Raw genomic sequence first — 107,114 nt, 5'->3', positions numbered from 1 at the left:
TATCTTTATTTACTTAGATCTTCTCTAATATTTTTCTAGTAGAAATATCACTATTAATCGTAAATTTTTCCGAAATTAATATAATAAATTGGATAACCTTATATTGTCATAATCTGAAATAACATGGATATTGTTTCAATAAAAAGAGAAAAGCACAGGAGTTGAATCTAGTTAGAATGTTAGATATTTAAATATGATTCTTGAATCTAGTCTTCATTTTAGACACTATAAAACGCACCGTACCATACCAGAAATTGACCATGTCAGGGTCCACTTTATACTACTGTGTCAGAATGTCATCATCCTTATTGGCCCAAACTTGAAGCCACGAAAATCTTTAATCCCCCCTTTTCCCTCTCCATTAAGAATTCTCTATTCAATCGCCATTTGCACTGCGCATGTAATTGCAGCACCGATTTCTATGGCGGCGGCATCAATTTTCGATATTCATCAACAATTTTAACGAGGTTTGATTTTCATTTCATTTTGATATTTTTTTTTCTTTGCATTGAGATTTAAAATTAGGTCAAACTTTTTGCGGCAATTTCTGAGCAGGCGACTTTTTTCTTTCGATCGGGATTTGTAGGTCAAATTTACTGTGAATTTTGGCGGCAATTTCTGAGCAGGAGGAGGCGTTAACTGCATACGAATTACGATCTTCGCGTGGTTAGTTTTTGGTTCGCGATTGCCATTACTTGTGCATCAATGTTAATGAACAATTTTCTGGTTAAATTATGATCGATTTAAATAAATAAAAGTAAATTTAAGAACTAATTTGAAAATATCTAAATTTGGTAGTCCTAAACTGTTAAGGCGTTTTGATTATTACCAAATATAGTATTATTTTGTTCCTCTGTTTCATCTAATCTAATCACTACTAAATCTAGGCTATTAGAGTAATTAATTTCTTATAATATTGCTAACTTTGTCTGCATTATAGGTGTAATCCAGCAATTAACTAATTATTAAGGCCCTTTTGTGGTTATACTTTATGACTATATTATTTTAAATTTTAGAACACTTAACGTGAGATCTATCTAGATTAGGTGTCCTTTATTGGTCTTTAATTCATTTTGAAAATAATAGTATCTATAATAATTATAAAATAGTAATATCACTATGTCTATGTAAAATTAATATCACTTTCTTTATAAGTTTTATTATTTAATTAAAATTAACTTTGTTTTTTTTTTAAATCTAATAAAAATTAACTTAAATAGTAAAATTAAGGTGATTAGAATTGATTTTTAATGTATCGTCTTTTTTGTTTTTTGAAAGGTAATGAACAATTGACTTATTTTAATTAGTAAACAATGAACTCAAGTTATTTTCATCAATTTTCTATAGTTTTATAATTTACTAGTTTAAATTTGATTCCTTATTTAAATTCATGCTTATCAATTAATCCTTGTTTTATCGTGAACTAATTAGGAACTTCCCTCGGAATAATAAAATATTTTGTTGAGGTAATCCATTTGCCAAGATGCCATTATTCTTGTCCATCAATTAACTTTTGAAATATTGGTTCCTGTCTACGAGAAGGTCTTAGTAAATAACAGTTATTTATGAGATTAATAAATTACTCTTATATAATAGAATTTGATAGGGTGAGAGTTCTGTTGGTTTTTTTAATAATTTACAAATCACGGTTATTGATTAAAATTTTTTACCATTTATTCTAGTTACAACAGAAGCTCTAAGCAGATACGTCATACTCCTCAAATTAAAAACTAAAATTAGTCAAATAGAAACTAAATACTCGACTTTTACCGGCTAAATATACAAATTTCCCTGTATGGACTGTGGTCCATGTAGGATCGGAATATAATACGGACTAGATAATATTTGAAATTTAATAGGAAAAATGAAGTAGATGGAACCATCAATATTCAATACTACCAACTCAAATTGTATCTAGAAAGTCAAATTCAATTATCTTTATTTTTTTCGTGATGCATTTCTTGACTTGCTAGCTGCCTTAGTTACTCCATTTTAATTCCGCTCATAGTATTTTTTTTACCGGTATGTCTAATCCATGTCACAAGGTGGAGATTATTAATTATAGTATTAATTAATTAACCAACATTTTTTAAGAGTTTTATCTTATATATTCTCTTTGACATAGTAATTTTGTATCTATTAATCTGTATTACTTATTGTAAATATTATATAAGAATAATTTTTTTTAGAATTATATATTAAATAAGTTAATTAAGCAAAGTAAGTAATGTCTCTTAACCTAAATTAGATAAACCCCTTCTTTTATTGGCCTTAATTGAGGAGTATAATATCATATCCTTGGTTGAATCATTGAATGAGTTTGTGTTGGTTTGCGTTTGCCTCGTAGTGCCAAAATATGATATTTTTCTCAATTATGTTAATAGGTTGATTTGAAAACAGTATGGTTATTGTCCTCTTAAATATTCATCAAAATTATGAGATATCTTTTCTTTGTATTTGATGTTCTTATATTTTTTATTTTGAATAGTTTTTTTATTGTTTTTCTAAACAACATTTTTATTTATATTATATTTTTAGATATAATAATTAGCCTTAATACCCTAAATTTTAATATTTTTAATGTTTATAGTTCCTACACGTTTTCCACTAACTTAATTTAAACATGTTTATAATTTTTATGATCTTCATACGTCATTAATTTTATTTTAATATTTTTTAATATTTTAGATTTATTTTATTTTATTATTTTAATACTTAATGTCTCCACTTTTGTCATTAACTTTATTGTTTAATAAAATAATATCTCCATCATCTAAAAGAGTTATCTTTTTTTAATTCGCATTTACATTCTTTATGGTAATATAAAAAAGAAACAAAGGAACTTATTGTTTAATTTGAGTTATTTCTCTGTCCCTCTATAATAATAGCAATGAGAAAGTAATTTATTTTCAAGGAAAATGTAAATGTTTGATAATAGAAGTAATTAATAAATGAAGTGTGAATGAAATGTATAGATTACAAATAAAAAAGTTAGAATGTGTGGATAGAATAAAAATAAAATAATAAAATATTGTCAAAAATAAAAAATAATGCAAAATGAGAGATAGCAAGCAAGTAAAATGCAATTTTTTAATAAATTTTTGATGTTATTAGATCGATTTGACAGATTTGAAAAAGTCTACCAATTGATATCAATATATCAATGCTTTATTTTGATGATTTGTCTAATTGATTATTAGTAGATTAAAATATGGAGCCAGAAATTCATAGAAACTAAAGTTGTTGCTAAAGTTCAATATTACGATTGATCAATATTATCTTAACAGCTAGTCTCTTGAGATCATGCTTACTTATCGTATTTTTAATGTCTACTTTTAATATCTTAAATGTCTACTTATATCATTCTTAATACCTACTTATAATATTTTGAAAAATATATTAAAAAATGAAAATATAATGAGACGGTCCAATTAGAGACAAAAAAACCGTCTCTCTGAAGAATTTGTGTTCTCTTAAACCCCTTATACAACACTTTCTTATTCCAATATTAGTAATGTTTGAGACCTAAACTTCTATCTAGGGCGGATTAGGAGTCTAATGTAAATCAAAGAGTTATAATTTATTAATAATCTATGACAATTAAATTTTTTTTAAAAAAGTGATTGTTTCTTGCCAATGAAAAATAGACATGATTAGAATCCGTTGAAGATGCTTTATAATTTTATAATCTATACTCTGTACTTTTCTACAGAAGTACAAATATTCAATCTGAGCCATCTTTTATCAAATTAAGATAAGAATCAAAGAAATGCTCTATATTTGGCTCATATTCTTACGTTGCATTCTTCTATCTGTTCGTCAAAAATTAGAATAAAAGTAGATGATGTCTACTCAAATTCCAATTTTGCAGGGCCACATAATTGAAGGTTATTCACCATTTGTCGCAATTCCCTATTATCTTTTTATCTTCTTTGCTGTCACGTAACTCTGCCTCCAGAGTTGAAGTACCATTTTTCTATCCCTATACCCCAAAGGTGTCTACTTGTTGAATCAATATGTCAATATCAATTATCAGCCGTCTTTCTCTCTCCTCTTCGACCCATTTTTTTTTCTTTCTGTTTCTTCTTTGCTTGCTCCACTACCTCACGTTACAGATTCTCTCTATCCTTTTCGTCGCTTATCTTGATTTTTTATGGGCTCCTAGAAAAAGAAATGTCTTACTAATTAAAATTAAATGCTAGATTCCATTTTTTAAAGATACTCCCACAAATCCACAATTGCTACTTCTCGGAGAAAAAAAATTCGGTCTTTTCTATCTATCACTAGTATGATTCTTAATCTTCTCTTAATTTCTTTTTGAATCTTTCGTGGAAACTAGTTGATTTTTTTTGCTGCTTATTTAGTTATCATTTGATGACCCAGACTAGGAATTGATGTTATGAACTGAAAAGGCTGAATCAAATCTTTGAATTTTTGAATTTGATTAATTTGCTGCATTTTGTGTAGCTTTGAATGATGTATACTGTTAAAAATGGCACCGCCAAATTTTTATATGCCAATAATATTCATGCTCTTTCTTATTGAAGTTGAATTCTAATTTGATAGAATCATTGTTGATTTGTTGTTTCTATAGGAGAAGAATCATTTCGAATCATGGAAATTTTGAATCGGTTATGGAGTTTAGAGGAGCCCCAGAGGGCACTGTGATATGAAGTGATAGTTTTTTTTTTACAAATTTCATAGTTTTCATAGTGCTGGACATTACTTATGTCGTTTATGAGTTGAGGAACTTTTAAGTTTTTTGTTTGGGAAACAGGATCTAGGAGCAACTTTTGTCATTAGTTATGCTAATTTTGAACCAGGAATAAGGAAGCATGAATTATATATAGTGGATTTTATTCATTGATATCATTATTGAATTCCTGGTTACCCATCAGAACCTGATGCTGTGCAACCGTGGATTTGCTTGTTGTTCAACTTCCTCTAAAAGTGTAAATGCTGTTTATGCAACAACCTTTGCTGTAATTGGTCTGTGTATGTGTTCATTATGCATAAGAAGCTGTAATTAAAGATAAAGAATAAAAAATAATTGGAATCTGTTTCTGAAGATGCATTGCATGTAATTAAAATTGTGTTTCCTGATAACTGGGCTGTAATACTACAATTTAACAGGCATTTAAGCCCAATCGTGATTTATTTTCCACAAAATCATGACCAATGAAGTAGAGGTGGACGATGAAGAATCACTCAACAGGCCACTTGGACGATGGCCGGTGTTCGTTTATGGTGTGGGTCACATGCTTAATGACATTACATCTGCTTGTTGGTTCACATACTTGTTGGTCTTCCTGACAGATATAGGACTCTCCCCAGGGTATGCTTTTCAACTTTATGATTTTTTGTGAATATTATATCATGTCTTTTACTTCTTTTCCAATTAAAAGCGATTGCATGTTTGGTGGTAGATCAGATAGTTCAATTTAAATGCAATTTTAGTTTGTTCTTGTCATTCAAAGTTGATCTTTTTGGAAGCGAACGATGAGATAGTTGTAAGATAGCATTGGTAAGGATGCAATGATGTTATATACTCTAGGACCAGTAAAGGGGTACTAATGACATATTTGCACATTATACACTAAGACCAGTAAAAGGGAACTGATGTTGGTTTCTCTATCTATTTGATTACATAGAAGTTCTCTTCATTAGAGATTTGATCATGGTGATAAAATGTGCTATGGCTCTAAAATATTGTCAACTTGATTTCTGAAATGAGCAATGGACTGTGGAAACTTGACTCTTAAGTTTCTTATTATTTAGTACTCACAAAACTGCAAGTAGTCCTGGATCCAAGACTTGAAATCGAAATAATGAAATATTGGCTTTGAATTTCTCCTGTGACCTTGGATGAGTGCGTAGTCATAATACCAGTGGTTCAAGACATTAATCACGAATTGTGGCATTGAGTTTCTCCTTGGTCTTCAAATGAGTGAAAACTAAGTGTTCAAGTGTCATCTTGTCATGTAAATCATACCTGAATCAATTTGAGTTTTTCATTTGTTTAGTTTGACCTGTTTCCATGACATACTTGAATGAAAAGGACAAGCGGCTTGTGTTGTTGGCAGTTGACATGAGGTGGTTGGGCAGCTATATTTCTGTGAATAAACTTGAGTTAAATATAAAGTACATGTGATACAAGCTTGGCCTATAAATGAACACTGATTCTGCTTTGTCGAAAAACAAGGAAGCTCCGAGTAATATAACTATCCAATTTTATAGAAGGAACTAGTAGACGTGCTACTTTACAAATTAGTTGGTGGTTCACAAGTTAAAGAGATGTTTGATTTAAATTATTTACTACGACTGTAAAATATTCTTCTATGTTGAATGATTCAACTTTGTTCAAATGGATGACACACCTCCATTTCCTGATCCTGTATCCATGGGAAGTTGCTTAGATCTTTTGTGATATCTCTAATTCGGACATTGTAACGAGTTACGACTTTAGTTATTGCTGTCTTATCACTTATGGACAGAGAGCTAATATCAAGAGCTTAACTAAGGAAGTTCAATTTAATAAATTGGTGTTTCTTTTGGTTTTTCCTATTATTAGCTGTATGTACCCTTATTATCTCATGAATATGTGTGCCAATGATTTGTGAATGTTAACTTTCACTGCCTCAATGTTCCATGTTGATATAGGGATGCTGCGGTTGTGATGCTTAGTGGACAAGTAGCTGATGGTTTCATGACTGCATTTTCTGGCGAGCTGGTATTGTAGCAACTTGTTTGTTTCTAGCTAAAAGTTGCATTACTCGTCCCTTATACTTTGTTTTTCATTTAGCTTGTTGATGATACTCCCTCTGTTGAAATTTTTCTGTATTGCAGTTTGGATTTAGTTATTGCAATAACTAATTATTTTTACTGATTGCATTAGTTGATTCTACAAATTAGTGATTGACTTTTAAGAGTGAGTCTATCTATGTGCATAAACTTACACACACGTATGCACACACACCTGAAGCGTAGTGGAAAATCTCGTACGCGGTCACGGTTTCACTAACAAGATATTGCAAATATTGTTCACATAAAATATTGTAAAGGTTTCCGAGCTCTCTGCCACTGGAATAGCCATAGACAACCGTGATAGCATCTGCATTGACCATCGAAGCAGTTTCGCATCAGTTACCACGACTGCGACTAAAGCCACTTTTTTGCTCTATGAACGATCGTGAAACTACTTTTGTGGTCAGTACGTTATGTTTTGCAATTGTTGCGGCCTACATTGTAGCGACCTCAAAAATAATTACCATGCCATCACAATGCGGGTATGTAGCCCATATTTTGCACCATGACGTGAAGCCTTAAATTGCCTATTGAAGTCTAGTAGAAATAGTTTTTTCTCATAGAATCATTGACTATGTACATCAAGGATTAAATTACATAATGAATCAGATGTCTGGTGTATCTAGTGAAGTTGATGTCTTTACCGTGTAATTTCGTTTCTAGCCTTCATCATTACATACAGTTTTTAACTTTTATTGCTAATGTACATTTCTTAGCAATAATAGTATATCATAGCAAGTGATAAATTGATTATCAATTATGATCCAATAGATTGCTACATTTGGTGAGAGACTGAGTTTGGAAGTTGATGAACATTTATTATAATTTCTCTCCTCTGTACGATAAGTGAACCATCTTTTATTTGTGTTTCTTCATTTCACTGTATGCTAGATAGATCGGTTTGGACACTTCAAATTATGGCATGGTGCTGGATCTTTGCTAGTTGCTGTTTCATTTTCTTCAGTTTTTGGTGGTTGTATACCATGCAAAATATTTGGTACCGATTCAACTACTCTAGAGACAATTGGATACAGCCTTTTTGCAGCCATTTTCAATATTGGTTGGGCTGCTACTCAAGTGTCACACATGTAACGTACTCACTCATTATAATTCGTACTCTTAACTATTCAAGTATTATGATGTATTTGACAAAGGAATTATGTTGAATTTTGCGAGTTTTTCAAATTAGTGACATTCTTTGGTTTGGTTAAGGTCTATGGTCAACTGTATGACATTGAATTCGACGAGCAGAGTCGTGCTAGCCAGCTGTCGGAATGCATTTACTATGGTGAAGCTCTTAAATCTTCTCTACTATAGTTTTCTGACCTTCTGATTATATTGAAGCTTCCATTGCCTTCTCTACTCCTTATTCAGTTTGGCCCTAAATATATGTATAGGTTGCAAATCTAAGCTTGTACGCAGTGGCCTTTGTTTTCTTTGGCCTTGATAAATCAAGGGCCCATATTGATATAGAAAATCAGGTATGAAATTGCTAAGCTTATTATTTTAAAGAAGGCATGTTTCGGGATGATCAAATTGACCTGCTTCCTTCTGCAGTATCGCTGGATCGCTTATGTGTCCATTTTTATTGGATGCTGCTTTGTCTCTATCTTCCACGTGGGAACTAAAGAACCCAGGTGTGTTGCTTTTTGTGTCTGGAGAATATGTTTTAGATAGTTTGATACTTTACGCACCACATATGTATTTTAAGACTATGGTAGTCTAATTCCTTTCTCATTTTGGCCTCCGTTGGAAAACACATGTTGATAAAATATAATGCTTTCAATTTGTTTTATTTTTGGCTTATTTTTGTAATGTCAACGACCTAGGATCAGTTTTGTTATTCTTCTTTCTTTTTTAGATACTTCACTTTTTGATGTTCACTTTTCTGAACAAAGGCTTTCCCTACTTTTTCCCTTTGCCTGTTGTAGATTGAAAGATCACTTTCCCGGAAAAGTTTGTGCTAGGATTGAATGGACCTACTGGTTCCATAAAGTTCTCTACTACCAGGTGGCTGTTGTATATGTACTGACGAGACTGATTACTAATGTCTCTCAGGTGAGTAGTAATTTCTTTCAAGTTGCATTTTTATGGTGTACGGATTTCTTCATGATCCTATCCCAGAGGGTTTCTGTCATTCAGATTGTTGGCAAGAAGCAGGTTCCATATGTTCCTCATGTTATGTTTTATTTTTTGCAGTCATTTCTTGCCTTTTATGTCATCAATGACCTAGAAATGGCGCAATCTTCAAAAGCTCTGGTAATTACAGCTACACCTCAACATGGTTTTCTCTTATATGTTTCTTTTTTATATACTCTTGAAATTTATGATGTTTAGGTGCCAGCAATCATATACATTTGCAGCTTCATCGTATCCATTATTCTACAGGTGCCTTATGTAGAATTTTTATTTTCAAAATTTTCCTTGCTCCTGGGCCACATGGAAATTATCAAGTACTTGTCTATTTTCTTATAGGAGATGTCATGGCCAAGTCACCGCCTGAAGACATTCTATTCTATTGGATGTGTTCTTTGGATAGTTTGTGGTGCAGCAGTTCTGTTTTTACCTCAAAACTTGAGTGTTTATATGTATTTCATTTCTGTTGTCATCGGCATCGCAAATGCCCTGATAATGGTATGTGTTCCTTCTTCCTCCACCACCAGATTTTATAAAAAAAATGGTTCTACTAGTTACTGGCAATTATTAAATTGATTAATATTCTACTAGTTCACTGCTGTGGAGGATGTGTAACTTGGGATTGGATAGATGATTTACAAGTTAGCATCATCATAATGGGAATTTTGCTAGCCTAATTAGAAACATATGGGAGTACTTATCATTTCAAGAACTCTTTATGCCCAAATAACATAGTAGAGTATTCAACATCAAATTTATTATGGACTTTATGCTCTTTAACTTAGCAATTGAAGATTTTATGATATTCTTTTTCCAAATTCCTTTCTTGCATTCGCTATATGGACGTTATGCTCTTTCACTTAGATATTAGGAGTAATGTATTTGCCTTAATAGAACCCAAGGATATCTTGTCTCAATCGAAACATTCTCGCACCTTAACTAAATTTGGTATTTTTGCTACAGGTCACTGGCATAGGCATGCAAAGTGTGCTTGTTGGACATGATCTGAATGGATGTGCTTTTGTGTATGGATCGCTGAGCTTCATGGATAAAATATCCTGTGGAATTGTGTTGTACTTATTGGAATCATTTCAGAGTAGTAAGTACTCCTAGTTTTAAATTCCATTTTGATCCTTGGTATCTTCCTTTTCTACATCCATTTACTTCATAACTATGGCTTTCATTTTAGTTGACCATCTATTTCTTTATTTTTCTTGAAAATTTTCCATCTTTAAACATAAAGTTAAAGGTGGTTTGGTAAATGGACTTTTGGTTGACTTCTGTCTTTTGGCTTTTTGGTTGGTCAAACACCCAAAAAATATCTGGTAAATGACTTTGACTTTAATCACCGTTGAAAAGCTGACTTTAAGCTTAAACGGAAAAGCTACTTTGAGTAGCTTTTTTACTAGTTTTTGGCTTACCTACTTTATCTTTAATAAATAACCAACACACAACTAATTTGTACCAAATATCTTCACAGTAACTAATTGCTAACGAAAAAGCAAATGCTACCAGCTTGTTTAACAAGGCAACCATTAATGGCCAGATTCCTAACATCCCCATTAAACAAGTTAAACTGTCATTTTGTAATTTTATGTATTATTATACATTAAGCTTCAATTCTTCCAATAAAGTAAACTTACAGCTATAAGCTTGGTTTACAGACGTCTCATCAAATCCCACAGGGCTTCATTCATCCGTACAATCTTTCTCAGTTACAAGATATGCTTTGGGTCTGGTTCCAGCAGTCTGTGCTCTCATCGGAGTGGTAGTAACATACAGTACGAATCTTGAAACTCCTTCGAAGCCTTTAGCTTTAGTAGAACCCCTTGTGGTTTGATATCGTTCAAGGCATTGACATTGGATCTAAAGAGTCGAAGTTTTGCATTGAATTTTTATCTAACACTAGTTATCAAGCTCCCTCACTTGTAAATTCTATGCCAAATCATTTTATTGAACCTAATCATGTAATTTTTTTACTGTACTATAATTCATTATGTTACAAGTTTTTCTCTTTTTAGCCTTATTTTGTAAGCCAATGATTATTTGTACCTTCGGCATGGTTCAGGTCCGTTGCGCCAGCGATTACTCTTACGTAGCAACAGTTTTACTAAGGCTCTAGTTGTGCTAAGTTTTGGACATGATCTAATTGTGATTGCATTAATTAAGATAGGTTTTGTGCAAGTGAAGCATTAGTAGAATTGAGATATGTTGGTTTTGTAGATTATTTCGCTGTGAATATATGATTTCACCGTATGTATAAACCTTTCGTGGTCTCAAAATTATATAAATGATTATATTTATCTATGATATTTACATTTATCGTCTCTTTTATGTAGATGATGTTTTCATTTTTGGCAAGACAGACTTGTGTATTGATGAAACTATGAATTAAACCCCAAGTATGGTAGGATTTGTGTTGGATTTAGCTAGATTTAGAGTTAAATTCAGTTTTTTTTTTTAATTGAATTCAGGCTCGGAGTCAGATCTATAGGGTCTGAAAAATTTGGATACGGATCCTAAGAGTCTGGCGGATCTAGGAATTAAACATTTTCAACTAATAAGAATTTTCTGATACTTTATACTAAAGAAGCCATCAAATATATGAAGTTTTCCAAAATTTAAATTTTTGAAACGAAATATATATCAAGTCTTTCCATTTTTAATAGTATAGATACAATCACCACATTTGAAATTACATAAATCGGAAAAGCTCCAAATCACTTAATATAATATTCATATCAAACAATTAAATTCACATAATAGCTAGTAATATATAATTTTTAGAAATAGATGCAAAAGGGTCTTGGATATGGATCTCAAAAATATGGACACGGATTCAAACCCTGAGGTCATAAACCTAGATCTGATCCAGACCCATATAATTCTAAAATAAGTGGATAACTCTTAAATTAGGATTGAATTGGATCTAGACTCTCAAGGTCTAAGATCCATGCCCATAATTTGTATCCTCTTATGATCGTTTGTTCATTAATTGCATATACTTGTAATATTTGATTTTTAGTATAGTATTTAATTTCCAATTTTTCTTGTCAGTTACACTAATATATCACTATTATAAGAACTCATTTTCAAATTATCACTAGATATTTTACATTTATTTTAATATTTTTTATTGGTAAAATAAATTGAGAATGAATTCTTAACTCATAGAATTCAACCTAATAACCTAAAATCAATAAATTAATACCAAAAATGGTAGATTTCTCATAATCGCCAAAAAAATCAGTATACATTAATTACAAAACTTACATTATTACACCTGAGTAGTTTTTTCTACTATAAAATACACGATCAAGATCTCATCCTCGGATTTCTTGAATTGCTAGAGCATACACAGTTGCAAGAAATCCAACTTCAATGTTAAAAGAAGTGAGCATCATAAATCAATGAATTTAAAGACACCTTTGGGTTTCCTTCCTGATTACATATTGAATATTGATATTTCTCATACTCTTCTCTTATTCTGAAATGTGAGATTGAAGCATTCTGATAGGAATTTCTACACAGCACGTTACTTTTGGATTTGATCCAGCTTAGCTCGAACTTTCTGCTCCAATAGAGAGACATCGGTTTCCAGACTAAACATTCTATTCAATGCGTGCATATTCTCGATAGTCTCGTTCAGAGTTCGACCTTCACTCTCATCACATCGAAGGTGCTGCATTGGACCGTGCAGAAGCTTGTTTAAAATCCCCCGACTAAGATCATCAACGGCTCTCTTATCTTTCTTTGAAAGATCGGGATTCATCTTTGATAAACATTTTTCAAGCTCTGCGACTCTGAGTCTCTCAGCGTATGCCCTTAATTTTTTTATTGTAGGGACTGTTTCCAAAGAATCCCTCCAGGCTTCAAACTCTTTGATTTCTTCTGTGATGATAGCCTGAGCTTCCATTGCTTTCCTTAAACGATCCTCCTTATTAGCAGCTACAACTTCCTTGAGATCATCAACGTTATATACTTTCGCGTTTTCAAGTTCAGAAATGCATGATCCGACATTCCTTGGGACGGAAATATCGATAAAACGCCTAACACCACCCACTCCTGAACCGACTGGGGGGAGAGCCTGTACATTCTCTTTCTTAAATAGCAGACTCTCTGAGGCTGTGCTTGTGAAGATAACATCAGCTTCAGCAGCACAGGCTAGCATTTCAGGGAGAGGTTTGTAGATGATTTGTACATCAGGCATTTCAACACGAATAGCAGCAACTCTCTCCTCACTCCGGTTAACCACCACCATCTTTGTGCATCCTTTCGCTACCAAGTGCTTAATCACAAGCTTGCCCATTTTACCAGCCCCAATCACCAACATTCTAGCACTCGCGTGGGAAGCTTCAGGAAGTTTCATCAAGGCCAGCTCAACAGCAGCTGAACTTACAGAAACGGCTCCAGCTGAAATGCTTGTCTCAGTTCTTACACGTTTGCCAACGGAGATAGCATGTTTGAACAACCCACTAATGTTCCTCCCAAAGCCATCAATTTTCTGACCAACTGTAACAACCTGTTTGACTTGTGCAAGAATCTGACCTTCTCCCAATACCAAAGAATCCAGGCCTGCTGATACTTCAAAGATGTGTTGAGTAGCTTCACTGTTGTACAGCAAAAATCTGTGCTGGCAGATCTCTGACACAGGGACCCCACTGGTCTGCGAAGTAGGTCAAGATTCATAAGAAATAAGCTCAACAATTCACAACACTACTTAAGAGGAAACTACTAGCATAAGGTTCATTACTCCCTCCGTCCTTTTATATTTGACACACCAATCTAATAAAGTTTACACAATGATTTTTAAGTTGTCAAATTTACAATAACCAAATAACATATCAGTGAAAAAAAAATTGAAAAAGGAACATAGAACAATGGATACATACAAAAAACAAAGGTGGATAATGCTAAATGGAAAAATCATCATTCATATTACATTTATCATAAATCTAATTGCAGATATAACCATTAATTGATGGCGTTTGGCACAAATATATAACCATAAAAGACCATTCAATGGCTTCATATGATAACCTTAGTAACATTAAGTACCAAAAAAATGTTAAAAAACAATACCTTGGACATCCATTCAGTGACCTCCTTAACTCCACGATGCTGAGACAAAGCAACAACATATATCTCCATCCTATTGCAAGTGCTAAGGACAGCAGCTTCTTCAATATGGTTTAAGTTGCATAATTCTTCGATTGCTCGTGGCCACTCAGCTTCAGGGATGGCAAGCTTCTCCCGCATTTCTACAGGACAAGTATGAATACTGAGACCAATAACCACAATGCTGCTCCTCTCTTTTGTGTACCCTGAAAGATAACAAGAAACGGTTAAAAAATAAGTAGATTTGTCTCCAAAACACATTCCAAACGCTAAGAAAAATAAGCAAAATCAATTGATAGATATAAGAATCAATCAAATAGTTCAAAACAAGAAATTTTTCAACAAATTGAAAGAAAAGAACAGCAGCTACAAGGGAACTTATAAAGGGAAAACCTTCGTTGCTCAAGTGAAATTATGTCAATGTCGGATGTAGGTAACAGTAACTAAATTTCCATATAATAAATTAAAAAATAAATTACACAATTATAAAATGTGTAAATCCGGTAACTTGAACTTAATTCTTAAAAAATTTGATACTTCATCTTCTGAATGAATCGAAATTGTGAGCACAATTGGAAATTGATTTGAACAAAAACTCATCAAGATTCACAAATGCAAGTAAAATGAATTAAAAGAGAAGATTTTTAAAACACAATCAAATTGAAAAAAAGACAGAATTACAAAACGAAAAATCAAAAAAGCATAAAAATTAGGTCAAGGATAGGGCATTGAACCACAACTACAAGCCGAAATCAAGCCAATAAACACAAAAACCAAAGCATCAAAGAATTAATTAATAGAGAGAGAAGAAAAAAGAGGAAGAAACGCACGATCAGCGGCAGAGGTTTTGAGCTGTTCAAGAGCAGAAATACTAGAAGAGCGGACAGAATCTGAAGCAGAACCAGAAGAGGAAGCATCGCACCTAGGGCTCACAAACGACCGCTTAAAATTGAGATAGCCATGGCGATGATTCCTGCCAAAAACCTTAATCAAAGAGGAAGAATTGGTGCCGCCATGAATAAGAGTCTCCAAAGCATATGTGGTGGATAAACCACTAGATACCGCCATTGAAGACCTTCAAGAAAAGTTTGAATGTGAGCCCTAGGAGAGATAAACAAGAGAGAGAAGGCTTGTGGTATGGTTGAGGATGTAATGTATAAGAAGAGAGAATTTTTAGAGAGAGAAATAAGAGCAGAAATTTATTTATATTTTAATTTTATTTATGGGTTTGGGGATTAGGAGATGATGGCCGGTTATGTAGATTTGGTAACTCTGCTTTCCTATTGGTCTCTTCTTTACACGTTTTATCCACACGATTACTCTTTTTGGGCCCTTTTGAATTACTTGCTCAATAAAAGTCAAGTTTGGAGGGTCGCCCTTCTTAATGTGTTCATTCCCTTTGTTACGTTAATTTCGAATTAGGTGTTTTAGATCAAATTAAAATTAAATCTTATGTTTACATTAGTTTTTACATAGTTTAGAATTCATTTTGAAGTCGAATTAAAGTCAGCTTCGATTTCTATGTCATGTGCATATCGGATCATCGGATTTGTTTGAATTTTTTTCTCTTCCATCGCGTTCAATCCAAATAAAATGGGTATACAGATATAAATTTGGTGGATAGTAAGTAGATATAGGTATGAAAAGTTTAAATGTGTTATATGGTGAGGGTAAATGATTGATATTAGTATTGGTCACTGCATACCCACCTACCTTGCCTAATCCCTACATTTTGTTGAATGATGAAATTTCTAAGGGAGTGTGTCGAGAATAGTTCTATAGTATTAGGAATCAAGGTTATCATGATTAGATTTTAGTTGGGATCCATAAAGTATAAGACATTAATTTTTAATTAGAATTAGGGGTAACTGGTAAGATTGAATCTAAGTAAATTAAAGTACATATAATAATAGTTTGAGTTTAGATTTAATTGTTTACTTTACAATTTCAAAATTATAAAATAAAATATATTTACTTTTTATCTTTTGAATTATAGAAAAAATATATTCATTAGATTTACGACATAAAAAGAATCATTGTGATTGAGAATGGATAGTATTATAGGATTAAATTGTTGATGTACAAAACTCTTATTATTACATATTAAAATAAAAATATTAGTCAAAAACAAAAAACTTTATTCAAGATTGGTAAGATTTATTTTATTGATTTAGAATTGGAGAGTAGACTCTCACATAAAGAAAAAAGAATGATGAAATAAAATACACGAATCAGTAGAATTGTACACACACTAGTGAGTGATGATCATCCTTTAGTTCCTCAAAACTTTTGTAATTTAGTTTCACAAAATATTAAATGTCCATGTATATCCAAATAATAAGATAATTATTGATATTGATAGCAAGAAAGATATTATTATATGAATCAAAAATAAAAGAAATTTTTTTTTTTTTGAGTTTTTACTAAATGACTTAAAAAACTCTCGTGTGATCAAGTCATATGAAATCTTATTATTGATATTAACAGTAACAAAGATATTAATATTTCTACTTTTATTCTTTGAATTTACGTTATATAATTTGAAAAATTCTTGTGTAATTATATTATATGATGCAAACTTAAAAAATTGAAGGGGAATAGATTTAAGTATATTATTATCAGAAAAGATAAGGAAAGGAAGCAAGAAATGGGTAGAAATTGAGAAACAAGTGATGGAGATTGAGCTGTTGGATTTCACGCATACTCTGCGCCACAACTTTAAAAGTAAGTCGTGGTTGCCAAACGTACTCACACTATTAGATATGGCCTTTTCCTTTTCCTAACTTGTGGCTTTCCAAGCTTATTTTTCCTAATTCAGTTACAGGAATTACAATAACGAGTCACTTTTTTATTTTATCTTTTTTATAGGTATGAGTTGTTGTTTTTTTTTTTCTTTTCAGATCCTAATTATAATTTTATATAAATAGAATACACTAGATTAAATGATATGACGACTTAATTATAGTGACGTATCTAAAATTCTAAATATTAGAATTTTTTAAATATATATTATAATAATTAAAAAGAGAAATTTTGAAGCAGTCAACATTTTTGACTTGAGATCTACAATATTTTTCTATTGTTATTTTTTAGAAACTTCATATGATAGAGTATATTCCCTCATTTTCTATTTGATATTCTTTACACAATTCCATTTGTTATTCCCTAAATAATCTTATTGTTCATATCACATTTTTTGGACATAATTAGTATTAGTCATCCTAAATTTCATAGCTTTTAATGTTTATAATCTCCATATATTTTCTACTAACTATTTTAATCTTTTATAACGCTTATAGTCTCTACATAATTTCTTTTAACTTTAAAACATTTTTAAATATTTATAATCCCTATATTTCTAACATAATATCAATCATATTTAACATCCATTATGGTTCGATTGGCCTGCAGGGTCATGCGCTTCAGCTCCTCGCAAACCTCCTCTACCGAACCCTACAGGTTCTGATTCAAATACATAATGATTGGCCGCAACTCTCCCCTTAAAAGATTCAGCCTGACTATAATTGAGTAATAACAATTTTTGTTATTACAGATTAGTTATTATAATTATTATGCTGTGCATTACAGAAAACGGAGTACAATGTACTGATCTCAAAAGTATCCGATGGAAACAAGGAACACTAATTTTCCGGTTAGTTCATTATTCGGCTACCTTTAAAAGGATAACTAACTGTCGCTGGCTGTGGCAACATCATCTTTGTGCTTGATCATGCCTGAATCGACAAGGATGGGAATCTCTGCCGCAAGCCATGGAGCAAGACCCAAACACAGAGCATGCGCTATACCAAACCGAGGGCTGAAGATTCAAAAAGTGCCAAGTAAATTGATAGAATAAAGGAGTTTAGTGTCGAAAAAATAGCATTTGATCATTAAGTGGTTTCTACCTAGGCAGGATTTGGAGGGTATGGATATATGTTAATGTAACCTTACCTTTGTAATAACAAAGAGGTTGTTTCTGATTGATCATTAATAGCAAACATTATTTGTAACTTCACATAAAAAAATAAAATAAAAATTGACATGATTTGATCTTGATCACCCACCCATAGTTTGCCCAGCAGTCGACCATTCTTCCTTCCACTCAATCTTCATTGTTAATGATTCAGCCGTAATCAATAGCCATTGTTGCTCCCTCACAACCACCTTAGCCACACTTGCTATCTTTCAACCCCAATCACCCACACTTACTATATATAGCTGTTGCCATTAAGTGAATGTGGTGGTAGACATTTACCATAAAATGTCTAGTTCTGTAACTTACAACATTGAATTCGACCTTCTAAAGTCAATTTCAAAATAAGATACTACAGTCATCTCTCATTTTTCTAGTATACGTTAATGTCTGTAGGGGGATGGACTGCTCATGGCGGTTGTAATGGCAGAGTGTCCGGAGTTTTGTGGTGTTGATAGAGGTAGACAAGTAGTGTCAACTATTTGGCATTTTGAGGTGGCAGTGACGATGGGAAAGGTAGCATATATGTGGTACTAGTAGTGGGCATGGTTTTGTTGCAGTTTATTTATAAGGCGGGAGATGGTTTTGCAGTAGTTAGTGAGGTAAAGGTGGTGTAGCTGCAGAAAGTGATGAACCAAGTTTGGGTCAGAGTTTAAATTAGGGGATCGTGAAAAGGGGATTCAGAGGTAAAGCCAAAGTAAGAAATAGAACGGAATGAAATTAAACCATCATAAAGGTAAAATGAGGCCCAAATTCTCATTCCCTATAATCATAATCCTTAACTATATGGCCTCTACACCTCCAATAACATCCTCGCTAATGGGTATTCAATACGTAAAGACAATTTAGAAGCTTTAGAAAGTAAAATATAAGAATGCAAAGTTATTAATGTTAATGTAATCTTAAGGGGAGAATATGGCAGGCTCAGCCCCAGATATCAATAGACTACATCTATACACGTAAAACTTCAAAAAAAAAAAAACTGAAAACTGGATTCCTAAGTAATTATAACCAACTAAACGCGCGCCATAATACATGTAAATAACGCCTACTTTACACCAATCCGAAAAAATAACATGGCTATCTTACTATATACATTTCAGAAGATTACCCAGGTCAGCCAGGTGTCTCACTCAAGGATTAGATATACTATTTTCAAAAAACAAGGACAAAATGATTAGTTTTGCAAATTTAGTTGGAGAACAAGGTGAAAATAAGGAGAAAATATAAGTGAAAAGTGCAGAACGGGAGAGAGAGAGAGAGAGAGAGAGAGAAATAAATGGAAGGAAAAGAAACTAATCCACAACATTTAGGATCACAAACTGTAGTGAACGTCTTTAAAGTCGCTTCAAAGATAATAATTAACATGTAGTGTAAAACTTTCATTGAGAGTAATTCCAAACAAAATGCTTCAAGGAGAGACATTAGTCACCAATACATCAAGTTCTAAAACATTAACTATGTTGCATGCTTAAATTCAGAACTTTAAGATACTAGCACAAACTGAAAATAATATACACAGCTCATCTATCTTGACTTCCTTTCCTAATTCCAAACCATTTTCTTTCCAAACATATGTATTGCTCTCCATTACTTTCACAGTTAGTTTGGTTTAGAGGAATGTAATGGAAACAATTACTCCTTCCCATTTCTTTTCTCACTCATCTAACCACGGACCCAATTAGTTTGGCTTAGAGGAGTGATCCCTACTTTTATCACTTACGGACTTATGGAAGTTGATGGGTTTCTTGTTTCCACTGGTTTATGAGCTCTAACAAAGTAATGCAATCTATTACCTTATGATAACAAATTAGCAAACCAAACAATCCCTTAATATGTATCTAAATATGTAAAAGAGGAATATGAAGAACAAAACATCCGAGTAGGTGAAACATCAGAGATAATTCAAATGCGAAATTATTTGGTATATCTACCAACCACAGCTGGTAATGTTACCCCTAGAAAACTAAAGAAGTAACAGATCCAATGATAGCCACAGTAAGGCAGGCTGTGAAAGAAGGAAAACCTTAGTCGGACATCTAAAGCAATCATCCCATGCCCTTGAGAGACGCCCTGACCAATACACCTTCATGGAGACTATATTGGGGCCTTTCTTAAGTAGTTCATCACTCAAAACCAGTGTCAGGAATAGGATAGAATGGAAAGAGTAAAGAACGATACATGAAAGGACCAAGTGATCTTGAGGGTAAAGAATAGCCAAACACCCGAAGCATCTTTATCCTTTTTGCATCCTGAAGCCATTAAGAGAATCCCTATCCAGTTTTGATTGTACCAGTCAGACAAAATGTTCTGGACATTCCCAAATGAATTGATTTTGAAACTACATTACAGATAGGTACTTTCTGTTCATAGTATACACCTCAACCAAAGATTTTAAGAACAATTTTCAAATTCGTTTATCAAAATGTAATAGTCCAATATGTCCCTAATACATATTTTCCCCGCCAACTCCTATTATTCAAGTCTTTCTCTTTCTGGCTCAAAACTCTTAAACTACCCCATTGATTCACTACTTCACGTTGAACCTTTCATTCTGAGGAAAAATATTGATAATTATTGTAGCCTTTTGGCTTTCACAACTTAATACAGTTTGAAGATAGACAAAAATCTGGAAGACAGTGAACAAAGTAAGCTACACCCTACACACATTATCACCAAATAGAAAGGCTAAGAGCAATGCCAAGGGTTTTTGCTACAATGTGCTAGGAGGGCCAAAGATGAAGCTATTTCAACCAAAGTACGAATATCAAAGTATCTTGACTGTCTTCATAAATTACAAACAATCTAAAAACTCAACAAAACACAGACAACTGAAAGAAACAGAGTAAAAAATTGATCACAATTACCAATTTTTGGCCCAAAGAGGCTTGAAATGCACCGTCAAGCAAATCTTCCCTCCCCTATACATCTGCATAATTTAACATCACCATACTCAGCACACAAAAACACCAACCAATACCTTTTACATTTGGATCAAAAAGGAAAAAAAGATAATTCTCCAATTGAAAATGATCACAATCATCAAAAACCCAGAAATCAGCAAATACCCACAAACATTTCCAAAAAATAACCAAGAGAGAAGAAGAAGAAGAAGAAGAAGAAGAAGAAGAAGAAGAAGAAGAAAGCACTAAAAAAAAAAAAGCAGCCAAACAATAGTCCCCAAATTATGATCAGATTCAATAACCTAAAACTAACAAATTCCCACAAAAAATCCCAGTAAATCCCCACGAAGATAGACAAAATCATGAATCCCTAAAAAGCAATTACATTAGCATAAATGAGGAAAAAAATAAGTCCCAAATTGAAAAGGATCACAATAAAAAACCAGAAATCAGCATGTACCCACAATTATGGGGAAGAAGAAAAAACCCTAAAACCAAAAGCTAAATTATCCAAATGCAGTCTCGAAATTGAACTTGATCAGATTCAAAACCCTAAAACCCAACAAATCCCCAGATAAATTCACATTAAATCCCAACAGGGTAAAAGAAACAATCCCAAAAGAACAAAATCAAACCTTATGTGTTTTGCCATCAAGTTCAGGGAGTTCAAGTTCAGGAGCAGTAGCAGGGTAAGTGACAGGAATATCAAACTGAAGATCGAACTCATACTTGAGCAGATTATGAACATACCAACACTTTCCCGTCCATCGAGTACCTTCTGGATTAGCAGCAGAAATACGAAACCAATCATTATCGTTGGCTTTGTTCATGGAAGTATAGGCGATCAAAGCCTTGTACTCCTCCTTCAAACGCTGCGTCCATTGCGCACCGTCGCGTGGTCCTGCTTTTGCTGTCAAAAGAGGGATTTTAGTTAGGACTGATTTCGTCGTTGTGTCCCATCCCTCCATTTTTGTGGTTTTCCGACGACGGCTTTTTGTATTCTCCCTCTAATTGGTGGGCAATAATGGGGTTACTGGGATCTCGTGATTTCAGAAATGGGTATTCACCGGAAACCGGTTGTGAAGAACCAGAACCGGATCAAAATCAAGGAATCAGTTGAAATCGGAATTGGAATGTGGGCCGATGCATATATGAGAGTGTCTCACCACAAGTTTTTATGGAATTTGACCTACTGTTGAGAAATCGTATCTCTGTAAAATGACTTCAAATAAAAGTATATATGCTCATAGTATGAAATAGAAGTATTGGGTAAATTATTTAACTCGTGTATTATTTTATGCGGCATTTCTCTGGGTGACATTGTCTATAACAATAATACGTGAAAGATTTTAAAGTGCGTATTTTTAATGATTATGCATTTTAATATTTAAAGTGTTAGTTTTAACATTTAAAATGACGTGTAAAAAAAAAAAAAAAAAACCTAAATGTGAATTTTTTTAGGTATAAAAAATAAATGTATTGAATTAATTTACTAGCAGTTAAAACTTGACTAATACTTATAATGTACAATTTTTTAAAAAAATATGAAATTATAAATAACTAAAAACTATAAAACTAAGAGTAATATACTACTCTTGATTTTTAAATGAGATTTTTTTCTAATAAATTAAGAATCAATAAAAATTGCATATTATTTTTCAATTAAACATGGAAGCAAGAATAACAATTGAGTTAGCTTAACAAACATTCAAAAGTAACTCAATTAGTATTAAGCAAACCCTACACTTATCTTAGGTTCACCCCTGGATATTGCATAAAATAGCTCAACAATCAAAATAAGATTGAAAAAGAAATCCTCCTTATTCATTAAAACGTGAAAATTTCTAAAAAAAATACTAGACTTTTGACAACATAAAAGCGCCAAATATCGTTTTTTAAAGCGATAATCATAAAAAACTCTATGAAGAATATAAATGGATAGGTTCAACAATTATTGATAGAACTTTTTTGTGTAGCAATTCGGGTGATCCATGACCATCTCCATGTTGATAAACACAATGAGAGGTACGAGCAAGATTCATGGATATTTCAATAAAATCCTTTGTAAATGGAGTTTGATTATTAACTTGAATTTCATTTAGCCTTTTCCAATTCTCTTCAATCATTTTGGTTATGTGTTTGCATGCATCTTCATGTGAAACATTAGCATGCTTAGCATAGCATGATATTGCATTTGTTGTTTCTCCTCTTTCAATTTCATCCTACATCAAAAATCAAACATATAGTGAATTTACCATTAATATGGCTATAGTTGACAAATTAGCTTGTCAAACTATTTTAACTTAATTTAGATACTAATAGATGATTGCACTAATGCTAATGTTTAGTAATTCAGTTGGTTAAAACAACTTGCTATAAATCAACTAATTTATACCAATGTCTTCAAAATAAGTTGGTCAAATGAATCACTTCAACTAGTTCTGAACTGGTAACTATCAATCCTTTTCTAAACAATCCACTCCTATGAGATTGTTTATTTAGACAAATAATTTGTTGGAAATTTTAACTTATTCAGGTACAAATAGATGATTGTGTTTAAACCATCTGTTATTTAGAAATTAGTTTGTTGAAACAACTTGTTATTATGAATCAGCTAATTTACACCAGTGTGTTCAAAATTAACGAGCTAAATCAATTAATAAAAACAGTTAGTCAAATCAATCACTTCAACCAGCTATCAACTATCAATAATCAACTATTTGCCTAATACCCCTATATTTTTTTATTTGGAAACATTTTGACTAAAGTAAAAATAATAACTAAGCTATTTAAGAAAAATATTTCGAATCAATTGAATTTCAATCAGATTTAATTTGATATAAGTGGGCATACCTCAGAAGTTACAAGATCATTGGTGAGACGTAAAACCATAGAAGGCAAACGTAGAATGTGATGATTGATTTTCAAGGCTTCAAGTGCTTCCAAAGAAATTTGGGAAGTGACAAAGAAAAAAGCATGAGTTAATAGGAGTGCCCCAGAGCTTGAAACCCATCCATTCTCAATATATTCCTCAAAACATGGAGTTTCTTTGTAATGGCACCATTGTGCCTCCACCATAAACGCTTTACACACTTCTTTCCACTACATGCATAATCCATCCAAGTTGATCTAATTTAGTGTCATCAAAAACTTTACATTTTTGTATGAGACGGTGTTACGGAGAGACATATTTCATATATGGGTTAAATAGCCAACTAATATAAATTATTAGCATATAAGCTTCTTCTTTTAAACTCATTTTACCGAGAGATGGTCTAATCTCTCACAAAAATAGCTGTAAAAAAACATGTTTACTATTGGATCAAAATCATACTTCATTTATGCTAGTCAACAACATAATGTTAAAAAAATAGTATTAGTAATTCGACTTATCGAACATAGAATTTTAAAATAATCTCACTTATTATATATATGTCTAGGTTGAATATATACAATGTTCAAAGTGAAACTCAGTATTGGAAGCTTTAATTGAAGACGCTAGAATGGAGAATTCTGAAATAAGGATAAAAATTTATTGTGTTTAATGGTCAAATGAAGTTAAATATACAAGCGGGATTAATATGTTGAATACATTTTCGATGGACATATGCAAAAATTAGGAATATTTAACAATGATTACGATAGGAATTTATTTTTGTTGCCTATTTTTCCTAAATTAAATATTTTGTTTTTCACAAAAAAATTATAAGTAAAAAGTTAAAAGGATTTTTTTTTGTTTCAAACTCTTTTATATAATAGACGGAATAATTATTTTGTAAATAATTTTAAGATACTTAAAAAAAAATTTAGGTAATTTATTTGTCAAAAAAGTTGAATTTACTTACTGCATTTATTAGAAAAGGGATGCAATTGAGACCCTTTAGCTTCAAAATTTCATATCCGATCTCGTTTATAGTGTTGTACAAAGCAACAAATGTTAATTTCATGTAGTGTGGAAGGTCATCTATCTCATTTATATTCCACCTGTAAATAAACATATATAATAAGATCAAGAAAACAATAATGTATTAACATTTATTTATTTATCTCATTTATTTTGCATTATTTTGGATTATAACGTGGGACTCTTTTAATAAAGATGATATAAATTTTCATTTAGACGACGATATCATCATGGGAGAATTCTAAATCGGATTTAAATTTCGTACTTTAAATACTTACTTTCATATATTTAAGATACAATAACAAGTCATAATGAATATCAAAATTGATATTTTGAATATTAAGACACTTTATTTTAATTTAAGCTACTTTGTATAAACATATGTCACCATAATATGATTTCATGACTTAATAAAAAAAAGTATTTTCTTTATTCAAATATAATACATTATAGTCAAATGTTGAAGTAAAAGCTATTCATAGTAAAACTATTGTTATTAAAAGCATGTTTATTTGAATGGCCTATATTATATGCCATCCACGCCTTAAGAATTAAGGCCCATATCACCACCCTAAAAGTAATGAAGCCAATACTCCTAAAAACATCCATTCTTTGCTTGGAATTGTTTATGTTGGAAATTGAGTTTGGTTTGTGGGATTTTGAGTCCATTATGGTTTGAATTTGGACTATGACAAATGTTAAAACTATAGTCCAAAAATAAGGGGATTAGCTCCCCTGACCCAAATATTTCCAATCTTATATGACTCAGCGGTGACTATCTATAAAAGTTGTAAATTAATCCTATAAATAAATATAAATCTTTTTCGTCTCAATTTATCCTTTTTTATGCACATCCTGAGAACACCGATCAAAAGATTACTTAAGACATGCTACTTTACGCTGAACATGTCTAACAATAGAGTTATCATAAATGAGCATCCTTCTAATATAAGAAGCATTATCAATCCTTTTAAAACCTTTTTTTCTATAAACTAAAAAGTTAAAATGAATCGGACAATATATTTCACCCAACTTAGTTATAGTCACTTGGTGAAAGTGGCCAAAAGCCATATGCGAATTAATCACGATGAATTTGCACTCTTTGCTTTTTGTCATATTTATGACGGAAATGAAAAGTCAGTTAGAGAATGAGATAAAATATAAATAGATAGTAGAAATCCGTTGTTAAGATAGAGAAGATAAATTTGCGGATAAAATTAAAGAAACAGAGTTCAAATATTGTCAAAAAAGAAAAGGTGAAAAATTGAGTGCAACAAATAAAAATAAAAACGGTGCTAATTCGTAAGGACATAGCGACACGGGAAGTAATGAAACTTTCAGATTACCTGTCAATGGCTTTGGTAAAGAGATGAAGCTCATGAATGTGAGCATAAGCATCATAAATGTCATCAATAATTGTGATGAAATTACACACTTTAGTTAAAGCCTTACGGCAACAACTAAGTTCAGGCTTAGATGATGTTATGCCAATGCTCCAAAAGAAACACTCCACTAGTCTATCTCTTGTAAAGCTCAAGTTTTCTGATAGCTCCATATTCTTCCACCATCTGAAAATTTTTTATTATTAATGATAATATATTCATTATAGTCAGCGCTGGATTCAGGTAAAAAGTGGGTGAACACATGAAAGACTAGGCTGACTAATAAATACAAAAAAATTGATACAAAAACTACATTATATTATAATGTTTTTTGAACTGCAGACAAAGAAAGACACACTTGAGTACGTTATTAGTATGGTAATCGAATACAAAATATGATAGTATTTAGCAATTGATTGTTGACTACTTCAGATTAGTTTGTAGCATAATATTATTATTTTAGTTGTTAAACCAAATATATAAATTAGTTTTAGATTGTTGTTTAGTAGAAATAAGTAGTTGGATGTTAGTTGTTTCTTTAAAAAAGGGCATTTTCATAAAATTACCAAACAAAAAACAAGTATAAAATCGATCTACAATTTAAATCCTACATTTGCATCAGTATGAAAATGAAACACACCATCGAAGGAGGGTTGTCTCATCTCACTCTTTATGTGCATGGGTAAGAGAAGAGAATCACGCCCAGCTCAAAACAAAAACAATACGAGAAACAGAATGCCTAGACATGTCCTAGGCTATCCAATTCATAATAGCATTTGCATCCTTGGATACGCAGAATCACATCTCTCTTGACTATACGCATATTATTATTATTATTATTATTATTATTATTATTATTATTATTATTATTATTTTGGCTTATATTCATTTATCAAACATATTTTCTATATTTTCACCAATAAAAAATTCAAAAGTCAGAAGTTAACGAAAAAACAGACTAAAATCGTCATTTGTCAAACACACGCTATCGACTTCATAAAAAAAAAAGTTAATGTACATTTGAAGATCATACCTTGACATATCATTTAGATCATCTTGATACATGAATTGCATGTAATTGAAGTCTAGCATAGAAAGTTCAATTAGCAAAGCCCTTACATTGTTAGTATAATCCCTTTGTGGAAGTGTCTCAATATGGTGTCTAGCTTCTAATTTTGCCACTTGATATTGTAAGGGAAGAGCTAATTTGTGATTCATATAATCAACAATGTGTTTGCTTTCATTCAAGCAAAGATCATTAGAAATATATTCCATAGTAAAGGCTTTGACCTTATCCATAAGATTTTCTCCTACAAATGTGACGTATGAAGCTTCATACAAATGTATTAATCCCTCATTATCATACCTTAAAGAGGGCTTAAAGTTACCATTTGCATCCATAAATTGCTTGAATACATCTGTTTTTAAATTAAGTGCAACCAATTTGTTGCATTAGTAACAAAAAATCGTATTAGTGAAATAATTAAAAAGAAATCCGTTTTAATGATGTGTCTAAATAATACTACAAAAAGATAATTATAATATTAAAACAAATCTCCTAATAGTTTGTGAGCAAATAAGGATACATAATTACATATATTTAATTAATCCCTTAAAAATAAAAAATGTTATTTTATGTGGAGTATAAAATATTTCTTCATAATTCACAAAATTGTAACTCAACATAATGTTAGTATATTTGTTTTCATCAAAAAATCAATTAATAGGAAAAAATACCTTATACGAGTTTTCAAATGAGACGGTCTCACGGAGAAAATTAGCCTTGGTCATCCCATCTTACGGTGAAAATTAGCCTTGGTCATCCTAACTTTAATATTTTTAATGCTTATAATTTCTATATATTTTTCACTAACTTTATATTAATAATGTTCATGGTTTTCACATGTTTACCACTAATTTTATTTTGACATTTTAATGTAAGCAGTCTTCATATTTTTTCCGCCAGCTTTATTTTAATATATTTAAATACTTATAATCGTCTTTAGTTTTTCTTCGATAACTTTATTATTCAATAAAATAATATTTGCATCATCTAAATATTTAAGTTTTCTAAATCAACGTGAACATTCTATATCAAAACATCAAATAGGTAATGGAGTATTAGTTTTCCAATGAAAAATATTAAGGAAACATACCTTGAGACACCAAAAATCCAAATTGTCTAAGAAGTCTGAACCCAAGAGCAGTAGCATGAAGATTAAGTTTTAAATCACTAAAGTTGAATGCATATCTTCTTAATGCACTCTTAATATCATCATTAAAATAATTTCCAAGCCCTAATCTTTGAATTTCATCAATTAACTTGAAAAGCATCAAGGGTTCATGTTCTTCATTAGCCACCATATTCTTCACCTCACTTTTTAGTCTCTCTATTTTCTCATGGTCAACCTACATTAACCAAACAAGAGATTAAGAAAATTATAGTACACCATCGTTGTTTTTTTTTTTGAGAGTAACTATACAACTGGTAGGTGGTAATAAATGGTGGTAATCGAAATGAAAAATTAATGTAATTTTGGTTGAAAATGTTCTTGGCTACCTTGATGATCATGTTTGCCCAACTTCAATCATCTCATTTTCTTCATAAAATTCATTCTAATGCATTACTATTGAGAGATTACCATTGAGAGAGGTGGTATTAGGTGGTAATGAAAATTTGTAAACAAAAAACTTTTTGTGATCAAAGTTTCATGACCATGGGAATGACATGAAACTTTTGATGAAATTTTTAAATATAAATAATCTCTATTACCACCATTTAATACCACTAACCAAACAGGTCGTTATAGTATATAACATGTTATGGGGCCTCAACCACCAACTAAACCTTTGGTTGAGTTGGTCCCTTAACATGGTATCAGATGCCAGCGTGACAAGAGGTCACGAGTTTCCAATCTCAGCCACCCTCATTCAAAGTAAAATATTTAACACTACCACTAGGTATGAGGAGGGCCTATATTGCATCCCCACGTGTGAGGGAGCGTGTTAGAATATATAACATATTATGAAGTCTTAACTCAGTTTTTAAACTTTTGGTTGAGTTGGTTCCTTGATATGAGAATTTCTTATAGCCACATAAAAGGGGAAAGAAAATTAAGTCTTCAAAATCTTAAAAGAATTGGCTACTAACCACTAAATCAACTCATAATTCCTACATCATCGTGTCAATATATAACACTTAGTTGATGATGGATTCCTTCATTATGAAATGATATGAATTATGCTAATAGGAAACATATGGCCATGTACTTTTCCCTTTTTTTACATGCATCAATATTTTATGTTTTTCATCAATAAATACATTAAACAAGTGTTACATCACAAATTTTTGTGAGAGACGGTTTCTTTGAGAGACTATTTCTAATTTAAATGACCCATAAAAATGTAGAGTAAAAATGAGTATTAAACTTTAGTGGATTGAGCCTGAGAGACATCTCTCTGAGAAACGATCTCTCTGGAGACTACCTGATGTTATACTGTAGTTTTTATCTCCTAAAAAATGTCACAAGAACATAAAATCAAAAGAAAAATATACTTGTGCTTTGATGTGATTCTTTTCCAAGGACTTGAGGAATTCAAGGTTCCAAATGCTTGGTTGATAATTAAAGGAATGTCTCTCAATTGTTGGGGAGCTTGTGGATGAGCACCTTAAGGGCAAGATTTTGCAACCATGATTATGAACATTTTGTTGGGATAAGAGAATAGGACCTCTTTGTATTGTTGGCTTAATAACTTGCATAAATTTGTAATTGTTATTGAGATGTACAAGGTTTACACTTGCCATTTTATTGATCATCATATTGTAGTATTGTGTGAAGTTCATAAAATATTATTGAAAAATATATTCACTTAAATGTTGTACACAACAATTTATATTGCTAGAGTTTTAATTACAATTTCTAACTAAGGTAAAGCGATTAATTTCCTAAAAAGAAGATTTATACAAATAACTACCATATATAAATGCTTTTGAAACAATTGCCATAAATTTTTGTGTTACTAATATCAATAAATTGCTATAATTCTATATTTGGACATGAGCAATTGAGCATACATAATATTTTGATTTATTTGTAAATTGACTTTTGAGTTTTAACTTTTAGCTTTTGATTTATTTGTTGATCAAAAATCAAAAGAAATTTATTTGGTAAATGACTTTTAAGTCAACTAAAAAATGGCCTTAAAGCCCAAATGACTATTTCCAATGCTTTTTCAATTTATTTTTTCTTTAAACAATAATTAATATATACTTATATCAAACATCTTTATTAACAATTGACTATCATCTAGTTAAATAAGTCAATTAAACAAGTCAACAAGTAACATCGAACGATCAATAATCAAACAACTGATCTCATCCACGAATTCAACTCGAGTCTTATATCTCATCCACAATTTCTTCGATCCACCCATACTACTTTTCTCATTATCTTTCATTTACTACTAAATCCTAACAAAACTAGAACAAAATAAAAAAAAATCACAATAGTTGTAATTATAAATTGAAGATAGGTAGGTAAAGAAATGTTAAGTTCAAATTAAATTAATGAGATCATATCAATAAAGACTCTTGATTTTTTTTATATCAAGAATGAAATAAATGATACATATTTTATTACAATAAGCAAAATCTTTGATATTGTTGTCGACAATATAATCAATGAAATAAATGGAACACACCAAAAACGTTTATCGGTATATGTTTCACCATACCTTGATTTTTCTTCCATATCATGCGTTTTAAATTAATTTAAGACGGTCTTATTATTATACAGTTTTAAAAATTGGATTTTGTAGTCCATTAAATTAATTAAAATGTCCACCTTCAACGTTAAAAACACTTTGATTTAAAATTTAGGCTTATTATATGACCCGGATATGAGCCAAATTTTTTTTAAAAAAAAGTTTGTGTTTTAATATTTAAAATGTCAACTTTAATATTCAAACTGACGTGTTACTTATTAAAAAACTAAAAATAAGTATTTAAGTAAATCATCATCATCATCCTACCCAATGTATTCCGCTCATAGAAAAACATTGGACAGGGTCTGGGAAGGGAAGGGCGGTGACAACTCATACCCATAAAGGAGAACGTGTCCAAAGAAGTCTTTCGGCTCGAGAAAAATAAGGAAACGTTGCTACACGGGAAAGATAAATTAAATGCATATAAATAGAATAAATAAGAAGAACCAACTATAAAAAAAGAAAACAAAAAACAAAAAACAAAAACTAATAATAAGAAACCAGAGAAGCAAGATGACAAGAACACCAAAAGGTAAACTAAGAGGACATCAGTAGTCTAAAACGTGGATATGGCACCTCCAACTACCCCTATCCCTAGTCAAGCCTTCAGAGAGGTTTAATTCACGTAAGTCAACTTTTATTTGCTCATCACAAGTTCTCCTGGGTCTTCCTCGACTCCTCATACCTTCTACTATAATGCTTTCTACCCTCCTCACAGGGGCGGCGAAAGACTTTTTCTACACATGTCCGAACCACCTTAATCTATTTAATTAAGTACACAAGTAAATATTTAATTAATTTAATTAGAGTCATCATCATCATCCAATCCAGTATATCCCGCTTTTAGAAAGCTAAGGCCAGGGTCTAGGGAGGGAAGGACGGCAGAAACCCATACACATAAAGGAGAGCACCGCCAAAGGAGTCCTCCGACTCAAAAAAGATAAAGAGATACGAAAAACACGAGCAAGACAACTTGAAGGCCTATAGACAGAAGAAACACTCCAAAAGAGAACAAAGAACTAAAATGGGTGTTTTTTGTTGATTGCTTTGATGACTTCAAAAAGAGTAGCTTTCTCATTGGAGTTAAAGATGGATTTGCACGTGAGGAGGATGTTAGATAACAATTCACTCGTGATTCCACATCGAATGACCAATATAAAAACTAATGTATTATCCCATCAAGTAGTTTTATGATGAAATTAATCAAATTTATATCATAAGTTCTCAAATGAGATGGTCTCACGAGGAGGTCATTTTTATTGATTGACCTAATGTACACTTACAATCTTAAAATATAATGATCACTTACGATCTTAGTACATGTTTATTTTGGCAAAAATATAAGCTGAAAACGGATTCAAGTAATCCATTCTGTTTCTTAGTGTTTGTTTGCTATTATGATAACTGAATCCATTTCTTTGTTTCCGCTGCTCAACATACGGTAACAATTAACTAGTGCTTACAATCTTTGATAATCCATATCTTTGCTTCCCTTTTCCCACTTTGTCACTCATGGTTGTGGGCCTCAGCCCTCATCCCTCTCTGTCTCCTTGGATAGCTTTTTCTCTCTTAGTCTTATAAGCTTCTCTCCAAATAAGTAAAGCATGTGTTTCCATCTTCATTGATAAACCAAACAAGAAACATAAATAACGGTAATCGTTACTGTTACACCTTCTAAACCAATTCCAATCCATTCCATTACCACTCCTCAAACCAAACACCCCTTTAAAGTGACTATTTTTATATAAGGAGTTATTTATTTACTATTTTATTTTAATTTCTCTTGTAAATCAAGAACGAAAATGAAGAATTTAGTTAGTAGATATCTCCTTTTTCTCAATCAATAATTTATTTCATAGGTCACATGTTTTAATCACATATCTTAAATAATATTAATTACGGGATGATCAATATTTTTTAAGGTATAAACGATTGAGTTTTAATATAAATTAAATGATTAAAAATATTTAATAAAGATAAAATACGAATTTAACGTATTCAAGACGGAAATTTTTAGGAGGGTCAAGCTCCAACTGACCGACTAGAGGATCCGCAATGGACCCTCTATGTTCATACACCGTACTAGTTGATAAATGATAACCATGCATCAAACATTACAAAACACAAGTCATAATCTTTCTCAGGATTGCAACATAATGCAAGACAACTTATATTAACACTCCAGAATCAATCATCAATTGGGCAAGTCCACATCTTATGAATGTTAAGAGTATACAGAAAATCTGGAGCCTCAATCATTAGCTTAAGCTTTTGGTTGAGTTAGTTTCTTGACATGGTATCAAAAGCGAATGTGACAAAAGGTTATTGGTTTGAATCTCAACCACTCCTCATTAAAGTAGAATATTCAGTGCTTATGTGCATCCACGTACAATTCTAGCCCAATGGACTCTTGTGTGTGGGGCGTGTTAGAGTATATAATATATCCTAGGGCCTCAACCATCAATTAAATTTTTTGTTGAATTGATTCTTTGACAAAGAAAAATAGGCAATCTGATCAATAGTGTTGAATTTGATAAATTTGTTATTGGACTTGTAAATGACTCCCGCATAATAGGAGTGTTGAATTCTGATACCAATTGGTAATAGAAAGATTTATCCAACAATCTTACATATTAATCAATCTCCGTAACTTTTTAGTGTGAGATCACATAAGTTATTTTCAATATGATATACATAGGGTATGGCGTTCTAGTTGTGTACACGTTAATACATTAATAGGTTAAAGTATTCTACAGTCAACCTGTGCATGTAGAGTAACTATTGTGACCTGTTCATAATTAGACTCTCGTAAAAATAAGATTGTATCGCATCGTATTAGTTGCATTGTAAAGTTTTTTAAAACAAATGAACCGATATGTAAAAGTGTAAAAAAATTATATTCTGGACTATTTTAAGAGATATCTTATAAATTTACCTAGAATTAAACATCATAATAAATACTCCCTCCGATCCTTTAATTTAGTCCCATTTCCTTGGGCACGCATATTAAGAATTGTGTGGGGTCCATGTAAAAGGTGGTAGTTGGGTATTTTTAAGTAAGGGTATTTAAGGGTTTATGAGGGTAAATTCGTAATTACGTGTGTGAACTAAGGGTATTTAAGTAAAAAAGGATTGCCAAAAATAGAAATGGGACTAATTCAAAAATTTTGCCAAATAAGAAAATGGGACTAAATTAAAAAATCGGAGGGAGTATATCACTTATGTCCGCGTTTCGTTATCATGATTGCGATTGTGACCCCATTCATACACTATGCCTTAGATTTTCAATGAGAACGAAATTATTCTTAACATCAAAGAGGAAAGGCAAGAGAGATGGGGTGTGAAGGATTAAAATGAATACAAACAACAACATAAAAGAAGAAGAAGCAGATTAAAGATGGAGATGTTAGCATGTGTCATCCTCCTTCCTTTGGACCACAACTTGTGTTTTCTGGATGATTACAACTTGTAATCAATTTTATACAAATTTGGAAGTATTCAAACTTTGTAATTTAGCTACAAGCCATCTATAAATTGAATAGCTGTATTTATGCTTGCTTTTTTTTTTGGAGAGGGCACGAGTATATTAGAGAGTGCAGGAATATGATATGTTTGCAACCCTCCTTTCCTTTAGATTCTAACTTGTATTGGATATGGGGTTGATAACTATGACTATGCCTATGACCATCTATACAGTATGACTCTCTATACAGTATGACTTTGTCAGCACATTTTCAAGATTAATTTAAATTAAAGTGCTAATTATTTTTTTATTTTTTTGTGAATTTGCTATAGACAAAAAATATGTTGTGAGTATATAATAGATTGTAGTGTATTAGAGAGCTGGAATGATGGCTCTTCCATCCATCCATCCAAGTCTAGAGAACAATTATTATGATGGGTGTACATGGTATGTAATATATTTATGTCATTGTTTGTTTACAGGAAAATTTATTGCATATAGTATAAAGTCTTGATAATAAGCAAATTAAATGTCCACAAGAGATGTCCAAAGAAATCATAAGGAATGGGAAAGAGTATTATTTACTAAGAAACTTGTTTTGGACTCGCACATGATTGGTGGAACCCTAAGGGAATAACTTTCTTTTGACTCATTGTGTTTTTGAACCAATTATACTATAATATACTTCATGCTTTCTCCTAAATTTGTTGCATTATAAATATATTAATTTTGCTAATTGTTAGATGGGTTGGAAAAACTGTATTGATTGTTGATCGTGTGAATAAAAATGGTGGAAAAATTTTCATTATTATAGCAAAATTATTAAAACATTTGTATAAATTAGTAAAATAAGAGACTACGAGTAACAAAGAAAATGAACTTCTAACTTTATACGGTTTTTTTCCTCAATGGACTCATCATAACATTTATTTCATTTTCAAATTTAAATCATAGTTTATATTTAATTTATAACTTTGTCCTAAATGAAGACAAAAAGAAATTATATTTTATTACATAATGTATCCTATTTATATTATTCATAATAAAATCTTATCAAAAAACTCTTCTTTCGATTGGACCTGTATTTTAATTAAAGCATATTTCCATCCCTATTAAGAAACTACTACTCTAAATTCCACACTATTACACCAATTTTCATATATCATATATTATTATATTGTAAATGATCGTACCACATGTAAGTTTCATATGTAATTAGTTTTAAAGATGAATCCATAATAACATTATATACAGGGTGGGTTAAATATTTATCAGTTATCATTATAAACAAACTCCGCTAACTTGATTATTATTTATTTAAGTTGTATCATTGTATGTTATATAATTTAATATTAATATAATTTTTAATTAAATGACTCATTCATAGTCTAGCCAGATCTAAATTAGTTTGACCTTTTTATAAATTCTCAAGTATGAGTAAATTGTAGGGTTGCTCCTTAAAGCACAAACATTTTTGTGGGATGTGGCTCTTAAATGGACAATTCAACACAATTTCCACTACTCAACACACAAAAGTCCTATGACAATTGACAACACATTAAGCCAGTAGTGCATGATCAATAGTTTTGCATTGGAAGATCAAGTATATTAAACGTTAAATTGTAAATCTATAATCTATAATCTATAAAGACTACTAATGAAGAAACGAAACTGACACATATTAGATTTTCATTTAATATTTTTCCGCTCAATTATGCTAACGTGGCAGCGGATTATTTATTGAAAATCATTTCCTAAAATACTAGAATTTATTTAAGGTGCAGAATAAGATTTGGACAACTTTATTATTTTCTAATATGATTCCTATATTATTTCCAAAATAAAAGAAAATAATATTTTAATATAGCAAAATTATTTTTCAAATTTTTTTAATAGCTGTAGAATAATATTATTCTTAAATTTATAGACCAGTGTAAATTTTTGAATAATACTGTGAAATTTGTAGAATAATGTGACTAAAATGTTAATCAATATCATTAATTTGGTAAGTATGTTAAAATTGATACAATATACTAATGAAGACATGATTAGGACACATGCCGACTTTATAATAAAAATTTTCTCGCTCTTTTCGTTTTCTTATTAAGGAAATATTTTTTAGCATATCATGTAATATCTTTTTGATTAGATTTGTTTAATTGATTAATTACAAAAGATTTTAAAACTTTACCTTATTTACTACTAATTTTTTGACATATACAATCATGTAAAATATGTAATATCTTTTAATTACATTGGCTAATTATCGAATAACATATTAATTATTTATGTAAATTATTAATTTTCATTAAAATAAATTTTTAATAAATTAAGAAAATAAAATAATTTTTAAAGTTTTTTATAGATAATCATGTATATTACTTACATGGCTATATTAAAAAACTGCACAAGTTAAATAGATTATACATTAATTATTTAAGCAAATATAAATTTCAAATGATAATTTTATCACCTATGTTTGACAAGTTTATAATACATAAATACTTAAATTAAGTTATATGTTAATTATTATAGTATAAAATATGCTCTTTAGGCTTAAAATATATTTTAAGGTTTTACAAAGACATTGAACATTTAAATTATTTTTGTATTATTTTTTATGTGTAGAAATTTTCTATTATTCTATGTAATTACTTATAAACTATACTCCTTATTTAGTGCATAATTTTATGATTATGTTTTATATAGTAATATATTAATAATATGAATCTCAATTTAATAGTAATACTTTTATAGTTTTTAAAATAAATCAATTTATAATTTCAATATACTTAAGAAGTTAAGAGTCATATAATAACTAATTACACATATAAAATTATTAATTTTATATTTAAATAGTTCATAAATCGTACTTGGCACGGGAATCTATCTATTACAAATATAATGTTGTGAATGTCATATTTCTTTCCAATATATTATTTTCAAGAACATATTCACCACTACCTAACATTAGCCTATCCTAAAATCAAAAAAAAAAATTATGACAAATTATCAAATCAAAGTGTAATAAATAAACTGATACTGAGCAAGTAGAAAGGTCTTTTATTGTGTGTTTGTAAGTAATTATCCGTTTTAGAATAAATCTTCAAAGTTAGACCACATTTTGATAAAAAGTGAAAAAAAAAAGTTGAGATTGATTTGAAGTCTTTAACAAAAAAAACCATTGTAATTATTCATATCACATCAAATTTGCAATATTCATCATATTTAATTGAACTAACTATTGCATTGAACAACTTTTTGTCTTATACAGAAATGAGTTATCAACAAAATAATTATTCATAAAAACAAATTATAAAAAAATGGGCGACTACTTAAAAATTGTTCGTTTTAGAAGGTAAAGAATACTAATGTTTATACTCAAAAAGAAGATATAATAAATATTAATTTTTGAAAGGATTTTGATCTACATATCTTATCACGTATGACAAATAATATGAGATAGATTTTATTTTCCTTTTACCATTCATTTTATAACATAAAGCTTTATAATTACCAAATTTAATATTACTTAAATATATATACATCACAAAAATATTCGGCATAATAAACAAAAAGCAAACATTATACTTTCCTCCGGATTTTAATAGTTGCTACAGTTGTTTATCAACTGATCTTATTTTGTATATATTTCTTCATGTATAATGTAAAAGATAGTCAAGTGGGATCTTATTTGATTCGCCTTAATACATATTTTCATAATATTAATTTTTTAGAATTTTTTATCATATAAAACTAAAGATATTATAGATTAAATTCGTGTATTGAATAACGTGAAAAATAGAAATGTATCAACTATTAAAAACCAGAGGAAGTAATTTTATAGTCATAATCATCAACTCAATATTCCGCACAAATTAAGGTTCAGAACGAAAATATCCCAAATAAAACATACCCATACTACCATACCTCTAGAAGGAGAGAACCAAGAAACATGCACCCATTTCATATACTCTCAAATTCTTGTAACTTTATAGCTTAAAATTAATTTTATTTATCTCTTTAAAGTTTTCAACATTTGTTATCTCTATAAATTCTTACATGTCTATAATTAAATGTTACAAATTCAAAGTCACCAACTCAATTCTTAAAAGTTGTTCATTAATGTTGTTCATTAATGACGAAAAATGAATATTCATAGGATAGTGGCTCAATGGATAGAACATCTACATGTTAAGTAGAATATTTAGGATTTGATGCCTATTGGATATAGGTATCAGCTGCGGCCTGGTGGTTTCTTGACTACACACATCCTCTTTACTCCATCCTTTAGGAGAACAGGCATGGTTTGCCTCACCTTTCAGAAAAAAAAAATATCCATTCGACCCTATCTTGTATCAGCAGCGAGTATCCTTTACATTTACCTTTTTTATATTTCTCTATCTCATCAAATTTATCTTAGAGACATTGGCTAAATAACAAAAAAGAATAGAGTCGAATATAAACATTATGAGATAGTGAGACAAATGTGAATTAGTCGAAAAGATAAATTAAACGTGAAGTCAAAGAATTAAATAAAAAAATATAATTCATGACGTACCGATGATTAAAAGGAAAAATTTTCGGGAATAATCCCATCTATTGACGATCCGCTGTGAATAATCCATACTATCGATTATTTATGAATAATCCCACCTTTCAACTATTTTTGCTCGTGGCACCCCTGGAAAAAAGTGACCGGCTAATGCAAGTTTTCATGAAGCTGTTGCAGGTATTATTCTCATTCCCTTTTATATCTTCATCTTGTTCATCCATCTTATTCCTTAACCCTAGCTTTCTTCATTCTTATTCTTCTTCTTCACCTACTTTCTTCATTTTGGTTCTTCTTCTTCTTCACCTACCTTGTTCACCCATCTTCTTCATTTTTTTAATTTCTGAAAATATGAACACCAATACCAATATTAAGCCAGCAAAATACATTGGTTTACTTCTTGGTTTGAAGATGATGGTTTGGAATTTGAAGATGGAAGAGGAATTTGAAGATGATGGTTTGAAAATAGATTTCTAAGGAGATAGATAAAATAAAGGGGATAGAAGAAATAAAATCCATATGAAAACCTGCATAAGCCGGTCACTTTTTTCCAGGGGGTGCCACGAGTAAAAATAGTGAAAAGGTGGGATTATTCATAAATAATCGATAGTACGAATTATTCACAGCAGATGTTCAATAGATGGAATTATTCTTGATAATTTTTCCTATCTAAAATAAAATAAATTTTGTGAAAAAAAAAAATACAGCAAATTTGGTGAGAGGGGAAGTATTAAACATTGGCAAGATGTAATTGTCCAAGTTGTAATACATTAATGAGTGTAATAAATGGTGAGGACGACGTAGGCTCAGGATGGAGGAAATGTTGTAGATGTAGCTTATAATTCTGCAATTATTACGGCATCACCATCCTTTCGGTGTTACGTTGATTGTTGTGTATCATTATTTAATCTATCTTTTTGCATTATTATTAATTAATTAATGATGATTAACTTAATTATTTATCATTAAAGTCAATGATGCATCAATAAACACTTGACAGACCATTTTCCAAATGTGGTGAATATGGGCAAATAGTTCTTTGATTGGAGTTGTTGAATTGTTATTTGTTAAGTAGTTGTTTATGTAAATAGAAGTATTTGATAAAAATTGTTTAATTGCTTTTTAGATAAAGTATTTTAAAAAGTCTAAACTCAATGAAAGATAAGTTATTAACTTTTTTATTTTGGGTTGATAACAACTAATTTAAAAAACTGTTTATCAAATACGTTTGTTTAACCATTTTACAAACTTAAAAGGTAAAAAAAATTATTTATCAAACACATGCTAAGAATTTAAGCTGTAATTATACACTTTTATTCTTTAAAAATTTACAATAATAATACCCTCTTTAAATCTTAATCACTATCTTCAAATCCCATCCTGACTATTTATTTTTTTTTTAATATCACTATTCCTTAATCCCTATAACATTCTCTTTGTAAATGCATACAAGTAAAGAGAGTAGCGTGTAAATATTCTACTTACGTTTGATTGGATTGAAGAAGTAAATAGAGCGGTTTTTCAAAGCTATATGTAAAGTGCATAAGTTTAAAAAATAAAAAAATATTGTTATATTACCTATTTTAAAATATATCTTTTTATAAATTTAAAAAAATTACCAAATTTATTGTCTAAACATATATATTAGGTCCATAGGTTAGAAAAACCAATAAAACAAATTCATAGCTTGATCATAGTATTAAAGCATTTTTTTAATACTCTCTGTCCTATTTAATTTGATGCAAAAAGAAAGTTAATGGTTTTTTAAAAAAAGATAGATAATGGTAATAAATAAAAAGAGAGAATGAAATGTGTTGATAAAATTAAAAGAGAGTTAAAATGTATAGATGAAATTAAAAAAAAGTGATGGACGATTGTCTAAAAATAAAAATAATGCAAATTAAGTGGGACGAATCAAAAATGTTATAAATGGGACGGAGGGAGCATATTTAAAATTTGGTTTATCAAAACAAGAAATGCAAAAAAAAAATAAAAAAAATTGTGGATACATTTAATAAAAACACCAAAACATTGAGATAGGTGTAATCATGACCTAGCTTTGTATTAATTTCATCAAAAGTAGAATACTAGTAAAGATTTTCATCATTACATTTACAAATTACAACTATCCTTTTTCAATGAGTAAAAATCATTAGTCATTAAATTGGATTTCCCTCTTTTGTTTTCTAAACCTTACAAATTCCAAAAACAAAATATAGAAAAACAAATGAGACAATATATTGAAATGGACCCTCCAAATAGGCCCATAATCCATTTCACATCCATCATTCTTAGTGGGCCTTCTTTTCTTTCTCTCTCCACTTTCTGCTCAATAAAGGCCCGCGCCGTCGGGTACTTCCTAGTCTCTTTTATCAGTTTCCTCTCTCTCATCACGTGCCCACGTCACCCCATGTATATGTTTTTAAATTTAATTAAAAAAAAATTAAAACCGAGCATTTTCAAACCCATGTAAATCACTAACAGACCGGTTCAGAGACTTTTTAATTTTAGCCATTTTAGCCAGCTTCTCGGCTTCACGCCAAGCCGAAGTCGGCGTAAGCGGCTCGCCGTTCTCATCAACCATATGTTGAACCATAGAAGAAGCTTCTTGTTGTTGTTCCTTTTGCATATGATAATTTCTCCTCCAATGAACATGCGCCAGCTCAGCTTCTAACCCGCGCGCAAATTCCTCGGCTGAAGCCAAGCCGCTAGCCGTGGACTGCAACACTAAAGCTCGAGCTGAATTAAGTAAATGATAAGCGCTACTAAAATCACAATGCTCCACGAGCCGTCTAGACTCAGCTACGGCTCGAGTGTAGATAAAAAGATTTCGGAGCCGTTCAATTCTCGGTTCCGAAGATCTTACAGCGTGGGGCCGAGGAACTAGTAGGGCCCGCTCACGTCCATACATAACTTCTTGAGTCACTGGATCTTTATAACTGCAACGAACAGACATCACATGGTGGGACCCAATAGCTGACATGGGTACTTTCAATTCTATCAAAATTTCTCTTTCTTCTTCAGCGTATAAATCCCCAAGCCGAGCCGAGTCAGGACTCATTAAACTCGGTCGACCGTTACAAGAATAAACCGCCATTATCTCAGCCGGAGCCGACCCGGAAGAGAATCCGAGTTGAACCCGTAAATCTTGAACAACAACACTCAATAACCCACCAACACATTTCGCAAAAGCATCTTGATCTGAGTCTTGGGGTCTAAACCCGAACCCGGAATTGTGAACCGGGATCTCAATATGGGCAAACCGGGTCGACGATACATTAGAGCTTCCCCGCCGTTGATTTGACGCTGAAGGATCATCTTGACCGTCGGATAATAATATAATGCTACAAACCGGATTTTTTTCCCTGCGATCTTCTAGAACTTTTCCAGCCTTTTTCAATGCTTCTCCAACAGAAGTTCCTTGTCCACAAAAAAGATGATCAACGATTTTTCGAGCAGATTTCTGACCTTGAGATGTCATTCGACGAAGAGGCATTAATCTTTGAGGAGTTGAAGAAAATGCAACAATGGAGAGACGATCAGATGAACTTAAGGAAGAAATCACAAGCCTCATAGCTCGCTTAAGCATTTGAAGCTTAGGACCAATCATACTTCCACTTATATCAAGAACCGTCACCAGATCAATCGGCGCACGATTCGTCGGAGATAAAATCTCCGCCGTAGTAGGCGGCGCTTTGACTCGTAACGCCACCGCATACGTCTCATGAGATCGACTACCGGAAACAACCGCGGCTTCAGGTAGTAATTTCACTTCCACGCTTCTCTCTGATTTCTTATCAATGGAGTTATACGGATCGATTGACTTAACTTTGGTAGGTTTCTTAGGATTAACAAAAAATCCTTGAAATTCTTCAGAATCTTCCGTTTCTTCAGCTTCCGGGATGGGATTAAACCTCGGCGATAAAAGCGGTTCATCATCATTATAGTTCTTCTCTTTAGATTTCTTATGCGCTTGGATGATCCGTTTATCTTCAAAAAGAATACGAGCACTACCGGTAGGTGTAGCTGGTGCACTGACAGCTATGGCGGCGGATTTTGTGGCGGTACTTGTGGTTGTGATTGTTTTCTTATCAATGATTTCATCAGATGCAGATGGGTTGTTATTTTTATGGAAAGAGAGAAGAGGAACATCTTTCCATGTGATATTACAGACTGGACAGATCAAATTGCCTTGTTTTCTGACATGGGATGATATACATGGGAAATGAAATGTGTGTGAGCATTCTGCTGTGAATATTGCCATTCCTTGACCTGTTTTTACACTTTGCATACATATTCCACATCCATTCTGCATTCCATTTCACTCAAAATTATTAGTTCATAGACTATTATCATTTCATTCATTTTTTTAAAAATAATCATTATAACTTTTTCATTTCAAATTATTTTTTTGTCACAGATAATATATTATAAATTTAACTCAACAAATAATTTAAATTAATGGTTAAGCCCTAGATAGCGTGTTCAAATAGAGTGACCTAAAATTTATCCAATCTTATAACCAAATTTGATTTGATCAAACTTAAAACATGGTTTACAATTATGTAAAATGCAACGTCAACTCAAAACCCAATTTCAAACGACTCAAAATCACCTCGGTAATCCAATAAACATCTCTGACCGCAACATATATTATATACTCTAACATTACATTTAAGAGATTTAAAATTAGAAAAAAAATATAAATATATTGATTAGTAGTGTAAAAAAAAAAGAAAATATTGTTGTATAAGAAAATTATTTGAATTGTTTTTAAATCAAGTTATAGCAATTAAAATGAGTAAGAGGGAGAAAATAATACTACCTTAGTAAGACGAAGTGTATTCTTTAAAATGGCAAAAGGAGAACGAGGAGAAGTTGGGTTAGAACCCAACTTACATTGAAGTTTCGGGCTCGGGTTTGTGTTCGGGTTAGAGCTGGAGCTGTTGTCTGAATCTGAGGTGGTTCGAACACGTAAACGTGGGGTAGAAGGGTTACTAATGCTAGAAAATAAGCTTAATTTAGAGGAATGTTTAGGTGTAGGAGTGGGAATTGGGTGTACATCAACCGTTTGTGGTGATTGGTGGTGGTGGTTATGGTGGCGGTGCGTAGGTCTTTCTTTTTCCCTCTCTTTTGGGATGGTAGAACAGAAGGCTTTTCTCCATCCAGTTCCCATATTGTTTGGTTATGTGGAGAATTAAGTTTAAAGGGAAAGTGAGGGGAAAATTTAGGGTATGATGAAGATTTATAGAGTAAAGAAAGTGAAAATGGATCTGATGATGCCAACATAGAAGACAAAAGAGAAGGATGAAATCATGGGATGAATATAAGTTTGTATTTTTCAACTAAAAAAGGAGGAGGATTGGAAGATAAAAAGAAAAGGAAAGGACTTAATTCAATGACTTGAAGTAGAGAGTGAGCCCCCTTTGCTTTCCTTCTCTTTCTTTCTTCTCCTTTTCTCTCCTTTTATTATTGTTGTAATTGAGGTATCTACAAACTTTTTCCCATTATTAAATTTACCCTTGGTCTTGGACGAGACAACTTTATAATAAGATCGTTAAGTTGGGTGGTTCAATTTGCGCGTGTAATAATTTGAGTATTTTTTGTGTTAAATTTATTTATTTTCTTTCTCAATTAGCGTCATGTGTTATTTCATTGAAAATCAATAAAAAAAATTGATTAAAAAAATAATAATAAAAAAAAATTGGTGTTTTATTTAGATGGAAAGAGAAAAAATGTTTATGAATGAGATTAGAGAAAAAGTAAAATTGTTGTCAAAAAGAAAAAAAAAACGCAAATTTAGTGCGACAAATTAAAGTAGAAAGTGGTACTAATTGAAATTTGATAGGGATTGAGAGTTTTAAGAAAGTAAAAGTCTTGTATAAACTTGATCCACTTTATTTTATAATAAACCAACCAAATAATAACAAGTATTTTTGGATGATTATATGTGATTATACTTGTCAAGTAAAAATACTTTCTATTTAAAGACCTTTAAAGTTAGTACATAATAAGATAGTGTCGACAAAGTTCATACAAAATTTTCTCCGATAAAAATGGTTAGATGAGATAACAAAGTTAAATATATTAGTTAGTGTAAATTAAAAAAATATTGTGAATCATAGTCAATTAGGAAGACTAAAAAGAAAATCATTGAAAATTGTAAGGGTCTCATGAAGTATTTAGCGAGATATTTATAAGTCAAAAATAAAAATTGTGTAGTAAGCTTAATGGTAGAGAGAAAATTGTTAAATGAGCAGAGTTTTATTTAATTACTATTTTAATTAACTTTAAATATGATCTAAACAAGTTTTAAAATAATATTTATAAGAAAATAAAGGGACCAATAAAAATAGTAGACTCATGTGCAATATTAAATATTTTTTAATTAAGAAAATGAGGAAACCACTTAAAAAACATATGTATTAAAATAAAAATAGAACAATAAAGATAAACTGTCCAAATAAGAAAAAAAAACAATTAAAAAAGAATTTAAAAGAGTAAAAAAAATAACAAAAATACATAGGGAATAGGTAATCTCAAGGTAAAAAGGGGCAAGTACAGTATGGAAGTATTGGGTAAATTAAACTTTTCTTTGCTTAAAATGGTCAACGGTAACTTCTCTCTCAAGTCTCAAGTCAGGATGTAGTCTGTACACCCACGTCTCTAAGACTCTTAACAGTGTAAAGTGTAAACCATTGCCTTTTTATTTCCCCCATTCTTCTTCAATCTTTCTGTTTTTCAGATTTGCTTGATTCTTTTCCTTTTCTGTTTTTTTTTTTTCAAAATTTTCATGAAATATTTTATTTTTAATTTTTAAATATTTTGGAATTTCAATACATCTTAATTTACGTTAAGAAATCACAAATCTTTTTTAATAATTTTTTTTAGTTTCATTATATTTGATAGATAGATTGATGATCAAATTTGGGTTTTAAGCTTTTAGCCTTATGCTTATGCTTCTCTATTTTCATTAGTTTAGCATTATAATTAAGAGTGATACGTCTAATAGATTGTGGATTAAGTTCAATATGACTTTGTTTAATGTTTAGGAGTGAATATTAATTTATTTCAAGTACGTGGGTTGAGTATTATTTTAAAAAAATTAGACTCAAGTCGAATTGTTCTTTATTATACTACAAGACGACTCTTGATGCAGAAATATTGGAAATAAAAAATAATATTTAAATCTGTGAATTATGATTGAAACTGAGCTATTGGCTCATTATTAAGGATATGTGGGATAGAATCGAGTTGGATTTAATTTTATTAATTAGGTATGGAGAAAGACCAAGTTAGTTTGAAATGGATTGTGCCGGGTCATCTTTGACTTATGTTTGAATTTAAAGTTTGAACTGCATTGAATCTTCATTTAAGGGTCGGTATAATTTGAATACATTACACTCATATTCGATTGCTTTTTTTTATTAGACTAGTTTAGAAACTAACATCCATTGAGTCTCAAAAATTAAAATTCAGACCCTAGATCTAAAATAAGTTATTGATTAAGTCGAATTTTGTTTATATAAGGTCAGAAGTCAATGACACAAACATAGGTCTGTTCCTATAGTACTTTTTGAGTTTCATTATACCGATACTTTCATACTTATTACATTTGTTTTTTTACGCAATTTAGTTTGTTATTTTAAGTACATCTAAAAATCATAAAAAGTTAATATTACGAAAGTATGCAATTAAACAATTTAAACAAGATTCTACTTGACTATATTTTTCTTACACGTTAGTCGCAATATATAAATAAGTTTAAAAGATTAATATCAATCAACATAACGTAGAAAGTATTACAGAACACATAAATTATTAATTAAATTGATATGAATTTAAATTTATAAATTGGATGATGAGATTAATAAGTTGAAGTTAAGAAGAGTAAAATTATTGTTTGATGATGAAGATGATAAGACATTAGTTATATGTTCCCAACAAAAAAAGGTACCTAAGGTTAGGTGCATGCCCAGGCCCCAGTACACGAGTGATCACAGCCGTTGATTGGGATGACAACTGCAATGTCAGTTCACATCACTGCAGATTGCAAGATAGTAGTGTGTATAAGTCAGTTACAAATTATAGGGAAGAACCAATTTTTTAACCAAATTATAGTGTCAACTAAGCTAAATCTTTTTTAAGTTGCCCTAAACTACTCTTACTCATCACTACTTAAACTAACACAAAAATGACTAAGCTTTCCTAAATACTCTATCTTTACTATATGTGGCTATACGTCCGTCACATTACAGGTTTTAAGCATGTTTAATATATTTATCAGTATACGGTCTAAGAATATCAGTGTTCTTAATATCAAATTAAGTGTTTAAAGATATAAAATTGTTAGAAAAATATTATTAATTTTAAAATTGCATATGATCTTCAAAGAATTTATCAAACTATATTCTGTTTTTATCAATTGTAAGTATTTCGGAATGGAGGTATTACTTGTAGCGGTAACATTGCAAATTCTTGATAAAAATTTCACAAATTAGAAAAAGTTTTTAGAATAAAAAAAAAATTCATATATATCTTTTATTTTCTTGAGTTTGCACCTTAAAATTTAAATGTATAAGAATTTTTTTATGTTTTAAGGTGCAAATTCAAAGATATAGAAAGCGTAATACTTATGAGTAGTATTACCTCATAATTTTTGTTAATTTTAATAAGTTTTATAATTAAAAATTGATGGAGAAAATATTAAAAGTTAAAGAGTAAATATTGAGGTGTAAATAGTAAAAAGGAGTATTAGTTGTGTTCCCCCTAAAAAGGGTTATTGTAAGAACTGTGGTAGTGTCAGATAGTAAATGAATGTAAAAAAGTGTGAATAACTCTAAGAAAGAGCTAAAAAGACTGCAAGCCCATCTTCATAGGCTGACTACATTTTTAATGATAAACACGAGAACGGAAATGCAGATACTGTTACTCCTACTGCTTCTCCTAAATCTACTTTGATTTGATTTGGTTGTCAGTATTTAATGGTAGAAATAATAATGAAAAATTAACATAATATATCACAATAGTAATAGAAAATTAATATAATTTTGGTTAAAATATCGCTTGACAACGTTAGTGGTCATTTTTATCCTCCCTCAACATTTTCATTTTCTTCACAAAATTCATTACAATGCGTTACTATTTGAATTTATGATTAATGTTTCATTACCATGGGTATGACGACATAATACATATCATGAAAATTTATTTTAAAATCGTTTCTAACTATTGTTTAATATCGATTATCAAACAGGCGTTGTCCTATGCATTTTTCAAGTATTGCTTATTGACTTTAAATACCTAAAACAACCTGTTGAAAATAACGTGCATAATGTTCAAGGTTAAGTATTCGTATACTTAGAATTATATAAAGTTAAATACTTATTGGTGGGTATTTTGGGCAATAGGCAATATTTGAGAGTATTATTTACAAATTTTTCTAATAAATATAGTATTTCATATAAGGGATAATAAGAGAAATGTGAGAATGAGATAAAAAATGAGATTACGTAAATGGTTCACATTTAGAATCCAAGAAAGAATGTGGATCATGACTTAAAATACATTGAGCCAAATTTAATGGAACTAAAAAAAAGTAGAACAAATTTTATGGCATTGAAGAAATAGTTAATTACTTAATTGGTTTGAAAATCAAAAGCTCGACTTAATCTATAGCAGATCATGTCAATCCGATTTCAATCCACTCAATTCGTATAGAGTTTTTAGTTTCGATTTTAGGATTTTTAACATTGATAACATCTTATTTTTAGATCTCAGTTTTCAACTTTTAGTTTATGATTCAAAATTTTTAATTACTATAAAAAAAATATTAAATGAACTAATTTAAGTTATACTGATTGACTTAACTCAAAATTAACCTAAAGTCAACCTAATAAGTAACCCAAAATTATGCAACTACTTATGATTTTTTGAAACGTTAAAATTTTGAACATTTTAAAAATTCGCTACCTATATTACCGAAAAAAATACTTAAATTGTCACTATATTATACACTGACTTCTTTATTAAATATATTTTTATATTATTAAACCATTAGCAATTATTTATAGTGCTACGCTAAATTCTCCCACTATTTAAATTGCAAGGACAAATTAATGATCAATCAATTTCTTTTTTTAAAAAAAAAAAAAATTATAAAATAAATTGAAAGAAGAGAAAAACTTAATGACAATTAAACTCAAAACACTGAGACAAGAAGCGATTATCTTATGAATTTGTTATGATAATTAGCCAACAAGCATGAAGATCTGTTGCTCTAAATAGTAGTAGCAAACTTGTAATTGAGGTTAGTTATTGAAAGAATCTGTGAATTAATTAGCCAAATTCAAGAGTCTTAGATCAAACCAAATCATACAAGGCAATAAAGTAGGGGCAATGCAAGAAAATTGTGTAGTTTAAGATAAATTGTACCTTCCCAAAAAAAGAGAGATTCTCTCTTTGTTTCAGAACTTATAACCAAAGATGGGGCATGCACTTAATTGAATTCACACATCACACCAAGATTAAGACCATTTTTTAAGTGAAATTTTTTTTCATTATTCTTAGGCTTATTAAGTTATTAGCTTTGTTTTTCTCAAAATAATAATAATAATAATAATAATAATAATAATAATAATAATCATTAAAATCTTTAAATATCTCTAGTTTCCACTAACAGTTGACTTAATAGTTAAAAATTCAATGTTACTAAATGATCAAATAAACCAACTAAATTAGTAAATAACCAACAATCAACAATCAAATACCTTAACTGAAAATCAAAACAAACCACACTCATAAAATCTATATTATTATTTTATTATTTTAGAATTGTTTGTTGATTATTTTCAAGAAAAAAAAAATCAAATAAATCGACTAAAGATTTGGATACAAAGAGAAAAAACTGAATCTGTCAATTAATTTAGAAAAGAGAAAAGACTTACTATAAACATCAATATCCCATCTTAGATCTTACTCAAATATCTTCGGTTTTTTGTCTTGTCAAATAATTTTGCTAAATTGATATTCCCTCTATCATTTAGGTTTTGGTGGAATGATAAAATTTGAGTTAAGTCAATAAAAAGAATAAGAGGAGCAGAAAATGTGATTTCCGGAGAATGAACGAAATGTGTAGATAATATGAACAATTAATTTAAATGTATTGATAAAAATTAAAGAAAGAATATGAGTCATGAATATAATAAAAGCCTATAAAACAGATACAAAAGACAAATATAGCAAATTTCATAAAAGAAATGAGTAATTATATCTTTCTCAACCCTTTATTTAATTTACAGTCCCATTAAAACAAGACTTAATTTTTACTTTTGTTAATTATTAGTATGGGCTTTTAGGGTCTATGTCAACCAAGTTCTTGAACTTTGGCAAATTGTTCTTTGCAATGCCACACTATCCTTCTCCTTTACCCTCCTTTACCTTTATTTTCTCTCAAAATCTTCTTATCATAATTAGCATTGAAATATGATCATCAATCTTCACCTAATCATTATTAAATTCATTAAGCATCCTTTCCAAAGCTACTTTTTGTATGAATGCTTATTGCTTGCTACATCATACATGTTGTATCTCCTCTATTTTATACTGTTGATTTTATATTGTTGGTTATATATAATTCATTTAACGAGAAATTTTTAATTTGATTTTTTATGGATATAAAAAAGTTAATATGTATTCATGTGAGATCATATTAAATTCGTTTCAATGTATATAACTTAATATATATTTTCGATACTATTTATAAAATGTATCTATCGATATATACATATTAAAACATGAATTATACTTGAAAATGTGCAAAAAAATCAACAGTAAGTTGTAACCAACATCGTAAAACGAAATAATAATATTTAGAAATTAGTCATGTTGCGATCTTGAATATAGGCTTTCTCATAAAGTTAGGTTTAGTTCCACAAGAAAAGGTGAGGATTAGGTTTGATTAAGTTAATAATAATAATCAACCTTTAATTAGGGATTAGGGATAATCTAGTAAGACGTGCCGTATTAGAAGAGAAAAAATTAAGTGAAGATGCTCATAAGTTAGATCATAGATGCTAATACATTGTCAAAAAGCATCTCAAATGATTGAACTTAAGCTACATTGGATTTGGTAATTAAATACTTAATTGTGTCATTAGTAGGAGTAGTTACTATGTCTTTGAACAACGTAAAGTAAAGGACTTTTTGAATGACTACTAACTAAATATTCAAACTTGACTATTCCGTATTTTTCACAATGTTGATTACGTTTTTTATTTTTGGTATTTTTCTTTATTTATTACATTTAATAGATGATTGTAAAACTATTAAAAAAAAAATTTAATTATTGCTTATTCAAATAATAAAGTTAAACATTATTAAACCTCATTCCAAAGTTTAACTCTAGTTTCTAATTTTAATTATTAAATATAAAGTTCTTTCAAGAAATAAATTATCAAATATGAATTAAAATGTCTCATAATTACTTTTACTAATTATGCAAGGTATGAATGTAACCAACGTTGTACACAATGGGAGTATAATGATCTAACTAATAGCCTTTTAGAGTCTTGACTCTTGCATCGACTCATACAATATTAATGTTGGATTATATTATGTGCCATTTAAGAGTTATCTTTAACACCCAATAATAAGACTACAAGCATAGCTGAATATTTCAATTTAAATAAAGGATGGTTAAGATTTGAACTTATAACCTCTTGTCATGCTGATTTTTTATACTCCCTTCGAACTAATTTAGTTGTCCCATTTGCTTGGGCACGGTTATTAAGGATGGTGTGGGGTCCATTAGAAAGGGTAAATAGTGAAGGCTAAGTAGTGAAGGGTAGTTGGGTAAGTAAGGTATATGGGGTATATTCGTAATTACGTGTGTGAACTAAGGATATTTAGGTAAAAAAAGATTGACAAAAATAGAAATAGGACAACTAAAAAGACTTTGCCAACTAAGGAAATGAGACAACTAAATTGATTCGGAGGGAGTATTATATTAAAAAATCAATTTAACCAATTAAAAGCTTAAATTAATAATTAAAACCACGACAAATATTATATACTCTAACGGTTAAAACATTATTATATATCACATAACTGTAGCTATACCAAATAAAAATTTGCACTATCGAGAATCGACTAGCAATAGTGATTCCTTCTTTTAACCTTAGGCTAGCACGTAGCTTATAAAAATAATATGCCATTTTGGATATTGATTAGTGATTACCCCCTAACTTCCGATGGTGGTTACAATTCAAGCAAAGAATATAATATGTTGGTATACATGAGGTTTGAACCAACGAGTAGGTTTGATAGTTGTATTTATATCAAAATCTTTTACTACTCGTTATCTTAATATATTTGAGCATATATTATATATTTCTATTATTTTATAATTTACAATAAAAACTCTTTATCTTTGAAATTTTATATAGTCGAGAGTGCTGTACACGCTTATAACCTTTCGTATATGCCTCTTTTACAATATCATGTGTTTTTTATTCTACGAAACACAACTAATGATATTAAAGATTAAAAGAATTCATTTTATAGTATAAAAAGAAGAGTTGCAACAACTAATAAAAAATAAAAGATTTATATTTTTGTTACCTATTTACTTATCAACGAATTTGGTCAAAAAGTTTTAAAGCTCGTTCATAAAGTATAAGGGTAAATTTGAACACAATTGTATAGCTCGGTAAAAAAAAAAAAAGAGCTACACTTGAACACCTTTCATTCAAATAGATAAAGGATGTGAAAATATGTTTTTTGTAAGTCTTTGTTTATATCAATAACACTTAGTTTTAAATTGTTAAACTTCATGATACAAGTTTACAACATAGTAGAACATTCCTTACTATAAAAGGTATGAATTATTGAAATGGATTTGGGTCCATATCTCAAATATAAATTACAAAAATAACAAACCCAATAGATTTTGATATACATATAATTGAAAAGCAAAGTATTGAAATGTGATATTATAGATTTAAGATTGAACGAGTCAACATGCATGAGAAAGAGCATATGATATAAAGTAGTTTGATACATCCAATATTCCGTGTGGACCATTTGAGACATAGTCTTAAGCCTTAGCATATGATATGCCATGTTCAATTATGTCCATGTGGAATCACTCAAAGTCAAGAGTCATTCATCATTTTAGATGTGAGTTTGATTAATTATAACATTAATTATAATTAAGAAAAAATATTTGTAACTTTAAATATTATGGATATGTTTGGCAAAAGGTTATTAGTCTAAAGAACTTGTTGGCTGATTTGTCCAGTTAAAGCTTAAAAATATTTGACGTATTAACTAATAAGGTACTTGTCGTGGAGATATTTTGCAAAATTATTCTTGATAGTTGATTATTTGTTAGAGGAAAATTAATCAAAGTCACAAACCAATGAAAAACTATTTATAGTATCTTTTTGGTTTTTGCTTGTAAGACAACATTTCAACTGTCTTAAAAATTACTTTTTAAATATTTTTTTGCTGTTTAATCAAACAAAAGCCAAATAATAATTATGTAAATAAAATCAAAGGTTAATTATTTCAATTAATGTGATATAGCGATAAAATTTCGATATAACATCAAATTTAAACTATACAATTAATATTCATAGATACATATTTACATAGTACTATACTATACTATATATTAGCCCTTAAATTAATTGGGTTCAACTTTTGTTATCCCATCCGTTTTCTGAAATTTTTAGTTTTATTATATTTGGGTGATTAGTCTTCCCACCTCACTTTTGTCCCTATAAGTCATACATTATTATTATTATTATTATTATTATTATTATTATATATACTATGTTGCCTTTAGATAACGATATTGATATGAAATCTTTACATTGTATACGTTCATTTTTAGATCCAATCAAAATATAGGTGCATAACACATGGAGTAGTTCATTAACATTTATTCAATTTTATCCTATAAAAGTTTATTAAAGTATTCATGTTGCTAAAAGTCATAGAATCAGATCGTGATCCTGTTTTAGTGGAGGATTTCGGTTAAGATTTTGGGTTCGATTTTTATATAGGGGCATTTGAAAAATTAATTTATTGATCAATTTTAGCTTATTTTGATATAAATAGAAGATTGGATGATCAAACCAGTTAATACTAGTGTTTGGGGAATTAATTGGTTGAAACAGCTTATTGATACGAATATGCTGTTTTTGAACAAGCTGCTTATAGCAGCGGGTTCAAAATCAGCTGGTCAAACCAGTTAATAAAATCTTATGGTCAAATCATCTACTATAATCAGCTATCAGCTATCAGTCATTTGCCAAACACCCTCATATTTAATTAGAGATGATCATAGGCTGGATTTGGATCGGGTCCTACCAGATCCAAACCTATTTGTATTATTTTTAGGTGGACCCATACCTATGCCCATCGGGTATGGTGAATCTAGGGTCCTACACTTGTCGTAAATGGGTTTTAGTTTAATTGTTTATACTTAAATGTTTTTACATTTAAAAAATGTATTACTATAAAAATGGATCTAGGTTGTATAAAAGTCTTAAATAATTAAGTCCTAATAAATATACAAATAGGTTTCAAACGAATTAAAAATTAATTTGACTTTTTAAGGTTGTATAATAGGTCGATCTAGAGCGAATCTATTGGTTTTGGAATGGGTTTACAAGATATGAGTTTTAAATGGGTCTAAAGCAAGAGATAAGGTCAGGATCAGATATGGGTCTTAAGTCCCTAGACTCAGATCCAAACTCAAACCTATTTATTTTTAAATCTAATTTCAAATCTGTCGAATCTCAAAAAATTAGATATAAACTCTAAAATTAGAGGCTAATTTATACAGGTAACTATTCTTACATATACTTCAATAAAAAAAAGTGGCAATCATATAAAAACAAAAATTGATGCAGCTTTAATCACATATACAATTTTAAGGACTTGTTTTCTTCACTTATGGAGTAATGCATAACAAAATTGAACTACATTAGATTACATTTACTTTTATTATTTATTACTTCTAGTATCGAATAAGAGTGCTTGATTTAAGTATATACTCCATTAAAATGAAAACTGAAAGAAATTCAAGTCTTTATTTTTTAGTTATGCAATTTGTTTAAATTTTAGAAATTGGGATGGTTTATTTATGTTTGGTTACTCATTTGTTTATGTTTTTTTTGATTTCAAATCAAAAAAATTTGAGTAAAATTATATACAATTTTCTATGGTTTTGGTTGAGAAGCTAACCATTATATTTTCAATTGAGTTTCAAATTAACTCAAACTTAATATAATTTTTTGATTATAGGGTAGGTTGAGATTTGATGATGGATAGATAAGAAATAAATCTAAGGAAAAGAGGTACTTGCTTAATCTGAGATAAAGCCTGATTTTAAAACCTAATGCAATTTTTGTTAGACTAACTTTGGTTCAATATCAAATCACTATGATTAGTTTGGAATACTCGTGTTAATTTTGTGATTTATGAAAATTTCAACCACCATAAAAACATTATGTTACGTGTTGATCATACCATTGTAAAATTGGATATTAGGGGTGAAGTTGAACACATTTCTCTGGCTCTTTCTGGAGGGATTACGGGTATAGATTGTCCATTATCTTTCCCCACTTGAAGCCTATTTTCGAGTGAGTAACTAGATAATAACTATGACATTACAATGTGAATTACTCTCTGTCCCTTTAAGTTTGTAATTAATAGTATTATTTTTCCTCACAATTTGTTACCTGCTCGGCAGCTAGTAGGGACAGAGGAGTAATAATGATCTACTGGTATAAAAATGGTGTGGAGCCAATATCATTGTTTTAAGTTTTTGGACCCATATTCAGGGGCCAGGACTACACCTATCGCTAATGTCACCTTACTACAAGTGAACAAATACATACAATTTCTATGAATGGCATAGAGTGAACGTTGTGTACTACTTACTTGGTTTGGTGGCATGTCTTCTCCTTTTATGAGACAAAATTTTGCATTTAATATAAACCATTCAAATTTAAAGTAATTGTTTGATAAATGATTTTTTTCTCAAATTTTGCGTTGATTATCAGGTTATTGAGTGACAGTTTTAATATTTATTCTGTAAATGACTTTTAAACTATTGAAAAACTTTACTTTTACCCGAAAACAAAAAAGTTTCTCTAGGTAGCTTTTCTTTTAAATTTTGTTTTTTGTACATAAGTGAAGTTAGGGGTTGACGCCTGTCGGGATTGGCCACAGTCCCCCTCAAGTTTTTAAATGTTTCCTTATATGATAAAAGTACAAGAAACTTTTGCGAACTTTAAACCTTCAAATGATTATAATATGGTCTTTTGACCCATCATTTTAAGTTTTGGCTTCTCAACTACTTTTTGACTCACTTTTTCTTTAATCACATAACCAACAATAAATTTTATGAAATATTTACCTAACAACTTGCTTATATAGATAATTTAACTGCTAAAAAAACTAATCTTACCTGTTAGCCAAATAGGTCAATTGAAGCAACCAATTACCTATTACCAAACACCCATATGATATGCAATATGGCAATATCTACTCTTAGTAAGGGAGACTTAGATAGATAGGCTCTACTTTGGGTATTATTTCCTCTATTTATATTTAATTGTTAAATATGATAATATATTATAATTATTAATACTACTTTCAAAAGTATTTTGATGAAAAAATACAAAATATAATATGAAGCATATGACAAGCCACTAAACAACATTTTCCATCCAAAGTCCAAACCCCACATAATAATAAACATAAGTTAACTTGTAGTTGGCCGAAGCAGAAATTATTTGACACCAAAATCATTATGTTTACTGAAATTGGCCCAAGAAAAAGATTTATTTGTTCAATTGGGGTATAAATGGCTATTTTCTGAAGAATTTTCCTATCAATACGGAGTCTGTTGGTGATAACTCACAATACGTGGCATGTGCCTTACTCATCGTGTTATTGACTAATTTGATCAGCTTATTTATTAGCCGTTAAGCTAGTTGTTTGAATCAGCCAATAAAAAATATACATGTTTGATTAAAAAATATTTATTAACTAAAGTTTATTAAAAAAAATAAGTCAAAAGCTAAAGATAATATGATTTATATCTTCATATTCTTACTTCAAAGTTGTCCTAAATTATTAGGAGTTTCTGTTTCTTTTCTAGGCTTCAAATTTGTCTGAACCTAATTAGATTTAGATTTGGTGTTGTGTTTTCTTGTTAGGGTTTCCAAGAAGGGTAAAACCTGATGTGTGTATTTTATATATTATTTTCTACCATGCCCCCATTGTATTTTCATAGCATTTCTCGCGTATTTTGCTCAATTTTCTATTGGTTTTTATGCTTGGTTGGAGTGTTTGTTTCTTATCTATTTTGTAGGTACAAAGCTCTAATTATACTAGGAATCGACTCTTGGAGCGAGATTTGCAAGTTGGAAGGTCATAAGCTACTCAAAGGTCATTTTTGTGCTGACCAGGTCTCATACCCGGGTGGGTTTCCTCATACCCGGCCGGGTGAGCCTCTCATACCCGGGTGGGTTTTCACATACCCGACCGGGTTTGCACTTGATACTTAGAAGAATTTGAAGACGCTATTTGGAAGAGAAAGTTGCCACACGCACCCGGCCGGGTTTCCACATACCCGTCCGGGTGAGCCTCTCATACCCGGGCGGGTTTCCACATACCCGGCCGAGTGAGCCTCTCATACCCGGGCGGGTTTCCACATACCCGGCCGGGTGAGACTCTCATACCCGGGCGGGTCTCCACATACCCGGCCAGGCTTCCATTGAAGATTAAAATGCTTTGCTGCGTACCCGGCCGAGTTTCCACATACTCGGCCGGGTCAAGCAGTTATTTCTTTTTGTAACTTCCCATATCCTCCGATCTCTTTTAAGGGGATATAAATAGCTTTGGAGAGGAATTTTTGAAAGAGTTTTTCCTCTGTTTTTTAGGGTTCGGTATTGAAAAGATTTAACACATTACTTGTCATGGGTGATTGTTAATCAACACTTGAACATTGTAATTTTAATTATATTGAAGGTATTAGTTTCAATTCTAATTTCTTGTTCTTGTTTATCGTTGTTATCTTTGAATGTTTGTTTCCACATTTAATTTGAATTTGATTTTCTCCATGGATTTCATTGTTGAATCTCTTGTTAGTTTTAATATGCTTAGTGAGTAGTTTTATTTCTAGGGCTTGGTGAAACTATGCAAAAGGTCATGATTCTTGTTTGATTTTAGGATTTAAATTTGGTTTGTCTAGGCGATTCAATTGATGGGTTTTATATTGATTGCATGTTTGGCCAATTTGCAAGTTTTATTCGCTCAATTCTATAAGCGAGAGTTGCGAGTTTGAGTGAACGATTTCCTTCTTTGAACAATTAAGCTTTAATCGCGATAGCTTGTTTTATTGTTTGATTGTCGAATTTGTTTGCGAGAGCAACATTTTCCTTCGCCTATATTCATTCCTATCCCAATTATTGTTCAAGAATCATGATCGATGCATAGTGAATCCTTTTAGCCCTAGGTTTTTAATTATTGAATTTTATTCATCTCTTGTTTTTGCGTTCTACTTAGATAAACAAAAATCCAACATTTGATCGTTAGCAATAGTGAACTTGGTTCAAATTGTGACTTTATTTGTCCTTCCACAGTGGTTCGACCCTACTTTCACAACTATACTAGTTAGGTGAATTAGGAATTATTTTTGGTAGTAAAACGACCTATCAAAAATTGGCGCCGTTGCCGGGGAGGGGCAACAGTTTTGCTTTTTGAATTTAGCATTTGCTTTTGCTAACCCACTCGAGGAACAACTGTTCTTCGAGCGTATTTACGTTTGTTCTAGTGTTTTTGTGCATGACCAGGAGTACCAACAAGCAACCTTTGCTTTTTGATCCTGAGGTTGAGGCAACTGCTCGTAGAACACACGCAAGTGCAAAGAAAAGGAGGGCGGAGGCTCGTAAACAAGCTCAACAAGCCTCTCAATCTCTTGACATGGCAGGTTAGGCTCCCGAGAGAACTCTTAGGCAGTCTACACAGCCCAAGGCTAGCAATGTTACCGCAGGGATTAGGATGCCGACTACTAATGCTGGAAACTTTGACATCAAATCCCATGTTATGAATATGATCACGGGAAATCAGTTCTATGGTCTTGACAATGAAGAACCCGTCGATCATCTGCAGAAATTCATTCAAGCATTTTCTCTACAAAAGATTACTGGGATGACTGACGACGAGCTCTACTTGTACCTCTTTCGTTTCTCTTTGGCAGGCAAGGCTCAACGTTGGTATAACTCTCTTCCCAACACCATTACTACTTGGGCGCACTTGTCTGATGCTTTTCTAGTGAAGTATTATCCCGGTTATAAGACTCATGACTACAGAGTTAAGCTCTATAGTTTCTCACAAGATGCGGGGGAGACTTCTCATGATGCGTGGGAGAGATTCAAAGATTACCAATATATGTGCCCTCATCACGGTATTGAGAAGGAATTTCTTATGCAATCTTTTTATAATGGTCTTGATAATGAGACTAAGAGGATGGTAGATGGTGCGGCTGGTGGCTCTTTCATGAACAAACAAACTTCTGAGGCTATTTCACTCTTGGATACTCTTGCTGAAAATCAATGGAATAGCTCATCTAGGCGCGGAGCTCAAGCACCAAGGAAGCAGAAGCATGAAGTTGAAACTTATTCCCTTCTATCATCACAAATCTCAGCTTTGAATGCGAAAATCGATGGGATGCGCATGAATGCTAGTACATCTATGCCCGTCAATGCTATGGCTACCTCTAGCCAAGGTGGAGTTGCTTGTGATTATTGCGGTATGCATGGTCATTCTCTAATGGAGTGTTCTGTTAATTCCAATGGAGCTATGGGAGTGCCAGAGCAAGTTAATGCTTTTCAAGCTCGTCCTCCTTTCAACAACAATAGCTACTATCCTGGAATTCGGAATCATCCTAACTTGTCATATCGCAGCAACAATGTGTTAAATCCTCAACAGCAACACTTTCCACCACAAGCACCAAAACAAAAATATGGGCAACATCAGCAATTTCAGTCCAATCAAGGACCACCCGGTTTCCAAAGGCCTCCTCAAGGCCATCAACAGCAGCAATTTCAGAACCAACAACTCCAATCCGAATTGGGGGAATTGAAAAACATGATGGCCCAAATGGCCAAACAGCTTGAGCAACTCGGTACTCACAATAAAATACTTAAAACTCAAGTCGCTCAATTAGCTGCATCTAGCTCCTCTAGACAAGCAGGAGCATTGCCCGGCCAACCCACTCAACCACATGGCAAGGAGACCGCCAATGCAATCACTACAAGGAGCGGGTTGAGTTATGATGAGCCACCCATGCCTCGCAATGAAGAGTCAAATTCGAAAGAAGTGGGCATTCCTGAAGTGGTTATTGATGAAGCACCTTCTGAGGCAGTGCACGAGAAAGAGAAAGCAAAAGAAGAGGCATTGCAAGTGCCTCCCATCACACTTCCTTTCCCCAACCGCCAATTGAAGAACAAACTTGACAAGCAGTTCGGTAAGTTCTTGGAGGTGGTTAAGAATTTGCAGGTAACAGTTCCTTTTACTGAATTAATCACACAAGTGCCTGCTTATGTTAAATTCATGAAGGACATATTGACTAGGAAAAGAGCTTTTAGTGAGGTGGAAACGGTTGCTTTTACTGAACAATGTAGTGCTTTGCTACAAAATAAATCCCCTCCAAAACTGAAAGATCCTGGTAGTTCCTCCATCCCCTGTCACATTGGGACACTGTTTATTGATAAAGCTTTATGTGATTTAGGAGCTAGTGTCAGTGTAATGCCTTCTTCTGTCTGTTCTAAACTGAAAATGGGAGATGTAAAAGTCACCAATATTACTTTACAAATGGCCGACCGTTCTGTTAAATATCCTTTGGGTATTTTAGAGGACGTCCCTGTTAGGGTAGGTAAGTTTTATATCCCTGTTGATTTTGTTGTTCTTGATATGGAGGAAGATCGACAAATTCCTATTATTTTAGGAAGACCTTTCCTTCATACGGCAGGAGCAGTTATTGATGTGAAAAATGGTAGACTTACACTTTCTGTGGGGGATGACAATGTAACTTTCAATTTGAGCAATGCTTTGAAAGGTCCCATGCTTGAGGAAAAATGCTATGCTATTGATGTAGTTGATGTGATTTGTCATGATAACTTGCCCCTAACTTTTATGAAAGATCCTTTGGAGGCCGTTCTTTGTCTTGAATCTTCTACAGGTGATGCTAGCATTTGGAAGACTGAAATTAATGCTATTGAACAAGCTCTTTGTAATGAAGAGCTTAGTCATAGCAAGAGCAAGAGAGTGCAGAGGTTAGTTCGGCCTATATGCAAAGTTGAGATGCTTGAAAGGATGAGGACGATGATGATGAGCAGCAGGATAATGACTTTGACCCCATGGGTTAGTGGGCTCTTGCCCCCCTCTCAAACTCTGTGGACAGTGCTTGATTTGGCTTGGGGAGGGAGTCTTGATTGTTGCTTTAGCTTACTCTCTTGTATATTTTCCACCGCTTTTAGTGTAGTTGTTTTGGTTGGAGTTGGTTGTTTCTCTCCTCTTGCAGGTTCTTTTGCAAGTCGCGCTTTGGATAACGTGATGAATTTTTGTGCTTCAGCTTGCATTATGAAGTTAATTGGTGAGATCTTCCCAAATCTTTTCATAATTTAGCTTTGAGTGTTTTTATTGCTTTCTTAGGATTGTTGCATGGTTTGTACCACTCATTAGGAGTGGGAGTTTACATGTGACCAAAAATATTGTATTGCTTTTTTAGTTGTAATGAATTTCTTTCTCCCTCGATGCCCCTCTGGATCTTTTTGACAAAGTATGTTTCCCTGTGCCCTATGGTTGAAATTTTTAACACTTATGATTGCTGAGACTGGTCATTGTAGACTTTTGGGTTCTTTTTCCGATTCCTTAGTATTGTTGAAACTTGTGTTTTTGAGCATTATTTTTTGGAACAAGGAAGAGTTTACCTTGTAAGGATTTGGACTTTGATTTCTATCTCACTATTTTCTTCTTGAGCGATTAGTTCCTGGTGTATCACTGATCTCCATTTTGGCTTGGTACTGGTCTTGTTAGCTATGTATTTGCATGATGAGCATGATAGAAGGCCCTCATTTGCTAGAAGCCGTGCAAAATTGTTTTCAAAGTCATGATTTGCCATTTGATCCTTTAATTTATTTGCCATTTGATCCTTTATTTTAAGCCCTACATTTTCTTTCATAACTAACCGCATTATAAACCTTTTGACCCTATTTGATCAACCCAAGTCTAGCTTGGGGGAGCAATTGGTTAGTTAGTGGGCGGTATATATTCTGTCATTTGGCTCACATTTACGTGCATAGGGTACTTAAGTTAGGTTGATTATTTCCTCATTGTTGGAGTGTGCTTATCTAGTTTGTCACATATCATCATCTTCTTCATTGTTCATATTCATTCAAAAAAAAAAAAAAAAAGCTTCAAAAAAAAAAAAAGAGAAAATAAAAAGAGGAGAAAAACCCTCTTGGTTTGTCATATGTTACCATCTTTTCATTGTTCATATTTATGTAGTTTCAATTCCAAAAAAAAAAAAAAAAGAAGAAGGAAAAATTTGTCTCACATCTTTTATTTCATTGTACATTTTCGCCTTTGCAAGTTGTAAATCTCTTATCGTTTGATGATGATATGACGGTGCTTTCCATTAGTTGGGTTGGTTCGGTAGTTATGAGTTGAAGTTATTTGGAGTTGTTTTAGCCTCATCTTTAGGCTACGTTACTTTTTAGATTATGCTCCCCCAAAATAGACTTTCAGCTCGCATATTTTCAAATTGAATCCTACCTTTGACCCAAACCCCATTACAAGCTTAATAAAGATCTTCTTGACAATCATGCAGTTATATGTGCTTCCTCGATTTAATATCTTGCCAAGATTTAAGAGTATGTGATGCATTTCGAGTCGACTTCTATAGGTCGAGTGATATTATTTCCCTTTTAAACACATGAGTGTTGTTCAGATGGGAGGGTGCCTTATTAGCATTTTAGGCTACAAAAATTCATTCATATGCACATCTTTTGCATATTTGTGGGCGGAGAGCGATCGAGTACATTTTATACTCGCCACAGATAGAGGAGTGTCACCCGTGAGAACTCTATCCTTGATTCCTCGTTATTCCTTAGTGATAAGGCTTGAATTCGCTTGTATGATATTTTACTCTTGGATTGGTATTGAACTATTTGAATGCGTTGATTGAGAGGATGTGATCACAAGTGTTTTGCGATGTTGCTTTTATAGGGTGAAGCATACTTTTATTCTTAGAACCTTGTCTTGTTTGCTTGAGGACAAGCAAAGGTTCGGCTCGGGGGAGTTTGATGTGTGTATTTTATATATTATTTTTTACCATGCCCCCATTGTATTTTCATAGCATTTCTCGCGTATTTTGCTCAATTTTCTATTGGTTTTTATGCTTGGTTGGAGTGTTTGTTTCTTATCTATTTTGTAGGTACAAAGCTCTAATTATACTAGGAATCGACTCTTGGAGCGAGATTTGCAAGTTGGAAGGTCATAAGCTACTCAAAGGTCATTTTTGTGCTGACCAGGTCTCATACCCGGGTGGGTTTCCTCATACCCGGCCGGGTGAGCCTCTCATACCCGGGTGGGTTTTCACATACCCGACCGGGTTTGCACTTGATACTTAGAAGAATTTGAAGACGCTATTTGGAAGAGAAAGTTGCCACACGCACCCGGCCGGGTTTCCACATACCCGTCCGGGTGAGCCTCTCATACCCGGGCGGGTTTCCACATACCCGGCCGAGTGAGCCTCTCATACCCGGGCGGGTTTCCACATACCCGGCCGGGTGAGACTCTCATACCCGGGCGGGTCTCCACATACCCGGCCAGGCTTCCATTGAAGATTAAAATGCTTTGCTGCGTACCCGGCCGAGTTTCCACATACCCGGCCGGGTCAAGCAGTTATTTCTTTTTGTAACTTCCCATATCCTCCGATCTCTTTTAAGGGGATATAAATAGCTTTGGAGAGGAATTTTTGAAAGAGTTTTTCCTCTGTTTTTTAGGGTTCGGTATTGAAAAGATTTAACACATTACTTGTCATGGGGGATTGTTAATCAACACTTGAACATTGTAATTTTAATTATATTGAAGGTATTAGTTTCAATTCTAATTTCTTGTTCTTGTTTATCGTTGTTATCTTTGAATGTTTGTTTCCACATTTAATTTGAATTTGATTTTCTCCATGGATTTCATTGTTGAATCTCTTGTTAGTTTTAATATGCTTAGTGAGTAGTTTTATTTCTAGGGCTTGGTGAAACTATGCAAAAGGTCATGATTCTTGTTTGATTTTAGGATTTAAATTTGGTTTGTCTAGGCGATTCAATTGATGGGTTTTATATTGATTGCATGTTTGGCCAATTTGCAAGTTTTATTCGCTCAATTCTATAAGCGAGAGTTGCGAGTTTGAGTGAACGATTTCCTTCTTTGAACAATTAAGCTTTAATCGCGATAGCTTGTTTTATTGTTTGATTGTCGAATTTGTTTGCGAGAGCAACATTTTCCTTCGCCTATATTCATTCCTATCCCAATTATTGTTCAAGAATCATGATCGATGCATAGTGAATCCTTTTAGCCCTAGGTTTTTAATTATTGAATTTTATTCATCTCTTGTTTTTGCGTTCTACTTAGATAAACAAAAATCCAATATTTGATCGTTAGCAATAGTGAACTTGGTTCAAATTGTGACTTTATTTGTCCTTCCACAGTGGTTCGACCCTACTTTCCCAACTATACTAGTTAGGTGAATTAGGAATTATTTTTGGTAGTAAAACGACCTATCAAAACCCCTCTTAATCTTATTATTATGTATTGTTTTCTCCTCAAATAAAAATCACGACAAATATCTGTGCGTGATCTCTATTATTTTCCGTCTATTGTTTTCTTGCATTTGTTTTGTCATAATAGGTGCCTATAGGTTAAAATTTTGTATGAATATAGACTATATTAAAATATTTTACACTTTTTCATTTAAAGAATATAATCAAGTGATTTAAGTAGGAAATAATAAATTATTAAGATTGGTCCACACTATTTTAGCGTGAACTAAATCCATGTAAAATTTATTTTTACCTATAGTAGTTTTTTAACTTTAACTTAAAAGTCAATTGTCAGTTTGTTTAAAAGCTATTTAGTAGACACTTTTTTTAAACTATTTTGACCGATCAAAATCCAAACATGCAAAAGTACATATTAATGTTAATATAGTACAACATTCACATATTCAATAAATAAAAATAGAAGTATAATATAATAATAAGGGAATACCTTAAAATTTTCATTATATTAGCAAAAAGTTAATGAAATATTGCTTGAGTTTCAAGTATTAAATATATAACATAAGATATTGGCAACCAAATAATTAAAAATTGAAAGTAAGATGGTATTGAATAAATGGGGGCTAGGGCACATGAAAGTTAGATAGAAGAATCCCTAACAACCATCAAATATAAAATAATGTTAATTCAACGTTAGTTATGAGTATTATACATGTTTAATAAGTATAGTCTATAGTATTATACATGGTCGGCACATTACCATGTGAATTGTGATGGGTAGTTCAGATTTTGTGCTTAATTATTCAAGATCCTCTTTATTCATGTACTTCTACCAATAAGTTACACCATTTGTTAATTAGATTAATTACGGTAACAATATCTTAGTTACATTATAGTTACGCTATATTTACAATTAAAAGTGACATTTTCTCGATATTTTACTATTTGTTAAGGGGTAATGAAGTATTCAGTAATTATATATCCGACTTGATATTGATTGAATTTGAAGGATTGTTGAAAGTGAATAATAAGAATTGTTAGTTAATCTGTATGGTTGTATTCTCTTTTCAAACACATTTCCTTTGTCTCAAAAAATTGTGATAATTAAATATTATAAGATTATTTGAATTGTCTGAATAATATTAAAAAAAAGTTAAAATGTATGGATGTGAACATAAGATTTGATTCTCCTATAAGGTGTACTTGAGTCCTTTTTTTTGTTGTGAAATTAACCTCATTGAGTACAAAGAAAGTAGTGTAGGCCTTCCCCTCTCAACCCTCTTAAAGCTAAATTTTTATATTTTTAGATATAATAATGTTACTTTTTCTATCCTAAAAAATTTACCTAAATTTTATTTTAGATTGTTCAATCAGATTTATCCTATTTTATAATTAAGCTACGGTTTATATTTTCCTTTAATTTTCATTCACATATTAAACTTATTTTTTCATCTTTATCAATATATTTCTCACATATTTACACTTATTTACCTTAGTTTCCACACCAATTACCTTTGAGGGATCAACGAAAGAAAAAGGTTGTAAAGTTCTTATGTAGAGTTGAACTATTTTTTATTAGTGTGCTTTAACCATCCCATAAAAAGGTTATGGCCATTATATCTTTCGAAAAGAAATTTTGTAAAAAAATATATTCTTTCAAACCAAGTACCCAACTAAAAATATATAGTGCCTTCAATCCTTTTTTACTCCATTTCTCAAATTTTCAAATTATTTGCGATATATTATTTAGTGACACAATCTCAAAATAAAAAATTTATATTTTTATAACATATATAATTTAGATAATTTAAATTATATATTAAAAGTGTCTCAGTAAAATCACAGGCATTTATGTTTTTTTGGGCAATGTGATTAGGCATAATCAAAGCCCAAAGGTGAGACTACGGGCTTCATGTAAGTCTCTTAATGTTGCTTTTTAGTGGACTTGGCATCCGGCACAATTGAGCTATGATCCAAGAGAAAATTAGGTGAATTTTAGTGGACTTGTACCTAGTAATGTTGGCTAACATCTATTTCTCTATCCATCTCAAGTTTCGGATGTATTTAGTTTTATACAAATTTTGTGAGAGACGGTCTCTTTGAGAGATCACGTTTAATTGAGCCAGTTTAATATATATTTTTTAAAAATACTATAAGTAGGCATTAAGAATGATATAAGTACACATCTAAGGTATGGAAAATAGGCATTAAGGATACGGTAAGTAAGCATTAAGGATAATATAAGTAGACATTAAAAAAAAGGGAAGTAAACATTAATCTTTAATGAGCTGCATTTGAGATACATCTTTCAAAAAAACGGTCTTTCAAGAGACTAGATGTTAGTTTAAATCAATTGGCTATTTTTGTGAAAAATCATTTCTTAATGAAACATGTCTCATGGTGAAATGTGACATGTATGTGACATGACTCATGGTGAGATGATATTATATAATACGATTGTAATGTTCTAAGTGGTTGATAAAAAACATGTTTATTTATAGAAACTATAAGTAAATTGGGTCCACAAAACGGAAAACGGGCAAATTCATGCATAACAGGTCCTCTATTGAGAGACCGTCTTTTGTAAAGACGGCTCTCAAGAGCCCAACCCATATTCCATATTTAGTTAATAGCTTTTATATAAAAAAACGTGCAATTTTTTTTTTGGAATATGAAAAGCTTAATGATTAACTACTTTTTTTTCAAGCAAAATAAAACCTCCATGATGAAGATATCAGGTTTTCATCTTCCTTCTTCAACTTTCAACTATTCCTTCCTTCTACAAGTTGAAGATTGTATAACAATGGAAGATTTAATGCTTGAATTCGATTATGGTTCTTTTTTTTAAAAAAATTAAGTTTCATCGATAGTGGAAAACAGTGATGTTGAAGAACACAACAATGTTTACTGTTTGGAGAAGGTAATAAAAGCAATTGTGATTCTTTTGATTATAAAAAAATTAAGCTTCATCAATGATTGAAAACAGTGAAGTTAAAGAAGACAACAATGGCTAATTTTTTGAGAAGGGTAATAAAAGCAATTGTGGTTATAAATTCATATATTTGGGGTTGGGGATATAACCAAATATAATTGATATTATAACTGTGAACATTTGTCATAGGTTGATGAAGTCGGGAGTATCACATTTCGTAATAATATAATATATTTAGGGTTATAACATAATATATTTAAGGTTATAACAACATATATTTGAGGTTATAATAACATGTATTTAGTGTTAAAACAACATACATTTGAGGTAATAACATAATATATTTTGGGTTATAACAAAATATTTTTGGGTTATAACAACGTATATTTGGAGTTATAGCATAATATATTTTGTGTTATAACAAAATGTATTTGAGGTTATACCATAATATATTTGATGTTAAAACAACATATGAATTATACATCCAACTACATTGATTATACATTTCTAATAATATTTGCATATAATACAAGTTTTATAAAATTGTAAATCCAACTACTATAATTTAACAATAATATCAAAGAAAAATGTAAATCACTATAACCCCAATTGTATAGTATTATAATACCAAAAGAGTAGTATTATAATATCAACTATGTCCTATTTTCAATAACATAGTCAAATATATCAACTTAATAATTTAATACTTAACAAGTCTTGAACTACAAACAGTAAAGGCTGTTAAAATATAAATTAAAACTTGTGTATATATTCTTGTCAAAACTACAATATAAACCAAAGGCTTCATCTTGAGCAATCCTTCAAATTCAATATTCGTAACATTCTCGATTTGTTTGGGAGTTAGCGTCACGATCTCTTTTCCATTGGTGTGAAATAAATGAGATTTGCAATATATATATATATATATATATATATATATATATATATATATATATATATATATATATATATATATATATATGTTCTTGTCAACACTACAATAAAAAAATTGCAAATTTATTAGATAATCATATGTATAAAAAATATGTAACTATGGGATGTAAACAAAAACCCAAATATATTATGTTATAATCACTAATATATTATGTAATAGCCATAATTGTTTTTATTACCTTTTTCAACGAGTAGCCATTGTTGTCTTGTTCAACATAATTGTTTTCCACCATTGATGAAACTTAATTTTAAAAGCAAATCAGAAAAACCACAATTGTTTTTATTACCTTCCCAAACAGTAGACATTGTTTTCTTCTAAAATCACTATCTTCACCATTAATAAAGCTTAATTTAGAAAAAAAAATCATTGGATTGTCATTCCAACTAACATATAACACAATAACTCCAAAAAAATGAAAATGAAAGCTTTAAAAACGAAAATGGTGAAGATGAAGCATAAATACATACTTTTGATGGTTTTGAAAATATTGAAGAAAATAAACAGAGAATGAACAAACAATGACGGAGATAAACACACCGAAATGGAACCTTGAGAAACACAAATGAAGACTGAAAGAGTTTGAGAGAGAAAGTTGGTGAAGATGAGAAGTTGAAAAGTTTTATCAGGGGGAGTGTAAAGAAACCCACAGAAGGAAGTTCCATAACTGAAATGTCTCTTCTAGAGACGGTCTCAAGTAAGAATTGTTACATACATAAAAAAAAAATAAAATACAAAATATAAGAAAAAGGAAAATTAATTAAAATTAATTTTAGAGCAATGACGATCATCTCTCTTCCTTCCTCCGTTCTTGGGAATACTAGTTTTTCTATTTGTTGTTGCTACTCCTTTAAATATTTTAATAACTCCCACCATAAAATTTTTTATAATTACTCCTATTCCTATACTAAAAATAATAACATTTTTTGTTCTTCCTTTTCCAATTTCTCCAATCTCCATAATTTCCTTCCCAGTTCTTCTTTCCTTTGTTTGGCTTCTCCCTCTCCAGGTATTACCACCCTCATCCCAAATATTACAATTTTTAGCTTTTTTTTAATTTTTTTTTTTTGTGTTTTTTCTGATTAGGGTAATATAGAAAGCAATCACTTTTATATTATTAATGTTACAAGAACTGATTTTGATATCCAAAATTACAAATTTGTTGAATCTTATGTTTTGGGTCCATCATATTTTTGATTAATGGGATATTAATTGTGCTTTTTTATGTAGTTTTTGCTGTTGATTTTGATTAGAAATGTTCCCAATTTTTTGGAATCGATTATTTGGATACTTGGAACATTCCTCTTTATGGGTTTTGATTGCTGGGTATGTATTAGGTGATTAGGTCCATGTTTTCCATACAGGGTATTTGATTGACTATGTGGGTCACAAGGACTCATTTCTACGTCTGAACCAACTCGACAACTATTCTACTTTGTTATGTTATATAATTCAATATTAATATATTTTTATTAAAATGATTTGGGTCGTCTAGGAATTTTTGACAACTTGTTTGATTGTCTATGTTTATTGTTAAAGGGTCAATTGGTAACGATCTTATTCTTGTTATAAGGCCAAAGTTACGGACTTTTGATCCTCCAAACCTCTTATACGTGGGAGTGTTTGAGGAAGTCACTGGAGTGGGCCAAAAGCATGTTTTTTTTGATTATTTGAATGTTGGGTTAATTCACTCATCCTCACATATTCATCGAGAAACATGTTTGTTTTGGTTATTTGAATCTCTTTCATCTTCATGTAAGATTTCTAGTTCTTTGGTTTCAGATTATGATGAAATATTTAAAATTTTAATGTTTTATTTAATGATGTGCACTTTTTATTCATGTGAAGACACGTGAAATTAATATTTGCTCCCAAATGTCAATCATAAACCACCTCTTTGATATCACGAATAAGGATAAGATTGCGTACATCCAAACTCCCTAAACCTGATTAGGTGGGCGTCAATTTATAACATTGGGCTAATGGAACATTGAGTTGTATTTTGGTTATTTGATGGCTTTAGAAAACTAACACTTAAGCTTCACTTAGTGGGTGCTTCTCTGCTTTCCTGTTGGTTGATGTTTGCGGCCATTTACTGTGTTGGTGGGAAATGACAATAAAGCTTTATGCACTAGTTTATACTGTAAACGTTGATTAAATGAGCACTAAACCTTAATGTCCATAAGTACTTTATCTAGGGACTGATATCATGTAATCTTGATTTTGCTTTTTGATCAATTACAGTAATGGATAGTTCAGCTGGTCAAGGACTCTACCCATTGCATCATTGCAAAACTCTTCATTGGGTTTGTCTCGACCTATCACCTTCTTTTTCTTTGGTTTTTACACTACTAGTGTCATGATAACTCTATTATGTATCGAAAGCATTTAAATGGGATGAATTAAATATATCTATGACTTCAATAGGTGAGACACGCGCAAGGATTCCATAATGTTGCCGGAGACAAAGACTATGAGGCGTACAAATCTTATGACTATCTTGATGCAAGCCTAACTTTGCTTGGATGGGGGCAGGTTGTGCAATGAACTAATTATTATTCCTCAATATATCTTATCCACCTTTCTGTGAATATAATTTTCGTGCTATATGATTCTTTTTTGTGGTAAAAGGTTGATAACTTGCGGAAGCATGTTCAAGCAAGTGGACTTTCGAAGAAAATTGAGTTGGTGATCACATCTCCTTTGACGAGGTATGTATCTACTGATGGGTTGAACGAGTGATTGCTTCATGTTTTTCATTTATGCTTTAAGAATGATCTCTAGTTCACTTTGTGATACTTCTATTTGCTTAATTCTTTCTTGGTAAGTAAGTTTAGTTCATTACGGTAAGCCAGTATAGATGAATAGGAAGGGATGAATTTACGTTGTGACTTCTTTCGATAGTCCACTGAGATAAGCCAAAAATGCATGAATCGAGAAAAATTAAATAAACGAGGGGAAGAAACTTATTGGGGTAGTGTAATGAATTCGAATTCGTTTAGTTGTTTAAGGTCATTGATTTGACATCATTATTCATTTTGTGGCCAATCTCATAGTATGTTACAATTCCTTGTAGGACCATGCAAACTGCCGTTGGTGTCTTTGGAGGCGGTGGATATTCCGATGGTGTAGATGTTACACCACTCATGGTGGCAAATGTTGAGGGCAGTGACCGCCCTGCAATTTCAAGCTTTGGTTGCCCTCCCTTCCTAGCTGTTGAACTTTGCCGTGAACACTTGGTATAATATTTTGCCTTCAAGTAGAAGTAGATTTTTTTTGCAATCAATATCTGTTGTTTGAACACTATCCGATGCACTACTTCAATCCTTAATATCTCTAATTGTGCATAACTAAAAATTATAAAAGTTTCTATTAATAAAATTTAGACTTATACGAACCAAACAAAATTAACTTATAGATTAGAATTGAATACAAATTAAGCTTGACGGATGAATAGTAACAAAAGCCAATTGAGACATAGAGGGGAGTATATAGTATGTATTTGCAATGGACTTGCGTGGCCTTTTGGGCTTGCCAACATTAAAGAGTGTTTCTTATCTATTAAGACAAATCCTCAATCCCCTCATATGAGTCGTGTTCATGAATTAAAAAAATCAACTTGAGAAAAAAATGCCACCACAAAACGATATTGCCTCTTGTTAATCAAACTCCATGCATTTTTTGTAGTTGTGTAACTGTGTTCGATCCTATCTAGTGTAATATAATTCGCTAACTAATTCGCGTTTTGAATTTGCGACATGCACAAATTTGCCCAAGAATAGACCAAAACCAACCATTCGCGAGGATATTAGCGAATCATGTGAAAGTGATCCTATCTGTCTGGTTGATCATTTCTATTTATATGTGCAGGGAGTTCATCCTTGCGATAAAAGGAGGAGTAAGAGCAAGTATGAAACTCTCTTTCCTGCAATTGATTTCTCTCTGGTAAGTTCTTTTTCTGCTTGAAACTTTTATGTGGGAATCTCAGTCATTGTGACTTCTACCCTGGTATGTGTTTTATATTTCATCGAAATTATTTGAACTTCAGATAGAAAGCGATGAGGACACATGGTGGAAGGAGGATGTGCGCGAGACGGATGAAGAAGTTGCTGAAAGAGGAATGAAGTTTATGAAATGGTATCCATCGTTCATGACTTTATAAAGCTTTAGAGTTTAGACTCTTGGTTGAGTAATTCACATCATATTGCTATTACTTCTATGATAAAGGTTGTGGACCAGGAAGGAGAAGGAGATTGCTATTGTTAGCCACAGCGGATTCTTGTTTCACACACTTGGTAATTTCGGAAGTGATTGTCATCAAGTAATGAAAAAAGAAATATGTAAACAGTAAGTGTTGCGTTGCGCCCTTCTGTACCCACAGATTTTCTTGAATTGATTTAGATGTTATCATGTTTAGTGTCACATGATTCGCTAATCTCCTCACGAATTGCGAATTGAAAAAAGCGAAATATGTTTGGTTTTGGGCTATTCTTAGGCAAATTTGCGTGAATTGCGAATTCAAAAAATGAATCAACTAGCGAATTATGTTACACTAATCATGTTAGTATGTTATGATCAACGACTGAGTTTTCTTCTTGCTATCTTCAGCTTTGCAAACTGTGAACTACGCTCAATGGTCTTTGTCGACAAAGGGTGAGCCTCTATAAACGTTTGTTCTTAGAACGTTGTTACTTGGCTAGTTATTACCACCTTTACATTCACATTGTCTTCTTCGATTATGGTTATTGTATGAGCTACGAATGTGCAGTATGGCGAGTTCCAATTCTCCAGCCACAAACTTCCCCGGAAAAATACCAAATGGACCCGATCTTCCTAGTGATGTTGCAAAGGAGAAGCTCTAGACCAACCAAATTTGACTCGTATTTGTTATGATGTGATGGCCAGAATGGAGCTGCTGTGAGGCATCCATGGTTCATAAACTTACCGAGAACACATGACGTCTCGTATTCATTTCAGATTCATCATTGATAAACTTATTATAACTCAATATTATAGAAATTTTCAGCTGGAAATTGGAATCCTTGAGGATCATGCAAGGTTGAAGCTGTAAAACAGTTTGTCATCTTTTTCTTGCTGTGATTTTTCTTGTCTATTACTAAATAGAATATTTGGAAATAAATCATTCTCTGTATTGATAGTTTGCAAGAACTAATAATTTCGATTTCTATGGTTACAAAATCGTTGAATCTCGTTTTTTGGTGTGTAATTATTTATGCTTATACGTAGTTTTCGTTGTTAATTTTGATCAGAATTTTCCCCGAATTTGCTCATCATGTTCTAATATTCCTTCTCATGGGTTTCGTTCGCTGCATTTGCTGTGAATGCAACGGGTCTATAATTTTCATTGAGGGCAAAATGTAGCAAATTCAAAAGTACGATCAAGTATCCGCGGAACAACTGAAATTTCTGTTGCTATTGGTTGAGACTTGACAGTGACATAATTAGGTAGTTACACATTCAGCAAACTTTAGTTGTTGATGATAATAATGCAGTCTATGCTTGTTTATTTGAAAGTTTGGTGTTCATGTAAAATGTCCATGTTCTTAAATTGGACCATAAAAGTGAGATCCCTCTTAGAACTCATTGGACTAACTTTTTAAACTGAGTGCACCCATATATAGATGGAGTTTTTGGCAGCTTGTTTATCTAGATGTAAATTATGTTGTTTTTATTGGCTTTTAACTATTTTCATGCTAGTTGCTTACGATGTTTGCTATTAATGATAAACCATAAACTAGTCTTTTACAAAGGTAAGGTAGGCACATTCAGTTCTTCAAACCTTGCCTAAGTGGGAGCCTAGGTGGGAGTCACAATAGAGTAATGGGTGCTGTCGTATAATATATAACAATTGTCGAGAGCCCGAAACTAGTTTTGATTTGGCCGAAAAGATACAAAAAGAGCGCACTCATTAGCTTTTCATTAGGAGAATAGTCAAACGTTTTTTGGTTGTTTGATCACATTAAAAACTAAAAAGCCAACAATCAGATTTCCTTTTAGGCTTGGTGCTTCTCAGCTTTCCCCGTTAGTTGATGTTTGCTACCAAAGGTTGTGCTACTTGTAAATGACTTTAAAAGTTATATAAGGTGGTGCAAGTACTAATATCTTAACGTCCAGGTGATTGAGGTACGAATAATTTGTAATCTTGATTTTTTTTTTATCTCAATTACTGTAATGAATGTTTCAACTAGTAAAGGACTCTATCCATTGCATCACCGCAAACTCTTTATTTGGTTTGTCGTGAACTTTCCTTTTCAATAACTTTGCTATATGTTATAAAATTCAATATTAATATATTTTTATTGAAATGATTTGGGTCGTCTAGGAAGGCTCGGGCTTAAATTTTCTATGCGAGAAAACTGAATTTTTTGTTGCCATTAGTTGTAGTGACATAGTTGAACTAACATTTAGTGAAATTTAGTGGTTGATGACAATATTAGAGTTTATGCTTGTTTATTTGGAAGTTTGGTGTTGTATATGTACATTGTCCATGTTCTTAATATGTTAAAAGTATTTGAGCTAGGTCTCCACTATTGACTTACTAATTGATAGGTGGAGGTTTGAACCATACAAGTGAAATTAGAACTAGTTGTTAATGGGAGGACTAATTAAAAATTATTACTTTTTATTTGATTAATGTCCTGTTTTCAAATGTGGGATGATTCACTCATCCACACATATACATGGGAGTTTTTTTGTTATTTGAATGTCCTTCATCTTGATAGGGCTTAAGGTTTTTAATTCTTTAATTTTGAATTATGATGAAATACTTTAAAATTTTAAAATGATTCATCAAATGATGTGCATTTCTTATTTATGTAAAGTCACACATGAAGTTGTTGGTGATGTTTGCTACCATAGGTCAATCAAAAACCTCCTCTTTGACATCACTAACAAGGGTAAGACTGTATACATTCGAGCTCTCTAACCCTGGCTTGGTGGTAGCAAATTTATAACATTGGGGTAATAAAACGTTGAGTTGTATTTTGGTTATATGACCCCTTTAGAAAACCTTAATGCCCATGAGTACTATATTTAGGGACTGATATCTTGTAGTCTTGATTTTGCTTTTGATCAATTACATCAATGGATAGTTCAGCTGGTCAAGGACTCTACCCATTGCATCATTGCAAAACTCTTCATTGGGTTTGTCTCTTGTTATTAGCTTCTATTTTTTTGTTTTTACTCAAGTGTCATGATAGCTATATGGGATGATACGAATATATAAACGATTTCAACAGGTGAGACACGCAAAAGGATTTCATAATGTTGCCGGAGAAAAAGACTATGAGGCGTTCAAATCTTATGACTATCTTGATGCAAGCCTAACCGCGCTTGGATGGGAGCAGGTTGTGCATGGAACTAATCATTATTTATCATTTTATCGTATCCACCTTTCTGTGAATATAAATTTCGTGTTATCTGTTTCTTTTTTCGTGCTAAAAGGTTGATAACCTGCGGAAGCATGTTCAAACAAGTGGACTTTCCGAGAAAATTGAGTTGGTAATCACATCGCCTTTGACGAGGTATGCATCTAACGATGGACTAAATGGGCGTTTTCTTTATGTTTTTCGTTACATTTCCTTGTAGGACCATGCAAACTGCAGTTGGGGTCTTTGGAGGCGGTGGATGTTCTGATGGTGTAGATGTTACGCCACTCATGGTGGCAAATGCTGATGGCAGTGACCGCTCTGCAATTTCAAGCTTTGGTTGCCCTCTCTTCCTAGCAGTTGAACTTTGTCGTGAACAGATGGTATAATATTTAGCTTTGGTTGGCTCTTGCTAATCATACTCCATGCACTTTTTGTAGTTGTGAAACTGTGTTCGATGCTATCTGTTAAGTTCAGTGCCACATGATTCGTTAATCGCCTCGCAAATCGCAAATCTAAAAAACGAATTATGGTCGCTTTTAGGCTATTTTTTGAACTATTTTGAGCAAATCTAAAAAACGAACTATTTTAGGCTTTTAGGCTGTTAAGTTCAGTGCCACATGTTTCACCGGTCAGGTTGATTGTTTCTATTAATATGTGCAGGGAATTCATCCTTGCAACAAGAGGAATAAGAGCAAGCACGAAATTCTCTTTCTTGCAATTGATTTCTCTCTTGTAAGTTCTTTTTTTTCTATCTGAAACTTTTGTCGGAATCTCGATCATTGTGACTTCTACCCTTGCACGATCGAAACTATTTGAACTTCAGATAGAAAGCGATGAGGACACATGGTGGAAGGAGGATGAAGAAGTTGTTGAAAGAGGAGTGAACTTTATGAAATGGTATCTATTGACTATTGTTCATGACTTTATAAGGCTTTAGACTCTTGCATGATGAAGGTTATGGAGGTTACATCATATTGCTATTGCTTCTATGATGAAGGTTATGGACCAGAAAGGAAGAGATTGCTATTGTTAGCCACAGTGAATTCCTGTTTCACACACTTGCTAATTTTGGAAATGATTGTCATCAAGTAATCAAGAAAGAAATATGTACACAGTAAGTGTTGTGTTGCGTTGCGCCCTTCCGCACCCACAGATTTTCTTTGAACTGATTTAGATTTTATCATGTTCAGTGTCACATGATTCGCAAATCTCGTGAATTTCCAATCGAAAAAAACGAAATATGGTCGGTTTTGGGCTATTCTTGGACAAATATGAGAGAATCGCGAATTTAAAAGTGAGTTAGCAAGCGAATCATGTTACACTGATCATGTTAGTATGTTATGATCAACGACTGAATTTTCGTCTTGCTATCTTCAGCTTTGCGAATTGTGAGCTACGCTCAATGGTCTTTGTCGACAAAGAGTGAGCCTTTATAAACGTTTGTTCTTAGAACATTGTTACAAGGCTAGTTGTTACCACCTTAACAGTATGAGCTATGAGTATGACTGTGCAGTATGGCAAGTTCCGATTCTCCCGGCCACAAACTTCCCCGGAAAAATTCCATATGGACCCGATCTTCCTAGTGATGGTGCAAACGAGAAGCTCTAAACCAAACAAAGTTGACTTGTATTTCTTATGATGCAATGGCCAGAACGGAGCTACTGTGAGGCATCCATGGTTCATCAACTTACTGAGAATACGACATCTCTTCATTTCAGATTCATTATTAATAAACTTGTTATAACCCGATACTTGGAAAGAAATCAATCTCTGTATTGATAGTGTTGCAAGAACTGAATTCCATATCTATGGTTACAAAATCGTTGAATCTCATGTTTTTTGATTATAATGGGCGTGTAATTGTTTATGTGTTTACGTTGTTTTCGTTGTTAATTTTGATCAGAATTTTCCCTGAATTTTCAGTTCAATTGTTAGGATACTTATCATATTCAAATATTCCTTCTCATGGTTTCGTTCGCTGCATTTTCCGAGAATACAATTACAGAAATTTCGGTTGTTCCACAAATACTTCTTCGTCAAACTGGACAAACTTCAGTGTTCCTTAATTGCAAATCTGAGATCAAAAACCAGTAATGGATCATACCGACATTTTTCAACAGTAATAGTATCCTTGTTTAGAGGGTTCATCTTCATCTAGAGCTCTTAGCATAGAACAGTGAACCAAATATAACTGCAATGAGAAGAACAAGACCAGCAAACGCAGCGTTAAAACTTCCGGCAGTTGATTTTCGGGAATCACCCTTCTTTGCAATTTCTCGGCTCCTACTTTCATTTTGAGCAGAATCAAGTGATTTATACAAGGGTGCTGCCGCATCCCAGAATGATTTTGCAGCCAAGCTTGGGTGTTCATTTTCTGGTTGCACGAATGTGGACACATCTTCCGGAGCTTCCATTGATAGCAACTCGACAAAGTGATCTTTAAGGGCCTGCCAACAGTTTTTGCAATGACAACAGTTTGTTATAAGAGCATGATAGATTAGTCGATTCCGATGATCAAAAAGCAATAGGATATCGGTTTCATTGATAGAAAATACAAACCTCAAAAGTTTCGGTTGGTAAAAGGTAGTCACAAATGAAGGTGCCAGCTAGCCAAGGTATGAAAACTCTCCGCGGAAACGGCAGTATGCATTGCTTTCTACATTCATAATGATCAAAAATTGATTATATAAATCAAATGCTATCAAAGTATCAAACCCACAAAAGGAAGACAGGATTTCATGTTAAAAACTACCTCAAAGGCTGTCGGGTAATCTGGTAGACAGATTCTACTTTCAACATTTCTATGTTCGTTTCAGAAACATCTTCAGAAGATACAGTAATTTGTCTCTCGGCCTCATCAGAGATCATATCCAATCTACTTCGCAAGCTAATGATGATATCTTCCTACATGAAATACAGAAGCAAATACTATTTGTAACCGTATAGGTGAAAAGACCTTATAAAATTTTCTAACACTACGGAATGAGCTGACATGTTGAATGCCAATCCTACGCAACAGTTGTGACGATGGCGATACAGATGATTCCACTTATTTTACGAAAGTTCACCAAAAAAATGCATTTATTATACAAAAGTTCAATAAAATTTTAAATACCTTAATATCAGCCACGGCTTGTGATACGGATTCTTTTGAGTTCAGATAGGAATAAGAGCATACTGCACCGGAATACACAAGAATACCGACAACATCCTTTTGACTGTTGGCTTCACGCACAAAGAAGAAATGTATTACAATTTTATGCATACTTGACGCTAATGCGAAGAAGAGATTGTGTTTGCACCTTCCAACGAGGCATCTTTCATAGGAGGCAAGAGCAGTTCAACTTCATGCACATTAGTAGATGTGCATAACTTGTCCGTAGTTACATCAACCTACCAAAAAGCATTGTGAGAAACTAAACGTTTTTAAGTGCCACATTCTATAGATAAATATGTGGAAACGATATACATAAGACACAATATGGTAGCAAACTTTCATTAATTAGACAAATGATATACTCCCTACATACCTTAATGAAGTTCTCACAAGGAATATTTCACGAGAATTTAAAAAAATAGAATCTTTTAGATAGTGTATATATTATTTTATTGAATAATAAATTTGATAAAGGAAAAATGGAGACCATAAAGATTAAAAAATATTAAAGAAAGTTAGTGTAAAAAATATGGGGACCACAACTAATATTAAAATGTTTTTATAAAGCTAGTGAGAAACATGTGGGGGCCATAAGGAATATAAAAATATTAAAACAAAATTAGTGAAAGATATGTGGGAGCCATAAACATTATTAAAATATTAAAATGAGGATGAATAAGGTTGCTTATGTCCAAAATTTGTAATATAAATAGAAAGTTTCTTTATGGGAAAAACAAATAAAACACCCAAAAATGACAAATGGAAACTTTTTTAAGAAATGGAGAGAGTACAAGGCAAGAGTGAGAGACCAAGACAATAAGGACTCTGAAGTCATTATCAAGGATCTTACCAAATTGCCATCAACAATTGCTTTTGCACTTTTGAGCTCCTTGGTAAGAGTTGAAATTCCATCCATCAATACATCATTCAACATTTTGGTAGTCGACAGGCTTGCACGAGAAATTGGCAATCTAACGATGATGGTCACAAGTAAAGAACGTTATGGACATTGGATTTTTCTCAAAAAAAAATTGAAATTTTATACATCAAAACAGTTTCTTAAAGGCAAAATGGATATTGTGATCAGACACCACAATATAGAATATACCTCAAATAAACATTGTAGATGCACCGAAAAGTTTGGAGGGAATTGAAAACCCTTCCCATTTTAAAATCACAAGGTCGAAGGCTACTTGCAGTTATATTAGAAGAGAGAGAACAGTTTCGACATGTCCACCTGCTTGAGAGCAACATCAACTCATTATGTAAAAGTTGCAAAACAAAATCTTTTGCAATGGGTATAGAAAACTCCATCAGAAACAGATACCTTCTAGGACTATAAGATATGTGAAGAAGCAACATCTCGTCAAGATCATTCTCCACAAAAGGTACTGCATCTGCTACTCCCTTAACAGTCTAGAAAAGAAAAAACTAATGAATAATGATCACAAATCAAAAGTCTTAGGTTCATTGAGTATCATACCGTAGCTTGAACTCCATGAAGTACACTAATGGTCCGTGATTTTCCTAATGAGAATGATTTGTAGTGTAAATTTTTGTGAGATGTATCATGTTATTCCCATGGTAATGAAATTTGGATCGTAAAAAAGTTTTTTTATTCACAATTTTTCATTAGTACCTAATACCACCTCTCCAAATCGTAATGCATTGAAATGAATTTTGTGAATAAAATGAGATCAGTCAATTAGAACAAGTGTGATCATAAAACTTTTCGAGTGATTTTCCTAGCAAAATTATATTAAGTTTTCATTACCATTCCCACTATTTAACACGGATTGGCAATGATATTAATGGGTGTTTCATCAAGCATCCATTGATTTAAGTAATCCTATCTTTCACTTGTTACCAATCAGATTTAACAAAAAATTCATTAATGCCCAATCATCAAAGGTGAAAAAAAATTGGGGATATTGGGTAGACTTTCAAATGGTTATGACATCAAATCGTGTAGTATATTTTTTAACGTAACAGAAGAGCAAATAACCTTCATAGTTGTATGATGAACAAATGCATTTGAATTTCATGATTGATGTAAGATTTTATCTCGGAAATGGTGAACTATATTTATAGATCTCCATCAAAGGAATGGACAACCATGAAGAGTAAAAGCATTATCACTCAGTAGAAAATGCATTGTAGAAAAGATTAAGAGAAGTTACGGCCTGCAGTAGGATATAATTCAGCTCACAACTCTTTATAGTTTGCATTTCAGGTCAAGCAATGTATTTGGAGAACTGCAGCAGAGCCATGCTTTGAAGGTATTTGAGCATCAAATTTCCAACATCGACATTAAGATAATATTCTTTTCACCCAAAATACGTACGTCCATGCAATGCATTTACCTGACAAAGAGCTAATGTTGATTGCTTGAAGACAGTTTCACCAGCCCATACGTAGACACCAACTACCTTAACACCACCTAACAGCAACCTTGAAACCTGAAAATGACACAAAATTAACAGCTTCATATGCAAGTAATCAGGAAAAAAAAAACATTTTATCACTTCGACAATAAAAGACAATATTTAGAGAAACATATTTTAAGTGAACATTATATAAACAATCCAAACAAGGTGTCTTAGCAGCGAACAAAGCTTTCAAATGCAATTTGGAGATGAAAATACGACCTAACCTGAAATTAATGCCTTATGGAAGACATATGGAAATGTGTACTCAACAAAACTACATGATTACTCATCACCATAAAAGCTAATTAATAAGAGAACTTAATAAATTAATGAGGCCAGTCCAAATAGAGTACAAACTTCATCTTATCTCTTACACTGCATTTGGATAGAGAGAAATGGAGGGAAAGGAAGGGAAGGAATTTAAAATGATGGAGGATTTCTTATTTGGATAACAAAAAGGAGGGAAGTTATTTGGAGGGGAGGGGTTTGGAAAGAAAACATACACAAATTTTATTGAGAATACAATCTCTCCTAAAGTGGAAAGATTTGAAGGGAAAGCATGCATTTTTCTTCCATTTCCCTTCCCTTCCCTTCTAGACAAATAAGGTGCACTCTTCCTCCTTATTCCTCCTCTTCCCTTCTCTTTCTTCCCTTCCCCTTCCCTTACTTTCTTTTCTATTCTAATTTGCTATCTAAACATAGTGTTAGGCTTGTTATTTTCGAAGAATGATTTTACTTGGGTTTCTCACCAAACCCCAATAGTCACCACCTAACCAAGTAAAAAAAAGGGGTGAGGGAAGCCCAATAATCCTTGTTACTAACGATCTATTCTGACGTTGATTTGTGTTGGTTCATATAAGCAACCAATATGCTGGGATAAATATTTTGGTATTTTGTTGTGGAGGCCCAAGACAGGTAATTCCTTTCTCAAACTATGTTGCTTTTCAGTTGTCACTTTCTAAAGCACTCTACAAGATGTTGCCTTCAGCCTAGCACCTTAATAAGCAGTTATTAATTGCCATGCTCATGCGAATATAGGAAAACGCTAGTGAGTTAGAATTTTGCGATTTCTTTCAGAAAACAGACAGGCTAACATTCATTCATATTTTAAAGAACAGTGTGCAAGACTTCAAGACCACTTCTATCATAGGCTAACAGCTTCCAAAGATAACTGCAATTTACACTCGAGAAATATGAAGAACCGCGCTATACAGGCTTCTTGTAACAACCTGAGAAGTTGCTTCAACCAGAACAGTTAATCTGAGGTCTGGAGGTATACTAATGTTCAGGATTCAGATCAAAGGCTCAAAAGGTTTTGTGCCATGGTCTGACTCTCTAGTTCACAAACAATCCGGACAATTTTGCCTACTAGTGACTGGCGCAAGGCTAGCTCAAGATTTTCGGTGCTAGGGGGCACCCGCAAGAGAAGGAAGTTGAGTCAACCTAAAATATCCTCTTTGTTCACTTATAAGTTCCAATTTTTTTGAAGAAGCTTAATTGCTATTATAAGGGCAAGATTGCTTACATTCGACACGCAAGAGCCACTTTAGCGGCATTGGTGCAATGTAACACTATTGTAACAGAATATCAAGCAAGTACACATAAACAAAATCACCACTCAAAATTTAGCATATTCCCACAATTACACTTTTGATCCCACATTCAACTTGAGTCCAACATACAACATACAGAATACAGATGACATTTTCTATTCTAAAACCCATAAAATTCATTCTTCAAACCAACCTAAAAAACCCAACAAACAACAATTAAAATTACCTGACGAGCATGTTCGGCAACCCAATCTCCATCAATAAAAAGAGAAGAATCAGCAAAAGATCTAGACTTGGAAGCACCCTTTTTCTTTTCAGGTTTTTGAGGTTCAATAATGGAGCAAGGAGGATCTCCATCATCATTAGCAGGTGTAGGAACCAAATCAAAGATAAACCCTTTATCTAATTTGGAATTAAGTTTACCAATCACCAATCCTACCTGATAATCATAAAGAATAAACCTTGAAATTGAATATCCGAATTTGAAAAAATGTTACATGAACATTGAGAAAGAAAAAAGGGGAGAGAAGATATACCTGAGCAGGAATAGCAGATTGAGCAAGATGATCTTCTGCTAATTGAAGACGGATTTCTTCTCCTACGACTGTTTTCACCATTGTTGTTAACTTCTCTGATCAATCTTTGGGTTTTAGTTTTGTTTCGTTTTTCAACAATTGGAATTGGAGACTGACATAATTTTTTTAATATTGACTTTTGTATGGAAGATTCATTTGGACTATGAGTAATTTCCTTGGAGTACTTACAAAATGTACTTAGTAATTTCTAATTTTGCCCAAAATAAAAACATCACTCAATCACAATTTTTCATAAGGTACAATAAACATTAAATATTATTATGATTCACGTTTTTCCGTATAAAATTATTAAAATTTACAACAATTTAATTTAGAAAACTTTCGAGAACTTTAATAATTTTAATCATTATAATTTCATCAAGGGTTTTGAAGGATCTCTAAGTAGGATTGCTAAGAGCCTCAACAGTTTAGTTAACATTACTAATGAATATTAATTCTTAAATTGATCCAGACCCATGGATCTATAGATGCATATGAATTCTAATTTGATGATGAAATAATCGTCACTAGATGATTAATGTATGTGATGGATCACTAATGATTGTAATGAATATCCAACTTGTCTTTGGTAGTGTTTTACTTGTGTTACATAATAATCCTAAATATATAGCTATACTAGTTAACAATTGACATTCACATGTAGATATTTACACTATAAACTTATGACCGAATACAAAGTATTTTAGTTGATGTTACAAGTTTTCTTTTGATCTAATTTTATGAGAGAATGTTTATCAGTGAGATAAACTTAACTCATAAGTGAAACGCATCTCTTGATGAGACCATCTCATATTGTTATTTGTAATTTTTTTTAATGCGCAAATGCATGCAAACCCAAGTTTGGAGTAGCTTTTTCTTGATTTGGTTGTCTTTCATTATTTTGAGGTGATTTCAATAACATTAAGCCCCCCATTATCATTGATTTTGTCCTCCATCCTGTATATCCAAATATAAGCTCATGCATCAAATTGGTTTTCCAATCAATGAGGATGTTCTAGTACACCCTTAAAATTCGTCCGAACACAGCAAAAACAAAAGCGATATTCAACATCTTCATACAAGGCTCTACCGAACAACAAAATAGTCATTCCGAAAAACTATTCCCACAAACCCGTTTTGATATATGCTAACCCAATTGAGAGAGATTGTTCGATGAAATAATACTGAAATCAATTCTGGTCATTCCCGATTCTCCAAATGATCGGTATGACTCAGTAGTAGTCGTTCGTTATCTGTTGATAGAATTCTACAAGCCCTATTCCTTGCAAATAGAGGGCATCATAATCTTATGTCAATCAAAGTTCACCTTCAGAAGAGGGATTTATCACCTTTGAGCTATTCCCCGATCAATGAGAATCGCAGTTTATTTTTATAGAACAAATTATGGGGGCCGAGGTTAATCACCTAAACGCCAAAATTAAGTTAGCTGTAATGTTGTGGGTCTTCTTTACTTTGGATGAGGGGGACACCATCATCTCGCCAAATTATCCTGTCTTCACATAATGCTGCCACTACCTCCACATATAACTGATGCTCCTGAAAATAGATTTCGTATAAGTTTTATTACAAAAGCAAGATTTTGTTTTGCGGAAAGTGATATATGTTTAAGTGATATATGTTTAACGGATCAGTATAACAAAAGCTCATTCTGAGAATTTTGAGATTGAGCAGTAGCCTTATGCTTCTAATGAATTGATTACCTCCTGCAATACTCTGGCTGCTAGGTTTTCTGGAGTGTCAAAAGCACACACAGGCACAACTCGCTGAGCAAGGATCCGCCCAGTGTCATACTCCTCATCAACAAAATGGATTGTAGGGCCAGAGTATCTGGGAAAGATATGAAAATCATTAAGCGACAAAGAGAAAACTGATGTACCACTCGGTAGAATTGAGATTTTGAGGATGAACAACGTTAACCCTTAGAATGTACAAACTTAGTATTTCACCACTATGAAATCACAATGGTTTGGTTATAATTATATGATATTGTTTTCAAACTATTAACAATTTCTATCTCTCATAGAAAAGTCAAGTGTGATATAATAGTGCAAAACACTAGATATATTTTTCAATCAAAAAAAAAGATAATGAGAGTGTTTGGCAAATGACTGATAGCTGATTGGAGTAACTGATTTAACCAACTGATTTAATGAGGTGGTTTGACCAACTGATTTTGAACACGCTGTTAAGAGTAGCTTGTTCAAAATTAGCCTATTCATAACAATAAGATGATTCAACCAACTAATTTACCAAACACTTGAATTAGGGGATTTGGCCACCAAACCATCTATTTGTTTCAAAACATGCTAAAATTGTTCAATAACCTCTTTTGCCAAACATAGAACACAAAAAGCAGATCAAAAGCCTAAAAGGTACTTCATATTGGCGGTAATTGCAATGTTACCTAGCCCCAGAAGCAATAACTGCCTTGTGAACCTTCATCCCAAAGTAGCCTTTGCCACCGAAAGCTGGTAGAAGTGAAGGATGTATATTTAGAATTCTCTTAGGAAATTGCTGAACCAATTCAACTGGTATAAGCTTTAGAAAACCAGCAAGAAGTATAAAGTCCACATTGAATTTCCTGCAAAAAATTTCATTATGTTCACAAGTGCCCATTAGAGCGAAATTGGTGTAACATTGACAACTACACTAAAACCCTGAATAAACATCTCAAGGATCTAACACTAGTAAAGAGTCAAAAGTACCATAGATGAGTCATTAGTAAAATATACCTCATAAACTTTGTGATCTTGTGAGGTATGAGAGACACATTCTAGGCCATTTCAGAGGCCAAAATATGGTTCAGTAATTGTCCTTGCAAAGGTCACAATATTGATATCAAGACCAATGATCACCCTGAAGGCTGAAGTAAATTTTATTCCATTTTCTTTGAAAGACACATTGTTATCATGCAACAAAGTGTCAAAGGTTTTCTTCATTCGTAAGGACATGGAAGTGTGCAAAATCTTAAGGAGATATGACTTCCAAGAAAAATTATAAATATGTAATCACATAATCTATCGGCACATTGTTTTTTTCCAGTCCCGCTCTATGAAATTGTGACGTCTAGATGCACCATTAAAGTCATTTAATACAAAATAAATACCAAGATACAAGAAACTGAAGTTTAAGGAATCAGAAAGGAAAATATATATGTGTATTATGCAAATTGCAAAGAACAAAAAAATGATATTGACAAAATTTTTGGGACGAGGAGAACATTATAATAAAACCAAAATGAAAGAGATAGTGCATCATCAAAAAAAAACCTGAGAGTAGTTACAAGTTCACTAGGAGATGATTCTTTTGTCCTTGGAAACAAAACAACTGGAATATCATTTTCTTTTGCATAAGTTGCTCCTCCACAATCTGCACATATCAGATATAGAATTTATATGTTTCTTGAATGAGTAAACTGGTAGGTGAATTGTAATAGCAACATACACTCCGTAACTGAAAAAAATAACAAGGAAGCACATAATACAACATAATAACTAAGAAGCGGATCTTGTCTCAGTTGGAGATCAAGTATCATTTCATGCGTTTGATTCTCACCTAATTTTTCTCCTTTCTTTCGAGCTAGCCTATAATCCAAATCCAAAAATATAAAATTACAATAGAGTTAAATGCTTCTCAAATAGCATATAGATATAACATGTGTAACACAATTGCGCTAAACTAAATTGCCTTTTGAATTCACGATTCGTCCAAAATGACCAAAAATAGCATAAAACCGATTATAATTTGTTGTTTTCGATTCGTAATCCGCGAGAAGATTAGAAAATCATGTCACACCATCATATAACACATTCACATAAAAAAATTGATCAATAAAGGGGTGGAGTGAATAATTATCATGAGGCTCTGGAAAAAACATGATCTTGAACAGAATTTACCAATGCTTTTGTCAAATTAAAGGAAAAGAATGTAAAAATTACCTTCTTTGTTGGTTACCAACACAACAACATCTCCTAGTATCAATCCATTAAGTGTCGCTGCGTGAAGTGCCTTGAAATTGGAACCTCCACCAGACACGAAAACAGCCAATCTTTTCCCATTAAGTTTCTCGTCATGACGTCTCAAACTGACACGAACGTCGTCAACTTTTTGGGAGATGACTGCACACAAGGATTGTCTTCTAGTGCTTCTAATTCTAGAAATTGCTGAAGTGAGCCGCAAACGATTGAATTTGGTGGGCTGAAGAAAAGGGGTGATCAAGCCTTCAAAATTCTTTGTAGATGGTGCCAATGCGTTTGTGGAAGGTTGCAATTGTAAATTTTGAGCTCCCATCATCTCTTAAAAGACTACTAAATTGAGATCAACAAGCAAAATGATCATGTTGGACGTTGAATGAAAACGCATGAACAATCAGTTTAGTCTAAGTTGTCACAACATCATCCTTGAAGTTTTGAAATTTTATAAACTAATTAGTAATTACATAATTACATTCCATGCTCAAGATGTGCAACTAAGTTTGAATGGGAAATTAGAACAAACAGGTGCTAGGCATGAGCCATGATTCACATAAGTGACATAACTATCTGCTGGAAAACAAAATATAATCATCAAAAACTCAAAATTGTAAGCAACCAATTGATTCGTTAAAATTCCAGTTTAATAATAACCCAGATATGCCAACAATAATTTTGAAAGATATAATCTGAAATCTACTCATTCGATTCGACAAATTTCTTTAAACAATCACCTGAGAAACGCAGAGACGACAGCAGAAGGCGTCTGCAAAATTAAATGATTAATGATTAATCTTCGGGCGTTTCTTCACAGTTATACTTGTATTGCCTGTACAACAATGGCAGAAGATTTCTTTGGTTTTTATGAAGATTAGACAGTGAAGAAAATTACAAAAAAAAAATTCTGCGGTGAGGAAGAAAGATGAAGGAAGACAGCCGGAGGAGAGACAGAGAGTCGGCGACGATGGCTGCGTGACGGCGGTTAGGAAGGAAGGAGACTCAAAAGGAGATGATAGTAAGGCAGAGGGTTTTCTTTATCAAAATTCATACTGCCTAGTTTCTGCATTGTCCGGTTTCCCCCTATTTTTTCCGTCTTTCTAATGTCACGACATTGTTAAAAGGTACGAAGAATATAAGGAGAAAAGTAGTATAAGAGATAAATTTATATCAGTTTATCTTTTATTTTATTATTGTGTTTCAGTAATACACTAACTTGCACATATATATAACGCAAGATGATAAGAGGGAACAAATGTGGTACTATTGAAAAGGATAGAAAATCCACATTTCAATGCATTCAATTTGTGTTATTACATCAATCACAACAGACATTTTTATTTAACACCTCCGATTTCCTATTATTTGTCCCATTTAGAATTTCTAACTTGTAAGTGTAATAATTTGATCATTAATAGGGATCAAATTTAATCATTAATAATTCTAATGACATATACTTAAAAAATTTTATATTGAAACGAATCAAATAAGAAACTATTTAACTATCACATAACTTATAGATTAAAAATAAGATACAAACAAAAATCATAAAATTGATTGATGTATAATCAAATACCAAATTGGACAAATAATATGGATAGTAAAAAATATTGAATATCTTATGTATATAATAATAGCTATATTACTAATATTATATTAATTACTAAAAAGTGTCCGTGATTGACACTAGATTAGCAAATTAGTATAATCACATTATTTTCCTCCGAGATCGTCTTTCAGTGAGACAACCTTATGTATATGGTTGCAAAATAATGTAAATGGATTCTAAGTGCGGAAATGATTTTACGGACATCTCCCACGTACTTAAAAATTTTCAGAAGGAAGAATGAAGCTCGTGATTGAACAAACTTCATGAATAAAGGCCGTGAAACATTAGCCAGATGACATCAGTAAAGCACGCAATCATAGCTCGCTTGTTAGTCGTTGCAAGTAGGCGTCCAAATACAGGCTGATTTGAGTTTCTTCAACTGTAAAAAAACCCTTAATCTCTGCCCATATTTACTCATTTGAAGCATTACTTCCATTTTTCGGAGGCATGATGTTTGCCTTTGTGAACCAGGTGGTGTATAGAAATTGCTTTTGAGACCCAACATGGTTACATATCAGTCTCAGTTTCTGTCTCTCTCGCATCCACCTCAATACTGTTTTCATCTGGTTTTTACTAGTTAATTCCTTCAGACCAACGCCCTGAAAGGAATCAAAACATCAATTAGAACAATAAACAATTAGACTACAATTTCTCATGCAGACTGTTCTATTCTATAAGTATGATTCTTGCAGCTTGCGGCCTACAGGCTACAGTGATGCAGTCTCTTTCTCGTGCTTTCTGTTGTAAATCCTTATGTGCTTACAGTCTGTTTCTGGGTCAGAACCCTTTGTCTTGGAAGAAAAAAAGCAATAGTGAGAAAATCTCAGGGAGCTGAGTACAGAAGGAGTATATCCAGAGCTCCATGTTGTCTGGGTTGTGCGATTATTAGAGAACTTGGAAGTTCAACAAAATGGGCCTATACCCCTATGTTGTGAAAATCAAGCATTCAAGCTTGCAAAGTTATTACACAAAATCCAGTATTCCATGAGAGTACAGGTATCTCAAGGAAACATCATGTTAGAAAGCACGCTGAATTAGGCTTCCTGGAAGCAAAGCATGTTTCTAAGTTATAGAGGTGATAGAAAACCTAACCAATGCTCTGCCCTTATTTCATCATTATCTCAGCTCCCAGTTTGGACTTGAGAGTTGAGACCCTAGTCAAGCTTGAGGTAAGGGTATGAAAATATAGTTCTAGTGTCAGTTTATGTCTACCACCTCATTGCAGTTATCCTAGGCCTGTCCAGCATACTTCCCTTGTCCCACTAAGAATGCAATACCTCATAGTAGTTAGCGTCTAATGCCTCAATGGGATTGCCACACTTCCACAAATAGAAATCTCAGACACCGCTTTTTTCTCACTCTCCCTCCTCCACCTACCCAACCTCACTTCTTCCATTTTCTTGTTAAAAAGTAAAGGAAATCAAGTGTTGCACGGGGTGGAGGGAGTATATATTAACTTTCTTATGCTAACAATAATTGGTTGCTATGTCGTGTAGTCACATTCTAGAGCAGTGCATTGGTTTTCCTAATAACCAAAGATTCTTATATGCTAAGTGTTTGATGGGTTAACGCCAAAATGCTTGTGTATTCTATGTAGTCTCGCAGTTGCAAACTAAAATAATATTACACAAAAACAGAAAGGTGATTTCTTGGACCTTGTTGCAGTATCTACATCTTATTGCATAAATTCTGTTTTATATCTCAGTGTTCGAGTTCAACAGCCTATGACGAATGATCTCGATGAAAGCTCACTGCTTTCTTGAGCTAATTGCAAATAAACTACAGCTTTAGCCTCTAATCTTGCAGAGGTTGAAGCAAGAAAAGTTAAAGTGATCATTTGCAACATAGTAGTTTCAGCTTACAAAGATAATCACCATTTACAAAGCCATGTAAATTATAATAACTTTGATAAGTAGGCATTTCCAAAATCTTCTGGACAATGGCCTCTACAATTAGTTTACTTGGAAAATGTACAACAATGGAAGATTTCACTAAAGACCGAGGCTCATTCACATGAATTTATTAGCTCTACATGAACTCAACCTGAAATAAGCCTTATCTCATAGTACAGGCTCAATACTTCAAAAACCTATTTACTAAAAACTATAAATCACCATCATCGTCGTACATTCTGCTCAAAGAAACTATGATCAGGTCTAGAGAGAGATGGAAGACATGCATACCATACCAAGAGGATGCGGTCAAAGAATCCTCAACTCGAGAAGGACTTTCACTAAAAATTGTAAATATCTCATAGTATAGCCCTTTATAATTCATATGACATTCAGGATAATACATGAAAATATACCGAATTGCAAACCAAGAAAAATTGAGAGTAACAGAATACTTTTTTCCAACAATCATACAATTTTATACATCATGTTTCCCATATACAAATATTTTCCCTATCCAATTGTTAGAATGCTCATAATAATAAACAATAATTCAATAAACATAGCGATATGTGCATAGCACACCATTAATACACTCATTTGGAGAGAAACTCAGCCGAAAGCCAAGCAATTCAATCTCTAACAACAACAACAAAGCTCAAGCTCTAACGTTTAATCCCAAAATATAAGGTCGACTATGAACCGATAAATCAACGTAGTAATTGTAAATATGAACAATTCAATATCTTAACCAAAATCCCAACATGAAAAAACGATAACCTAATTCTAAAACGAAAAGAATTGAATTAATTTAATCCAAAAGAAGGCATAGAGTAAACAAGAAAACCTGAAGTTTTTCCCATGTTTGAGCAATGGTAAGAGGTCCATGATCCTTGAGAATGTCGAAGATGGCGCGAGTAATGGTTTGAGTTTGCTCCGGTTGTTGGATTTTAAGCTCAATTGGCTTCATTTTTGGCTTTGGCTTCTTGGCCGTCATCAACCTAATTGCAGTTCTAAACACCATTTTTCGGTCAATTTCAAACTTCTAAAGCGTCTTGTTTATCAAATCATTTTTGGCTTAGGTCTTGGCCGGCATCAACCTTAGCTACGGTCAAACGCGCAACAAATAAAATCGTTGTAAAAAAACATTTAGCAACGAAAAGCTATTTTTTGCAATGATTTTTATTATTGTTGAAAATGGTCTTTTTTTACGGTGTCAGTTGTTTTTTTACCAGAACTATCATAATAATATGGAATATTTAGCCTTAGGTTTGAGAGGGTATACACTAGGACTTCAATTTTTTTAATTGAATTTTTTTTTTATTATCATAAGCTTAAATTTTTAATTGAATTATATTTGATTAAATATTTTAGTGATAGCTTTGCTTTTTTTTTTCTGAAAAAATGTTATTGAAAATATAGACATTAATATTTTAATTAATTGTTCATCAGTTAGAAAATGAGTTTGTCTTTTAATTGTATAAATAATTTTAGTTGAAAAGCTTTGTTTGAACGAGGATGAAGAAATTTTAATGTCTAAATTGGCGTTAAATAAAAGATGAATAATTTAGTTTGGAATTATTTTTAATGGACACATGCATTTACATGGAATATGTTATATAATATTAATAAACACTTTTTCAAAGTAAATTTCCCATCTTTTGATAGAAATATACTAAGATATGTTAGAATAACAACTATCAATTTAAACTTTAATATAAATTATATCCTAAGATTATAAGGAGTATTAAGTTAAGTTTTTAATTGAACTTCAAAATATATTATATATCCTCTATATTATTAGAGTGATTTGCCTAATTAGGGTTGAAAAATAAAAATTTTCACCTTTGGTGTTCATATAATAAAATAGTTTTACTAAGCTATATTTTTTTTGGTTGGGTAATTCCAAACCTGCAAGAAGATAAAATTGTTTTGTCAAACAAATATAGCATTAAATAAATTTAAAAAATCCCACTTGTCTTACAGAAAGAGTAAAATATAAAAAAAAAATACTTCAACATACAACCAAATATCTCAATCAAGTCCAAAAGTCAAAATTAATAGAGATGTTTATCGAAGATGGCGTATCCTTATGATCTGTTGTTAGCATCATCCTTGTGATCTATCATAGAAAATCAAGTGAATTTTTAATGTAAAAAATAATACATTGAATATTGTAATACATATATACCTCAACTTAATGGCTGTGGTGGGAAGCCGACGGTTGGCGTGGATGGTGGTTGTCGTCGATCTCTTCAAGTCCCATGTCGTCAGTTTTACAGATGTTTAGTTTAGGGATTTGAGGAAATTAATAGGCTTGCTATTGGAATTAATTTAGTCTTAGTTTAGTTTTGCTTGGGAGAGAATTATTAGGTTTGAAACTTCCCATACCACAATCAAATAGATTTAATTAATTTTTTTTCTTAATTAACACTAGTCGGGGAAAAAAATTTTTGTGAGCCCCAATTTGAGAATTTTTTTATTTTCCAACACTAATTAGGCAAATCACTCATATTATTATATTGCTATTAATAGTGATACTTTCACATTATATATTCTAATCGAATTTGAGTATTTCAGAAATATTGTTATGTTCAAATCTTCTCATAATTTCAGCATATAGATTCTAGCCATAGAAATTCAAGAACCGCACGATCATTTTGCACCGTTCGAGACAACTTGGTCTAAACTTTAAGCAACGAGACCAATCAGGGGCACGCCTTCTTTGATTATACTAATTTTAATTTTACACTAAATAAAAATTTGATTCGAATGGAAATTAAATTGTGGTATTTTAGCTCTTGTTAAATAGCACGAAAATTATAATATTAGATATTTAGATATATTGAATTAAAATAGTTAGGTATTTAAATATAAAAAAGAAAATAAGACGTTTACTAAATAGTTTATTGGACAAATTTAACTTAAATTAACACTAATAAAAAGTTGAGAGGTCAAATCATTTATTACTAAGAATCTTATTGTGACTAATATAAATAAGCTTATTGTCATGAATAAATTGTTTTTTGCTGGTCAAATTAGCCACTCCAACCAATTATCAATCGTTTGCCAAATATTCATATGTAAATAGATGCAGAATAAAAAATGACAAATTTTTTAAAGATCGGTGCAATTTCAAAAATTATGATATTTTTCAAATAAATTTGTATTTTTAAACACTTAACATATAATACATAATTTTATGTTAAAATACTAAATATTTTAAAATCATGTGCAATCAAACATGTTAAACATGCTCAAGCCTTACCAAAATACAATGAACAAAAGTTTTGGATTCAATGAAGTACAAATTAAGCAAATTTAGAAAGAAATAATTTTTGAAAAAGTTAACAAAAAATCTCAACCCTCGGTACTATTGAATGCCAGGTGTCAAAATCTGAATAAGGAAGGGGAGTATCCAGCTGGACACGTTAAGTAGTAAGACTTTCTGATAATAAAATGGTTAAATCCACTACTTGTTTCACTGCAAATTCTGGTGCTGTAATAAATGTCTTATTAATTAGATCTTCTAAAGCTGCTGTTTAAAAGATACAACCACCCATCACTTCTAAGCAATACAATCTCTAGTAACTCAACTTAACCCATTGCATTACACCATAATTACTCATACTAATCCATCAATTAACAAACCCATTCAAAGTAATTAAGGTAAGCATTTTTTCATTACTTGTTTCATTTCTTCATCCTGATTTATTTTCATTTCTTTTATTTTATTTTATATATTTAAATAGAGTCGAGGGTCTCACTGGTTGCATCAACCTCCTTAGCTATTTTTGGTAAGGGATGGTATGTTGTTATTTAATTTTCTGCGAAATATATTGAGTATGATGATGAGTATGATTATATTGCTTGTATTGTGTGAATTACAGATCTGGAGTTGAACAGTGCATACTATATTTTTAGTAAGCTATCGAAGGAAGAAAATGGTGTCTGAGAAGCATGGGGAAGAAGCAATAGTCTCTAACTTTAATGAAAATGAGAGCCAAAGTAATATGGAAATTGATGGGAATAGCAAAGAGGATGATCATGCTATGTTTAGTATGAAGAGTTTTTTTTGGCATGGTGGTTCTGTTTGGGATGCTTGGTTTAGTTGTGCCTCTAATCAAGTAAGTCCATTATGTTTTATTAAAAAAATTGTTAAAATTAAATTATTCACCCGTCAAAGTATTAAGAAACTAATTCAACTAAAAGTTAAAGCTGATTGTGGATATACTCTAACATAACCTCTAATACGAGAGTTTTTTGGCTAGACGTGTGGATGCGACACTCCTCATATCTTACGCTACATATTTCACTTTAAATAAAGGGTGGTTGAGATTTGAACCTGTTACCTCTTGTCATGTTGGTCTCTGATACCATATTAAGAAATTAATAAGCTGATGATTCTAAAAGTTGACAAAATATATAAAATTTGAAAAATGAATATAATTTGTGGGAATTTAATGATTAACTTAATTGCCGATAATTATGGTTGGTTTTAGTTAATGTTGACGTATGTTTCGAATGATAATGATGTAGGTGGCGCAAGTGTTGCTAACTCTACCGTACTCATTCTCACAATTGGGGATGCTATCAGGAATATTACTACAATTATTCTATGGTATCATGGGAAGTTGGACTGCATATCTTATCAGTGTTCTTTATGTTGAATATCGTAGTCGGAAGGAAAAGGAAGGTGTAAGCTTCAAAAACCATGTCATTCAGGTATACTTTCACTCTATTTCATTCTACTCATCAAAATCTAACATAATTTAGATAAGCGGTCGCTATCTCATTTAAAAGATTAGATGATCGATGAGTTAAAATTATATACGTAACACTCACACATATATAATTGAGTATAAAATATATCATCTTCTTTAGCTATTGGAAATGCTTTACATGAGAAGAAAATCTCAGACCACATCACTAAAATAGTAGATCGTCCACTGACATATAATGTTTGGCGGGTAATTCTTGTCATATCATTTGATTTTGAAAAAGAGTGAATTTAACTCATCAAGTCAACACTCATTATCCGTGGGTGTACTCACATGAATGGGTCCATGGGTGATTATGTGAAGAATTGTCACAACTAAACATTAACCATTAACTTAAGCTTTTAGTTGAAGTCACAATATGTTATATACTCCAACACATCTCACATGAGAGCCCGTTACATTTAGAAGTATAGATATAACACAAATTCTCTCCTCATTGTGACGTTAAATATCCCACTTAAAATAAGGATAGTGCTAAATATTTCATATAAAATTAGAAATGGATAAGATTATAGTATTTGAATTTAGAATCTTATGTCTTATTCCTAATATTATATCAAAGAATCAACAGATTAATAACTTTTAACTCAAGACCGGAGCTTCAATTATATTTTATTATTATTATATTATATCCTATTAGTTTTACATTGATTTTCACTAACCTATTAATACAATCATTCTTTTTACTCGTAAATATCTGTTTTGATTCACGTAACTGATCCAAGATCTATTTTTGTGCAGTGGTTTGAAGTTCTAGACGGATTACTAGGACCATATTGGAAAGCAGTGGGACTAGCGTTCAATGTAATATTCCTTCTCTTTGGATCTGTGATACAACTCATTGCTTGTGCAAGGTTAGACCATAGACTAATATTTATATTTAACTAATATTTTAAAGTTAAATTGTCTAAAATATTCAAATTTTCACATTTCTGTTATGAATAACTTAACTTAATAATTATTTTCTAATTATTTTTATCATTAATCTCTCTATTAAACTCGTCTCACCGGTTTCAATTAAATCAACCCAAACTATTAAAAAAATCACTTTCTATACTGGCAGAAATTCAGTTTTCATTTTTTTTTATTTATTATTATTTTTTTTTATTAATGGGCCTTTTATATGGATTCATCTCATGATGAGACGGTTTCATACAAGACGGGTTAATCGTTAATATGTATTTGAATAAAAAGTTGGATTATTTTTAAAAAAAATTTCTATTTTTAATGTATTGATCTAATTAAATAAGTGGATCATATATATATATATATATATATATATATATATATATATATAGTGCTAATAAATATGTTGATTGTGTTGGGTAAAAATGAAACAGCAATATATACTATATCAATGACCATTTGGACAAACGCACATGGACATACATATTTGGAGCATGTTGTGCAACAACTGTATTCATCCCCTCCTTCCATAACTACCGGGTTTGGTCTTTTCTTGGCCTTGGCATGACCACTTACACCGCTTGGTATATGGCCATCGCCGCCCTCGTCCATGGACAGGTACCAAAGTCAATCATTATAATAAATTTAATCAATTAATTTTAAATTTTACGGAATTAGTAATTATTTGCGAGTGGGAAATTCATTGGTTTTTTTTTTTTACATATTTTGTTATTCAGTAAAAAATAATTATTCAGATTTTATACTAAAAGAATCAATATTTTAAAAATTCAATATAAACAGTACGTTTTTTTACAATTATAACTAAAATGTTGAGAGGTGCAGATTGATGGTGTGACACATTCTGGACCAACGAAGCTAGTGTTGTATTTCACTGGTGCTACTAACATATTATACACCTTTGGTGGTCATGCTGTTACAGTGTAAGAACTTTCTTATCTTTTTTCCGTTTTATTATACTTATTATATTTACTTTTAAGTGCAATTTAATAGTAGTAAATATTAATTTTGATCATTTTTATAATTAATTATGCACAATTATAAATTATTAGAAGTTTTTATAATGTAAATATGAAATTAAATCATTTAAATAAGATTTCACTTTATTATATATTTTCTTACATATTAATTATAATATATAAAATAAGCTTAAATGATGAATAATGTAAATAGCCATAACGTAACAAGTAAGATTGTTTCAGAATGGATGAAGTATCTCTCATACTAGTTGTATATTTGGATTTACTAATTTGCTTATACATGGTGTTTCTTTACTTTTCGAATTATGCAATCCATTTCGAAATTAAATTCAATTAATTTAATAAATCCAAAAGTACATATCTTTCTATTTAATTTGATGATTTTTAAAGCACCTATCAGTTAAAGGGTTCAAATCACTAATTTCTAATAATTTTATAATACAACTTTATATATATATTAATTATTAAAAAACTCCTTGAGAATCGAGTTGAAACAAATATCACATTTTGAGTACGATCTACACAAATTACTCCTTTTTTCTCTATCTATCTTATATTTTATTAAAAAAAAAAATTTAAATAAAAGAAGTAATTATCTTACAATTGAGAGATAAATAACGATTGATGCACATGTGATATCCTATCTTACTTGAAAATAGAGCTTTCCCCATAGCTTTAATACTCTTTGAACGAAATTAAAGTCTAATTATTACACATATATTAAACTTAATAATATTCACCTTACTTAACTCAACTGTGCTTGTTTTCTTGTCAAAATTAATCAATTAACATGTGCAATTGTGATTAAAAAAAAATCCAAGAACATGAAACTAATTAATGAATTAATAATAATTTAATAATGGAAGTATATATTTATATAAAGCTCTTAATTAGATTTATGCTACTTGTATTTTTCTATTAATCATTGGATTTTATTTATTTATATTAATTTAAATATTTATTAATTAATGTAGGGAAATAATGCATGCCATGTGGAAACCCCAAAAGTTTAAGTACATCTATCTGTTGGCCACACTTTATGTTTTCACATTAACACTTCCGTCTGCTGCGGCTGTTTACTGGGCGTTTGGAGATGAACTTCTTAATCACTCTAATGCTTTCTCTCTCCTTCCTAAGTCTGGTTATCGTGACGCCGCCGTTATCTTAATGCTCATCCATCAGGTCTTGATTCTTTATTATATTATTATTAGTATACTTTTCTTATTTGACTTTTTAATTAAAGTATCATAGTCAAACTTAATGAAAATATTAGATTTTTTGATTTAGAAAATATAAAATGTCATGAGTTAATAAAATCACACAAGAGCAAGAGGTAATACTATGTACTACATTTTCTTAGAAAAATAAACAATTAGTAAAAATTAATTTTAATTAAAAAATAGTAGTAATTAGTAAAAATCAATAAAATCAGTTTTGATCATTCAAACTCAAGTTTAACTTAAAACTAAAAGCCAGTTATAAAACAGTCTTAATAAGTTTCAATCAGTATATATCATATGAATCTCTAAAAATCAGTTATATTTTTTTTATTTTTACACAATTAATTATTTTTTTGGACTTTTTATATCCTAATTGTTCAAAAAGTTATTTAAAGTTGACTATTTTTTTATATATAAAGATAAAGAATAAGAACTTAAACAATATTAATTGATGAACAATAATTATACTATGCTAACAAGTCAACTAATTTAAACTAAAGGTAGTACTTCAATAAAAAAAGGATTAGCATTTATTAAATAAAATCAAATCATAAACTAGAGTAGCAAAAACTAAAACAACTAAGTTGGTACAAATAGTACAAATGGAGGTACATATATCGTTAAAAGGGATACAGATTTTGTTAAAAGAGAAGCATTTTTAAGTCAAAATTTTCATCGAAAATATCTCACCTAGCTCTGAAGTTGAATATGTACCCCTATATTCTAGTAAGTTGTAAAAAGTACCATAACACAGTACTATATGGTTAAAAACTTAAAATTGTAACTAAATTAAACATTGATTTTTTCACTACTTTACTTCCATCTTGCTACACAGATTGTGAAAGTATAATCTGTGAAATTTAAACTTATATATTATTATAACGTACAAAAAGATTGTTTTGGATTTATCGTTATAGTTATGAAATTGTGTTGACAAAATTGCAGTTCATAACATTTGGGTTTGCATGTACACCATTATACTTTATATGGGAGAAGGTAATAGGAATGCATGATACAAAGAGTATATGTTTAAGGGCACTAGCAAGATTACCGGTAGTAATACCAATATGGTTCCTAGCAATCATATTCCCATTTTTTGGACCCATAAATTCAGCTGTGGGTGCCCTTTTGGTTAGTTTCACTGTCTATATCATTCCAGCTCTTGCCCATATGCTCACTTACAAAGACGCTTCTGCCAGACAGGTACCATCTTAGTATTATATACTATTACTCCTATCTATCTATGTCCCTTTCCTTCTCTTTATTATTAATTTAATACTACTCTTTCTTTCCCATTGCAACAAAAAAACTTTATTTAAAATTAAAAAATATATATAATCATTAGTATTAGAGTATACAAAAGTTGTGGTTGAGACCTCAAAATATATTATATATTCTAACAATTTAAATTGTATTAAATAAGATTTAAAATGTGTGAATGAAATTAATTGAATCTATAAAAGAAACTATAGCAAAATAAAAAGAACGACATAAGAAATATTATATTATTAACATATGCATTTGTACTTCCTTGCTAGCTATATTATTTTTTTTATTAAGTTTTGTCTTTATTTTCCTTAATTTTGATTGATTGATTGATTGATTTCATGGTTCATGCATGGTATCTAGGCGCATCCAAATTTGATACTATTTGAAACTAAATTGAAACACCATCATATCATTTACTTTGTCTTCTTGATCACTAATTGTGAATCAAAAATTTTATATGTGATGAATAACACGAAAAAAGGGGTTTTAAATTTTATCATACCATGTCATCATTTTCAGTCTTTTATTCTTATTTTTAGCTCATTAAATATATAAAACCATTTAAATTGTATATTAATTATTAATTCATTATTATAAAACCATTTAGTTTAATAAATAAAAAATTGAATTTAAAATATTAATTTGTTCAATTTAAACTTTTAATAATCCGACTCAAAGCATCATCTAATATATTATACTTCATATTGTTATTAATTATTATTATGTCTATAATAAAAGGAAATATCATTTTTACAGATATATAATTATACCCCAATTATATAACTCACTTTCGTAAATCATGGAAATTTTGCTTTTTTCCAACTTTAAACACCTAAAACCATTGAACTATGTCCAAAGTGAAAGTTTCATCATTGCTGGGTAATGGTCTCATGATTATTGAAAGGTTGTCAAAGCAATAGTACTAAAAGTATATTATCATGGTAGAATAACACTATGTGATCTCTTTTCAATTTGCTTTTTTTAATTTATACACCCTCCTATTCAGCTTATGTGTCTCATTTTCTTTTATGGTCAAGTCACCTTAATTGTCCCATTTCTATTTTTGGTATGGGTTTTTGACTTTTATGCTCTTAGTAGCTTTATCCTATTTTCAATTATACTCTCCATTACCCATATTAATTTTCCTCCCTTACATTAAAAACCCATAATATCACTCTCTTTTCTACCCTTCCCACTTTTGACTCTCCTTAAAATCCGTGAAAAGTCAAATGAGACTAGGAGGGAGTATTATGTAAAAGTTTTATTAATCAAATAAGCAAACTCTAAAAGATAAAAGGAACACACTTCTGATAGAATAATTCTAGTATAGTTTGTGTTAAAACTCTTAAATAAATATTATTAGTTTTTGATGTGATCGATCAAATTAAACTGAAATTAAAAAGCGGAATTTAAATGAACATACTGATAGAGAATAAAACATGTTTCAAGTTGTATTTGAAATAGGAGTGAGAGAGGCAAGTGTCTAAATATTAGGGTCGAACATAAAAATTTAAGATTTCGTTTTATAAATGTTGTAAGCCAATTTTTAATGTGCTATTAATATTTCAATTTATTAGCAAGAGTCTATATAGGTGAAAATCATTTAACGATATTAAAAAATTAGTTATTATAACTTTATGAAACTTCAATTTGTTGAATTTGACTTAGACCACCAAAATCTCAAAAACGGACTTGAACTTATCTTAAGGTTTAAAGCTGCATGTGAGAATTGGTTTCTTAACTTGATATTAAAAGTTCATATCAAAATTTCTAATATTATTATCATTAAACTTATGTTGATAATTAAAACGTTTATATATATTATTTTTACTAATATAATAAATATTCATTTCTCACAACCACAACAGATTAATTCTCACTTACCTTCTTGCCTATAAAAATTTATCCTTATCCTCGAACATAGAAACAAAGGAATGCAAATTAGGGATAGGGTATTTTGAAGGAAAAATCTTTGTTGTAGTGATATGTGATTTCTATTAACCTAATAAATATGGGCGGGTCCCGGGCCCGGGAGTGGTGGGGGAGCATTAAAGAATAAGAAGTGGAATGTGCTGTGTGGGTGGCCCGCTGTAGGTTGTATGGGGGTATTTAATGCCGGGATTTTATGCTGTATGCTCTTAACTATAGAGAAGGGGCATCTTCTATTGGAGTGTTAAAACAATTGATTGGATTTATTTAAAATAGATTAGACTATTAGAGTAATTTATTGTGTGAGCTGGGGCGAAACTTAGGCTAAAACGAACACATAACTTAAAGTGAAATCAAACTCCACTTTATAGGTGTTTATTTGGGTCATGGTCGATTTTGAATTTGATGTTTTAGATCGGCAAAAAATCGACTCTTATATCTATGTTGTTTTTTACAAAATTGTTAATCCAATTTTTTGTCGGGTCAAATCGAATTCTGTTATAAAGTTGGATAAATATTAAACACTTAAGAAACGAAGGCGTTCTTTGGTAATTGACATTACTTCATCAAATTCGTAGATTAACTTTTGTAATTTGACTTGTCGAACGGTCAAATAACAAAACATTCATTTTGTTAACATATAATACAAAATAATAACTGAATTTGTCTAATAGCACCTATTAGGTACGTCTTATGACCAGTAACCTGAATTCGCCTGCCCTGTTCCTCAAATAGCAAAATATTTAACTTGTTAACATATAACACAAAACAATGACAATCGATTTAGTTTCATAACACATATTCAATACATCATATGACTAATTTCCTGAATTTGCACCTGTTCCTACGTATTTTTTTTTGTTATATTAATAATATTTTATAAAAATTTGCAGAATGCTGCAGAGAAGCCTCCTTCCTTTTTTCCAACATGGACAGGAATGTATGCAGTGAATATATTCATAGTAGTATGGGTTTTTGTAATCGGGTTTGGGTTTGGAGGATGGGCCAGCATGACAAACTTTGTGAGACAAATTGACACATTTGGATTATTTGCAAAGTGTTATCAATGCAATCCTCCTAAATCACCTTTACTCAACTCTACAACTCCTCACCACTAATCATGTTTAATTTCTCTAATTGATCCATTTTCTCTTTGGTAATGGTAGTGATCAACAAGCACAATTTGGGGCTAAACCCCTCCATATTTTGTACCATATAAGGGAAAATTATTAGATTTATATATTTTTCCCTTAATATTATAATGTTTGTTATTATTTTTTTTTTGTTTCCTTATACTTAATTTTATAAGGATATTTTTAGTTAATTTTACAGAATTAGAGAATTATGAAGTGTGTTATTGAAGGAATATTTGTTGTATGTGTTCTTTTACTAGTAAAAGAGGGGAATAGAAATAGTATAAGTTTGAAGGGAGTATAAATTAGTACTTCTCTAGTTATTTGCAAGTAGAATTGATGTAATTTTCGAAATGTTGTTATTACATTTACGGTATCAGAAAGTATTGTTCATTACATTATCTTTTGTTTCTCGTTTGATAGTTGATATTAAATGGTTAGTATAATAATCAAAAATTGATGTAATTTTGTATGGATATCGCATGACAAATGATCAAATCTCAAATTTTTTAAGCTATTGCAATAATCAAATGAAGTTCATCATAAACTAATTCTTGTACAATTTAAGTGTGTTTTTTTCTTTATTACATCTCTTGTTTTCAACTTTGTTGAATTCTTAAATTGCTATTCATAATGATCTTATTAATATCTTCTTACTTATGACATGAGAAAATTGGAAAAACAAAGCTTTTCTATTAAAAAGTTCATAAATTAAGCTTATAAGGAAACTTATTTCTAAATAGGCGTCTATATATTCGAAGAACGGTTCTAAACAAGAAAAAATGTTAATCAAAAAGTCATAGTTGAACAAATCTTTATAAATTTTTAATAAAAAGATATATTTTGAAAGGTAAAAGGATTTATAACAAGGAACAAGTATATAATTTTCTTTATTTATCATTATATATATATATATATATATATATATATATATATATATATATATATATATATATATATATATATATATATATATATATATATATATATATATATATATATATATATACACATATATATATATATATACATATATATATATATATACATATATATATATATATATATACATATATATATATATATATATATATATATATATATATATATATATATACATATATATATATATATACATATATATATATATATATATATATATATATATATATATATATATATATATATATATATATATATATATATATATATATATATATATATATATATATATATATATATATATATATCCTCATTAAAGACGAAAAGATATCTTGCATAAGCTTCTCTCTTTGTTCTCTAGAAGTAAGATCACAAATCGAATCCACTAACTTGAAAATTCCAAGCATAGCTTGCAAGAAAATGAATAGCTAGCATAATCACTTTGATTATGATAAATAATAACAAGGAATGAAAATGGAGGATATGTGAACGAAATAAAAAAAATTATATATTTGTTTTTTTTTTTTTTAAAAGTTATACTTTTATATTAAAAAACTATAGCAATAGATCTGTTTGCTGTTGTAGCAAAAAAAAAAAATTTTGACTTTTAATCAACTTTTCTTTTGTTCGCAATTATTAAAAATGACAAAACCCTAATTTTAACTTTGGACTACAAAATACTTATTTGAAAATAAGCTTCACCAAATTTATTAATAAAAAACTTTTTTTAAAAATAATGTTCATGATTCTTGCAAAAACAACAGTTGGTCTCCTGCTCTCAGAGAGACGGTCTCTCACAAGAATTTGTGAAAAAAAACAAGTCTTGTATGAGACCGTCTCACTGTGAGACGGGTCCATACAAGCATCTAAAGTTGAATTTACATAGCTGTTAACTATATAAAAAAAATTCATTAAAATTTAAGATATTTAAAATTGGGTAAGTTTACGTTAAATCATCTCACGATAAGACGGTCTTAATAAAGAATTTGTCAAAAAAAAAAACATGTACTCATTACATCAGTGGGCTACTAAGGAGTAAAAGCCTAAAACCCAATGTCATATGGGCTGACCCAAGAAAGGAGTTCAAACACCCGTTGTAAAAACAAATCAATTACACAATGGGCTCATCCAGCAAGTATTGTATGACAGTATGAGAAAAGATTGAAACAATTAAGCAATTTCGGGTAAACGTTAGAAGGGACGGAAATACTGTCTCCCTTTTGTTCGCAATTACTAACTGCGAACAAATAATTTTGACTTTTTTTGATCAATTTTTTGTTCGCAGTTAATAACAGCGAACATACCTAGCATTAGGCTGGGACATAAAAACACTTATTTTTGGAATTAAGTTTACCCGAAACTCAATTTATTTATTCTTTTTGTTAAAATTGCTTAATTGTTTCAAATTTTCCTTGTATGAGACCGTCTCACCGTGAGACGGGCCCATACAAGTAGCCCAATTAATATTTTTTTTAAAAAAATTAACAGATTAAGTAAGTTAAAAGCAGTTTTTTTTAAGTTAATATTAGGTCAGCCCATATTAAGTCGTCTCACGATAAGACGGTCTTAATAAAGAATTTGTCGGGGCTCATTAGGATCATTTCTCAACTGGCAACATCTTGCGCTTATACTCGAGTCTACAAAGCCCAAAATCCTTCATGGTGCTACAACTTGCCAATTATAGATTGCCAATTATCATCGATATAAGCGATAAACAAATTCTCAAATGTGACAGTCTTACGATATTTTAATTTCTATCGGCTAGTTCAATATACACTTAGAGTCTTAAATTAATTACTTATAATCTTAAACTGTTCACTAATAATTTTAAAGTGACTAATTTTAACCTTAAAATGATCGTTTTATATAGTTTTAAAGTGATATAGAAGAGATCAAGACGGTAGACAATACCTTCACTATTTTACCAAGTTAACTTGGTAATTTGTATATGATGGTTGAGAGGTCGAATATCTAACCATAATATCAATGGATTAAACATTGTTACATCAACTTCATAACACAAATTAGAAAGTGTAAACAGTTGTACTATTTTTGGACGTTTGCTAACCACTTTGATTAGCTTTAAAATCTGATTGACGTTTTTTGAATTAGCTTAAGACAGAAATAAAATGTCACAAAAGTCAGGTAAGGGGTAACAGACTCAACTAATTTCAGTTTGCAAATCAAACATTGTTGTGTATGTCAAGATATTTCCTTTGTTTTTTTTTAATGACTATATTAAAATAAAAACACTATTCATCAATTCATTTTTTTTGCAAATTTTTTTGAATATGTAAAGAAAAATATATACAAGTAAGATCTTATTTAATTCATCTTATTTTATATTTTCATTTTATCATTTTTGGGAATTTTTTATTATGCACATTTTAATGTCCTTAATGTTAAAATAGTCATTAAATAACGTAAAAATTGAAAGTGTAAGACTTATTAATTACCATTTTTGTTTTTAGTTTTCCTTTTTTTAAAAAACTAAAACTAAAAACAAAAATAGAAAACAAAAAAACGTCATTTCCAATTTTAAGTCGTCAGTTTTCAAAGTATCATATTCTTAATAAAATTTGAGTAATTTTTTAAT

At 31.3% G+C, this 107,114-nt stretch overlaps 10 protein-coding genes, 1 long non-coding RNA gene, 1 other non-coding gene and 1 pseudogene across 19 annotated transcripts; 4 read left to right on the top strand and 9 right to left on the bottom strand.

Annotated features, from left to right (window-relative positions):
* The first annotated feature begins 262 nt into the window (after positions 1-262).
* Positions 263-11,422, top strand: LOC130811421 (uncharacterized). Of its 3 annotated transcripts, XM_057677738.1 has the most exons (14): positions 263-467; positions 587-666; positions 5,134-5,335; positions 6,661-6,730; positions 7,696-7,892; positions 8,017-8,092; positions 8,202-8,285; positions 8,362-8,441; positions 8,736-8,862; positions 9,004-9,063; positions 9,142-9,192; positions 9,280-9,438; positions 9,904-10,039; positions 10,605-11,421. In XM_057677738.1, exons 3-14 carry the CDS (start codon positions 5,172-5,174, stop codon positions 10,778-10,780), a joined length of 1,380 nt encoding a protein of 459 aa, XP_057533721.1. In that variant the 5' UTR covers positions 263-467; positions 587-666; positions 5,134-5,171; the 3' UTR covers positions 10,781-11,421. The 3 variants fall into 3 exon arrangements, with proteins under 3 accessions (XP_057533721.1, XP_057533720.1, XP_057533722.1); XM_057677737.1 differs by lacking the exons at positions 263-467; positions 587-666 and adding an exon at positions 3,766-4,286 and having other exon boundaries at positions 10,605-11,418; XM_057677739.1 differs by lacking the exons at positions 263-467; positions 587-666 and adding an exon at positions 3,811-4,286 and having other exon boundaries at positions 4,595-5,335; positions 10,605-11,422.
* A 722-nt stretch (positions 11,423-12,144) lies between these two features.
* On the bottom strand, positions 12,145-15,385 carry LOC130811419 (glutamyl-tRNA reductase 1, chloroplastic-like). Its single transcript, XM_057677736.1, has 3 exons — positions 14,889-15,385; positions 14,023-14,264; positions 12,145-13,606 (listed from the first exon to the last, which is right to left on the bottom strand). The coding sequence occupies exons 1-3, from the start codon at positions 15,124-15,126 to the stop codon at positions 12,476-12,478; spliced, it is 1,611 nt and encodes a 536-aa protein (XP_057533719.1). The 5' UTR covers positions 15,127-15,385; the 3' UTR covers positions 12,145-12,475.
* Positions 15,386-17,582: 2,197 nt separating this feature from the next.
* On the bottom strand, positions 17,583-22,149 carry LOC130810649 (ubiquitin-fold modifier-conjugating enzyme 1). The gene is made up of 3 exons (XM_057676791.1): positions 21,570-22,149; positions 20,899-20,960; positions 17,583-17,875 (listed from the first exon to the last, which is right to left on the bottom strand). The coding sequence occupies exons 1-3, from the start codon at positions 21,900-21,902 to the stop codon at positions 17,746-17,748; spliced, it is 525 nt and encodes a 174-aa protein (XP_057532774.1). The 5' UTR covers positions 21,903-22,149; the 3' UTR covers positions 17,583-17,745.
* A 704-nt stretch (positions 22,150-22,853) lies between these two features.
* Positions 22,854-30,678, bottom strand: LOC130810958 (tricyclene synthase TPS4, chloroplastic-like). Its single transcript, XM_057677076.1, has 8 exons — positions 30,566-30,678; positions 29,777-29,888; positions 28,377-28,629; positions 27,254-27,638; positions 26,185-26,406; positions 24,780-24,918; positions 23,788-24,036; positions 22,854-23,156 (listed from the first exon to the last, which is right to left on the bottom strand). Exons 1-8 carry the CDS (start codon positions 30,676-30,678, stop codon positions 22,854-22,856), a joined length of 1,776 nt encoding a protein of 591 aa, XP_057533059.1.
* A 7,753-nt stretch (positions 30,679-38,431) lies between these two features.
* LOC130810433 (uncharacterized) lies at positions 38,432-39,673 on the bottom strand. Its single transcript, XR_009041056.1, has 2 exons — positions 39,009-39,673; positions 38,432-38,879 (listed from the first exon to the last, which is right to left on the bottom strand). It is a non-coding gene; the product is annotated as an uncharacterized LOC130810433 (long non-coding RNA).
* A 1,357-nt stretch (positions 39,674-41,030) lies between these two features.
* LOC130810650 (E3 ubiquitin-protein ligase WAV3) lies at positions 41,031-44,498 on the bottom strand. The gene is made up of 2 exons (XM_057676792.1): positions 43,825-44,498; positions 41,031-43,308 (listed from the first exon to the last, which is right to left on the bottom strand). The coding sequence occupies exons 1-2, from the start codon at positions 44,173-44,175 to the stop codon at positions 41,443-41,445; spliced, it is 2,217 nt and encodes a 738-aa protein (XP_057532775.1). The 5' UTR covers positions 44,176-44,498; the 3' UTR covers positions 41,031-41,442.
* Positions 44,499-59,383: 14,885 nt separating this feature from the next.
* Positions 59,384-59,491, bottom strand: LOC130811971 (small nucleolar RNA R71). Its single transcript, XR_009041581.1, has one exon. It is a non-coding gene; the product is annotated as a small nucleolar RNA R71 (small nucleolar RNA).
* A 10,033-nt stretch (positions 59,492-69,524) lies between these two features.
* LOC130810295 (phosphoglycerate mutase-like protein 1) lies at positions 69,525-73,956 on the top strand. The gene is made up of 10 exons (XM_057676298.1): positions 69,525-69,754; positions 70,990-71,051; positions 71,173-71,280; positions 71,377-71,456; positions 71,822-71,984; positions 72,616-72,690; positions 72,794-72,882; positions 72,973-73,092; positions 73,354-73,398; positions 73,514-73,956. The coding sequence occupies exons 1-10, from the start codon at positions 69,526-69,528 to the stop codon at positions 73,605-73,607; spliced, it is 1,065 nt and encodes a 354-aa protein (XP_057532281.1). The 5' UTR covers position 69,525; the 3' UTR covers positions 73,608-73,956.
* Positions 73,957-74,089: 133 nt separating this feature from the next.
* Positions 74,090-77,987, top strand: LOC130810296 (phosphoglycerate mutase-like protein 1; annotated as a pseudogene).
* Positions 77,988-78,052: 65 nt separating this feature from the next.
* LOC130810294 (uncharacterized) lies at positions 78,053-84,049 on the bottom strand. The gene is made up of 11 exons (XM_057676297.1): positions 83,812-84,049; positions 83,502-83,714; positions 81,657-81,752; positions 80,621-80,709; positions 80,402-80,530; positions 80,144-80,264; positions 79,439-79,529; positions 79,252-79,361; positions 78,889-79,040; positions 78,696-78,792; positions 78,053-78,583 (listed from the first exon to the last, which is right to left on the bottom strand). Exons 1-11 carry the CDS (start codon positions 83,890-83,892, stop codon positions 78,287-78,289), a joined length of 1,476 nt encoding a protein of 491 aa, XP_057532280.1. The 5' UTR covers positions 83,893-84,049; the 3' UTR covers positions 78,053-78,286.
* A 794-nt stretch (positions 84,050-84,843) lies between these two features.
* On the bottom strand, positions 84,844-89,014 carry LOC130810504 (phosphoribosylglycinamide formyltransferase, chloroplastic). 4 transcript variants are annotated; one of them, XM_057676595.1, is made up of 7 exons: positions 88,735-88,951; positions 88,577-88,608; positions 87,810-88,178; positions 87,141-87,240; positions 86,276-86,452; positions 85,572-85,698; positions 84,844-85,407 (listed from the first exon to the last, which is right to left on the bottom strand). In XM_057676595.1, exons 3-7 carry the CDS (start codon positions 88,162-88,164, stop codon positions 85,294-85,296), a joined length of 873 nt encoding a protein of 290 aa, XP_057532578.1. In that variant the 5' UTR covers positions 88,165-88,178; positions 88,577-88,608; positions 88,735-88,951; the 3' UTR covers positions 84,844-85,293. The 4 variants fall into 4 exon arrangements, with proteins under 4 accessions (XP_057532578.1, XP_057532577.1, XP_057532575.1 ...); XM_057676594.1 differs by having other exon boundaries at positions 87,810-88,175; XM_057676592.1 differs by having other exon boundaries at positions 87,810-88,175; positions 88,577-89,014.
* Positions 89,015-89,399: 385 nt separating this feature from the next.
* On the bottom strand, positions 89,400-92,521 carry LOC130810505 (uncharacterized). The gene is made up of 2 exons (XM_057676596.1): positions 92,188-92,521; positions 89,400-90,047 (listed from the first exon to the last, which is right to left on the bottom strand). Exons 1-2 carry the CDS (start codon positions 92,362-92,364, stop codon positions 89,859-89,861), a joined length of 366 nt encoding a protein of 121 aa, XP_057532579.1. The 5' UTR covers positions 92,365-92,521; the 3' UTR covers positions 89,400-89,858.
* Positions 92,522-94,812: 2,291 nt separating this feature from the next.
* Positions 94,813-103,987, top strand: LOC130810382 (auxin transporter-like protein 4). Of its 3 annotated transcripts, XM_057676418.1 has the most exons (10): positions 94,813-95,009; positions 95,093-95,137; positions 95,231-95,467; positions 95,880-96,065; positions 96,863-96,975; positions 97,462-97,645; positions 97,871-97,968; positions 99,000-99,207; positions 100,191-100,448; positions 103,337-103,983. In XM_057676418.1, the coding sequence occupies exons 3-10, from the start codon at positions 95,285-95,287 to the stop codon at positions 103,559-103,561; spliced, it is 1,455 nt and encodes a 484-aa protein (XP_057532401.1). In that variant the 5' UTR covers positions 94,813-95,009; positions 95,093-95,137; positions 95,231-95,284; the 3' UTR covers positions 103,562-103,983. The 3 variants fall into 3 exon arrangements, with proteins under 3 accessions (XP_057532401.1, XP_057532400.1, XP_057532402.1); XM_057676417.1 differs by lacking the exon at positions 95,093-95,137 and having other exon boundaries at positions 103,337-103,982; XM_057676419.1 differs by lacking the exons at positions 95,093-95,137; positions 100,191-100,448 and having other exon boundaries at positions 94,821-95,009; positions 103,337-103,987.
* The last annotated feature ends 3,127 nt before the right edge of the window (positions 103,988-107,114 follow it).

The sequence above is a fragment of the Amaranthus tricolor genome, chromosome 4 (assembly GCF_026212465.1).
Source record: "Amaranthus tricolor cultivar Red isolate AtriRed21 chromosome 4, ASM2621246v1, whole genome shotgun sequence".
In the NCBI taxonomy this organism is placed as follows: Eukaryota; Viridiplantae; Streptophyta; class Magnoliopsida; order Caryophyllales; family Amaranthaceae; genus Amaranthus; species Amaranthus tricolor.
The sequence above is the reverse complement of the archived record's forward strand: the minus strand, read 5'-3'. Positions and strand labels throughout refer to the sequence as shown.

Bases quoted from the DNA above. Each gene is read 5' to 3' on its own strand.
- LOC130811421 (XM_057677739.1), top strand. From the start codon at position 5,172: ATGACCAATGAAGTAGAGGTGGACGATGAAGAATCACTCAACAGGCCA. The intron at 8,286-8,361 runs GTATGAAATTGC...TTCCTTCTGCAG, and splicing joins ATATTGATATAGAAAATCAG to TATCGCTGGATCGCTTATGT. The intron at 9,439-9,903 runs GTATGTGTTCCT...TTTTTGCTACAG, and splicing joins TCGCAAATGCCCTGATAATG to GTCACTGGCATAGGCATGCA.
- LOC130811419 (XM_057677736.1), bottom strand. From the start codon at position 15,126: ATGGCGGTATCTAGTGGTTTATCCACCACATATGCTTTGGAGACTCTT. The intron at 14,265-14,888 runs GTGCGTTTCTTC...GTTATCTTTCAG, and splicing joins CAAAACCTCTGCCGCTGATC to GGTACACAAAAGAGAGGAGC. The intron at 13,607-14,022 runs GTATTGTTTTTT...CCTACTTCGCAG, and splicing joins TCACTGAATGGATGTCCAAG to ACCAGTGGGGTCCCTGTGTC.
- LOC130810649 (XM_057676791.1), bottom strand. From the start codon at position 21,902: ATGGAGGGATGGGACACAACGACGAAATCAGTCCTAACTAAAATCCCT. The intron at 20,961-21,569 runs GTTTGATTTTGT...TAAATTATGCAG, and splicing joins TTGATGGCAAAACACATAAG to ATGTATAGGGGAGGGAAGAT. The intron at 17,876-20,898 runs GTAATTGTGATC...TTGAATCTTCAG, and splicing joins CCTCTTTGGGCCAAAAATTG to CCCTCGGTTTGGTATAGCGC.
- LOC130810958 (XM_057677076.1), bottom strand. From the start codon at position 30,678: ATGAAAGATAATGAGAAAAGTAGTATGGGTGGATCGAAGAAATTGTGG. The intron at 26,407-27,253 runs GTATGATCTTCA...AAAAATTTTCAG, and splicing joins GATCTAAATGATATGTCAAG to ATGGTGGAAGAATATGGAGC. The intron at 24,037-24,779 runs GTAAGTAAATTC...TTATGCATGTAG, and splicing joins TCCCTTTTCTAATAAATGCA to TGGAAAGAAGTGTGTAAAGC.
- LOC130810650 (XM_057676792.1), bottom strand. From the start codon at position 44,175: ATGGGAACTGGATGGAGAAAAGCCTTCTGTTCTACCATCCCAAAAGAG. The intron at 43,309-43,824 runs GTAGTATTATTT...AATGGAATGCAG, and splicing joins ATACACTTCGTCTTACTAAG to AATGGATGTGGAATATGTAT.
- LOC130810295 (XM_057676298.1), top strand. From the start codon at position 69,526: ATGACGATCATCTCTCTTCCTTCCTCCGTTCTTGGGAATACTAGTTTT. The intron at 72,883-72,972 runs GTATCCATCGTT...TCTATGATAAAG, and splicing joins GGAATGAAGTTTATGAAATG to GTTGTGGACCAGGAAGGAGA. The intron at 73,399-73,513 runs GTGAGCCTCTAT...ACGAATGTGCAG, and splicing joins ATGGTCTTTGTCGACAAAGG to TATGGCGAGTTCCAATTCTC.
- LOC130810294 (XM_057676297.1), bottom strand. From the start codon at position 83,892: ATGGTGAAAACAGTCGTAGGAGAAGAAATCCGTCTTCAATTAGCAGAA. The intron at 81,753-83,501 runs GTAATTTTAATT...TGTCATTTTCAG, and splicing joins TTGCCGAACATGCTCGTCAG to GTTTCAAGGTTGCTGTTAGG. The intron at 80,710-81,656 runs GTAAATGCATTG...TTTCTTTTCTAG, and splicing joins CAACATTAGCTCTTTGTCAG to ACTGTTAAGGGAGTAGCAGA.
- LOC130810504 (XM_057676592.1), bottom strand. From the start codon at position 88,164: ATGATGGGAGCTCAAAATTTACAATTGCAACCTTCCACAAACGCATTG. The intron at 87,241-87,809 runs GTAATTTTTACA...TGATATGTGCAG, and splicing joins GTTGGTAACCAACAAAGAAG to ATTGTGGAGGAGCAACTTAT. The intron at 86,453-87,140 runs GTTTTTTTTTGA...AATTTTTTGCAG, and splicing joins GAACTTGTAACTACTCTCAG to GAAATTCAATGTGGACTTTA.
- LOC130810505 (XM_057676596.1), bottom strand. From the start codon at position 92,364: ATGGTGTTTAGAACTGCAATTAGGTTGATGACGGCCAAGAAGCCAAAG. The intron at 90,048-92,187 runs GTTTTCTTGTTT...GATTCCTTTCAG, and splicing joins AAACATGGGAAAAACTTCAG to GGCGTTGGTCTGAAGGAATT.
- LOC130810382 (XM_057676418.1), top strand. From the start codon at position 95,285: ATGGTGTCTGAGAAGCATGGGGAAGAAGCAATAGTCTCTAACTTTAAT. The intron at 97,646-97,870 runs GTACCAAAGTCA...TGAGAGGTGCAG, and splicing joins CCGCCCTCGTCCATGGACAG to ATTGATGGTGTGACACATTC. The intron at 99,208-100,190 runs GTCTTGATTCTT...ACAAAATTGCAG, and splicing joins TCTTAATGCTCATCCATCAG to TTCATAACATTTGGGTTTGC.